Source organism: Amphibalanus amphitrite, unplaced genomic scaffold (genome assembly GCF_019059575.1).
Source record: "Amphibalanus amphitrite isolate SeventyFive unplaced genomic scaffold, NRLGWU_Aamphi_draft 000004F_arrow, whole genome shotgun sequence".
Lineage (NCBI taxonomy): Eukaryota > Metazoa > Arthropoda > Thecostraca > Balanomorpha > Balanidae > Amphibalanus > Amphibalanus amphitrite.
The window spans coordinates 1,950,552-2,092,431 of NW_024881501.1; the positions used below are offsets into that span (position 1 = coordinate 1,950,552).

At 52.3% G+C, this 141,880-nt stretch overlaps 4 protein-coding genes across 10 annotated transcripts; 1 reads left to right on the plus strand and 3 right to left on the minus strand.

Annotated features, from left to right (window-relative positions):
- Positions 1-9,132: 9,132 nt before the first annotated feature.
- LOC122377427 (tumor protein p63-regulated gene 1-like protein) lies at positions 9,133-23,423 on the plus strand. 2 transcript variants are annotated; one of them, XM_043357446.1, is made up of 7 exons: positions 9,133-9,154; positions 15,531-16,016; positions 16,797-16,917; positions 17,162-17,338; positions 19,844-20,002; positions 20,943-21,091; positions 21,993-23,423. In XM_043357446.1, exons 2-7 carry the CDS (start codon positions 15,731-15,733, stop codon positions 22,202-22,204), a joined length of 1,104 nt encoding a protein of 367 aa, XP_043213381.1. In that variant the 5' UTR covers positions 9,133-9,154; positions 15,531-15,730; the 3' UTR covers positions 22,205-23,423. The 2 variants fall into 2 exon arrangements, 1 of the variants encoding a protein (XP_043213381.1); XR_006255866.1 differs by lacking the exon at positions 9,133-9,154 and having other exon boundaries at positions 15,426-16,016; positions 21,993-22,265; positions 22,296-23,423.
- Positions 23,424-23,546: 123 nt separating this feature from the next.
- On the minus strand, positions 23,547-44,947 carry LOC122377417 (tyrosine aminotransferase-like). Of its 2 annotated transcripts, none has more exons than XM_043357424.1 (11): positions 44,468-44,947; positions 39,933-40,037; positions 37,712-37,779; positions 37,179-37,337; positions 36,527-36,718; positions 36,005-36,087; positions 30,901-30,967; positions 30,409-30,537; positions 28,851-28,934; positions 26,362-26,460; positions 23,547-25,649 (listed from the first exon to the last, which is right to left on the minus strand). In XM_043357424.1, the coding sequence occupies exons 1-11, from the start codon at positions 44,598-44,600 to the stop codon at positions 25,437-25,439; spliced, it is 1,332 nt and encodes a 443-aa protein (XP_043213359.1). In that variant the 5' UTR covers positions 44,601-44,947; the 3' UTR covers positions 23,547-25,436. The 2 variants fall into 2 exon arrangements, with proteins under 2 accessions (XP_043213359.1, XP_043213368.1); XM_043357433.1 differs by lacking the exon at positions 44,468-44,947 and adding an exon at positions 44,408-44,431.
- A 2,253-nt stretch (positions 44,948-47,200) lies between these two features.
- Positions 47,201-84,123, minus strand: LOC122371250 (serine/arginine repetitive matrix protein 2-like). Its single transcript, XM_043347459.1, has 32 exons — positions 84,011-84,123; positions 77,652-77,808; positions 73,260-73,411; positions 72,795-72,914; positions 70,588-70,687; positions 68,591-68,808; positions 68,212-68,355; positions 67,568-67,723; positions 66,496-67,159; positions 65,695-66,065; positions 65,404-65,541; positions 64,890-65,015; positions 64,582-64,636; positions 64,447-64,505; positions 63,253-63,357; positions 62,837-63,002; positions 62,396-62,493; positions 60,648-61,062; positions 59,320-59,385; positions 56,795-57,604; positions 56,197-56,464; positions 55,624-55,923; positions 54,837-55,560; positions 54,346-54,543; positions 51,698-51,826; positions 51,032-51,175; positions 50,503-50,592; positions 49,912-50,090; positions 49,079-49,247; positions 48,624-48,784; positions 48,113-48,281; positions 47,201-47,742 (listed from the first exon to the last, which is right to left on the minus strand). The coding sequence occupies exons 1-32, from the start codon at positions 84,035-84,037 to the stop codon at positions 47,710-47,712; spliced, it is 6,711 nt and encodes a 2,236-aa protein (XP_043203394.1). The 5' UTR covers positions 84,038-84,123; the 3' UTR covers positions 47,201-47,709.
- Positions 84,124-95,316: 11,193 nt separating this feature from the next.
- On the minus strand, positions 95,317-111,733 carry LOC122377433 (phospholipase A2 group XV-like). 5 transcript variants are annotated; one of them, XM_043357472.1, is made up of 8 exons: positions 111,462-111,733; positions 108,782-108,913; positions 108,417-108,556; positions 107,743-107,986; positions 103,248-103,475; positions 101,140-101,311; positions 99,828-99,950; positions 95,317-96,620 (listed from the first exon to the last, which is right to left on the minus strand). In XM_043357472.1, the coding sequence occupies exons 2-8, from the start codon at positions 108,903-108,905 to the stop codon at positions 96,377-96,379; spliced, it is 1,275 nt and encodes a 424-aa protein (XP_043213407.1). In that variant the 5' UTR covers positions 108,906-108,913; positions 111,462-111,733; the 3' UTR covers positions 95,317-96,376. The 5 variants fall into 5 exon arrangements, with proteins under 5 accessions (XP_043213407.1, XP_043213424.1, XP_043213433.1 ...); XM_043357489.1 differs by having other exon boundaries at positions 111,466-111,707; XM_043357498.1 differs by lacking the exon at positions 111,462-111,733 and adding an exon at positions 110,025-110,069.
- Between the last annotated feature and the right edge of the window lie 30,147 nt (positions 111,734-141,880).

The window sequence follows — 141,880 nt, forward strand, 5'->3', positions numbered from 1 at the left end:
AACCCGTTCAAAGAACGAAGCCAGATTGACGCTACCCCCACTCAAAAGGACGCGTTTCCGTATCATAAAGAGACAAAGACGCCTCTGGTGACGTAAGGCTTTGCGTTGTTCGTGAAAAATAACGCATCAGAAAAAGCGCCTCTCTTCAGCAGCGCTTTTTTACTGCATTGGTACGACGTTTAGCTGTTTGCGAGAGAAACTTGTGCGGAGTTTGTTTTAGGCTACATGTTAATCGATATGTGAACTGTATGACGTTGATCGGGAGTTATTTCACACGAAAATTTGTCAGTTTGACATGTAGACCAAGTACAGGTCTCGCGGGTTTTAGCGGTAGGTTTTGCACCTATAAAATTTAGCGTAGGTACTTCAGGCTATATCTTCGTCGTCTTAAAGGTAGTGTGCCAGCTTTCCTGGACCGTATGGAGTTAATGGCCCAGCTAAGGAGAACCGGATTTTTAGAACTTATCCATACCTTCAAAACTCATGGAAACGTCTTAAATTCTTCAAATTTTGAGTACCCCAGTGCGAAATTCGCCCCGACGGGTTGTCGGTCGTACCCCAACCACATTTCACACCACTATGAACAATAAATGCACACACTGAAATCGCTATTACCGATAGGCTCATCCAATCAAGTTTCGATAAACCCGTTCATCATCATCTCCTGCGGTTTCGAACACGCCTGTTAGGTGGTGCGGTAGACCGCGCCCAAAGCCAGGGCCCCGGTAACGTGAGGTAGCCGAGTCGCGGCAGCGTGCGCTGACCCAAGCCGGGGCCGCGCGTCCTCCCGGTGTCATGTGATAGCCCGGGGCTGCCCGCGGGGATGCGGTAGACCGCGCCCAAAGCTGCGGCCCCGGCTTGGGTCAGCGCACGCTGCCCCGACTCGGCTACCTCACGTTACCGGGGCCCTGGCTTTGGGCGCGGCTTCTGGCTTCTGCTCATACTTTGTGGTGCGGTGGTGGTGCGTCGGGCCGCGCGCTCTGACTTCGGCCAAGAAAAATGCGTCAGCTGATCATTGTCATTTCTGCCACTTTCATGTGGTGAGATGGGGTCATAACTTTAGAGACGGCTGTTTCATATCAATTATTTTACATAAAATAATATTTCAAACCATAACCCTTGCATGTGTAGGGGGGGGGTCGGATGGACCCCCCCATGGTTTTTCGCGAATAACTCGCGTAAAAAGCGGCCGATCGCGACGAAACTTTCAGTACCCTCGCATTGATCAATTTTACACCTACCCTGAAAATTTCATGACCCTGACCCAAATGACCTTTGACCTGTGACCTCTTTTCCGAGACCATGTTTGGCCGGAATCGCGATTTCGCGTATGTCGGCTCGCACTAGCCGCGTGTTTGCAAGCTTTTCGTGGTTTCAAACGTTCAAACATGTGATTTGATGTTACTCCCGTGTGTGTCAAGGTCACCTGAAGGTCAGGTCAGGTCATTGACCTTTGGTGACCTCGGGTGACCTCGGGTCACTTTTTCGAGTTTTACATGTTTCTAGGCTAGTTTTTGGAGCTGAATTCGAATTTAGCAACCATTTGAACATTTACGAAGTAGTTTTGGTGACTTCGTAACATGTTACGAAGCTGTCAGAGGCGGTTGACACGTACTACGAATACCCGTCACGACGCCTACTGGTTGACCTGACCTGACCTGACCCGACCTGGTCTAAATGCTTCAAGACATCATCTGTGATCAAAACTAACACGATATTCGTGATCAGCACCCCGAAAAACCCTTTAGCATCCACACTTTACGACTTTCTAACAGGTCCCGATTTTCCCGACTTTGGGTCATTGACCTGACCTGGAAGGTCAACCAATGACCTAGGACCTTAAAATTGGGTATCATCGGCTTCCTCTCGTCACGGGCAACACGCTCGTTTTTTCCGCGAAGCTCTAGCTCGATCAGGGGCCAAACGGCAAGGGGGAGGGTCCAACCGACCCCCCCCCCCCCCCTACACATTAGAAGCTGGCAAACGCCGCACACATGCGAGGGATAAATTAATGTTCGACAGCCAAATTAAAGAAACAATACCAATACAGACTTACAGTTTAAGTTCGACATTGTGTTGTCTACGATTAGACAGCTGATAACTCATTTCCGTACGTCGTAACTCTATAATGACCTTTGCTTATTGTCACATGTGCGCCGCATTCGCGATTGTTGCCGACGCCTGTTTGCAGGTCAGCCCACTACAGTTGTTATACATATCGAAAAACCGATAAACTTTTAGGCGAAAAAAGCACTATTCCAGGCCCATTTTTCATTTTTTTTTGCGATATTAGGTAAAAACAGAAGCTTCTAATCCTAGGAAAAATAAAATGGGAAATCTTTTAAAGGTGGCACACTACCTTTAAGCTTTTAAGTGTTGAAGATCCCCCTCTGAATGTGTGACGTCAGCGCAGATCTAACGATTTTAAATCTTAAGTTTTACTAAAACGTTTGGTAGCACGTGGTGGTATATGCTGCCTTGCGCGCAACAAGTGCCGCACTTTCAAATAAAGTCGCGGAACAGCGGAGACCCCAAAAAGTAAGCAAAAGTTAAAGTCTTGAAAACCGGTAAATATTTTTGGATGAAATTTGGTAGATATACGTTTTCGCTGTTTCTGAACCGAGCGACATCACTTTCATGCCAATTCATAAACTTTTTTGAAGGTGGGAGGCCGGAGGGGCCCTTTAAATATAACTTTTGGCTTTGATTTTAGTCACTTGTTCAAACTTCGAGGAAGAGGTCAATGATTCTTCACGCATTTATACTCCTTACCTTACCTTACCTTACCTTACCTTACCTTACCTTACCTTACCTTACCTTACCTTACCTTCAAGGTGTTCGGGCTAACCCGCGCCCCAGTGGCGGTCTCAGCCACTGCCAACTTCGCCCTAGTGGGGGGGGGGGGGGGCATATGTTACCACCCACCTCTAACTCAAAAGCTAAGAGGGCTAGAAAGACGCGGTAAAAAGCAGTCGATAGCTCTCAATGGGTACGTTTGAAAGTATTTCAGTCATTTTTCATCTTAGAGCGATATTAGGCCTAGGGTCACTGGAGGTCATCAAAGGTCAAAATTTGCCAAATGTCATTATATTTCTCAGAAAACATGCATTTATCACAGGAACTATGATATCTAGAAAAACGCATGGAAAAGCAATCGATAGCTGTTGAACTCTTCTTTTGATAAGGTCGTCATCAAAATTGATCTCAGGTCAACGGTTTAGCCTCCAGAGGGCAAAAACTCCAAAAATAGCTGTTTTTACGAAATGTGTTTTTCGACAATAACTTTTGCCTAAAAAAAGCCACAACATTTCTATTGCCAGAATCGTGTTCCTCTCGCCGAGACGCGTCGAATGAACTATAATTTGACCTTGAAAGGTCAACTTGTAAATTTGACCTCAGGTCAAGGTCATGACCTGACCGGAAAAGGTCATGTTGATATCATTCGATGCGTCTTAACAAGACAAACACAATGAGGCCGTCCCCAGCGTCCTATCTCTTTCCAATCGAGAGTTATTGGCAAAAATCTGTTTGTAGCCTCAAATGACCTCGGATGACCTTTCTAGAGGCTATCAGCAAAAAAGACACCTTGGTCGTCACGGGTGGTCCAAATCATTGTGATTCTGAAATATTTGGACTGTTCCTATGCGTACACACGGATCTAGAGGCATTTTCATTTTTCTCCATTGACTTAGGTATAAGGGTAGGAGGTCACGCGCCACTGACCTGACCTTAGGTGACGGATATAAAAAACCGAGATATACAAATTGTAGGCGTCCATAACATCATGCAATCCACCAAGTTTAAAACCTTTCTGACAAACACTGCAGGCTGGACATGATTGCAAACTTTTTTAGGCTTGGTCAGTTAACTTGACCTGGTGACCTGACCTGACATGACCTGGGGTCAAAAATTTCACACATTGTCCAAAATTGATGTACAAAAAGCTACTCCAAGTGGCGCGGCTTATTCACACGCAAGAGGATGTACATAGGTACTGGACTCTTAGGGGAAGGGGATGTCATACATCTTGTTCTTCCAGTGTTTGTCCAGTCGCGCCTTGAATTGGTTTACCGACGTCGCTGACACCACGGAGTCTGGGAGTGCGTTCCAGTCGTTGACTATTCTAGTACTAAAGGAGTTTCTGCGCACGAGTTTTCTAGCTTGTGGTTTGTCCAGTTTCCAGCGGTGTCCTCTTGTCCGGTCAGACTCGTTCCGTGTCAGAAACTCCTCTGGTGTCAGCGCCATGCCTCCGTGTAGCAGCTGGTACACGGTGATCATATCTCCTCGGCGGCGGCGATAGAACAGTGAAGGCATTCCGAGGCTATGTAGTCTTTCTGGGCATGGCAAGTGTCTCACGGACGGACGGGACCATTCGGGTCGCCCGGCGCTGAACTCGTTCCAGCCTCTTCTGGTTGCCCATACCTACCTACTGAATGATTCCCATCAGGCACGTATCCAGGATTTTGCTCAGGGAGGGGCGACAGCCGAGAAGGGCCCGGAGGTCAGCTCGGGCCCCACGGCGACTGCTTATCCTGGTGTGAAAAAAAAATCGAGAATGTCGAAAGAACGGTAATTTTACGATAAAATTCGGCATACTGTAAATGAAAATGCATTGTCTTGCGTTAGTCGACCTTGATAGAATGTTTTCAGTTAATTTCAGTTGAAGATCGTTTTTGCAATTCACTTCCTTAGAAATTCGTTAACCCGCGCCGTGCTGGGGGAGCCTTTTCACGCCCCCCCCCCCTCAGGTTTTTAGTGAATATGCCATTTTTTTTCTACACCTGTTTATCTTTTTCCGCACATGCTGTGAAAATTTCAGACCTAGGTCGTTTAAGGTCAGGTCGTCAAGTGACCTTACCTCAGAAAAAGTTCAAAAGCTTGCTAAAGCTTCACCGACTGAACGATCACTTTGAAACATTAATGGATTGATAAGAGTAGCAGTATGTAAAAATTGTTTATCCCGATTTATTTTATATTTGTGACCTAAGGTTGGGTCACTTTTGCGACCTCTCCATTATAAATCAATGGTAGAAAATTGAAATGCGCCTCCTTTGGACAACTGTCGTTCTAAACCGTCAAAAACATCGGTTCTTAGGTAAACATGACACAATGACTCGGAAATTTGCACCTGTAATCCCTCTGTGTTCCCCTGAGGTCATCTCAGGTCATGAAAGGTCACCAGCAGCTTTTTTACTATACCTTTTAATAGAGACACGCCTAGAGCGATGAAAACACGTCAGATGTGTTCAGCTCGACGATACGGGTTGACTGATATGCAACATGACCCTTTCCGGTTCGGTCATGACCTTGACCTGAGGTCAAATTTTCAAAATGACCTTTCAAGGTCAACGTATAGTTTATTCGACGCGTCTCGACGAGAGGAACACGATGCTGGCAAAAGTAATGTGAAGAAGAAGAAGAAAAAAAAGAAAAGTTTTGAAGAAAAGGTTATTACCGAAGACAGTTTGTGAAACGGCTATTTTTAGAGTTTTTGCCTTCTGCAGGCTATAGGTAGGTAGGTACCGTTGACCTGAGGCATAGGCGGTCCCAGGGGGGGCCACGGGGGCCATGGCCACCCTTTGGTGCTGAAAGGTGGGGCCATACTATCTTTTGGCCCCACCTTTCAGATCGAACAAAAGTCCTAGAAAAGCTTTTTGTATAATTCATTTTCTCTCTTGCGCCATCAAAGGACGTAAATTTCACTCATGAGTGGGCTCAGTTTCGCATTCTGTCAATTTGGTGGTCAGCGTCGCTGGCACCGGTTCACGAGTATGGCCGGATCTTATATGGAATATCAGCGTGGGTTTACTTGAGGCTCTCGCAGGCCCAGCAATGGCTTGCATGAGACCCTCTTCGCCAGTGGCGGGTGGGCCCTGCCAAATGAGCGTGGCTGATACGACATATAAGACCTCATGGGTTGGTGTTGTGCACCTCAGAAGCCCGGTGGTGACGCCGTATGCCGGCTTGGTTTCTTAAGGATTAGCGTGGGACCTCCGGGGCCTGCATAGAGTTTGCATGAGCTAGTATGTAATCTCAGAGGCCTGTGTAATGTGTACACAGTAGCGGTCGGAGGGGGGGGGGGGCATCAGGGCCATGCCCCCCCCCCAAGGCACATAAAGGGGCCGTCATATCATTTGCCCCCCCCCCCCCCCCTCAAGCAACCGATGGGCCCCCATAGGTGTATGGGGCCCTGGCCCTGATTCGATCGTCACAAGGCTACAAAAACACGTCCAGCTTTTAATATAGCTCCCACACCGGTCTTTGAGCGTCCTACACAGACGTCTGATGGAGCTTCAGTGGCGGTCAAGCGCCCACGTTGACCGCTAAGAGCCCACATCGACCTCTTAGGCCCACATCTGGCATATGAGGGCCCCTAACCGGCCTCAGGGGCCCCAACCGACGTCTGAGGGTCTCACACCGGTCTCTAATGGCCTTGTTGCTGTCTCTGGTGTCCCAAGACGAACATTTAGATGCCAATGAGGGCCCCGCACTGGCTGCTGAAGACCCGATGCCGGCCTCTAAGGGCCTGCATTGGCCTCTGAGGAGGGCCCATCTTGGCCTTTGAGGGCCCTCTGCTGGCCTCTGGGGTCCAAAGACGGCTCATGCCGGTCTCTTAGGGCCCCACGCTGACCTCTGAGGGCCCCATGTTGGCCTGTAATGAGTAAGGACCCACATTAGCCTCTGAGAGCCCAACTCGGTCTCTGATGGTCTCAAACTACTGGCCTTTGCAGTCTGCAGGCCCTGTACTGGTCTCTGAGGGCCCTAAACTGGCCTCTAAGTGAAAACATACATGGGTGGGCTTCTAAAGATCACAGGGCTCACACAGACTCCTGCACAGCCTTACGTTGGTCCTGATCGAGATTACTTTACGTCCTGATGGTCCCGCGCAGATTCCCTCATATTTCGACGTCGGGACCCCATGAGCCGGTGTGTGGGGCTAGCAGAGACTGATGAAGTCCTTAGGGCTCAGGGCCAGTCTTTTTAGCAGAGCCCCAATAGAGCCGTTGCGAAGCCCCGCACGAGTCGCGCGCGGCCCTCAGATGCCAATTTTGAAAACCAGGAACCTGTGGGGCCGGGGGTCTCCAGAGGTCGGTGTACCTACTTTCTCCCGCCGCTACACATCTATATGGGTAAATGTCATGGTTTGAAAATGCCCTCTGGGTTTCACATGCTTGTTCAAAGCAAGCGGTGTCTGTACTTTTCCGAATTGTTTTATAGTGGTAAGGTCATGAATCCGCGTACCCGACCTTCCAGTATATGCTACACCAATCCGTCGCCATGGTGCAGTGGCCCGACCGGTGGAAACACCGTGGGACGGGAAATGGAACTGGTGATTTTGCCTTAAATTGAGCTTAAAGATTTCACGCAAGAATGAGGTGGATGAAGCATAAGTAATGCCAACTTTTTGGGCGCCTCGTGGGCGTAAAAAAATTAGCCGATCACCCCCCTCCCCCCTCTCCGGTGACGGATAAATGTTATGTCCCGCGAGTGTGACTTTGCCCCCCCCCCCCCTTTTGCCAGCGGCTGCGACCGCCAGTGACCTGAGGTCAAGTCTGAGAACACAACTCAAAAAGTATTTATAAGGGCTATCGAATGCGCTTTTCCGCGGCGCTGTAGCTCTATTGGTTTACGAGTTAGTCCTCAGGTGTTTCGAAAATTCTTGAAATAGACAAAATTTGGCTCACGGGCCAAACGTCCCGGTTCGGAGAGAGCTGGGGAATACCTCCCGGCTCCCCGGCTGGGGAGATCTGGGTTGCATTTTTCACCCATTCACCCATTGTGTTGCATTGTTCACGCTAACATATTGCTCATTCTTGTCAGTTCAACTATAAAATCAGTTCAGTGAACATGGTACAAGGAAAAAAACATTTGAATTGGAAATGATACGTTCTGTACAGAATGATTATAGTACTACGAACTATAGAGCTCATTTTGTTTGGAGAACTGTATACAGGAGCAGCCCCACGAGGACAGTCGAAAGGGGCCCATTATCGGCTGTTGCCTGTTCCTCGGACCCGATGACCTGGGCAAGACCTTCTCAGCGGGCCCTTCCGTTTCTGGGGCCCGGCCAGGACAAGCCGTTTCTGAGACCGGGCCCAGAAGCGCATATCTGGGCCCGTTTTCTTGATGCATTGTCGAGCCCAAGGGCCCATCACTTAAGCTCAAAAGCCTGGTCCAAGGCCTTCTGAGCGGGCCCTTCCGCTTTTGGAGACCTCCCGGGCCCCAGGTTGTCATTGGCTTGGCCCGGTTCGCTTTGGGGCCCCGGCCAGGGACCCGTATGGGCACCAGCAAGGCCTCATGGGGCCATTTTTTTAACCCGAAAGCCTGGACATCGGACAAGATCTTCTCAGCGGGCCCTTCCACTTCTAGGGCCCGGACAGGTCAAGGTGTCCCTGTGACTGGGCCCGGAAAAGGATTTTTCGCATCCGCTTTCCATAACTTCTCCAGGGCCAATAAAGTCAAAAGACGGACCTTCGGGCCGCCGGCCGATAAGGGTTTGGGGCCCTGCAGGGCCATGGGCCCTTCCTCAAGCCTGAAGACTCGAGCATATCTTCCTGAACGGATCATTCCGCCTTTGGGGCCCTGCCGGGCATCAATTTGCCCTGGCTCTTCCCAAAAGTGAACCCGAAGGCTCGAACAAATCCTTCTGAACAGCCCCTTCCGATTTTTGGCATTGCCGACCCCAAACTGTTCTTGGCTACGCCAAAAAGCGGGCCCTTCGGGCACGCTTTCGGACTACCTAGCGGGCCCTTCCCGGGCCCGCTTTTGGGGCCCGGCAGGGCCTAGGGAGGGGCGACCGCCCCCGTCGCCCCCCCCCCCCTTGGATACGTCCCTCCCCATATCGTGTTACCGCATTCCAGCAACGGCCTGAATTCGCCATCAATATTCGCCATCAATGCCCTAAAAACAACTCACCAATCGCCATATCCTCGCAAAAGCACTTGACCGTAACGTAACTTGAAACTGTTTGTTTATTCCATAGCGTGGGTTCTTTCTATTCTATCATATGGTCTTAATCTTTATTTCTATGATTTTATGGCAGTACTTTTCAACGTTACAATTCTGCCGCACTTCGCACACATGGCGCGTAAGCAAGGTAAGCATCGAAATTACGTAGGGGACACCACACGCTCGTCTGCGACAGTTTTTAGAGGTTTACGCCGATTTGGCCCACTTAGGGTTGACCAATCAAAAAATTATTAAAATCGGCACCGTTTCAGACCACGGCACGTCTAATGGTGAAGGTTTAATCGAAATCGGCCCAGTAGTTTCGGAGCATGGGCTCGTCTGCTTTTAAGGGGGTCTGGTTCTGGACCATTTCGGTCCGATTGGTCCACTCAGTGAACCAATCGCCAAAAAACGGCACCTACATAAGTTGCCTGCTATTGAATTGTGAAAAATTATCAAAATCGGTCCAGTAGTTACCTTCTGAGCATGGACTCGTCCAAGGCTCGTCTGCTAATTTGTGTGCTTTTTAGACACTGGAGGCCTTGTATGGCCTTGGGCGTTCGGTGGCCAGTGGTGTAGCATACCTACACACGGCATAGGACCTGGGGTTTAAAAGTGTTTTTATCTCTATTTCTATGATTTTTATATGCCTTGGGTGTAAACTTTCATGGGTGTAATATCATTGTGCTTTTCCGGAAACAACGGTTGGCATAATTGTTAGAATTGCAGTCTGCAGAATAATTGCCCATTTCAGCATTGTATTGATGGTTTACTTGTTATTTGGCATGGATAAGTGGATTCTGACTATAGAAAATGTGTGTTTTGTAACGTTTTGTTAGGAAAGGTCTTGCACTAATAAAATATAGGTACCGTCTGGAACCTCAACCTCTGAATTCGTGCTTTTCCTCATCACTGCTCATATTTATCCAATAATTGAATATTGTTCTTTTGCCTGTCATACTTAGGTGTTGTTTTTATCCGCTGGGACTGAGAGCGTGAGATGATGTTTTTCGTACTCCAGCGTAGATGGGTAGCCATACGGCTTCCACGGTTGACAGTGATGACACGGTTCCACGGTTGACAGTGATGATTCTTTTGCCTGGTCCATTGGTTGCTCAAATTCCAAACATTTTTACATGTTAAAAAAAGGAACAAAAAAAATTGGACGCCGGTGAAAACAGGGCGCCGGAGGGCATACCAGTCACGTGACATTTGGAACTTCTCCCCCATCCGTGGGCCTTCTAGATCCTAAACATCACGTGTGAATTTCACGAACCTTGATCAAATCGCCCCAGGCGCCCTGTTTTCACTGTCGTCCAAAAAATGGACAGAAAAACACAATTTCATTTCCTGGTCTTGAGTTGTAACCTAAGTTAGGTACGGCCATACAGCAATCTAAAATACTTACTTATACTCAGTTCAGAGTTGACTATTAAGAGCTGACCTTGACCTCATGAAGTGCTGGAAAGTGTTCCATAGACACTTTTGTATATTGCCTAAGACCTGTTTGGCCTGGCCCTTCAAGGTCAAACACATCATATTTGGATGCAGGATGTCTAATAGTGTGAGAATACGCAAAGTAAGTGAATAGGACTTTCTGAACATTAACCTTTTTGAACCAGACGCCGCTGCTCCAAGATTCTCCTGGAACATACTCTTACTGATGTTAGAAAGGCTTTCTTCTCTGTTGGATTGGGTGTGTACCTACACGGAATTTGTTGCCTGAGGAAGCAGTGTGTGCCTGTAACTTGAAAACCTTCAAACAACTGTTACACTCCCACCTTCATTTCATGACTCTGTATGCATTCACTTAACTTCGATTAGATCAGGATATTGTCGATATTAGTGTAGTTCTCTAGTTTACTAATATTACTGCTAACTTTTGTATTGGAAGATGCTCAATTCCAGTTCTAGTTTGTACTCTGATGCAGTGGCAGCAGTCAGCAGAACACCTTCAATTAAGGGGGTGGGGGGGGGGGGGGCGGCACTGCTCACTTTTGGTCCCATTCTTTCCATGCAATGCCCATAGGGCTAATGCTTAAATGTCAAAATCAAAGGGGGCACAGTGCCCCGGTGCCTCCGTTCCGCCGTTTATGCTCTGATTTATTTTATGATAAATTTAGTCCGAACCTTTTGATAGGAAGGATTCACAAGGACAGAGCCACCGCTAAGCGAAGCTTGTTGCGGTGACCCCGCACATTGCCCCAAAAGACGGTAAATAACTTTTGAAAATACCTATCTCCAATTTTAGTGTTTTCTGGACCAAAATTTTGCAAGGAATCCGATGGTGTGGTCCCCGAGATCCGAAAAATTTCCATTTTGGAGATAGCACCTATTTTTGAAAAATAAATATTCGTCAGGCATAATAGTCAAATAAATTGAAAATATAATGAGTTAATTTTTGTAACAACACTCGAATGTGTCGAACATGAATTAGAGATATATTTTAGCTGAGATGATACTATATCTGCGCATACATGTACATGAACTAGTACATTAACCCTCGTAGGCCGAGAAGGGGTGGGGCGGGTGCCGCCTCATAGGGCTTTTCGCGATAGCTTAAAACTCGCTTAGGTTAGACAGCTGAAACTTGGTATACCTAATCTTTTATTCAAACTGGATCTTTTGACCTCAACTGCGTTTTCAGGTCAGATCAGGTCACTGACCTATGACGTCATTAATAAACCTCTGCGAAGTCCTCAGATGTTGCAACTTTGCAACGCACTCAGTGCCAGAGGAACTTTCACAGGAAGATGAAAGTTACAGGACGTAGTATCCTTCTGAGGTCTCACAACTTGTTTATCTCGGATTTAACCTAAATGTCACATGAGGTCAGGTCGGTCACGTGACCTCACCATTATAAGTCAATGGGGGAAATATTGAAACTGTTATTTTGGCGCCGGAAATGATCTAAAACTATCCCAAGCACATGGAATCGTGGTTTCATGATCGGACCTTACAAAGAGTGCATGAAACCACGATTTCATGTGCTTGGGACAGTTTTTAGACAATTTCCGGCGTCAAAATAACAGTTTTCATATTTCCCTCCATTGACTTATTATGGTGAGGTCACGTGACCGAACTGACCTCATGTGACATTTGGGAAAAATCTGAGATATACAATTTGTGAGACCTCTAAAGGATACTACGTCCTGTAAGTTTCATCTTCCTGTGAAAGTTCCACTGGCACTGAGGGCGTTGCAAAGTTGCAACTTCTGAGGACCGTGCAGAGGTTCATTTATGACGTCATAGGTCCGTGACCTGACCTGACCTGAAAACGCAGTTGGTGTCAAAAGATCCAACTTGAATAAAATATTAGGTATGCCAAGTTTCAGCTGTTTTCCCTCATCGTGTTTTGAGCTATCGCGAAAAACCCTATGAGGCGGCACCCGCCCCACCCCTTCTCGGCCGACGAGGGTTAATGTACTAATTCATGTAGGGGAGAGTGGGGCAAAGCGGCCACCCGGGGCAAAGCGGCCACCCATCGTTTTAGCCCTTCATAGCTGGCGTCAGTTCCAATTTATGGTTTCCAATTATACTTCTCTTCACGGTCATTCGAATGAGCCAGACCGGGGTTTCAGGCCCATCACCATTGTTCTGTGAAACACGGAAAAGCATTTCTTGCCAGGTTACCAACTATATTTACAATTTTTAAATGTTATGTTATTCCATAACCGTTTGGAATTTTTATAAGCGTTCTTGTCCATGCATTGCATGGTTATCGTACATGTATTCTACCAATTTTAATGTTTTTTTACCCCCCCAGTAAACATGACGACGTCGGCCCGACGTCGGCCCAACGTCGGTTCAACCTCGTCCCGACATCGGCTGGACGTCGGATATGCCCGCATGTTCCGACGTCCAGCCGAAGTCCAGCCGACGTCGAGCCGACATTGGGCCGAGATCGTTTGCCGAGGTTGACGAGATCGTTTGTCGTTGGACCGACGGGGCCGACGTCGGCATGTTTATTGGGACAACGCGCCAAAAATATCAACCGGCGGCGGGATTCGAGCCCCCCAGTCGCCGACGTCGGCATGTTTACTGGGACAACACGCCAAAACTATCAGCCGGCGATGGGATTCGAACCCCGTGTCATCCGAACGCGAGGTTAGTGCGCTAACCACTACACCACGCAGCCAGCTAACGTTTTAGGTTTGTTTTGTTGGGTTATGCCCTTTCGGTCTGACAAGACCATTTCAGAGCCGGAAAGATCATAGGATGGAGACATTGGTCTTCTTGGCGAGCACCCTGGGTCCAGTTCATATAGAGTCCCTGGTCCCATTGCTGTTACGTGACACTTATTGGAAAGGGCGACCCCACAATGGGTTCATATAGCCACTCTTATACACCTGCACCAACGTTTCCCAAAGTGTCCCTTTGATAAGTGGCACTTTGGCAAAGTGACACTTGCCGACTGGCCTTTCTATATGAACTGGGCCCGGCCCTGGTGAGTTGCCGGGGCTGAGCCTGACCAAAGGATAGGCCGAGCAGCCCCCAAGCACTCACCGCACCCGGCTACGGGCGATCTCGGCTTACGGGCAATCCCAAATGGAATAAAGTTTCCCGTCCAGTCCGGATCAGGGGGTTGCGGCGTGGAGGAAGATTTGAGTTTCCTGAGGATATTTTGAATGCAGAAGCTCTTTATGAAACATGAAACATGTATTTTATATTATTTTAACGGTCAAAACAGCGGCCGATGTCGGTCCGACGTCGCCCCGACGTCGGCCCGACGTCGGCTGGACCTCAGCAATTGATCTCGGTCCGACGTCGGCCCGACGTCGGCTGGACCTCGGCTGGACGTCGGAACATGCGGGCATATACGACATCCAGCCGACGTCGTGCCGAGGTTGGACCGACGTCGGGCCGACGTCGGCATGCTGATGCCGAGTTGCCGACGTCAACCCGACGTCGGCCGACGTCGGGCCGACGTCGGCATGTTTACTGGGCCACTAATAGCAAAGCTGGAATATTTTTGTCTCGGACGGTATGCGCGGGGCAAAGTGGCCGGGGCAAAGTGGCCACCCCCCAATTGGCCATAAGTTGCTTCCATCTGGATAAAAAACATTATTTATATTCAAATGTGTCGTCATGCATTCATCTTGGTCACTTTTCATCTGCATGATTTACCAAATAATGGAATTAAATGTTTATTTTCATGAAAATCCTTTCTTTGTTTACCTACAGGTGGAAGATGATAAAGTAAACATCCATCCTCGCTTAACCTTGTCACCATCAAATACCCTAGTCGTACACGAGGCAGCTATTTTATTTCTCATATCAGTACTTGAGAAGACGCCGGTGGCCGCTTTGCCCCAGTGTATGGGGCAAAGTGGCCAATATGCATAGGTTTAAAGTTTTGTCAATATCTTTCATATGTGAACGCCTTTGGAAATAAAACGCAGTTGAAATAAAAGGCAACTTAATAGGGATCACATTGGTATAGAAAGAATCTTTCCAAGTTTAAAAATCAAGCGTTGGCATCGTGAGGAGCGTTAGGGTGGCCGCTTTGCCCCACTCTCCCCTACATGTATGAACAGATATAGTATCATCTCAGCTAAAATATATCACTAATTCATGTTCGATACATTCTAGTGTAAGTATAAATATTCACTCATATTTTCAATTTATTTGACTTTTGTGCATGACGAATATTTACTTTTCAAAAAATAGGTGCTATCTCCAAAATGGAAATTTTTCAGATTTCAGGGACCACACCATCGGATTCCTCGCAAAATTTTGGTTCAGAAAACACTAAAATTGGAGATAGGTATTTTCAAAAGTTATTTACCGTCTGTTGGAGCAATGTGCCCGCCCTCCACCCTCCGATCGTGCAATTCCAGTTCTATGGCAGGATTTAGAGTCCAAACAGCGGCACACATAGCGGCGTACGGCCGGTCCCCTCACTGACTTCGCCTGGCTACGGCCTGCCACCAACCGCAACCATACCTACCTGTCAGGAGGCCCATAAATGTCAAGCGCCCGTCGCGCTTCGAACCCGGACTGTTATAACTGGGAACGCGTGCTCTCACCATGCGGAGTCCAACGCTCTACCAACTGACCTACGGGACCGGCTGATGGCCTTATAGCAGCTTTGAACCTGGAGAAGTGGCGTGTCGTAGGATCTGGATTCCTCTACCCCATCTCGGGGCAATACTTCAGGTTTTTTGGCATTAATCACCATCAAAATTGTGTTTTTTAATGTTAAAAATTGAAGTTTTTCCCATCCCGGACTATTCCCAATTAAATCCTGAGGGCTGTTCACGGGCCCTGTGTGCGGTAGGACCGTACACCGGCTCCAAGCTCCGCTCACTGCGTCCCTACGTCGTCCTTCCGTCACCCGCTGTGCGCACACAGCGTTAGCTGTGTGCGGTCCATCGCACGCAGCCGTGTGACGTCAGAGCCGCCTACCCATCCCCTACCCCATGCCTGCTGCACACACCGCACACACCGCACTTGCAATTTGCGGTGCCAGTGAACAGCCCTATAAGACATAAGTATCCATGCATGTGGTAATACACAATAGCTATTCTTGTATCCCTACTGATCTGCCATCTAAAATATTTCATGATTTATTGTTTCAGGTTTACCCACCAGCTGAATAAAATTCACAGCTACCATAACTAAGCTCCTCGCTAACTTCAAAAGTACTGTTATTCTTCTTTCTCAAATAGTAGAGCCAGCTACTGTACAGTCGGCAAGGAGCAATCTGGTCACACACTGCCACCAGTCCCAGGGTACAGACTCAGCGGCGGGCAGTCTTGCCGGCCGCAGTGCTCCCGCTATGAGCCGGCTGCAGCCTCCGAAGCGGGACGCCGGCGCCTCCTCGGACGAGGAGGTGCTTGATGACGTGCCGATCGACGAGTTCGCGGCGGCCACGCTGCGTCTGGCGGCCAGTCCGTCGCCGGCGCCGGCCGAGGCCGACCGGGCCGTGTCCGAGGAGGCGGTGCCGGTGCCGGCGGTGCGCGCAGCGTCCATCTACAGTCCGGACGGGGGGCCGGAGCCGCCGGCCGGACTGACGGCGCCGCCGCCGCCGGCCGCCAGCGCCGACAGCTCTCCGGCCAGCTCCGGTGGGTGGCCCGACAGCTCTCCGGCCAGCTCCGGTGGGTGGCCCCCCGACGGCGGGCCTGCTGTTCAACCCGCTGCGGGGAGGCCTGCTGTCCAGCTGTCAGGGCGGGGAGCCTGCTGTCCAACTGTCAGGGCGGGGGGCCTGCTGTCCAACTGTCAGGGCGGGGGGGCTGCTGTCCAACTGTCAGGGGGGGGGGAGCCTGCTGTCCAACCCGCTGGGGGGGGGGGCCTGCTGTCCAACTGTCAGGACGGGGGGGGGCTGCTGTCCAACTGTCAGGGCGGGGGGGGGGCTGCTGTCCAACTGTCAGGGCGGGGAGCCTGCTGTCCAACTGTCAGGGCGGGGAGGCCTGCTGTCCAACTGTCAGGGCGGGGGCCTGCTGTCCCATTGTCCGGGGGAGGCTTGCTGTCTCACTGTCAAGGGGGGGGGGGGCTGCTGTCCAACTGTCAGGGCGGGGAGGCCTGCTGTCTCACTGTCAAGGGGGGGGGGCTGCTGTCTAACTGTCCCACTGTCAGGGTAGGATGTCTGTTTTCTTTGAAATATTAGTGGGATGAGAGCTGCATGTGCAGAACATCGCTTAGTTCTTAGTTATGACCTCCATGTCTGTTGTATGCTTAACATGAAATGCTCCTTGCAATATCAAGTGCAGTATTTATTATGTAATTGGATTCGTGAAGGCGTATTGTCAGACTTGATTTAAGTAGACCACAAATGCCGATTAAATGCCTATTATAATTCCCTGTCGCCCATTGACTGTGTGTTGACGGGTCCACCGGTGCCGCAGACTCGGGCACCAAGACGTTCTTTTCGACTCGCACCGGCGCGTTCGAGACTGCCGTCAACAAGTGCAAGAGGGTGCTGCTGCCCTCTGACGGCCAGTTCCACAGCGCCTGGCTGCTCACACTGTAAGCAGACAGGGGGTGACAATAGTTCACTGCAGCTTTCTTGTCTGTCACACATATGGAGCATAGTGAGTCCGTCCCAGCTCATTAACATCTCATATGGAACATAGCTTTCCGCGGGCTTCAATTTGCAGAAACTTTCATGCATTTTTTCTGTTGGCAGTGGTGCTGTCCTTTATTAACCAGCTTTGCAGTTGACCTGTGCTGTCCGAATGGCCGGATAACGGTACCCCCGTTGTGGCGCCAGGATCGACCACTGGGACGTGGAGAAGGAGCGGCTGGTGCTGCTGTCGGAGCGCGCGCTGCTCATCATCAAGTACGACTTCATCGCGCTGCAGGCGGTGGCCGTGACTCGGGTGCCGCTCAACGCCCCCGACCGGATCGTCATCGGCGAGATCACCTACCCGCCGACCTCTATCACACCGTGAGTGGGGCAGACAGATACAGACATCACACCGTGAGTGGGGCAGACAGATACGGACATCACACCGTGAGGGGGGCATACACCACACCGTGAGTAGGGCAGACAGATACAGACATTACACCGTGAGGGGGGCAGACAGATACAGACATCACACCGTGAGTCGGGCAGACAGATACAGAACCACACCGTGAGTGGGGCAGACAGATACAGAACCACACCGTGAGTGGGGCAGACAGATACAGACATCACACCGTGAGTGGGGCAGACAGATACAGACATCACACCGTGAGTGGGGCAGACAGATACAGACATCACACCGTGAGTGGGGCAGACAGATTCAGACACCACACCGTGAGTGGGGCAGACAGATACAGACACCACGCCGTGAGTGGGGCAGACAGCACACCGTGAGTGGGGCAGACAGATACAGACAGCACACCGTGAGTGGGGCAGACAGATACAGACAGCACACCGTGAGTGGGGCAGACAGATACAGACATTGCACCGTGAGTGGGGCAGACAGATACAGACATCACACCGTGAGTGGGGCAGACAGATACAGACACCACACCGTGAGTGGGGCAGACAGATACAGACACCACGCCGTGAGTGGGGCAGACAGATACAGACACCACGCCGTGAGTGGGGCAGACAGATACAGACATCACACCGTGAGTGGGGCAGACAGATACAGACACCACGCCGTGAGTGGGGCAGGCAGATACAGACATCACACCGTGAGTGGGGCAGGCAGATACAGACACCACGCCGTGAGTGGGGCAGACAGATACAGACATCACACCGTGAGGGGGGCATACACCACACCGTGAGTGGGGCAGACAGATACATACATCACACCGTGAGGGGGGCAGACATCACACCGTGCGTGGGGCAGACAGATACAGACACCACACCGTGAGTGGGGCAGACAGATACAGACATCACACCGTGAGTGGGGCAGACAGATACAGACATCACACCGTGAGTGGGGCAGGCAGATACAGACACCACACCGTGAGTGGGGCAGACAGATACAGACACCACACCGTGAGTGGGGCAGACAGATACAGACATCACACCGTGAGTGGGGCAGACAGATACAATTACAGACATCACACCGTGAGTGGGGCAGACAGATACAGACATCACACCGTGAGTGGGGCAGACAGATACAGACATCACACCGTGAGTGGGGCAGACAGATACAGACATCACACCGTGAGTGGGGCAGACAGATACAGACATCACACTGTGATTGGGGCAGACAGATACAGACATTGCACCGTGAGTGGGGCAGACAGATACAGACATCACACCGTGAGTGGGGCAGACAGATACAGACATTACACCGTGAGTGGCAGACAGATACAGACATCACACTGTGAGTGGGGCAGACATCACACCGTGAGTGGGGCAGACAGATACAGACACCACACCGTGAGTGGGGCAGACCGATACAGACATCACGCCGTGAGTGGGGCAGACAGATACAGACATCACACCGTGAGGGGGCGACAGATACAGACATTGCACCGTGAGTGGGGCAGACAGATACAGACATCACACCGTGAGTGGGGCAGACAGATACAGACATTGCACCGTGAGTGGGGCAGACAGATACAGACATTGCACCGTGAGTGGGGCAGACAGATACAGACATCACACCGTGAGGGGAGCATACACCACACCACGAGGGGGCAGACAGATACAGACATTGCACTGTGAGGGGGCTACAGATAGGGGAGGATGGGGTCGACAAATGTCGAAATTTGTCTAGAGCCCTAATTCTACATGCTATAGAATTTTTCCAACGGAAATAAAAGTTACCATTTTCTAATCAAATTCATGTTTTATTGATTTTGAAGAAAATTACGAAAGGGAGATTTTTGAAAAATGTCCAGGGACTACTTCCACCAATGACACATGAGTAGGTAGAGGCTAGAATGTTTATTCGCTTTTGTCAGATATCGTAAAGGTCGGAGCGGCCAAATTATACTGCCGGCCAAATTACCCCATCCTCCCCTACAGACAGCATACTGTGAGTGGCAGACAGACACAGGGATTACCACCAGAATTTTACTGAATCCACAGTGTCGGTACTGAGTCCCCAGTGTCTATGCGGAGCCCCCACTGTGTACACCGAGTCTCTGAATCCCCAGTTTGTGTGCACTGAGTCCCCAGTGTGTGTACTGAGTCCTCAGTGTCTGTACACCGAGTCCCTTAGTCCCCCGTGCCGGTACTGAGTCCCCAGTATGTGCACTGAGTCCATAGTGTCTGTACTGAGTCTCTGAGTCCCCGGCATGTGTGTGCTGAGTCCCTGATCCCCCGGCTTGTGCGCTGAGTCCCCAGTGTCTCTACTGCAGAGTCTCTAGTGTGTGTGCGCTGAGTGCCTGAGTCCCCAGTGTCGTAACACTGAGTCCCTGAGTCCCCCGTGTGTGCACTGAGTCGGTGATCCCCCGGCGTGTGTACTGATCCGGTGTCTGCTGGTCGCCCGCCCGCCGCCAGGCGGATCTCGGGTATTGCCGGCGGCCTGGTGTCGGTGGTGAAGGGCTGCCTGATGGGCCGCGTCGGACAGACGGTCAGCCAGCTCAGACACTGCGTGCCGGGCGGGCCGCCGCACCGGTCGGCCGTCTCCACCAACGGCGCCGTCAGCTTCCAGCCGCGGTAGGTGCTGCCGCCGCACCGGTCGGCCGTCTCCACCAACGGCGCCGTCAGCTTCCAGCCGCGGTAGGTGCGGCCGCCGGCTCGGGGACCAGCATCCCGCGCCGGGCGCTGACACTGGCCGGCGACCTGGCTCTTAGAGCGGACAAAAATATCAACAATTGCAGACTGTTCACGTCAAAACATTATACCAATCGGCGCAATTGACCCTTCTGTTTTTCTCTGTTCGTCCGTGCGCTGCGCAGTTAAGAGATATTTGATAGTATGCGATCGGCCTACAGCAGAATCCTAGGCTGTGTCCCCTACCGTCCCGCTCTGCGCTGACTGTGTCCCGTACCGTCCTGCTCTGCGCCGACTGTGTCCCCTGCTGCCTGTCCCCCGCTCTGCGCTGACTGTGTCCCCTACCGTCCCGCTCTACGCTGAATGTGTCCCCTACCGTCCCGCTCTGCGCTGACTGTGTCCCCTACCGTCCCGCTCTGCGCTGACTGTGTCCCCTACCGTCCCGCTCTGCGCTGACTGTGTCCCCTACCGTCCCGCTCTGCGCGGACTGTGTCCCCTACCGTCCCGCTCTGCGCTGACTGTGTCCCCTACCGTCCCGCTCTGCGCTGACTGTGTCCCCTACCGTCCCGCTCTACGCTGAATGTGTCCCCTACCGTCCCGCTCTGCGCTGACTGTGTCCCCTACCGTCCCGCTCTGCGCGGACTGTGTCCCCTACCGTCCCGCTCTGCGCTGACTGTGTCCCCTGCTGCCCGTCCCCTACCGTCTGTCCCCCGCTCTGCGCCGACTGTGTCCCGTACCGTCCCGCTCTGTGCGGACTGTGTCCCCTGCCGTCCCGCTCTGCGCTGACTGTGTCCCGTACCGTCCCGCTCTGCGCTGACTGTGTCCCGTACCATCTGTCCCCCGCTGTGCGCTGACCGCCCTCGGTGCCGGCCCGTCCCGCCAGGTACCGGCGCGCCTCTGGCGTGCGGATCAGCTGGGACGGCGGTCGGCCGCTGTCACTGACACAGAGCTGGAACCCGCTGGCCAGCGACATCCCCTTCGTGACGCTCACCTCGCACTCACTGTTCTGGGAGCTGGGGGAGCCGGCGGACGGTGAGTGGGGCGCTGTCTGTTCTGGGGGGCAGTGGGTGGGGCGCCGTCTGTCCAGGGGACAGTGGGTGGGTGCGTGGGGAACAGTGGGTGGGGCGCTGTCTTTTCTGGGAGCTGGGTGGGGCGGAGGGCGGTGAGTGGGGCGCCGTCTGTCCAGGGGTGGGGTGGGGGGGGGGGGGGAGGCGCTGTCTGTTCTGGGGGCAGTGGGTGGGGCGCTCGTCCGCTGCTGGCCGCTCGCCAGTCTCTGGCAAAATTCGCCGTCCCGGTGGAGTGAGCAGCTCCAGTACGGTCTGTTTCGGGAGTCAGACAGTCAGTCGGGCGTGAATTAAATAGGACATCAATCACTGCAGGCTACATCATAAAAAATATGTTGCTAGCTGTGTATGTTAAGCCTTTTTTCAAATCGTCCGCTAAATGGCACAATTTACTCGAGATGAAAGGACGGTGGGATGCGGGTAGTGCACATTCATACGGACTCTGCTGCCTGATCGCCGACACCTAGGCAAAATTGCGCATTTTTGGCTAACGAACACTGGGCATGGTCCTGCATGGGGCATAGGCATGGTCCCTAATTGCTGACAGTTGTATCTGTTTTTATCTCTGGAAGCGTCACAGTGTCCGTCCTACAGTCCCCCCCCCCCTTCCCGGCAGGGTCGGGTCGTGGTACAGTGTCCGTCTAAAACCTTCTCCCCTCTCCTCCCGGCAGGCTCTGACCTCCGGTACAGTGTCTAGTTCTACTGTCTGTCATACGGTCCTCTCCTCCCTGGCAGGCTCTGGCCGCTGGGAGCGGTACGGCGTCTATCATACAGTCCCCACTCTCCCCCTCCGCGGCAGGCTCTGGCCGCTGGGAGCGGTACAGTGTCTGTCATACAGTCCCCTCCCCCTCCCTCCCCCACCCCGGCAGGCTCTGGCCGCTGGGAGCGGTACAGCGTGCAGGCGTTCTGCCGGCCGCTGCTGGAGCTGGTGTCCCGCGAGCAGGAGCGGCCCGACACGCCGTCCCACTGCGTCACAGAGCGCTGCCCCATCGTCGTCAGCAACTACGTGGGCGTGCTCAGCCTGCTGCACAACGCCACAGACCTGGGATTCTTCAAGAACCGCGGCCGGGTCAGTTTCTAGCGCGCCGGCGCCGGCCGGGGGCGGCCCGGGGTTACTGGCGGCCGGCCGGGGGCGGCCCGGGGTTACTGGCGGCCGGCCGGGGCGGCCCGGGCTTACTGGCGGCCGCCGCAGAGCTTCGGTTCGCCAGGACAGGTTATCGAGCTTTTCCAGAAGGGTAGTGGTCAGCGGTGCTGTTACTGGGTGCGTTGGTCTGGTGGTCGCTGTCCTTGGTGTACTGTGGGGTCGTGGGCTCACTTCGGTGACTGTCAGTGGACTGGGTGTGCCCGTCGACTGTCGGCGGACCGGGTGTGTCCCGTCGGCTGTCAGTGGACTGGCTGTCCACCGTTGGATGGGCCCCGTTGGTTGGAGGCTAGCGGACAGGCTGACCGGTAGCGGTAGCGTTGATTTGTGAAAGTACGTATCACCCTGCCCACTAGTGTCAAATTCCTCCGGTTCATGTGCGAAGCCGCATACACTGTAATTTCTTTGTAGTTGAAAGTACGATATATTATATATCGTCTGGCGAATAATACCAAAGATAAGTGCAATGGAGACACTAGTCAAACCTGTGGTATTTATAACTACATAAAATTCAATAAGCAAAAGGATGATGTTTCTTGATGTTGTTATCAAATATCAGATTTTGTGTGTTATTCAATGTGCAGTAAAATGATAATGATCCTAGCAATTTCTCTCAACTTGATATTCTTGTAAAATTGGAGACTTTTTCCAGTGTTCATTGAAATCTTGTTATATCCAATAATTTAGCTAGTGTGACAGGTGCGTTATTTTTTAACCATTTATTTTTATTTTAGCTTTGTGTGGTACACCTTACCGCATTTGCCGGGGCTGTCAACTATAATATGTTATTCCTCTTAAGTCTTTTATATTCGATGTTCGATTCATTTTAGCCAGCTCTGACGGATAATGAGCTTTTGAAATCCACAAGACCGCTGAGCTGGCGAAGGACATTGCTTATTTTGCAAGACTGAGTGCCATTTTTCGCTGCATTTCATTTTCGTATGATTTTGCACATTCCATCGAAACAGCATATACATTCATGTGAGCTTATAAATGGTGTATTTTCGAGGATGCATGCTCATGTTGATACAATTACCAAATACGTTGCTGATCTTCTCTTGCTCGAAAATTAATTGTGAAGCGTATATTTCCGGTCTTTAGAATGTATGATGAGAACTTTAGGGGAATAAACGATGCATGCGATGTGCGTGTATTCATATGTTGTAGTTTGTAACACAAGTACAAAGTGCCGGAATGGGTGAACTGGGCGGGATATCCCCTCTGAATGCAGCACCGACCAGGACAGTGGAGGACAATCTCGCCGCGAGTGACACGCCAACACGCTGGTGATAATTATGTATTTTACCGACCACACTCACTGGACAGAGCTCGACACACGGCGATCGCACGCACTGTGTACATGGCACAGGTCAGAGAACCCCCACCGGGCGCTCCGCTCCAAGCGTTCACTGGACTGAGTTCGGCGTATGTACATACACGGTGGTCTGACTGCGCGGTACGCTGCTGGGCTGGCGGCCCTGCCGCTCGCTGTCAGAGTACTCTCCTTACACTGCTATATCTGCACATGGCCCGGTTATAGAGACGATCGGACAGTGGAGCGAACATACGTCAACATGTGTGTGACAAACTGCTGCTGTCTACGAGCACTAATAGCGCACACCGGGCTCCCCCACCGTGCAGACGGGGAGCCGTACTACTGGGGACGGATATAGGCAGACGGGGAGCCGTACTACTGGGGACGGATATAGGACGGATATATAGGACGGGGAGCCGTACTACTGGGGACGGATATAGGCAGACTGGGAGCCGTACTACTGGGGACGGATATAGGCAGCCGGGGAGCCGTACTATCGGGGACGGATATACAGACGAGGAGCCGTACTACTGGGAACGGATATAGGCAGACGGGGAGCCGTACTACTGGGAACGGATATAGGACGGATATATAGGACGGGGAGCCGTACTACTGGGGACGGATATAGGCAGACTGGGAGCCGTACTACTGGGGACGGATATAGGCAGCCGGGGAGCCGTACTATCGGGGACGGATATACAGACGAGGAGCCGTACTGCTGGAGACGGATATAGGCAGTCGGGGAGCCTTACTACTGGGGACGGATATAGGCAGACGGGGAGCCGTACTACTGGGGACGGATATAGGCAGACGGGGAGCCGTACTACTGGGGAGGGATATAGGCAGACGGGGAGCCGTACTACTGGGGACGGATAAAGGCAGACGGGGAGCCGTACTACTGGGGAGGGATATAGGCAGACGGGGAGCCGTACTACTGGGGACGGATATAGGCAGACGGGGGAGCCGTACTGCTAGGGACGGATGTAGGCAGCGCACACTGGCCACTCTGCAGTCGGGGAACCGTACGACTCCGGGTACTGAGCTGTCTGCAGTGATAAGGCCAACAAAAACTACTACGCAAAGCAGTAGTTTTGTGTGCGTGTCTATATTAGAATTTTACATTGACTTTGAGGGTGCACACTTACTGCACAGCGCGCAATGCACATCTATAAACAATTTAAAACATCTTTTGTGGTATTTTATACGCATAGAATTTCTATACAGCTGTCAGCTTATTATTTAAAATCATGAATAAGAATTGAACACTGATGACAGCGATAAACTAAGATACCTTACACTAAGACTTACAATCGTACGTGCACGTATGTACAGCATATGGTCCATAAACAATGTTCAGCATGCCTTCATGTTGATCGAATAATATCCCTTATTCACCCATTGATGATTGTACAATATGTCGCTACGCTATACCCAATATGTATATACCTATGCGCCGATACCGTCCATCTCGCCGCTGGCAGACGGTGAGTCCGCGGCTCTGACGCCCCCGGACTCCACACTGCGCTGCGCAGTACGAGTCCCGCCTGCTGCGCGCGCACATGGCATGTGTCCCGCCCGGGCCGACCACGGCACTGCGGGGACCCGCTCCCCCTGCATGTAGGTCATCTAGAGCGACCCAGCCGACCCACATCGCCGCTGACTGGCCGATTTACTTCCCCCCCCCCCCCCTGCGCCTACGGCGGGCGCTGGGCTCAGTCCGGACTGCCCACACCTCCGATCCTGACCGGCCGGCCGGCGGCTCAGTCGACCGACCGGCGGACAGAGGCAGCCGCTGAGCTGGCCGGACAGGCTCAGTGCTGACGGCGCTCGGTCGGGCCCTGACTCTGACCGGCGGTCTCAGTCGGCGCCGACGCCGGCCACGCGTCTGACGTCGCTGGTGACGGCCGGCTCCAGGTCCGCCCTGCCGACGGCTACGTCCTCGGCCGACGGATCGGCGTCGCTCTCCACGTAGTGGTCGGCGAAAAACTGCGCCAGCCGCTCGCAGGCCTCGTGCATGAACTGTTGGGGCACCGTCAGCACCAGGCGCACATAGTTGGCCAGGTCGAAACACTGCAACGGACGCACAGCGGGCGGGCGGCGGCGGTCAGGGGCTCTGCGGGAATGGGCGACACCACGCAGATGGTTCGGGTGCTAAGCAAACGTGTCTTCTGCTATGCCAACACAATGATCCCTGCGTTCGTGACTGCCGGTTACTTTGAACCCCCTTCCCGATCCGTACCTCCGTGCGCTAACCCTTGCCGTTCATGCCTCCCCCGGCCGGCCTCGACCACGACCCTTGCTGGACCCGCCCCCTGTTTTAGTCCGCCCCGTTAACCCCGCGCCACGCCCCCTGTTTTAGTCCGCCTCGTTAACCCCGCGCCACGCCCCCTGTTTTAGTCCGCCGCCCCGTTAACCCCACGCCACGCCCCCTGTTTTAGTCCGCCCCGTTAACCCCGCGCCACGCCCCCTGTTTTAGTCCGCCCCATGGACCCCGCGCCACGCCCCCTGTTTTAGTCCGCCCCATGGACCCCGCGCCACGCCCCCTGTTTTAGTCCGCCGCCCCGTTAACCCCACGCCACGCCCCCTGTTTTAGTCCGCCCCGTTAACCCCGCGCCACGCCCCCTGTTTTAGTCCGCCGCCCCGTTAACCCCGCGCCACGCCCCCTGTTTTAGTCCGCCCCATGGACCCCGCGCCACGCCCCCTGTTTTAGTCCGCCGCCCCATGGACCCCGCGCCACGCCCCCTGTTTTAGTCCGCCGCCCCATGGACCCCGCGCCACGCACCTTTCCGGGCAGACAGAAGACGGACTGTTCGGTAACCATGGCCTCCACCACCTGTAGGTCGGTCTCGAACTCGGGCAGGCGCGCCATGTCGATACCCACCTGTGGGCCAGGTCATATCAGGTCACAGTACCACCCGCGGGTCGGTCACAGGTGGTCGCAGTACCACCTATAGGTCAGGTCACGGCGGGTCACAGTACCGACTGTGTGTCAGGTCACAGCTGGTCACAGTACCACCTGTGGGTCAGGTCACGGCGGGTCACAGTACCACCCGTGGGTCGGTCACAGCTGGTCACAGTACCGACTGTGTGTCAGGTCACAGCTGGTCACAGTACCGACTGTGTGTCAGGTCACAGCTGGTCACAGTACCGACTGTGTGTCAGGTCACAGCTGTTCACACTACCGAGTGTGTGTCAGGTCACGGCGGGTCATAATTGGGGAAAGGTATCGCTGAAGGAGGACTGTATCGTAAAGCTGTTGGTTGAGAATTCAGAACTCAGAACTTATGCTTGCCACGAGCCAGGGCAGTAGACCAATCCCAACAAATCAATGTGCGGGTGTCGTTAGGTCTGCCGTGGAGACCGAGATCCGTCAGCGCGGCTGGGGGAGCGAGGGAGGGCTGTCCGGGTCCGTCAGTTGGGGAGGGAGGGAGGGCTCTCTGGGTCCGTCAATTGGGGAGGGACGGAGGGCTATCAGGGGCCGTCAGCTCAGCTGGGGGAGGGAGGGAGGGCTCTCTGGGTCCGTCAATTGGGGAGGGACGGAGGGCTATCAGGGGCCGTCAGCTCAGCTGGGGAAGGGAGGGAGGGCTCTCTGGGTCCGTCAATTGGGGAGGGACGGAGGGCTATCAGGGGCCGTCAGCTCAGCTGGGGGAGGGAGGGAGGGCTCTCCGGGTCCGTCAGTTAGGGAGGGAGGGCTCTGGGGCCGCCAACTCGGCTGGGGGAGGGAGGGCTCTCCGGGTCCGCCAGCTCGGCTGGGGAGGGAGGGCTCTCCGGGTCCGTCAGTTAGGGAGGGAGGGCTCTGGGGCCGCCAACTCGGCTGGGGGAGGGAGGGCTCTCCGGGTCCGCCAGCTCGGCTGGGGAGGGAGGGCTCTCCGGGTCCGTCAGTTAGGGAGGGAGGGCTCTGGGGCCGCCAGCTCGGCTGGGGGAGGGAGGGCTCTCTGGGTTCGCCAGCTCGGCTGGGGGAGGGAGGGAGGGCTCTCCGGGTCCGTCAGTTAGGGAGGGAGGGCTCTGGGGCCGCCAGCTCGGCTGGGGGAGGGAGGGCTCTCTGGGTTCGCCAGCTCGGCTGGGGGAGGGAGGGAGGGCTCTCCGGGTCCGCCCTGACAGGCCCGGCGGCACCCAGAACCGGTCCGGCCCCGAGCCGCCTGCCCTCCGTCTGACGGGAATGCTAATCAGCTGACGGCGGCCCGCTCTGCAACAGTGACAGGGACGGGCCGGGCGGACCGGCCGGCCAGTCGGCGCAGTGACGCCCGTCGGCCCTCACTGGCGTCATGGGGTGCACGGTTTTCAGGAAATAATGCGTGGATGGAGAATGAAATGTTGGAATTTTCATTGTCACTTAAGGTGCTTCTTTCAGTGATTTATTACGATGTGCCGAACCTGAATTTGTCTGCTCAGTTTTACGTCTCCTCCCGCCGGTGAGCAATTCTGAGGCGCTCATAGATCCGACAGATCGCATAGGCACTAGACTCGACTCGACTCGCTAAACTCATATGTCGCCGTGACTGGACCAAGTGGACGGAATGTGTCGCGGTAGGTGCTGTCTGTTTGCGGGCGTTCGGCTCCGTTGGTCTCCGCTCGTCCGCTGGCGGTAGCTCCGTGCTCCGTGACCGGCGTGTAGTGTATGTTTTATTTATACGGACGCTGTCGGACGGTCGCCCTCTGGCACTGTGCCCAGATCGGTCGGCCAGACGGCTGTCTGGGCGGGCCGGACCGGGCCGCCAGCTGATTGTCTCACAGCCGGGTGCTGTGATACGGGACGAGGTGGTTCACATGACCGATTGCATGGAGAGACACCTTGTGGCTTGTGGGGTGGTCTGGGGCGGAGTCGCATTTAGGGATCACACCTCCTCGAAGGGGCGGCTTAGAAGCCCACCATCCTCGTGGGGGCGGTTTGGAAACACCTCTTCGTGGGGGTGGAGTCGCATTGAGATATGCCATAACTACTTCACATTGCAGCAGCTTCGTCGAACCTTTAGCTTTAGTCATGGAGTCATTTTCTGTCTGCACGAGGTTCTCTCCGTAAAAAGGTGCAGCATTGAGCATAATGCCCTGCCAGCTGAAATGCCTACCTGGCCGTGGTTTTCGTTGGCTGCTCGACCTTATAAAAAAAAACTCCAGCCTCCTGCCTCACACGAAATTATGGGCTGCTGATGCCTGGCTTACCATCATAGATGTACTTACATTGCCTGGTTTTCCACCTACCATCACGTGTATTGCCGGTCACTCATTGACTACTTACCACCATATGCGCTGCCCCGCTGCTGGTTTACTTACCATCATATACATGGCCCCGCTGGGCATGACTGGCTTCAGCCCCTTGATCTCCGACAGCCGCTTGAAGGCGATCTCGGCATTGGCCTGAAAAGAGACTGAGCGTCAGACGGGAGACATTCCAGTCACACCGCGAACCGTAGCGCTGAGTTTCAGCTGGTCTTTTAGTGGCGGCCTTGCTGGCCAGAGAGCGGGCCCGCAGTGTTTCAGCGCTCTGTTCACGAAGCCCGTCGTTGACCGCCGCCTTCGGGCACGGTAGTGTGTGACATGTTGTTTGTCCCGACCACCCACCCTCGCGATCAGCCAATGGCCTGCCAATGTAATGACCTGTGCCTAGTGCAGTCTGTACTGCACCTACTGTTTGAAATGCTCCAGCTGAGTTGATGCACCATAGCTGTATCTCGGCACGGCGTAGTTGGCGTGTTTCGTTGGTATAAACGCTGCCGGCTCCTGCGTTTCGGCCGTCTCGGATCTGACTGCTCTGTCTATCAGTGAACTGCGGCCGGTGGGAAGGCCGGCCCTCTAAGCCCTCTAAGTTCAGATACCGCCGGGTAACCGAACGCTAATCACTCTGCACTTTGCCGTCATGCTGAAAGACACGTCCTCAGCGCAGGTGTTCGCACATCCTAATCCTATACCTACCTTAACGCTGGGTCTGTTCGACCTTCAAGTTATTGTCTGTCCAGAAGCCTTTAATAATACCCTGTCAACTGGCCTTCCTAATCTGCCGGCTTCGCATTTAGCGCACAGATCACATGACCCGACGCTGTCCTGGCGCGTAATTTTAACCAGGCTCCTTCAGTACAGGCTATCCCCTCCCCCTCAATGCAGCTCTTACAGCCAAGTCGCTCATCAGGTCTCCTCTTTCCTAAACGCCATAGCTGAAGCGGTGTCCGTTTAGCATTGGCTTACTCACACATGTCCTCCGGTTTTTGACGCCAATCCGATTATATGAGCACACACCTGCCCATCTGTCGGGTCAAATTAAAGCCCCCCTGCCACTCCTCCCTCCTGCCGTTCGGGGCGGTAATCCGAGACGCGGGGGGGGGGGGGCGCTGAGAGGGATGGACACAGCCCATGGACGGCGCTAGGGCCGGGGCTCGGCGGCCACACCGAACAGTGACTGCCGGGCAGCGAGCGCCCGCGCACTGCGCGCCGGCGCCGCGGCCGCGTCCCCGCGTCCCAGATGCGGCCTTTGATAGCGGCCCGCCGACCGGTGACGTCACCGGTCACACCAGCGGTGACGTCACGGCGGCCACGGGAGCGAGGCCGAGCGGGGACTTCGGTGAACCGGCACGTGCATCCAGAGAAACGGCTCGAACGGCCAGAAAAATAAACTGGATCCACGGTTTTATCCTGAAAAGTAACGACCCCTTGCGTGTTAAGGGACCTGTTTCAGATGTAGTCAGCATTGGTGCATCTATACCTAATCCAGCAGAATGTCCAATTTTTGCATTTACCTTAATCATTTTTGAAGCTAACATGACCAGCTGTTGTCCCGTTGCACTGGGTGTGCACGTGTCTGCGGTGGGGGAGTTGGAGCGTTGTCTCTCTCTCTCACCTGCACTAGCTGCAGCGTGGCGCTGAAGAACTCGGCCGGCGTGCCGCTCAGGATCGTCGGCAGCGCCGCCTGCACGAGCGTGTTGGCGCCGATCGTGCGCGTCGAGAGGTTCTGCAGGCCGACACGCACCTGCCGCCGGACAGCCGTCAGGTCGGGTCAGATAAGGGGTTACCGAGCAGCCGGCAGGGCAGGTCAGGGGTCACCGGGCATCGCGAGCGGTTGGTCGGAATAACCACAGCTATTGATCAGGTGTTAGACGAATTTCGACAGCACTCAGTCTTGAATGTTCACTCAACAGTAATATCTTGCTTTGTGAGGGCGGACTTTCAAAACGCAAGAGGCGTCGCTTACTTTCTCCAATTCAGTCTTGTGATCTGCATGAGATTCGACATGCATGTTTTTAACTATCCCAGTACACTCACAAAGGTCTATACTGTGGCTCGACGCAGTCCCTCTTTGACATTCTGTGGAGCGGAGAAGCTTTGGACTTACGTCTTTGAGGACGTGGTTTTGGTCGTGGACAGTGATCCAGCCCATTCTCCAGCCGGGCACCAGGAACCTGAGGGGAAAACAGCACCTGGTTGGCAACACGGCTCTCCTCACCACCGCCGCTCAAACTCGTCTCAAGCGTCTCATCTGTTCTAATAATCACTCCATCTCCATAAGAGCTGTCTAGTATCCCCAGGTTTAGCAGCCGCCCGTCCCACGGCTCCTGCTGGGAGCCGTTCTGCTCGGCTGACGGTCAGGGGACCTTGCTCCGCCGCGCCGGCGGCCCGGGGCGGTCCGGACATATCCGTTAATCAGTGTTGCACTGTCGTATGGGGCGTTCCACGACAAATCGACAAGTGCCCTGCACCCTCATATTTTATTTTTTGCTTAACCCGCGCCCTGGTGTGGGTCTGAGCCACCTTCGCCCTGGTGGGGGGGGGGCCAAAATGACCCCCCCCCGTCTAACTCGAAAACGAAGAGGGCTAGGAAGACGCGGAAAAAAGCAAACGAAAGCCCATAACAAGTACGTTCGAAAGTATTTCGGTCATTTTTTCGCTAAGGTCAATATTGAGGTCGCTAGAGGTCATCATAGGTCAAATTTCAGTGTTTTCGGTGTTGCCGGACATATTCCGCTGTAGCTCGGAAACTAGAAGAGCTAGAGAGCCGCGGAAAAAAGCAATCGATAGCTCTTTTCAAGCTCTTTCGCCAAGGTTCGTCAGATTTGACCTCAGCTCAACGGTTTGGCCTACAGAGGTCATGCAAGGTCAACTTGGCAAATTTCGTTGAAAATGTTTTTAACTATAGCATGCATTCACGAGAAAATAGAGAAACGATTCATGCACCATCGTGCTTGGCTCGTCGAGACGCGTCGAATGATATATAGTTTGACCTCGAAAGGTCATTTTGAAAATTTGACCTCAGGTCAAGGTCATGACCTTACCGAAATAGGTCATGCTGCATATCATTCGATCCGCATTGACGAGACAAACACGATAAACGTCGAACGGAGTCTCTATCTCTATTCAATAACAAGTAAGTGCAGAAAAACCGCTGGTGACCTCTGGTGACCAGGGAGATGACCTAGCGTGACCTCAGCGAGGTCACAAGCAAATGGTTTCACATGGGCTGTGATTTGCTGACCCAAGACACTTCAATAACGAAATATAGGAACAATCACGCCCGATTTAGCTGAAAAACAACTACTTTTCGATTCTCCCATTGACTTATAATGGGGAGCAGCGATGACCTGACCTGACCTTAGGTCACATTTATAAAAAATCCGAGATAGCCATTTTGTAGAGCTGGGTGACATCTTCAAGTACTGTAAATTTTACATCGATCGGATAAAAGCTGTGCCTTTGAGAGAGCTTTGAACTTTTTTAGAGGTGGTGTCAGTTTTGGTGACCTTGTGACCTGACCTGACCTGACCCGAACCCCCCAAAAAAGGACATGATGTAAAAATGTTGAATAAACAGCTATGCAAAGTTTCAGGGCGCTAACTCAAGTGGTTTCTGAGTTATCGCTGAAAAACCACAGGGGGGGGGGCCAAAATGGCCCCCCCCCCACCAGGGCGAAGGTTAAAATTGGTCTAATGGGTTGTGATGGGCGGGGAAGCCAGCTGTGGCAAGGATTTTTTTTCTTCGAACAACGGTTTCCGAGATATAGCCTCGGGCAATTCTTGGAGTTTGCGCTGCAGCCCTATGTTTGGCGGCCTATAACTCAGAAACTATTAGTTTTTTCACGATAAAACTTCATATGGCTCAACTCACAATCAACCAACAAACATTTTGGCCATCTCGGATTTTCAATTTTTGAAAATTTTGATCACGTGACCTTTTGTCCTATTTTTCAGAGTGACCTTGATATTTTCCCCACTGAAAGTTGCAATTTTGTCTGATGACGATTAAAGCCTTATCAATTGTCATTCATATGCGATAATAAGAAAAGTGGTTATCGCCCTGCGTTGACCTCAGGTCAGGTCATTTTTATGACCTGTCCATTATTACGAGCGGGAGCGACAGCGAGATCTCGAGAATAAAGCAAGATAGCGACAAGCGGTAAACGGTAAAGGGTACACACGGATAAGGTCTATAATTTTTACTGAGGTCATTTTTAGGTCAGGTCAAAGATGACGTCACAGGAGCTATCAGGAAGTTAAAATAGCGGCACTATACATATATATGAAGTTTTTCTCGAATAACTCTCAAGGTATCCCAGCTAGGAACAAACTAATAGCACCATCGTGATCCTCTCGTCGATCCGCATCGAAACATATGTATGTTGACCTCGAAAGGTCGAAAGGTCAAAAGTTGACCCTAGGTCACGTGATCGAAGGTCAACTTTTGACATTTCGACCTTTCGAGGTCAACATACATATGTTTCGATGCGGATCGACGAGAGGATCACGATGGTGCTATTAGTTTGTTCCTAGCTGGGATACCTTGAGAGTTATTCGAGAAAAACTTCATATATATGTACAGTGCCGCTATTTTGACTTCCTTTTAGCTCCTGTGACGTCATCTTTGACCTGACCTGAAAATGACCTCAGTAAAAATTATAGACCTTATCCGTGTGTACCCTTCACCGTTTACCGCTTGTCGCTATCTTGCTTTATTCTCGAGATCTCGCTGTCGCTCCCGCTCGTAATAATGGACAGGTCATAAAAATGACCTGACCTGAGGTCAATGCAGGGCGATAACCACTTTTTTTATTATAGCATATGAATGACAATCGATAAGGCTTGAATCGTCATCAGACAAAATTGCAACATTCAGTGGGGAAAATATCAAGGTCACTCTTCGAAAAATAGGACAAAAGGTCACGTGATCAAAATTTTCAAAAATTGAAAATCCGAGATAGCCAAAATGTTTGTTGGTTGATTGTGAGTTGAACCATATAAAGTTTTTATCGTAAAAAACCAATAGTTTCTGAGTTATAGGCCGCCAAACATAGGGCTGCAGCGCGAACTCCAGGAATTGCCCGAGGCTATATCTCGGAAACTGTTGTTCGTAGAAAAAAATCCTTGCCACAGCTGGCTTCCCCGCCCATCACAACCCCTTACACCAGTTTTCAACGAATAATAAAATATGAGGGTGCAAATTTAATTTTTTATTTGTCGATTTGTCGTGGAACGCCCCGTATGTAATGTAACCAGCTCTGTATCTATCGGCCCGCAGCGCTACTAAACGTCTCACCGCCGCAGCCCAGCCGCGGGCCACCAAACCTGTTCCGTGTGGCCAGGGACGGCCATGGAAGGCGGGGCGCCGGGCGCCGCGCCGGGCATGTCATTAGCGTGGGGCGTCACCGCCACGACGGCACGGGGTCGCGGAAAAGTACACCCCTGTCCTGGCCACGTGCTCCCAGAGCGGAGGGAGCCGGGTCTGGTCGCCGGCCGCGGTCCACTGGCACTGGTGATGGCCGGTAGGCCGTCTGGACAGGCGCCACAGCATAGGTTCGACCGGTCACCGACGGCGTGACGTGGCGTGGCCCCGGTCCATCTGGGCCCCGGCGTCTGCTAGCACGCCTGGGCTTGGGCATTCGGGATTACTGGAACCATGGAATCGCGCTCTGAATACTTAACCCGCGCCCGGCTGGGGGTCCTGGATTTCCACGCCCTGATGGGGAGGGGGGGGGGGGTGTTTGAACACCCCCCCCCCCTGTAACTCGGCTCCTGGGCCACGTAGCGATACGCGGAAGGCGGCGTTCGAAAGAGCGTCAAAAATAATGACGAAATCACTTCGGTCAATTTTTTGGTCAGGTCAAAGGTCAGGTCACCAGAGGTCATTGAAGGCAAAATTTCGACGATTTCCAGGTCGAATGTCGAAAATTTCCAAGAAGCCAACGCATAACTCGAGAACCAATAGAGCTACAGCGCCGCGGAAAAGCGCATTCGATAGCCCTATTAAAGCCCTTTCTGAGTAATGCTCTCAGATTTGACCTAGCGTCAACGGTTTTGCCTGCAGGGGGCAAAAACTGCAAAAATAGCCGATTTTTTTTTTCGGAAACAGTTTTTCTGCAATAACTTTTGACCCTAGCCTTGTACGAGCTTTCTTTTACCGGCATTGTGTTCCTCTCGTAAGACGCATCGAATGAACTATAAGTTGACCTTGAAAGGTCAACTTGAAAATTTGACCTCAGGTCAAGGTCATGACCTGACCGGAAAGGGTCATGTTGCATATCAGTCGATCCGTATCGTTGAGCTTAACACATTTAAGGCGTTTTCATCGCTCTAGCATGCCTCTATCAAAAGTTATTTGCGAAAAACTGTTAGATACTATTCGTGACCTAAGATGACCTCAGGGCATAAACAGGGGTCACGGACACTATTTTCATGAGTGTGTCTAAACCACTTGTAATTCGGTGTTTGGGAGTGTTTATAATGTCTTTTGTCCAAAAGAGGCGCATTTCAATTTTATCCCATTGACTTATAATGGGGAGGTCGCAAAATTGACCTGACCTTAGGTCATCGATATCAAAATTCTGAGATATACATTTTGTACATGCTATTGCTCTTAGCAATCTCTGAAAGTTTCAAAGCAATCGGTCACTCGGTGTAGCTATGACAGACATTGAAACTTTTTATGAGGTGAGGTCACTTCAAGTGACCTGGTGACCTGACCTTGAATGACCTTGGTCTGAAATTTTCACAACATGTGTAGAATTGATGTATGATAAGGTGTACCAAAAACGGCGTTCGCGAAAAAACACAAGGGGGGGTGTTCAAACACCCCCCCCCCCCCCCCCAGCAGGGCGCGGGTTAAAGAAGGCATGCATTCCAGTTCTTCTAATCTATGATATGTCAATCGACCATCGGTTCGGGAATATTACGCTTGTGTTCTGCGTACCACTGCGCCAGTTTTTGTTTCTTCTGCTTACCTCCGCCCCTTAGGTATTGGCCCAGTAACCCGGTCCAGTGCCCTTCCCTGCCCTTCCCCCTCCTCAGACGCGCCGTTTGGTGATCCCGCCTCTCCCTCTCCCTCTCCCTCTCCCTCAGACGCGCCGTTTGGTGATCCCGCCTCTCCCTCTTCCTCTCCCTCTCCCTCTCCCTCAGACGCACCGTTTGGTGATCCCGCCTCTCCCTCTCCCTCTCCCTTTCCCTGAGACGCACCGTTTGGTGAGCCCGCTGCAGGAGAGCACGGGCACCTCGTCCGTCAGGGATGCGATGTAGTAGAACTCACTCTCCGGAAACACCTGTGCCAACACAGACAGAGAGCGCGGCCTTAGGGCACCTCACCCGCGGCGGCGTAGTCCATCGTATATTTGTAATAAAAAACTTCACAGTTTGAATGATAGAAAGCAAGTAAAGATTAGGTATTTCTAAAAAATAATTACATTGTTAAGATGCATACATCTTTTTTTAAATATGGATATTAATAAGGATATAGAAAACATATTCTCAAGCTGCTGATCAACTTGTAAGCTTTGGCTTTACTCGATTAGTTCGATATAGTAGTGTCAATCGATATACTCCTTTGATAGAAGCCCATCCCTCCCAAATTGTCCGTCATTCTGCGGGTAGCTGGCGGTCCGGTCCAGCTCCGGTCGCGCAGCTGTCGGACTGCAGCCGCCGGTCCGAGCCGCCCCATCTGCCGCCCCATCTGCCGCCCCAGCTGCCGTCCGCGGCACTCACGAAGTGGTTGTAGATCTCGTCGGCGATGATGGGCACCCGGCGGCGGGCGGCGATCTCCAGGATGCGCCTCAGGTGCTCCTTGCCGAACACCGAGCCGCACGGGTTGCTCGGGTTGTTGACGACGATGGCGCGCGTGCCCGAGTCTATCTGGGCGTCCAGCATCTCCAGGTCGGCCTCCCAGCCGCGCTCCGGCTGCCGGCCCACAGGGACAGGGGACGGGGGAGGGTTATTGGTCCGTGTGGCGATATGTGCCGGCTGTGGGCTGACAGGGATAGGGGACGGGGGAGGGTTATTGGTCGGTGTGGCGATATGTGCTGGCTGTGGGCCGACAGGAACAGGTATTGGTCTGTGTGGTGGTATTTACTAGCCGCGCTCCGAATGCGGGGAACACTGGCAATGCCAGGAAGTTATTTGTCAGTGTGGTGGTGTTGTGGCATTCTCATGTCTTCTTCGCTACACTTTATGGTGGACACCCTGTTACGGGTAAGTGCATTCGGTTACACAGTACACGTTCATGTATACGGCTACATACATATGCGGACTCATACACTGTACACATACGGCTACACACATGTATAATGCCACCAGCTCTGTCTCTGAGCCCGTCAGCTCTGTCCCCGGACCCACCATCCGCCCTGTCCGTTTGGCTCACCAGGAGGTCGTAGAACTTGGTCTGTATGCCGATGCAGTGCGCCAGCGTCTGGTAGAGCGGAAATCCGGGTCGCGGCACCAGAATGTTGTCGCCGGCGTTGGCCAATACGGTGATGCACGCCTCCAGCGCCGACGAGCAGCCGCTGCAGATGTACACGTCCTGCGGCCAGTGGGATGGGATCAGAGCAGCGCCTGATGGGGCTGGGTCAGAACAGCGTCCGGCGGGGCGAGTCAGATGGACACATATTGCGACCGGAGGGACTGGTCAGGTTGGTCCATCGTAAAGGGTCATGCTAGGGTCAGCGGTTTGCGCCTCAGTTCAGCGGACACCTTACGCTCGAATACTGGATGTTGAAGGGCCTAGTCGTTTGGTTATGATATAAATGAATAATGTAATCATAAGCATAACCTTTGTTTGTCATCGCCATACCATTTTCTTGGTACATTAACGGCGATTTTGTGCCACATAAAAAAAAACAGAGGGCACTTCCTCCTCACCAATACAGGAATGAGTGCGGTAAGAGTGGCCCGTACCTTAGCCGAGACCCGGAACTCTGGCGTCGACGTGTACTGTGCGATCGCCTCCTTGGCGGTGGCCGTCCCTGTGAAAATGGCACCGTGTAACACTCACCGCATATACATGCCAGGAAGGACGCATACCAAAGTGATGAGGGCCGCGTCACATACAGGCGGAGCATACAGGCCAATTCTAATTAGGTATGTACAGGGTGGCGCCGGTAAATAACCACAAATTTCAAACCTGTGTTACGAGGAAACTGCTTTGTGCAGAGCAATAATTTTTTGCATTCATGTTCCATGCTTTATGTAAATTGTTGTCCATAGCAAAAGGGAACGTTGCAGCTGAAGATGATAACGGAAGAGTTGAAAAGACACGCGGTCATTGTGGCGCTTCACGCCGGCAGCGAGGCTCCCGAGGTCGCCAACTTCCTCAAGGTCGACAGAAGCCATGATTATAAAGTCGAGCGGAGCTTGGATGAGTCTGTGGGCGACGTCCCGTCTGTGGCAAAGCGGAAGAAACATCCCCGACGATCTGATGCCGTCGGAGACGACGATTTCATTGCCAAAGTCGAGCACATCGTCGACGATGACACGACGTCGACGTCACCGTCGATGACGGTGACGTCGTTAAACCCTAGATCGACCGAGTGGCTGAGGAAGGCCCTATGTGTTCCAACAAGACTCTGCACCCGCCCAAAAGGCCAGGGTGACGCAGGAGTGGATGAGCGGCAACGTGCACAGTCACATCACGTCCGAGTTCTGGCCGCCAAACTTCCCGTACCTGAACCCGCTCGACTAAAACGTGTGGGGCGTAGTCGAGAGGGACACTAACAAACACCCACACAACAATATTGACTCTCTGAAGTCAGCCATCAAGCAGATGATGGTCAAGATGGACAAGACCATGCTGACCAAGGCCTGAGCCCGGTTCAGGCCGCGCATCGAAGCCGTCATCGACGCGGAGGGGGATTCATCGAGTGAAGTGTGTTCGACAGGTCGCCATCAGTCACTCCAGTTCCAAGCTTCCATCCAATGTACTGACTTTTGCCAAAAAATTAATGTTTTGTGTGGAGCACATATTGTCTTCATTTATCGGCGCCACCCTGTAATATGTAGGTAGGGGAAGTTGGGGCAATGCCGGAGTTGGGGCAAAGCCGAAATTCGAGATATTTCTAAAACCGTACGACATGGATGCCACGTCTCAGTGATGCTCTGAAGCTTAAGTGACTACAATTATCGCATGTTTGTTACAAGTTGTCATTTGGAATACTTCGGCTGTGAGGGCGCCAAAAGCGTTTTCAAGGTACGTTTCCCTTGTACTATATGCGCCTTTGAAGCTGCATTTCTTACTCATTATGCTACCGTTTGTCTGGCCAATTCGGTCAAGTAATCTTTAGCATGTCTTTGCATAAGTGTGCTGCCTATTTGAAATTTATACAGCACGTTTAAATGTTATGGGCCTGCAAATGAAAGTATGGCTGGCTGGGGTAATGCCGAAAACGTGCAATTACGCACGTTAAAGCACGCTACGTGGACTTTACTGCTGTAGAATAGCAACGCGTATTTTTAGTCAGACAAATTACACTTTCAGCCGGCACAACAGCTTGTTACCTATAAGGAATGATTTACCTAGCATTTTTTTTTTATTATATCACACAATTATAACTTCCAGTGTGCACCAAGCGTCCTCAAGCTCTTAAAACGCGTGTCAGCTTTGATGAATTTTGGATAAAGTTTGAGATAAATTGGCAAAACATCAATGTCTGCATTCCTCGTAGATCATTTATCCCATTTTCGGCTTTCCCCGCAGTCCGGGGCAACGCCGAAAAAGTCAGTTCTTTGATATTTTTAGTTTTTGCGCTTAACGGTATGCGAATTCATCAAATGCGCCTGGTATGTTTGAAAGACAAAAGACTGGCCTCTCGAATGACGCCAACAAGAATAGCTTATGTTGTCTACCTTGCGTGCTACGGGCGTCAGAAAAAAAGTATTCGGCGTTCCCCCAACTTCCCCTATATTGAACAATGCATTTCAGTTAATGACTGTAGATGCCCCTTGCTGGCACTTTACATATATTCATTTTCGAACAACATATAGGGTTGTAATAATTGGCACTGCAATATAAATAGAATGTGTTCGAGTGGACCACCCAGCAGGTCTGGGCGGACCACAATCGGTCTGGGCGGACCACCCAGCAGGTCTGAGTGGACTGATATCGTCACCAGTCGCCACTCACCGGAGCTGGGCGCATAGCCGTTGAATTTGATGGCCTGGACCGCCTCGACGACGGCGTCCACCACCACCTTGGCCGGCTCGAGGTTCCCGAACACGGTGGGGTCACCTGAATAGGAGTCAGGATCAGCGGCATGTCACATTCAACCACTGATCAGATGTGAACAGTTACACGTATGACATTTGTCTGTTTAGGGAAATTATGGGTGATTGGACCACAACAAGGCCGATTGGGGGCTCCTGATTTTTTAGATTGCTCCGCTCTCAAGCAGGAAAGGTACAACAGCCTCCAGAACGTTCAACGATTATTTGCCCCAGCATATGGCTGTATTTTGTAATTTGCTTTATTAAGTTATTGGGCCGATAATCCCCAAAATATTGAAATTATGCGTTTTAAATCTACTATCCCAATAACCCTTCCTTTTTAGCCTGGAATCTTAGCATGTGTGGATACTGCTGCTCTACAAAATAGGCATTATAGTTGCTCTTTTCTGGGCTGTGGCGAAACAGACATATCAATGAAATAGATCTGTCCTGCGTGAGCTCACACCCATGAACCCATGAGCATTAGGGCGCTCTCGGAATATTGACACGTCTTTTCGTCCTACGTTATAAGTTTATTACGTATTTCGGCCCTGGGTGTCTGAAGCGCAGTCCGTCGGCTGGCGGCTGGGCCCGCGGTGGCGCCGGCCGGCGCGGCGGTAGGTAGGTAGACTGTCCCGCAGGACACCCAAGCGCTGCGGCACAGCCGGCCGCCCGCCGCTCCGGCCGGCAATGCATTAACCCGCGCCGTGCTGGGGGGCGTTTTTACGCCCCCCCTCAGGTTTTTCACGAATATCTCAAAAACGGCGGCGCGCAGCGCCGCCGTTTTTGGTACACGTGTTCCTACATCATTTCCGCACATGTTGTGAAAATTTCAGACCTAGGCCGTTCAAGGTCAGGTCACCAGGTCACGTCAAGTGACCTTACCTCAGAAAAAGTTCAAAGGCTCGCTATAGCTACACCGACTGAACGATCACTTTGAAACTTTCAGCGATTGATATGAGTAACAGTATGTATAAAATGTATATCTCGGATTTTTGATATCTGTGACCTAAGGTCAGGTCAATTTTGCGACCTCTCCATTATAAGTCAATGGGAGAAAATTGAAATGCGCCTCTTTTGGACGAATATCGTTCAAAACGCTCTCAAACATCGGTTCATAGGTAAACATGACACACTGAATAGGAAAAATGCACCTGTGACCCCTCTGTGTGCCCCTGAGGTCATCTCAGGTCATGAACGGTCGCCAGCAGTTTTTTGGCTATAACTTTTGATAGAGACGTGCTAGAGCGGTGAAAACACGTCAGATGTGTTCAGCTCGACGATACGGATCGACTGATATGCAACATGACCCTTTTCGGTCAGGTCATGACCTTGACCTGTGGTCAAATTTTCAAAATGACCTTTCAAGGTCAACGAATAGTTCATTCGACGCGTCTCGACGAGAGGAACACGATGCTGGCAAAAGTAATGTCATGGCGCTTATGAGTCAAAAGTTATTGACGAAAAAACGTTTTTCGTAAAAACGGCTATTTTTGGAGTTTTTGCCCTCTGGAGGCTAAACCGTTGACCTGAGGTCAAATCTGAAAACATTACCCAGAAAGGTCTGTAAAAGGGCTATCGAATGCGCTTTTCCGCGGCGCTGTAGCTCTATCGGTTCTCGAGATAGCCGTTGGCAGTTTCCAAAATGTTGAAATAGTCAACATTTTACCTTTGGTGACCTCTGGTGACCTGACCTTTGACCTGACCCAAAAAATGACCGGAGTGTTTTCGTCCTTATTTTTGACGCTCTTTCGATTGCCGCTTACCGCGTGTCGCTACGTGACCCAGGAGCCGAGTTAGACGGGGGGGCGTGAAAACGCCCCCCCCCCCCCAGCACTCGGCGGAAAGTTCAGGCCACCAGCACGGCGCGGGTTAACAGGTGATTTGTCGCTATACTGTCCGGGTCAGTCTATCGCTGAGATACTGGCTTCTCAGCTGTTGCTAACTACAGCATTTTAGGCGCAATTTCAAAAAGTGAAGACCAAATTCAAAACGATCACGTGCATTTCGAACGTAAACTTTTTGAATTTGGGCTTTAACTTTTTGAAATTGCACCTAAAAAGGTGTAGAGGCTCGATGAAAGGGTGAAGCACATTTGGATGAGTACCTATTTATTATAAATCTAACAAATGGAACAGCTTTCGAGCTGAATGAACAAGCGTCTCGAAGCATTTTCGTCAGCCGCTCCACTGTCCCAACCCCAATCACGTGATTCAGTCGGCATCCGAAGGCAGCGGCCCTCCCCATGTCATATCACCAAACACGGCGGCGGGGTGGCTGGCGGGCGGGCGGGTCTGATTTTACGCAGCCACCGGCCCACCAGCGCCGGGGGTCAGCCAAGGCCGGCCGTTCGTCTCCCCGCTGGCCGCAGGGTGTTCACCTTCAGTTGCGCAACTGGTCGATAGAGCGCAAACAGGACCAATCACAGGCGGCCGATAGCCAGCTGGCATGGAGGACGCGGGATGTGCGCAGATCCGGGGGACAGAGCAATGAAAACAAGCGCCATACTTCCGAATAACACTCACTGTGATATAATGAAAGTAAAGATATGCAAATGCAGCTCTGTCCCCTGCACTCTATCTCGGCGCGACTGTGGTAAGCTCTACATCGATAATGTGACTCCAGTCACGATTCCGGCTGGCTCGGGGCCTCTCTGACCTTGGGTGGTGTGATGAGGCCGCAGCTCTGTCAAGGTAGCTGCTCGGCGCCTCGGGCCCTGGTAGGGACGCCAGGCGCCCTGCTGGCGGCCGGCCAGTGACGGGTTCTCACGGGCCGTTACGCTGCAGCTCCAGCCGGTCTCGTCGGGACACGTTAGGTATGTACACCCAGCGGCGTGGCTGGGACACGGTGAACTCGGCGGCACTTCAGCCGACAGCCCGATAAGCAGAGGGGCCGGCGGCGCCACATGACGACGGGCTTATGGGCGCCGCCGGCCAGACCTGCAGCGGACGGCCGAGTCGGCCGAGATGGCCTCCAGTGGACGGTCGAGTCAGGTCAGGAGTGGGACGGCCGCCCGGCGTATCGTCCGAGTCAGGAGTGGGACGGCCGGCCGGCGTATCGGTCGAGTCAGGAGTGGGCCGGCCGCCCGGTGTATCGGCCGAGTCAGGAGTGGGACGGCCGCCCGGCGTATCGGCCGAGTCAGGTCAGGTGTGGGCCGGCCGCCCGGCGTATCGGCCGAGTCAGGAGTGGGCCGGCCGCCCGGTGTATCGGCCAAGTCAGGAGTGGGAGTTGGGCCGCCCGGCGTATCGGCCGAGTCAGCTCGGTATCGGCCCGATCGTGCCTACTGCGTCGCTAGGGACGGTCGTACCGGGAGAGAGAGAGGGACGGAGGGAGAGAGGCAGATAGGGAGGGGAGAGAGATGGTTAAGGAAACTCGGGAGAGTGGAGATTGGTGAATGGTGATCTGTGTATTTGGTTAAGATTTATTGTTTTGAGTAGAAACTCGATGCATTCATCATACATACATGATGGGATGCGAACTCGTGGCATAAGTGCTCCTTTCCTGCGCAATGCAGTCGCCGGGAGTGGCGGCACAGCTAGGCGGTGCTACGTTTCTGTTACATAGATGCAGTCTCCCCGCCCCGCCCCGCCCGCCGCGCTACCTTTCTGTGCTGCTAATGCAGTCACCACGCTCAGCAGATGACGCGATATGACAATTGATACCGCTACGATACTTTTATGTAAGACCGACCTTAGCAGACATTTGACACCGTTCGTGCGCTCATATAAATCTCCTGTCTTTGAGTTTACCCTGTCATATCGCTGATTGTCCTAGATCCACTGTCGACTGCACTGAAGAGGGGATGGGCATTGGGCCATGCCAGCCATTACCAAGCCGGGCAGAGCCGATGGCCTTCGAAATATATTCTATCTTAACACCACGCTTGTAGCAGCGCATGTAAAGAAGTGGACACCCGAGTATCGGTGTCTACGCGTTTGGCGGCTGCCCTCTCCTTTCAGCGCGCTCGGCTGGCTGGGCTACATGACTGGCGCTGAACAGCTCTCCGAAGTGCCTACTGTCTCTGGCTGTCGGCCGCTGCAGCGGCCCGGGGACGGGCAGTTGGCACTAAACACGGCTCCGTCACCAGTGAAATAATGACTTGAATCTGTCCTAGCAGTGCCTTTGGAATGATCGCCTACAGTTCTCCTGTTTGTGAGGTGTGCCATTGCACGATGAGATCGTACTCTGATATCCCCTGTATGGTCCATACGTCATAGCGTTCCTAGTTGTTACTGATCAGTTATCATCCCTCGCCACCGCAGCACTGCTCACCAACATGTCTCACAGCACCGGGTGTGGGTTCAGCTCACAGAACCAGTCGCTACTCACCGATGGAGTGGGCGATCATCTGTTTATCCGGGTGTAAGCTGTCTCGCAGCACTGGTCACTACTTACCGATGGAGAGGGCGATCATCTGTTTGTCCGGATGTAAGCTGGCTCACAGCACCTACTCACCGATGGAGAGGGCGATCATCTGTTTGTCCGGGTGCGGGTTCAGCTCGATCGTGTCCACGATTCGTCGGATCGGGTTGATCGTGTTCCGGGCAATATCCGACATGGGCACGTGCCACCCGGACCGGGGCTTCATGGCGGCGGCCGGGTCACAGAGGTCACCAGAGGTCACAGCGGCGGCACGGCGGTTCACCGGAGGGGACCGGGTGTCAGAGCGGCTGGCGCACGTGCGCGCCGCTCAGGCTGAGCTGGGGAGACGGTGTTTGGAAGGACGGTATCTGCCTGGAGCTGGGAGATGATGGGATGTGTTGGGTCCGGTCAGTCAGTCCACCGTACTGCTCCCGAGTGGCCCCGCACGTTTTCTCGGTGGCTGCTCTGAGAGGTTCTGGAGTTTTCCCGCCGTTCACAATCCGTCTGGATACGCTGGTGAGAGTGCGGCCGTCACTGCTGGAGCCGTCAGTGCGCACGTGAGACTGGCACGCCGCGGCCGGCAGGGGCCCGGCCGGCGCCGCGCCGATTGGCCCAGATAAGGGTGTGTCGGCGGGGCCGGGCGGTGATTGGCCGGCGCGGCGGGCCGATCGGCGGCGGCACGGGACCGGTCCGGTCCGCAGACGGCCTGGGGCGGTGGGCCCGGCCCGGCCCGGCCCGCTCACCGCTGCGCAGAAGGGGAGATGGAAACCCAGATACGGGGAGACGGCTGACGGCCGCGTCAGAACGGCGCAGAAACGCGGATAGACTCCGATCGCAGGCGCCCATCTCAGCCGGCATATGTGGCGAAAATGACGGAATGCGACGCTAGGGGACCACAGCTCTGACACAGCTCCGACTGTATAGTTGCTCAAAACTCGTTCATGACACTCCCGAACTCTTTGGCAGTGGGTGACTGCAGGACCGGCTGATGAAACTCAGATGACGAAATGCATCAGCGGTGGCTGTTTCCTACAGCCATGGGCGTCGGTGACCAGTGTTAGTGCTGACCGTGCCGCTCGTACTGCAATAAAATAAAACTATCTCTGATCCATCAGAACAAATGTTTTTATTATACATTTATCGTCGATGTCTCGTAGCACTGCATCCCGTTGCCAACTTTTGTCACTCTAAAGAATACATTTTCAGGCTTTATTTCTGGAGTATTTGCTAAGTCATACGAAGGCGTGTGCCCTGTAAAAGCTCCCACCGCGACAGCCATCCTCCATCCATATAGAGTGGCAAATTACAAATAGTTTGTCAAATTATCAAAACGCCAGACACTACAATAGAGACCACCCACCCACAGCTCAGCCCACAGAAAGCCCAGCCCACCGACAGCCCAGCCCACTGACACCTCAGACCGCTGCAGCCCAGTGGCATCCTCAGTCCACCATAGCCCAGCCCACCGATAGCGCATCCCGCCGACAGTGCAGCCCCCCCGACAGACATTTCGCACCTCAGCGCCGTCGCCTCAGTAAGACCTCACACTGCACAACCGGCCAGTATTGGGCGCGTTGAGAAGGCCTAAACGACACCTGCTGCTGCCAGAGGCACCAACATCAGCCATATACACGAGGCACTTACAATATGTCCAGCGACGCTCGATACCGGGAAGACAAATTATCCAACTTATTTGTAGGCGGGACATTACCGAAGGCGTATATGGAGACTGTAATTGCACAAAGGGTCGGCACGTTACGGGTTGTGCGGGAGCTAAACATTATCAGGTGACCTACTGGGTCTCGCAGCCGTCCAGCCTCGTCATTCAGTGGCCTGCAGGACGACTGTGGAGGCTGGGGTAGTTCAGCGGGGGCAGTTACTCCTACGGTGTGTAGGGGAGACCCGGGAGGTATGGGCCGGTTTTGTGAAAAGGCAAATTTCTTCCAGTGGGCAGTGGCTAGACTCGGTTTTTCACTCTGTGTACGTGAAATTGCCTTTCGCCTGCAACGTGTGCCTGAAATTAGGCATCTGGGATCAAGTATTTTGTCTCGAGATAACTTTCAATAAATCATGTGCTTTTTCGATCCAGCAAAATGCACCGGGAGGTATGGGCCATGGCCCGGGAGGTATGGGCCGTTGTCATGTTTCATATTATTTTCTCGACAATGAGAATAATACTCGTAGCTGGTATCTACCTCGATCTCTCTTAGAGCCCAGGAACCACATAAGTGGCCAACAGCTTGCTTCATGGAGGTCACTTGGGCCCATATGTATTTTGGTAAACTCAATCATGCGCCATGAAATAAGATGAATAATATATTTCTGTTCGAATGAAATTTGAAGTTAAATTTTCGACCTTACGCGACAAAAATAAAATTTATTGACGGGGACATTTCATGAAAGCATCCTTTCATTTATTTAGGATCACCGGGGGTGAGTGGCCCAAACCTCCCGGTTAGGACGCCATAATGTGCGTAGCATCTCAGCTCATAATCTTGCAAGAAAGCTTCATATTGTCTATCCAGTCTTAATTTGCATGCTTTAAACTTTATGTTAGCGATGGTCTGACATCATAAAACGAGCCTGGTTCAAATTTATCACGAATTTTCTGTATGTACCGTATTTTACTCGAAAAGGGCAAAAACGCTTTATCGCCGCTCATTGCCATAGAAGACTGAGGAAGGTTTTGAAAATCACGTGGGTTGTATAACGGAATGGCTGCTACCAGTTAACGCTGTCAAATGTGTAAAAATACGCAACACTTCTTCAAAACTGCGATGGCCCATACCTCCAGGGGGCCCATACCTCCCGGGTCTCCCCTACTCACGGGATTCTGGCGTGGGTACTAACTATTAGCCATTCTGGTGTGGAGCTGCATAGTGCATACCTGTGTCATTCGCTGTACAATTGACATGCATGTTGGTTTGTATGATAGGCTTGTGACAGTAAATCTTCTTATCATAGGCACTTATACGGGTTTGACCCTTCTCACAGTCTTGGGGTTGCTGTCAGCTGGCACACTTCACAGTCACCGGTCTCACAGTCGCTGGTCTGACACTGCTGGCACAGTCACTTCTCACAGTTACCGGTCTGACCGTGCTGACAGGTACTGGCCTGACACTAATCACAGTCGCTGACACTGCTCACAGTCGCTGACACTGCTCACAGTCGCTGACACTGTTCACAGTCGCCGGCCTGCTGTCAGCTGACACTGGTAATCGCAGCCTAACGGGGCAGCCAGGCTGTCCATTCGTTATTGTCACTGAGACGTCACTGCACTGGTCTGAGACGTCACTGCACTGGTCTGGAGACGTCACTGCATTGGACTGGAGCAGTCACACGTTGAGCGGCAGTTCGGCTTCCACTATCTGAAAACGGACAACAGGGTCAGCAAAGACACACCACTGTCAATAGAGTCAGCAAAGACACCACTGTCAACAGAGTCAGCAAAGCGCTGCTGCAGCGATACGCCGACCATCGACATCGTGTGGAAGCATGCATACATCAGGGAGTTGCGGTCACATTGGCACGCCCTGGTGACCCCAGTTACATACATAGACTCCTTTCCCCCGTCTCCTCAGCGGAGGAGGAGCCTCGCCGACTTCCAATATTCCCCGCCTTCCTTGCGGAGGGAGGTGGTATGACGCCTCCCCTCTCTGCTCCCCTCTTTACGGGTCCCCTCCCTGTCCACCATGAAATGCTGCCGCCGTGGCTGCCGCTGGTCCCATGCCCGCCTACCTTTCGGAGCGCGGCGGTGTACTTTTCGTCGGACTCTCGGACGCGCTGGATGCGCACCCGTTTGCCGTGCCGGCGCATCTCCTGGCGCAGGTCGGCCGCGTCGCTGATGGCCACCGGGTCCAGCTGGTGTTTCCACACCAGGCCGCACAGGTACTCGATGTAGTGCATCCTGCAGCGGACGGGACGACTCAGTGACCACGCCACACACAGGTCGTAGCTGCTCATTGGATCGTAGGTGACAGCGGCCGGCCACTCCTATTACATCCTTATCCATTGGCAGCAGTTTATCCGTCCAGTGTCGGGCGTTGGGGATGAGTTGTATCCTGCTGACCCGCTACCCTCTGACCGATCTCCCGACTGACGGTCCGCCACTGTTCGGCTCTCTCTCTCTCCCTCTCTCTCTCTCTCTCTCTCTCTCTCTCTCTCTCTCTCTCTCTCTCTCTCTCTCTCTCTCTCTCTCTCTCTCCGCGCCCCCCCCCCCCCCCAGTGGGCTGATCGGCCGCCGACCCACCTGCAGAGGCCGGCGTTGTCGGGGAACACGGTACGGCCGCACAGGTCGTCCCGCAGCCCGCTGGCCGTCTCCTTCTGCTCGGGCACGCGGCAGCGGCGCGGCGCGTCGCCGTACACACCGCTGCCCGACGGCGGCGCCGTGTCGTACGCGACGCCGTTACTCTGCGGGTGCGGGGGGCGTCAGTGGCCGGCCGAGCGATCTGAGGTGCACCGCCGGACAAAAAGTGCAGGAAGGCAGCGCGTCTTTCGACAATCGAATCATTCCGTTTGCCCGGTGTTAACGTTGGCTCGGTTAAGGAGACCACCCATCGTCCATGTTGTTAAATATGACGTCTATTTACACATGTTCTCGCTCCCAAGCCCCAGAGCAGCCCGCCCTGTCGCCCCCCCCCCCCCCCCCAGTCGGCCACCCTGCCGGGCGCCGCGCCCCGCCCTGCGCTGGCTGACCGGCCGCACCTTGAGCAGCTGCTGCAGCTGACGGGGCTCCTTGTCCCGCAGGTAGAACAGGCAGTTGCGCGGGTGGTGCGCGTGCAGTCCCAGCCGCGAGCACAGCTCCGTCTTGCCGCACCTGCTGCCCATGCTGAACGGCTGACTGCACCCCGAGCAGAACTCGTACTTGCACTGACTGCACGGCACAACAGAGGGGTACACAATACACATTTCCACGTGCTGTGGGTGGGGCCCCAAGTAACCCCGAGCGTACTTGGTTCGAGACACAGAGAAACCAACACAAGATCGTTCTCAAAACATTGATTAGATGCTTTATTCCACGCGTGGTAAAATTAAGGCATAGAAAATAGAAATACAATTAGCACACTCGCACAGTATACGGTGCCGATAAATATAACATTTATGGCCGTAACACTAACCAAGTTCTATGGCAATCGGCTTTCGCGGGTAAAGTCGGCCAACTGTCCAAAACCACTGGTGACTTTGGGTTTGACGGACCGAGATGCGTTACGTCCGCGTTGTCCCAGCAAAGGTGTACTCGGTATCCCAGAGGTGTGTCCGGTGTTTCAGAGGTGTGTCCGGTGTATCAGAGGTGTGTCCGTTGTCCCAGAGGTGTGTCCGGTGTTTCAGAGGTGTGTCCGGTGTATCAGAGGTGTGTCCGTTGTCCCAGAGATGTGTCCGGTGTATCAGAGGTGTGTCCGGTGCCCCAGAGGTGTGTCCGGTTTCCCAGAGGTGTACCCCGTGTATCAGAGGTGTGTCCTAGTTGAGAGTTGTGTCCGGTGTCTCAGGTGTGTGTCCCAGTCCAATGGCTCCTGGATGTATGCCTGTATTGTCCGAACCTGCATGTGAAGTGCATGCAGCCGCCCTTGGCCAGCGAGTAGCGAAACCGGCAGCTGGGGCAGCTGATGCCGCTCTCGGCCAGGTGGCGCTCCAGGCCGGCGCTCTGGTAGTCGGGGTCGTTCTGCTGCTGCCACATGGCGAACCGCTCGCAGCTGACTCCCTCGTGCTGCGCCGACCACTGCCGGACAGACGGGCACAGAGGGACGTCGGCGCCGGGGAGCGCGGGAGAGGGGGCCACTGCCAGCCAGTCGAGCTGGGATATTGGTACAGGTCCAGTATTGGTACAGTACCAGGCCTTAGCCGGGGTCAAATCGTGTCTTACTGTCCTGACGCACAGATAATGCGATTTATGTGTACATGCGTCGCAGTTTCTGCCGACCGTGCGTCCTCTAAAGCATCACCAACACGACACTTTTCCTATATACTTTGGTGCAGCGATCAACGCCCAGCGATGGCCGTGCCGGTTTGGCGTGGGGGGGGGGGAGGGGACCATTAACCGTGCCAATTTGGGTCAGACGGGACGTGTCGACCATACCGTTTTGGCGCATAATGGCCCGGGTATATAGGGCCTTGAATGGCCCGTACCGTACCGTTTTGGCGCAGAGGGCGCAGCTGACGGCGCCGCAGTCCGGACAGTGCAGCTTCTGCTGCCGAGGAGCCGCGATGAAGCCCGACGAACACTGTTCGCAGGGAACACAGGCAGGGCACACGGGCGTTAGAGTCTGGTCCCGAACTGCACTCAAACGCACACTGAAAACCCAGCCTGAATACATACAGCAAACCACCGGGCGCCGGGTCTCAGTGACGCAGTTTGACTTTGATTGTTACCTACATATCAGCAACAACAAAGGTACTCTGAGAGCCCATGAACGCTGCTAACAGGCTGCATGTACGTTAATCAGATTGTACCTGCATGTTTACATTTTCTACAACACATACCTATGCCATATTTATTCCACAGTACTATTGCACCGACACAATAGATTTACCAAAGCGAATAGGTAGACATCAGGCTACCGTTAGCTACCGTTTTTTAATGATTCAAAAAGGTATACTGGTTCAACCATGCCCAATTGCCTAGGCCGTGAGTTTTGGTCTCGAGATGTGATTTGGACCCACCTTGGGACACCACTTGAAGTTGGGGTCCTTCATCATGGCTCGCTCAAACAGCTTCTTATGGAAGAGTGCGTGGACCTCTGGCGACACCAGAGTCTTCAGCATGATATCCAGGTGTGAGAAGTAGTCGCTGGCTATCTCCTCACTCTGAAAACGGTGGGTCGTGGGTTTAAAGCGAGCTCGACTCACTCAACTTACAATGGGCGCCGATGACCACTGTAGTCCGGGCCCCCAAAAAACCCAATTCATCATCATCATCACATCACACAACTTACAATCACATCCACTAATACTACAGTGCCCTATCTGTGGCGTGCTATATAAAGTAAGAGAGAAGGACTAGCTCGAAGGTTTTCAAAAGACAAATTGACGATCCGAACATAATCATCAGAGCCACGCTGGTCACTAAGCAGAGCTTGTTACGAGCGTGCCCACATAGCCTGGCACGGCCTGTCCCGCTCATTGATTCTCCTGGCTGCAGTTCACCAGCTGCTTCCCAACCGCAGACCTTCGCTCTTTAGCGTCATATTTCGAGCGTCGGAGCGACTCGAACCTAGGAACATAGGCTTCCGCCTCTAATCACCGCGAAAGAACAAGGGGTTACAAAGTACCAGCTGAGCTACGGGACGGTGTTTCGTCCGGCGTTTTCGCCTCCCGCCGCGGACTGACCGTGAGGTCGGGCTCGTTGCAGAAGGGACAGCGCAGGTCGGCCAGCGGCCGTTCCTTGATTCGCTGAGTGAAGTAGGCCTGTGCGCAGCTGCGGCAGCACCGGTGGGTGCAGTGGGTCATACCCACCAGCTGTGGGGAGCACAGACAACATCAGTGGGTCGTAGTGGGAACACAGACAGCATCAGTGGGTCATACCCACCAGCTGTGGGGAGCACAGACGTCATCAGTGGGTCATAGTGGGAACACAGACGTCAGTGGGAACACAGACAACCGCAGTGGTTTATACCCACCAGCTGTGGGAACACACAAAACAAAAGTGGGTCATACCCACTAGCTGTGGGGACACACATCAGTGGGTCATACCCACCAGCTGTGGGGACAGACAACGGCAATTGGTCAGTATAGTGGGCTCAGAAAACCTTAGTGGGCTATACCCATCAGATGTGCTTGTGAGACAAGCGTACAAGAATTCAGTCGCTCAATGACAGTTGGGTACATATTTTAATTGTTCTGGACATGATGCAGCTGTCCACATTTGGTATTGAACACAAAAGTCGTTTATATGCAACTGGCAACTTCCTTACTAGACAAGTTTAAAATCAGGCATCGGGAAAATCCTTTTTGAAAGGATTGCATTCCCAATCCACATTCCTTGTGCCGAAGTGGATTGCATTCCTACCCGCAATCCCCTTTTTTCACTTGGATTGTGATCAAATCCGCAATCCTTTTTTGCAATCCTGTTGTATCATTATGTGCACTATAGTGGATCTGGGGGAGGGAGGGTGGCATATGGCCGTGCCTCCATCCCCAAATCACCCATTTCTAGTACCTAGTCTAGGGAGGGAGGGGGGCATATGACCGTGCCTCCATCCCCAAATCACCCATTTCTAGCCCTCGCCCGCACATGGGGGGGGGGTGGTTGCCACCCCCCCCCCCCAGGCAGTCTTTCTGCTCTGCACTCAACATTTTTAGAGCTAGAAGGCTGATTTTTCGTATAGCTGCTCGTCTATCTTTTCTTGATGTCCACTGAAAATTTCAAGTTTCTGTGATGTTTGGTTTCGGAGATATGACCTTGTTTTTCAGGTCATGTCATGACCCAAATGGCCAATTCTCAACATCTTGCGTTTGCCATGGGCCTTGTGAGCTTTTGACACCCTGATTTCGGCCTTTTTTGCCAGTCTTACCTCCCACCTATCATGGAACATGTTGTTCGACGATGTACAGGGGTCAAGGTCAGGGTCAAGGTCAACCTAGGTCATCTAAGATAATTGCGTTTTAGGCAAGCTGAAATTACTTTTTGTGAAGTTTTTTTTTACTGCATTTTTGGTAAAAGCTTCTCAGATCATGATTTCATGTGATATGGACCCAAAAACAATCGGTGCACACATCAGTATACACACAGACACACACAGACATACAAACACATATAATTGACCTTGACCTAACTTGACCTGAAATGACCTCAGCAGCAAAATTCTGGTCGGATAGTGTGACAAAGAGGTTCCAGCTGGCTTGGCACCAGAAAACAGCATCGTCATCGGTATTTGATAAGCAGCGCACTTGGTATCCAACGGTGACCCAAAACAGCAACATTTTTTAGTTTGACCTGACCTGGAAGGTCAATGACTGACCGTAGAAGGTAAAACTGGGTATCATTGGATTCGTCTCTTCCCAAAGAATCTTTTTGGTCTTTACTGCTAAGCTCTATCTCCAACAGGAACGAAATGGCGCGGGGGGTGGCAACCACCCCCCCCCCCCCATGTGCGTTCTAGGATGGGAAAATGGCATGTGCGGGCGAGGGCTAGTACCTAGTCTTGCGAGTAATTCCTATCTAAGGCACAGGTATTTTATGGGAAATATTTTTTGCGTCAAACACCCCCACATTTAAACCTCTACCCAACCAGTGTTTTATATTTTTTAAAACTCGCCCTCAAATACGTAATTTTGCCCTTCCTATGTAGTTCATCAGCGTATATTATTTTGAGCGTTTAAATTAAAAGCGTTTAAATTATTTCAAGTTTCGATGTAAAGCCCTTGATAGTAAAGTACATTAAGCCGATGAAGCCGATCTCATAATTTTCAATCGCAACAAACCATTTCAAAGCACTTATCAAACACAATCCGGATTGGATTGCAAAAATTGGAAATATGATGCAATCCAATCCGCAATCAAATCCTGTTTTTTGGAATGGATTTCAAATCCAGGTGCAATCCACCAAAAAGGAATGCAATCAGGATTTTGCAATCCTGCAATCACAATCCTACCGATGCCTGTTTAAAATAGCGCCTCTGGCTCTTAGCCCATTGGCCTTCGCTATCCCGACCTCTATAGGCCGGGCGACTGGGGCCAATCCGACCTCCGGGTGGGGAGACCGTGTCCGCGCTCACCTCTCCGGCTAGTGCCCAGTGACCGGGTGTCTCTCACTGCCAACCCCCCCCCCCCCACTGACCAGTGACCGGTGCTGGGGGTGCTGTCAGTGACCGGGCCAGTGACCAGTGACCGGAGCTGGGGGTGCTATCAGTGACCGGGCCAGTGACCAGTGGCCGGGGCTGGGGGTGCTGTCAGTGACCGGGCCAGTGACCGGGGCTGGGGGTGTTGTCAGTGACCGGGTCAGTGACCAGTGACCGGGTCCGTCCCCACTACTCACCTCGCTGGCGGAGCAGCGGCCGGCGCACAGCTCGCACTCCTGGTGCAGGAAGCTGACGGCCGCGTACAGGCTGGAGCACTCGCTGGCCGCCTGCAGGCTGTCCTCGGCCGGGAAGCGGAGCGCCATCAGCTGAGCAGCCAGCTCTGCGTCGGCCTGTGAGCGGGCGCGGCCCGAGCGCACCAGGCGGCTGGCGCAGCGCTGCCGGACACAAGGGGCGTCAGCCGACCGTTACATCCGTCCACTACGACCAAGATAAGGTATTGACTGATATTACATATAGAGGAAAACTTTGCAGCATATCCCGAAGAGTGCATGCCTCATTTTGGGGAAAGCAACTGCACACTCATTTAGACAGGCGCAGGCCACACTGTAAACAACTTCTAAACTCAATTTTTGGGCGGTACATGGTTTCCTTAATCATCCCTCAGATAAGATTGGACACACTGAAGAGTTCAGACGACTGTTGCTACTGAGAGTACGGAGTGGCTCACCTGCACCTTTTGTCGTTCGGCCGAGTTCCTCCGGAGCACGGAGGACCGGCCGCTCTTGAGTCCCTCCCTCAGAGCCGCCAGGTCCACGTCACTGGGCCCGGCCGCGCCCGCCGCCGCCGAGTCAGAGTCAGAGTCAGAGTCGCTGGACTCCGAGGCACGCCCCACGGTAGAGGTCTGACCGGCGGTCTCGTCAGCGCCCCTCAGAGTGGGAGACGGGGCCTCGTTGGGGGCAGCCGGCGGGTCTGTCTCGGCACGGGCCGCCTCCTCTGTGTTTTGTTTCACCGCTGTCGACTCTCCAACAGCTGAGTCTGACTCTGCTGCTCGGGAGTCGGCCAGCTCGGCGTCTGTTCGGGGTTCTGAGGCAGCCTCCGCTCCCGGTGGCTCCTGCCGCTCCGTTTCCGCAGTCGGCTCCGCCCGTCCCGCTACTCCCAGACCCTCCTGGCCTGTCGCGGTCGACCGGGGCGTCATCTGTCGGCCGGACGCCGGCGCCGTCTGCTGGACAGACCGGGGCGCCGCTTGGTGGTCCGACCGGGACAGCGACTCGGCCGAGGACGAGGCCGCCAACGCCGCGGACGGCATCGGCGACCGCGTGGAGCTCCGGACGCCGCCGCCGCGGCCCACGCCCGGCTGGAAGCGGGCGCTCACCACCGGCTCGTAGCCCTCGGATAGAGAGTCGGATGAGGTGAACACCACGTGACCGCCCGAGCCGGCCTCCTCCCCCGAGCTGTCCGCCGCCGGCGCCGCCGCACCGGTCACGTGATCGAGCGTGCGCGGCCGGCGGGCGAGCCCGGCGCAGTCGGCGCCGTCCTCGATGGCCGGGATCTCGGCGGCGGAGGCGGGTGTGTAGGGTTCGGACGGGCCGTAATGCACCGAGGGCCCCTGCGGCGCGCCGGCCGGCTCCGTGGGCGGCTCACTGGGCGAGCTGGAGCCGGCGGCGGCGCCGGGGACCGCGGCCGGCCTCTGGCGCTGCACGTGGTTGCAGATGACCCGTTTGGCCAGCTCGAGCCGCTCGCTGGGGCTGAGGTTGTGCCGAGAGGCGGCGAGGAGCGGGCCCGGTGTGGGGCTCAGCGACGGCGACAGGCCGGGCCTGCCGTCGGCCGGCGGCGGACTGGCCCCGGCGGCCGGGGCCGACACTCCGCCGCCGCCCGACGGGGAGACGGCCTCGTAGGCCGTGTCGGCCCCGTCCGCTCCGTCCCCTTCCCTCGGCGAGGCCGAGATATCTGCCGAGGCTGAGTCTGCTCCCGGTCCGGCTGCTGCTGAGCTCTCACGGTCGGTCGTTCCTCTGCGAACGACATCGTCTGCCACTCTGTCGTCGGCTCCCGGCCTTGTGAGATGGGCTGTGGATGACGGAGTGTCGTACGTCTCGGAGACCGCCGTCGACTCGGGGGTCGCCCGGAGTGCGTCTGTAGAGTCAGTGGCCGCCCGGGGTGCGTCTGTGGACTCGGGTGCCGCCCTCGGCGCGCCCTGGGCCGGCGACGAGTAGATTTCCGAGCGGACCCAGCCGGCGGGCTCGGGTCGGACCAGCTGCTCTCTCTCCGTGACGTCCGTCGAAGCGGACGACGAGGACGAGCTGTCAGAGGACCTCCGCTCCTGGGTGTCCGTGTCTGCGCCCGGCGCGGGCGCCACGTCTGCCGCCCGGGACGCCGGGGACGCGAGGGGCGCCGGACGCTCCACTGACGGCCCGCCCCCCGATGGCACGTCACGGCCCTCGGAGGTCGCTGAAGGAACGTCGCCCCGGGATGGCGATGCTTCTGACGTGGGTGGTTCAGTCTGGGAGGGCGGTATCGGTCGCGGTCTCTTCACAACAGAATACTGTGATGATCTGGCAGGCGATGGTGCTTTCGGCTGCTCCTTGGTGATATCGTTCTTACGTGACGATGATGGCGAAGGGGCCGGTGTCGGCTCCGTTTTCACTGTGTTAGCAGCTCCGTGCGTCGCTGATGTCGAGTCAGTCTGACCCTCCGAGCCAGCCACTGTCGACTGGGCTGCTAGCCTGCTAGTCTCCCGGGCCGGCGCTGTTTCAGAGACAGCCGCTGACCTGCCGGTCTCCCGGGCCGGCGCTGTCCCTGAGCCGGCCACTGCCCGTCTGTCAGCCGGTGCAGGCGACTCTCCGTCCAGCCGCCGGCCCTCCGCCCCCGCCCCGTCCGCGCCCTGCACGGGCCGAGGGCTGCCGGCGGCCCGGGCCACCAGCAGCTCCCCGTACACTGCCGGCTCGTAGTCCTCCGAGCTGTCCCTGTCGCTGGCGGCGGCGGCGGCCGGGGGTCCGGCTGGGGCGGCCCACACCGGCTCTGCTGGTGGGGTGGGCGGCGCCGACCGGCCGGCGGGACAGCCGGAGAGCGGTGACGTCGGGGGCGCCACATGCCGCTCAGTTGGCTGTGACGGTGCAGGCTGAGCAGCGAGCTGGGCGTTCTTGGTTTCGGTTTCTGACGTTCCAGTTTTCTTCTCCGTGGGTTTGTCATAGGGTCTATCTTCCCGTGTGTGGGGGGTCTTGTGTTGAGTGGCAGCAGCCGGTGTGGCTACTGTCTCGTATATCCCGGAGGACGGGGAGGGGTCGGGGGCAGAGGACGGGACAGGGGGCTGGACAGGGGGCTGGGGGAGCTCGGCAGGCCTGGGGCCCGCTGCAGGGACAGACTGTGCTGGGCTGGCAGAGGAGCGGGGAGGAGGCGCCGCCAGGGCGGGCTCCGGGGCAGGCTGGATACCTCGGTTAGCGCGGCGAAACAGCGGGGAGGTCGGAGGGGTTATGTAATCCTTGGACTTGCAGGCATCATCTGAAAGAAAAACGACATTTTGCTGTAAGTTACACCGGCCAAATGATAAAGACACGAAAATTTACATATGGATTAGCGTCTAAGCTGGTTAGGATTTATAAAGGTCTTAATATAAATTGCATTGCATTTCGCATATTCTAAATGCAATAGAAGTTTGTTCTAGTTAGCGCCATGTTAATAATTATTTGCATTCTTCGGGGAAAATTCGTGTTTTTAAATGAAGAGTTATGGGAATGACGGTGCAAACATGCGTTGGTCAATAGGTCACGATAATAGGTAGATAGGTGGGTATTACATATTTTGTCGATGTAGGCAGTTCACAAAAGTTACGATTAATAATGCACTGCCCAGTGCATTTCGACATCACCCGCGCACCGACGGGGGGGCGGATATCCGCCCCCCTGAGGTTTTTCGCGAATAGCGGGAAAACCGCGGCGCGTAGCGCCGCGAAATTTGGTATGACTATAACCTCATCAATTTTACACATGGTGTGCAAGTTTGAACCTCCTACCTTTTAAGGTCAGGTCACCAGGTCACTTTGAATGACCCAACCTCAAGTCACTTTTGCAACTTTGTCACCGTGCCAGAGCTACAGTAGATGTCGGAGGCCTTTGAAAGTCGCAGGATATTATTAGGTCATTAGTAGCTACAATTTGTATATCTCGGAATTTTGATATCGGTGACCTAAGGTCAGGTCAATTTCGCGACCTCCCCATTATAAGTCAATGGGGGAAAAATCAACTCCCTGTTTTTACCACTAAAACGGATCGGAATGGCCCCATATACCATACATGACTTCATATACGATCAACCTTCACTACCTTGAGGTCTGTTTTGCTGTTGGGCAGCTGTGAGGTCATGGGACGTCATCAAAGGTCATCAAAGGTCACCAAAGGTTTTTGGCCAATAACTCCGTACAGGAACAAGATACAGACGCGTGGATGGTCTCATTGTGTTCAGATCGTCAAGACGCATCGAATGATATACATGATGACCTCGAGGTCACGTGACCTGAGGTCAACCTTTGACCTTGACCTTTCGAGGTCAACATATATATCATTCGATGCGGATTGACGAGAGGATGACGATGATGCCCTTAGTTTGTTCCTATCTTGACTAATTCGAAAGTTATTCGAGAAAAACTCTCTCCATATCTAGCGCCGCCATTTTGACTTTTTCGACCCCTGTGACGTCATCTTTGACCTGACCTGAAAATGACCTTAGTAAAAATTGTAGATCTTGGCCGTGCGTATCCGATGCCGTTTACCGCTTGTCGCTATCTTGCTTCGTTCTCGAGATCTCAGGGGGGGGCGGTCATCCGCCCCCCCCCCCGTCGGTGCGAAGTTGGCGCAGACCCCCGTCGGTGCGCGGGTTAAACGTTTTAAAACGGTGATCAGCAAACACGATGTGTGACATGTCACTAAACTGTCATTTTCTTACATTTTTCCGAAGGATTTCCTCAATTTTCCAGGTAACATATCGAATAAATGTATAAAAAGTTACCTACTGAAAGTTTGATGTTATTGGCCTAACGCGCTTAGAAGCTACTGGCGAAAAACTGGATGGGCAGATTCGCCCCCCCCCCCCCCAATCGGGGCGTGGGTTAACATTTCCAACGGACATGGACGGACTTCCGCGGAAGGGCGTTTTGACGCTCGCGCCTAAACGACTGGACGACGACACAGCGGAGCTAAAGAGACGGGGGCGGCACTAACCATCGTCAGTGTCTATGTCGGAGGACAGAGTCGAGCACTGGTCGCTCCGCGAGCCACTATCTGCAACTGACAGCGGCGTCAGCAGAGACAGACACCGGGGGAGACACGGGGAGACACTATCTGCAACTGACAGCGGCGTCAGCAGAGACAGACACCGGGGGAGACACGGGGAGACACTATCTGCAACTGACAGCGGCGTCAGCAGAGACAGACACCGGGGGAGACACGGGGAGACACTATCTGCAACTGACAGCGGCGTCAGACAGAGACAGACACCGGGGGAGACACGGAGAGACACTATCTGCAACTGACAGCGGCGCCAGAGAACAGAGTCGGGGAGACACGGAGAGACACTATCTGTCAGTCAGAGAACAAAGTGACAGGGCAGGGAGGATGGGGGGGGGGGGGGCAAGGAGAGAGACACTATCTGCAACTGACAGCGGTGTCAGCGAACAGATGTCGGGAAGACACGGGGAACTACTGTAACTGACGTCGGTGTCAGCTAACGTATGTCGGGGAGACATGGGGCGGGGGAGGGAGCCCGCACCACAGGGCACAAACAGCACAGACCAGGGGGGGGGGGGGGGGTAAGGGGACAGTGGACAGTGGTCACAGCGGGGCAGTGGAACTGGGCAGTCACGTCGGGCAGTAGACGTTGGACAGTCACAGTGGGATAGTAGTAGACAGTGGACAGTCACAGTGGACAGTCACAGGTGGGCAGTGGGCAGTCACGGTGGGGCAGTGGACACGGACAGCCACGGTGGGGCAGTGGACAGTGGACAGTCACAGGTGGGTCATGTGGGTCAGTCGGCAAACGGAGTGACCGCTTCACTCGCCGGCACGGCTGGGGAGGCCAAAGATCAGCTCACAGGAGTATCACCATCCAACGAAGATAGCATGACATTTGCTTCCATTCGTCGGTATCCGTAAATAGTGCATGGTGTTAGACACCGTCAGCCACCTGCCGCGTCATTTTCATTTACGTTATGGCCGGGTAAGACCGGGGTGACACACACCTCTGGAATGGCTTATGTGCGGGGAAAATGCGTGTCACATGATTCATGCCAAACATTTTAAATGAAAAATATTTGAGCGCAGGTACATTAGTTGCCACGGCGTGCTTTTGATAAAACAATTTAGTGAAATGGACAGCCTCGCATGCTCACATTAGTTTGAAAAAGCAAACCTTGCTCGATCAAAATGGCACGGCCGCCGATGGAGTCCATCGGACCCCGTATGTGGCGATCGGCCCGCCGGCCCGGCACGAAAGCGACACAGCGCGACACAACGGCACGGAGAGAGAGAGACAGAGGTGCCTTCTTACTTACTGTCGGCCTTGGCTGACGCCAGGACCGTGGCAGAGCCGACCTTCGGCGTGACCTTGACCTCGGCTGACCCCGGCGGCGTGACCTTGACCTCTCCGTCCGGCGGCACAGCAGCCTTCTCCGTCGGAGTCCCGCCGTCCGCCTGCGCCGCCGCGGCCCTGACCTCGGCTGTATCAGGTTTGACGGCGACATTGACCTCCGGCTCAGTCGCGGGCGGCGGTGTGACCTCCGGTCGGCCGGGCGGCGCGCCTTCGTTGACCTCGACGCCCTGGGGCGGTCCCCAGAGGCGCATGAGGAACGGTTTGAGCTGGGTGCGGTTCAGGTCCAGGTAGGCGGCCTCCACCGAGCCGTGGTTGGCCGTCAGCGCCGTGATGACGTCCTCGCGCGGGAAGGCGCCGCGGCTGGCCAGCTGGGCGTACTGCGCGGCGGCGGCGGGCAGGGCAGCGGTGTCAGTGTCAGAGCGGGCAGCGGGCCAGACAGCGGTGTCAGTAACGGAGCGGACAGCGGTGTCAGTGTCAGAGCGGGCAGAGGTGTCACCAGTGTCAGTGTCGCCATTGTCAGTGTCAGAGCGGGTAGCGGTGTCAGTGTCAGGGTTGGCACTTGGCAGAGGTGTCAGTGTCAGAGCGGGCAGCGGTGTCAGTGTCAGAGCGGGCACATAGTGTCACCAGTGTCAGTGTCGCCATTGTCAGTGTCAGAGCGGGCAGCGGTGTCACCAGTGTCAGTGTGTCAGAGAATATACATTCTTGGACGATACCGCGAAAACGAAATATTTCTATCGAGAGTTTTCAAAGGATTTCATGCACGAGGCCTTGGCCGAGTGCATGAAATCCTTTGAAAATTCGAGATAGAAATATTTCGTCGCGGTAGAGTCCTAGATATTATTTCCTGTATGTTTCTTAATATCGTTCGTTATCTGCTTAAAAAAAGGCCGAATATGCATAAATAAAATACAGTAACAATAACTACACGTTAGCTACTGAAATACTGGCAGTTCTTATTACTTAACAGTTCAGCAAAGCTTACAAATTTTCTTTAAAACAGAAGCCCTCGATGAAATCAAGCTATCCAAGAAAACCATCCAAGAAAACGTCTCGCGCAAAGTTTCTTGGATGGCTGGATTGCATTGCAAGACTGCATCAAATATACAGGAAAAGGGTAAACGTGCTGGTTGACACTGGAGCAGACTGCAGTTTCATAGCTCCTGCTCCTACTTGGAAGCGGCAACTACAAAAGCTGCTATGGGACAAAATATAAATGTCTATATCCAGATTTTATCGAGCGAATTCCCCGACTTGAAGTGGAAAAGGGCTAAATTTTGCACATTGTATCAGGACTCTAACACCAAAGTGCTACCTCAAGGAGTCTGTACTTGTGCTAATCCATGGGAGGAATATGAGAGTCGCAAATCTATAATTTCACTTATGACGACACTGTGACGTCATTTCAAATGGGATCGACACCAAATTTGGACACAACCTCGGCTAGGTATTCAGGAAGATGTGTGCAAAGTTTCGCTTCTTTATCTCTTCGCTTTGCGACGATATCGTCGCAGAAGTAAAGGGGGGCAACTATATGCCCCCCCCCCAGCGGCCGGCGGGTGGCGCTGAGGCCCAGCGGCCGCCGGGTTAACAAACTATTATCGAGTTTCAATAAATGTAGACGCTACGGTCCGTCCCACCTAGCCACCGTGTTATCAGATAGCTGTCCTGTGTCACGTACCGCCCCTTGTCCCCGGTAGGTCCCCGGCTGACCTTTTTCCTCCGCTGCTCGACGCACTCGGTCACTGCGCTCCACACATTGCCCTTATGTAGCCGCAGCGCGTCACGGGCCTCCTTGTTTGATATCGTGCCTGCCAACGAAGTAAAACGCCATAGTCCAATTCCGAAACATACATCACTGCCACAACTGCGAATTGCTGGTGAATAACGCACGCTTACGCATATGTTTAAAGGAGCTCTTTAAGTAAAACAACATCATGTTGCAAAAGCAATTAGATAATTTAACAGAAAATGTTCGAAAGGAATCGTTTACACCAAAAACCTACCAGATTATTATATCGCATGCCTTTCCCTCCTTATCGCTATTGCTCATCAATAAAAGCCAGCGAAATATGTATTGTAAATCGCCTCACGCCCGCACCCCATGGCCTTTGGAGCGTCTCGTGGCGGCCGGTCCCGTCCTGCAGTACCCACCGACGTCGTTCTCGGGCCGCTCGTGTCCGTAGTTGGTAGCCAGCGTGCAGACGGTCTCGATCATACTGTCGAGGTTGTCCAGCAGCCAGGCGACGGGCGGCCGCTCGGAGCAGTGGTTCAGAGCGATCTGTAGATCCTCCGGCGAGAAGTTGTGCTGCTCCGCGTCCTGTACACAGCAGCAGGCCGGTCTCAACTTTCAACGAGCAAAGACATAACCCTCCAGAATTACTAATCATAGCATTGGTACTGGTAGCCTTGATGTATTTACATCTTTATTTTAGTAATTATATTTAGAATCATGAAGTTGTTCGCGCAGGACTGAAAATAAAATATTGGTGCTTCCCACTGGGCTATCGAATCGGTCAACTCGGTCTGTGAGCTGTTCTGGACGCTCCCGGCGGCGCCCCTGCACTGACCCGGAGCATCAGGACGAGCTCCATGCCCTGGCTGGCTGACGCGTCCGACTTCCTGTTGAGCATCACCTCCTCCAGGCCCACCAGGTAGTCGGAGCCGTCTGCCGGCTGAAGGGGGGGGGGGGGCAGAGGTGTCAGTGTCAGAGCGGACAGAGGTGTCAGTGTCAGAGCGGACAGAGGTGTCAGTGTCAGCGTGGACACCTCCTCCAGGCCCACCAGGTAGTCTGAGCCGTCTACCGGCTGAAGGGGGGGGGGGAGGGGGACAGGGCCGGGACACGCCATCAGACAGGGCGTCAGACAGACCGACCGGGTAGTCAGAGCCCTCCGCCGGCTGCGGGAGGGGGGGGGGGGGGTGCAGGGGGCGGTCAGTCAGGGCGTCAGACGGACTGTCAGTGGGGCTGACCAGAGGACCAGCGGATATACCCGGGAGCATTGTTCGACTTCTTACCAGCGTGTAGTTATTCAAATAGGCCAGAACACCTATCCAATGAATAAACAATGGCAGACTGCTAAACATAACTATAAAGAAACCGCACGCACGTTCGATTAAATTGATCACCGTATGTAACAGCCAGAATTAAAAAAGCTAAATGCTGAGATGCATTACCTAAGATATTCTGGCGGGCAGGACCGTCACGGATTGCCAGTTGATCGATGGATGACGGATTGCCGTCGCCGCGGGCTAACAGTCATATCGTCAGTCGGACATCAGCCTGCTTTAGTTCGAGGACCGTCGAACTACCCGCCGTCTGGTCGTGGTTGGTTTGACGTGCAGGGACAGGCCGATCCTCTCAGTCCCGCTGATCCGCTGACAGTACCCCAGAGACCGGCCAACAATAACAACAGCAAACACCCGGGATCGGCCGGCCGACCGACCCAAATATAACACCGTCCGAGCCGACAGACATCAGCTGGCCAGAGAGGCCGCCATCAGTCACCAAAAAGGTCAGAGAGGCCGCCATCAGTCACCCAACGGCCCACTTTGTTCGACAGGGACACTCGGCTGGTTTTGTTGTAGCCATGCATACCTGAGCTTGTTTGCTGCCATTCTCGCGAGCCTTCCTCGCCGGCATAGGGGTGATGTCTGGAATTGAATCCTCTTACTCCCTTACTCTTCTTACCTTTCTCACCTTCTCGCCGGCGTAGGAGCGGTATGGGGAATAGGATCCCTGTATCCCGTGTTACCCCAGTTCTTACCTTCCTCGCCGTCTCGCCGGCGTAGGAACGGTGTCGGGAGTGGGACCGCTCGCCGCCGTGTTACCCCAGTTCTCACCTTCCTCGCTGTCTCTCCGGCGTAGGAGCGGTGCCGGGAGTGGGACCTCTCACCACCGTACCGCGCCGGACTCTCTCCGCGGCTGGAAGCCCCCGAACCGTACGCCGCAAACGCCTGCTGACAAACGGACAAGTGAGTTAAAACGTGGCACGCCGAGAACTTATCAGCCATAGAGAACGAAATATCCAGAAAAAGTTTGTTTATCGTCGTTTCATGTTTATCACCACAGTTATTGATTGCCCTATAAAGTCCCGGCCCCTACCCCGGAGCCCCGCCTCCTGCCCTAGTGTTCCTACCCTGGAGTACCCACCCCCTTCCCCGGGTTCCGGCCCTCCAGTTACCCCCCCCCCCCTCCCCGTGCTCCTACCCTGGAGTCGCTGGCGGCCGAGTGGACCGACGATTTGGATCCGGACCGGCCCTGGAACCGGGATCCCAGCGTGCCGAAGTAGAGCCACGGGTCCGCCCGCTCCTGACGCTCGCGCTGCCCGAACGCCTGTCGGGAACGGGACCGGTCTCAGATACCGAGTCTCCGCAGCTCGGACGGACCGTTAGCAGCGAATCTACTCGGAGGAAATCAATAACTTCTCAGCAAGGATCGCAGCGCGGCCCGGGGTGACAGGACATCTGACTCAGTGGATAAAATAAAATGTGGCACTAGCAGAGAAAGCCGAATATTTACGAGAAAGCCGAATATTGCCGAATAATACTCGTAATTGCCAACGAAATAACTAGCAAGCTGAATTTTAAAAGACTTCTTCAAGCCCGCCTTCACGGCAGTTGAACAGGACACGCTGCTCTAGAGGCTACAGGTCGCCGAGAGGGGGGGGGGGAGGGCTGCTCTGCGGACCAGCTGCGGCTCCGGCGCCCCGTCGTGTCTGTACCTGGAAGGACTGGGTCCGTTTGAGACTGCGCGCCTCCCGGTGACCGTATCGGAAGGGCTCGTAGTCGCCGGCCAGAGAGGTGCGCGAGCCGGCGCGCCCCAGCGAGCCCTCCGAGTACATCGCCGCCTCATCGGGCGTCTGCAGGCAAAAACAGAACTCAGATCGGGGCACTGCGCGTTTATTGGGCGTCCGACATGTGACCAGAGACATAAGGCGGATACAGATCAAGCGACTTTTACAGTTTGCGTTTTCCCTAAGGTCACGGAAGTGCAACATAAGATATTCGGGCTAAAACAAATACAAGCGGCATTTTTTTAATCTTATCCATAATCGATCGGAAACACGAGCTGAGTGCAGTGGCGCGCTGATCGCCCCAGTCGGTGTCTGTTTTATGGACGGTCCCCGGTGTACCGCCGGTGGCCAGACACTACTTCTCACTTGCGTGGCGATGGTCTGCGGCGGCGGAGAGGTGCCTGTCGACTGGGTGCGCTTCCGGGCGACGCTCGTGGCGCCGTCGCGCTGTGTCGACTCCGACGGCAGCGCGCCGCCCTCGGCGTCCGAGGTGCCGACGCTGGCCGTCGTCTGCGCCGGGCCCTCGGCGGCCGACTCACTCGCGACCGACACGCGCCGGGGCACCGCCGCCGCCGCCGCCGCCGCCGCGTCTGTAACGACCGGGCGGGACGTCAGTGGCCGCGCTCCGCCCTCAGTGGGCCGCCGGTCACAGCGCTGCGCTCAGCCTCTGGCAGCTGGCAGCTGCACAGCGCTGCGCTCACACTAACACCCGTATGCACAGCACTCGCTAGCTTGCACACACACGCCCACACACGCGCCGCGCAGCGCTGTCCGACTCCCTCGGCACGCTTCCAGTGTCTCTGGAGTCTCTAGTCTACAGGTGGCCACTCTCACACGCTCCGGGGGAAGCCGCGCTCCTCAGCGGCGCTCCACTCGCTCGTCTAGGACGCGGCATCTGCGCAGTGCAGCGGCGGCTACTGGACGCGGCTATCTAGCGGGCGGCCTAGTGCTAGCAGAAGGGCAGCGGCTGCGGCCCGTAGCCCCAGGCGTACGGCACCGGCTGCCACAGGATCACGTTACCTGACGGTCGGCGCTCGCGACTGGCGGCCTCCAGCTTCATGGCCTGCACGCCGTCTGCCAGCTCGGCCGGCGCGGCGTCCCTGCCGAGCGACGGGCCGCGCGACACCGACCGCTGGCTGCGCTCCCGGCCGTGCGACACGGAGCCGGGGGACGGGTCGCGGGCGCGCAGCGGCGCCGGAGAGCCGGGCGGCATCGGGCCGCGCGGGAACCGGCGGCGCCGGCGCCTCCTGTGCGCGGCGCGCTGCTGCGCCACGGCCGCCGGCGCCGAGCGGCAGCACATGGCGCACACCCGCGTGCCGGCCGAATTCTGGAAGGTGCAGTGCGGGCACGCCCAGGCGGCCACCTCGTCGGCCGGCGCGTCGCTCTCGTCGTCGGACTCGACGCCGGAGCCGGGCTCGTCGGAGTCGGTCGGGTATCGGCTGAGCTCCATCTGGGAGCGGGCCAGGCGGCGGGGGCGCGCGGCGCGGCCCGAGCGCGCGCTGGGCGCCGGCGACGGCTGGCGCAGGTCGCGCTGCGAGACGAAGCGGACGGGCGCGGCGGCGGCCGTCAGGCTACTGTTGCTCGGGTACCGGTGCAGCTGGTCGTCGGCCGGCTCGGCAGGGTACCAGAGCGGCGGCCCGTGGCCGTGACACGTGGGACAGCCGAGCTGCGCCAGCGACTGCGCCTGCCGGCCGGTCAGGGCGGGAGTCAGGGGGAGGGACAGAGAGAGACTGAGCTAAGGAGAGGTGACAGGGACTAGAGAGTGACTGGAGTCAGAGAGACAAAGAGTGACTTGACAATTTACATGTAACACTCGTTCATGCACTTTATTAGTGTATAATGTATAGTAAGATACTGATGCATATTGTGTAGGGACTTCTCTGTCAGTTTATTGTACCTGAAACCCATCGCAGTTGCTTTTAACTACGCTTAGCCTCCCGGGTGGGTTAAAAACGTCGAAGAGGGCCTGTTCAATTTTACGCCTATCAATATTGATAACGTTCCCAGAAAGTTTTGGCAGACAAAATTGAAGTTACTCTATGATAACCGCATAAATCTATATTTTTTGCGATTCGCAGTCGCACCGACTCACGTGCATCATGTGTGGATGGAAGCCGGGGTGTGCGAGGGGGTGTCCGATGTGGTGTCCGGCCGGCGGTGAGGTCATGTCGCAGACGGAGCCTCCGGCGGCCACCATCCCCGGCCAGCCGGCCCGGTAACTCTGACCGCGCCGCGTGGTGACGAAACCCTGAGGGAAGGGGAGAGGGAGAGAGAGGTGGGGGAGAAAGGTGGGGAGGGGAGGCGTGTCAACGCTGATACTGATAGTTACAGAAGTTCATGGCACAAGTTTCAAGCTTACATGTTAAAAATAAGCCGTTTAAAAGTAAGTAGGTAGGTACATAGATAGGCACACGACGCATTGCTAGTGCTGGCATTCAGCTGAGCGCAGAGTGCGCCTCGTTATCTGTATACCTTTGGTTCAGGAGACCAAATTTAAATCAAATTTAATAAGGTCACAGATCACCATGAACGTGCTGTTCACTCGGAGACCACGGCGGAATGGAAACACGTCATGCGGTACAGCATACAGATCAGGCGTAAACTACTAGCGACATCTGTGGTCAACTATCTAAACAATAGTTCCCCTGTTCGCCGGCAGTGTCCCAACTACTTTGTATAACGAACGCGGCCATTCCGGAGCGCCGAGCCCTTTCCTGCACCCGGGGGCGTCCTCACCTGGAGCATGTCGTGCTGGTGGGGGTGCTGGTGCTCGGGAGGGTACATCCAGGCCTGCTGGTGCTGCTGGTGCTGCTGTGCCGCCGGCGACATGTGCGCCGACACCGACTGACTCCGTGGGCGCACCGGCACCGGGTCGCGGTCCTGAAATATTAAGAACATCGGTCATTAAATGAGCTCGTTCAAAACGCCCTGATCAATTAGCAGGTAACGTGTAAGTCATGTATTCTGCATGGTTCAGCTTACCTTTGTTGTTCTGTCAAGTAGGTACTAACTGCCAAAGCTTATTGAAATGCGGTTACAATCAAGGCAGTTTCCCATTGTCTTTAATAGTAAGTGATGTGCACCGAAGCAGTCCCCTGCGGTGCCGGCCTCTCACCGCGTCGCGCTGGTCCTGCGCGGCCGGCCTCTGGTGGCGCTCAGCGTCATTAATAGCTGCCACAGTGGCCGGCAGGGCGGCGCTGGTGTCGTCCGAGGGCGGCCGGCCCGAGTCCACCGAGCCGCGGCTGGGACTGCGCTGGACGGTGGCCTGCGGAGGGCCCAGGTTGGGCGGCAGCGGCTGCACCGACGGCTCCTCCCAGACCGACGTCAGGCCGCCTGACCACGGCCGGGGGGGGGGGGGGGGACAGTCAGAGGGGGTGACGTCAGACCCCTGGCCACGGCCGAGACACAGTCAGACCCCCTGACCACGGCCGGGACACAGTCAGACCCCCTGACCGCGGCCGGGGGTACAGTCAGACCCCTGACCACGGCCGGGGGTACAGTCAGACCCCTGACCACGGCTGGGGATACAGTCAGGCCGCCTGACCACGGCCGGGCGGGTGGCAGAGAGGAACGGTCAGAGGGGGAGTGAGGTCAGACCTCTGACCACGGCCGGGCGGGTGGCAGAGAGGAACGGTCAGAGGGGGAGTGAGGTCAGACCTCTGACCACGGCCGGGCGGGTGGCAGAGAGGAACGGTCAGAGGGGGAGTGAGGTCAGACCTCTGACCACGGCCGGGCGGGTGGCAGAGAGGAACGGTCAGGGGTGTGAGGTCGGACCCCTGACCGCGGCCGGGACACAGTCAGACCCTCTGACCACGGCCGGGACACAGTCAGACCCCTGACCGCGGTCGGGGGCACACTCAGACCCCTGACCGCGGCCTGGGGTACAGTCAGAGGGACACGAGGTCAAGAACATAAACATCCGACGGCTCACAGCTAGAGGCTATTTAGGAACGCACCACCGATCCCTTGACCAACTAATAAACGGGCACCAATTAATCCGTGCCCCGTGGGGGAGGGGGTCGAAACGCTCTCTCTGTTCTCTTTCCTTCGTATTTCCTGATCGAAAACTAGACGAGTAAAAAACATTTCAAACTGATCAAACTGTTATCTCATAATTTCAAAAGTTCAAAATTTTCAAAATCATATAGGATCAAAATTAAAAGGTGTATTTTTAAAATTTTACATATCTAGGTGCATTTGTTCGTAAAAAACGGAATATGTATGAAAGGACAAATACCTACTGATAAAGTACTCCGGAAACTGTAGACCAATATCTTTAAAAAATGGGAAAATTTCCGCTTTTTCACCACAATCAAAATTGAACAGTGCGGCGCAGAATAAGCGCTTACCTATACAAAGCGCAAAAGATTTTATAGTTCGTAATTTCTAGCCATTATTGACGGGGCGGTATACGGGCCATTTTACGGACCATTTAGTTGTGTCCCTTATCAGCACGGTTTATTTGATAGGGCCAAGTTTGTAAAAAGTGCTGATGTATTGCCCTAGCAAATCAATCACCTTCCGCACAACTATCAATGACGTCTGTTGGTAGATGGTTAGTGCGGTGCGTGACTCAGTCTGCCGAATCGTTCTCCCGCTCGGCCCTGGCGCATTGCCAGTGGCGGCGGCCCGCTCAGCTCGTCCAGATGTGACCTACGCTCAGCTGTGCCGCTACACCCGCCTGTGACAGCTCCCCGACCGGTCACAGGGCCGTCCGGAGGACGCGCCTTCCGGAGGAGTGCGGTTCAGACCGCCGAGTCTACAGGCATGGTGTATAGTCTCTCTTTAGAGTATCGCCACTCGAAAGTATCGTTATCGCTCCCTGGTTTGAGAGCCCCTGGCTTTTGAACTTTGTGGGTAGCCACCTGGCCGACTAGTACATAAAACCGTTAAAACGATACAGGCCGGCCAGGTGTCCAACCCTAAAAAAAAAACAAGAGCTCTCAAAACAGGGAGCGATCTTTCGAGAAGCGATACGTTCAAGAGAGACTATACTGCGGTAACGTCCTTGACTGTGTTTGAAGCTTCACGAGACAGCAAAGCGCTCCAAAGCGGCAATGACCGGCAGCAGTAGCCAGTGATCACTTATACCGGCCACACGGTGACACTTACCCTTCTGTGTGGGCGGCGGCGGCAGCGGCCGCACTCCCATGAACCGTTTGAGGCTGCCCATCACCCCCGAGGCTGACTCCTTCCTCGGCAGCGCTGGTGACTGGAACACACAGAGACACGGAAGGAGCTTGTTTACTGAACCTTATTGCTTTGCTTCAACTTTTACCTTCATATGGCAGTGACATTGTTCGAATACGAAGTTCGAAGCCGTGTGTCTTCCGAGGTTAACATTTATGTAGGTATGCTGAAAATGCATCAGATGCAGGGCCTCGGCTAACATGTTAACTGGTGGGCCAAATGGCCCACCAGTGACCCGAAATGGCCCACCAGCCTCAAAGATTTGGCCCACCAGTAATTTTCCGAAAAATCTAAGTTTTCACATTTTTCACATTTCAAGTTGAATTAGCAGATCTTATCATACATTTTCAGGCTGTAAAGTACATACACATTACTACACATCGGTAAAACATATTCTTGTGAAAAAAAACTTCAACCTATTGTTTGCAATATCCTCTTGGGGTAAAAAGTGGACTATAGTATCCGCAACTTAAAAAAAAAGAATGATCGTCGCTGCCCGCCTAATAACCATCACCATTCCCGGTTTCTTGAGACAGCCGTTAGACAGCCGCCTCGGTCACACTTCACCAGATTGGACCAATGGACGAGAAACGGACGGCGTCCGGTGATGTCCGGGGGATGTCCGTTCGTTTCCGTTGGACGCCCGTTTGTCATCCGTTAATATCCGTTCCATGTCCGGTGGTGTCCGGTGTGCTCAACCGGACACCACCGGACATGACCGGATATTAACGGATGACAAACGGGCGTCCAACGGAAACAAACGGACATAACCGGACGCTGACAGTTCTCGTCCTTTTTCTCGTCCGTTGGTCCAATCCAGTAAAGTGTGACCGAGGCTTTAAATTTTATGCAATAATCGTGAAAGACGTCTGCCTCTGTCAATTACAGATAGTGTCGGCGGCTTCCAGCCGATCGAGGTCTGCGAGAGTTCTTGCAAGCTTTCCGATCGATCGAGTGGTTGCAGTCACATAAGCATCTGCCGCAGACCAGTCGGTTACAAGAAAACTACGAATAAAGAACAGACCAGTTCAGACGGTCGGGGATAAGCCTGCGAGCGATCTCAGACGGCTCGCCGAAAGACACGATACAAGCCAGAGTCAAACTAGAGGTAGTGTCGGCGACTTCCAGCCGATTGAAGTCTGCAAGCGATATCATGCGTCTTCACGACCGGTATGATGCTTGCAGTCACACATCTGACCAGTCGGACGAATTTCGAACCGTTCACAGTCAGCTTTCCAAAAATATCTCATTTGGGCTGAAGATGACACTCAAGAATAAGAAGGGATAATTTTCCACTCTCACATTTTGGGTGGCTAGAATTTTCCACTCAGACACCCGAGAGAAATCTGAAGTCTGGGACACTGTTCACCAGAAGTATACATAACTTTTTAAGAAAATATTGGGGTTGCGCAGTGCGCTTGGGCTTTTGAGTCATTTCTTTTCCATGCGACACCAATAGGCATAATGATCATTTTCAGAGATGTTGGGGTTGCTGCTACAACCCTCTTTTGGGGTTCCTCACTTCCTGCTACAACCCACTTTATATATAGTTAAAGTTGCACTCGTGCTGTTCACAATTCCTCCAGATCCACCCGACAACGCCCGATCCCGTCCGACCGCTTTCAATTCTCCGACTCTCCGACTCTCCGACTAGTCGGCGAGCGATCCACTCAGGGCTCGCTGATTTTTTACATCCGACCGGCCGTAAGTTATCGTCCAAAGTTTTATCATCTGCGTCAATAATTTGTGCATACTTGTGCGATTTTATGTGCACCGCCGGAGTATCACCACTGAGAGGGTTGTGGGTCCCTACTATCTCCTCTATGAAAAGTCGGGGGGGGGGGGAGGGTCGAGCCCCGTTTTTTTACATTTTTTAATGCCATCCTGACGTTTTTTGCAGAATAAAGTGGCCGAAATCTGGGGAGAAATCGAAAATTGGGGGGGGGGGGGGGGGCTATGGCTACGAAGGTCAGTCCATGTCGCTGCCCAAGTGGCCCACCAGTCAAAATTCCTTAGCCGAGGCCCTGATTAGATGTGCGATACAGAACCAGGGCTGCACCCTTTACAGATTGAGCTGAATTTCTATGGGACAGGGTAACGCCAGTCAGCCCTTATCCTCCCTGGCTCACCTGCTCCTTTTTGCCGAAGAGGCCGAAGCGTTTGTTCCTCCTGGGCGGAGGCACGGGCGGCTGAAGGTCGGATTTGGGCGGCAGCGGCGGGCGAAACGGGCGCTGAATGCTGTCCACAGCCTGCGCACACACAGTGACACCGAACAGCGTGAATGAATGGGTGGAGAGGGGGCGCCCAGCGCTGACACTGTTGTCTTGGATATACATATTCAGACGATAGTGATATACCTTACAAGTGGGTATAGTATGAGCCTCAAAAACATTTTTTGCTTATTTCCTTCAGCACTGTGACATTATGAATGTACCTACTTACAATGTTGCTGGCTGCTCCTGTTGTGTCCGAGCCACTAAATTTTGGCGGATATAGGCCTAAATATATTATCACGAGAGCCAGAACAGCTCACCTTTCTGACTTGCGCCGACCGTTTGGGGTGACGGTGGTAAGTCAGATGTTAGGGGGCTCACCTTTCTGACGTGGGCCGACCGTTTGGGGTGACGGTGGTACATGTCGTCGCAGGAGAGGCAGAACACCTGGCCGCTGCATCTGTCACAGCGGACAGCCGAGGCGGAGCCGCCGCACAGGTCGCAGTGCGCCCGGTCCTTGGCATTGCCACTGCCTGAAATAAAGACGACAGTCAAACACAAATAGTCAATTCAGTACAGAGAACAGCTTAACCCGGCCGGGCCCGGGGGGTAATCCCAACCACCGCAGCCCGGGGGGGGGGCGTTTTTCGCCCCCCCCCCCTGTCTAACTCCGTAAATAAGGGAGCTACGGAAACAAAAGCGATACCAAACGAAAGGTCCTTACGAGACGATTCTAATGCACCTAAAATTTTTGACCTCAGGTCAATTTTCAAGGTCAGAGGTCAAGGTCAAAGGCAAAAACCGCCACATGTGTAGTGATCTCAAAGTAAGCCTTCTAGAGGACGGCAGGCTGCATCAAACCGGCAAAATTGGCTGTCAAACGAAAGAAGAGAATCTGAGGATTCTGAAAATGTGCTCAAAGTGAAAGGTCAAGGTCAAGGTCACGCTCAAAATTGACCTCAAACTTGGCACTTTTTCGCATATCTTGCGTGCTAACTTCCAAGATGTTTTGAAATGTTTTGAGGCTTATCAGTTCCCTATTTGTGGTTCATCTTACGATACAAGGCTGCTCAAAGATCAAGGTCACAGAAGAGTATCCCTGCTAGAGGCTATTTCACTGATTCAAGTTAGTAATAATAAATAAGACAATTTTGCAATCCGGAAGCTCTAAATGAAGGCTTAGAGGAAAATAGATGCCAGATTCGTGATCAGCGGTTACAAATCCATCATAAACGACCTTTTATGTGTCAAGGTCAACCAGAGGTCATTCGAGGTCACATGAGGTCAACATAAAATTTGACCTTTTCCGAACAAAATATACATCATTCGACGCGGCTTGACAAGGCGAATGCGATGGTACCACTGCCGTAGCTCTAGGACCATTTTTGTCGAAGTTATTTGCGAAAAACTAAAACCACATTTCGGGGTCGTTGACCTGACCTCTGACCTCAGGTCACCAAAACTATTTTTCTATTTTTCTCTAGGTCAAACGCTACACAACCGTGCTCGTAATTTGTCTTTATCTCTAAAACTCTATTTTTAGCAGCTATTTGAAGTTTGCGTCTGTGACGCCGAAGTTTGCCGTGCAGGGGTCTAGAAAAATGGACCTTGTGACGTCATCAAGGGGGCTAGGTCCAAATTTTTTACTTCAGAAGATGTCAAATTGATGGGAGAAAAGGTACTGAAAGTTTCGCCTTCCTATCCCTAAGCGTTCGGGAGCTATCGCAAATATTCGCCAGGGGGGGCGAAAAACGCCCCCCCCCCCGGGCCCGCGAGGGTTAACGGTGAGGGCAGCACTGCCGGTAATAAAGGTAGCATAGGTCATGGAAGACGGTACCAGATATCATGCATCCCCAAGAGTCAACAAATATCAATCCCATTTCGTCGCCTCAATCGATTTTGGTTAGGCACCGGCACCGGTAATTGCGTCTCGGAAATAACTGAATTTCCAGACATGGCGGGCAGTTGAAAAATTAAAGCGAGATGCGAGATGCCCATCTGTTTAGCCAGGAAGCTGCACACGACAGCCACCGCAGGCCTTCGCTGTGTAGTTCTTACTCAGCAGGATACTACCCTGACAAGCATGAGCTCAAACAGTTATCACATCAGGTATTCACCCTAGGAGCGGAGCTAAGGTAAGTGCAACAGCACCCCTGCGGCCTCACATTTACATCTGTACGTGCCGGCTACTCGAGTTACGTTCACACGACAGGGATACTAAGTGTCGAGGGTCGTCGGACGGCCGAAAATAGCGCACTCGACCCCGAGCACCCGCCGCTGCAGCCGTATTCTTGCACGCTCCGCCGGACGCAAATGGTGGGCTGCTCTCTATCTCTCCGTTAGTCTGTCTCATCCGTTCGGTGGTAGGGAATGTGAAAACACCAGCTGGTATTGTCTGCTTTGGTGTCATGGAGTGGTGTCTATCATCTAACCCAGTCTTTTTCATTTTCTAACTCGCTTAGCAGCAAACGCAAAACATTCGAGTCACGCTGATCTGGAGCAGTGGGCTGCTCACTGCTCAGTGCTCAACTGCTTTCACGAATTTGGCAATGACAGATATGAACAGATATGAACAGATATGACAGCAGCCAAATAAAGAATGGCTTTACATAGTGGAAATAATTCAACTTGTCCACGATATTTTTCACGGGAGCTGACACTGGTCATCCTGTAGGGTAGACCGGGGCAAGTCGCCCCGCCGAGGTAAAACGCCTCACCGATGTTTCTCGGAACTGGCAGAGTTCTGGGGAAACATCATCTCTTCTATAAAACGTGCACTATATGATCATTATATGAGCAGACTGGGAAGAAATTGTGATGACTCTTTCGGGAGATATAGCCAAAAATGTGTTTTTTGAGTGATTTTTATGTTTTGTTGTCAGATCATGTATCATGGCGTTCTTTTATGGTCCACATCAGGTTAACGACTTTTATGTGTTTTGAACAACTATTGTCTAACGCTTATCATGCCGGGTTGGTTCGTGTTAAATTATGTCTTGCTGGAGTGCAAGGCGTTGTTCTCTGACCGAACTACGTGATGGGGTAAAACGCCCCAGTAGGTCGCGGGGCAAAAAGCCCCTGGGGCGTTTTACCTCATGTGTTGTTCGGGCTACCCACTTTCTAATGTTCGGTAGCTGGCGAACAGTAAGTTTCTATGCCTTTATGTGTATTTTTCTCAGCAACTGGATGGCAAAGGAAGTATTTTGTTAACATTTGCATTGCAATAATTTATCATTTGGTCTTATGAGGTAGGTGAAAAACCTGCTCATACAATAGTGTCATAGCTGAACACCTGACAGGATGGAATGTGCTTACTTCAGTGCCGTACCTCCAGATGTCTAACGGACCTCTCACATAAGATTTAGCCAACTACCATGTTAAATCTTTAATCTAAAGTATGGGGCTACTTGCCCCAGGCCGTGGGGCGTTTTGCCCTGGGGTTGGGGCAAAATGCCCCATTTGCAGTTGCTTCACAAATCACTTCCTAGCTTGGAGTCCGATCATAAGTGAATGAATTTGAGGGGTGCAATTTAAAGTAAAATGTCCAAAGAACGCATTGAGCACAAATTTGGCCTTCCAGGTGATGTGGGACAAAATTTATGTAGCAAAATAAATTATCTGGGGCGTCTTGCCCCAGGCTACCCTACCGTTCAGCGGTATGGGTACAATACAACGGATAGGATCTCTCGCATTTGGCTCCTTGTTTTAGTACATCTTTGTCTTTGCAAAGGAACACGAGCGTTGTGTTCTTTTTTACGAGAAAGGGTCAAAGGCAGTCGTTTAAAGACCTCGAGTCAACTACAAGTCTCACATGTCTTGTCAGCGAACCCGCGCCATCCATCTCGCCTCATGTAAACAATAAGTTCAGACAAATCGCAATAAAGTTGGCTGGACCGTGTGTAAGCGCTGACGGTGATTGGTCCGCCGCAGTCCGGCGCCCCTGACCCCCCCCCCCCCTCCCCACCGGCGCTGGCCGAGCCACGCGTCCGCTTGGCCGGCGGCCAGTCGTCGGACCGCCGTCCGAGCCTCTGCACCGCCGCCCACGGCCGGGTGCCGACAGCGGCGGGCTGAACACGCCAGGTGCTGCATTAGTCCCTAGATTTCTGGTACTGCCTGACGGTCTACCCACTCAAATATACTGTTACTGGCATCTCCAGTAGATACCCAGACTGGGTGACTTCTGATTGGGAGGAGCTTGGAGGTCGGCTCTATCGGGGCAGTTCCGTATCATAGAGATGCGGCTCAGCCACCACGGCACGGCAGTCGGTAATGTCTCCATCGTACCTCCCCACCCGATGCCCTGTCAGAGGACCGCTCGGACGTTCTCAGTGCCCACCCCGTCCCTGACGGCGCCAAACATGTTTATGACCGGAAAGCGGCCGTGCCAAAGCCGTCGCCGTGCGGCGGCCCGGGTCACAGGTGCCTGATGGTGGCGGCGGTCGGATCTTCTCTCCGGCGGCGTCCAATATCCATAGGCGCGTCGCGCGTCCGGCGTGTGCCAAGGCGTCAGCTCGCTGCCAGGCCAGCTCTCCGCTGTGCTGGCAGAGCGCTGAGACCGACCGGATCCGCATATGTACCGACCTGATCCACCTATGAACCGAGCTGAGCTGATCCACGTATAAACTGACCTGATCCACATATGGACCGACCTTATCTGGGGCTCGGTTGGTAGTCGTCCATAGACGCAACATTCTGCCGACTCCCGAAAAACAAAGGTAGTAGACTGGCCATTGTTTAATACAGCTTAAACAGCAACACCGGCCGGCCTCTGACCTGTCCTGTTCTGCTGCTGCTGCTGTCGGGACGCCGTGTTCATGGCGTGCTCGGCAGCCTGTCGCCGTGCCGGCGGTCCGATTTCCTCGTAGTCGTTGTCGCGCGCCGGTCCGGCCGGTGGTCCCGGCGGCGGCGGCGGTACGGCTGACGGGTGCACCTGGTCAATCAGAGGTCAGGGGTCAGAGGTCAGCGGCGGCGGCGGTACGGCTGACGAGTGCACCTGGGCAGGTAGAGGTCGTCAGAGGTCAGAGGTCAGAGGTCAGGGGTCAGGGGTCAGAGGTCAGGGGTCAGCGGCGGCGGCGGCGGGGGAACGACGGACGGGTGCACCTGGGCAGGCAGAGGTCGTCAGAGGTCAGAGGTCAGGGGTCAGTGGTCAGCGGTCAGGGGTCAGCGGCGGCGGCGGCGGCAGTACGGCCGACGGGTGCACCTGGGCAGTGGGCAGTCAGAGTCCAGAGGTCAGAGGTCAGGGGTCAGAGGTCAGAGAACCTCTAATGAGCTCAGAATGAGCTTATGGCGGCGGCGGCTGCACGGCCGACGGGTGCACCTGGGCAGTCAGAGGTCAGGGGTCAGAAGGGTCAGAATCTGGAGAATGGAGGGGTCATAGGTCAAAAGGTCAGATGTCAGCCGTCATAGGTCAGAAGGGTCAGAGGTCAAAGTTCAAATATTATTAAGAGACCAGCAGCCAGAGGTCAGAGGGATCAGTTAAAGGTCCTGCAAAGATGCGCTACGAGATGGACATCGGACACGCGCGCAGGAATGAAAATGTGTTTTCATGCACAGTTTGGACTGAGACTGCTATTGAGCTCACTCCGGGTGTAAGGGGAACCTGTGAGGTATGGTTGAACATCTGAGGCCGGGGTCAGCTGATTTAGGTGTTCCGGTAATCTATCCATCCACGTCCGGAGCGGGTGGCCGGGCGGGCCATCAACACTGCACGGCGCTGCCCTCAAATATTTACACACAGATGAATGAGTCAGAAACGGGATGCTGCAGCATGGGGGGGGGGCAGAAAGCGAGAGAGGGAGAGAGAGAGAAAAAAAAAGAGAAGAGAAAAGAGAGAGAGAGAGGGAGAGAGCGAGAGAGAAAAAGAGCGAGAGAGAGAGAGAAGAGAGAGAGAGAGAGAGAGAGAGAGAGAGAGAGAGAGAGAGAGAGAGAGAGAGAGAGAGCTCAGGAGCAGCTGCTCGCCGCGCACTGAGTCATTACTGGGCTACCGGCTGATCACCGACGTGCGTTAGCAGCTCGGCCTGTGGGCGGCGTCCTGACTACAACGGCGGGCGACACGACACCTAATTAGATAGTGTCACCAGCAGGACTGGGTCCAGGGGCTCCGACCGGCCTTTTTGGCGGCCGGTCCTCAGCTGACGTCACCCGAGGTATTGTCACCTGCGCTGGGCGGAATGGCGGGACAGTTAGACGGTTACCGCCGAATGGAGTGACGGGAGAGATCAGGGTAGGTATATACTATATAGAAAAACGGAGAGATAGCCGCTGGGCGGAATGGCTGGACACACTGGCGGTCGCAGCCGCTAGCAAAAGGGGGGGCCAAAGTCACACTCGCGGGACATAACATTTATCCGTCACCGGGAGGGGGGGGGGGGGTGATCGGCTAATTTTTTACGTCCACGAGGTGCCGCGCAGTTGGCATTACTTATGCTTCATCCATCTGATTCTTGCGTGAAATCTTTAAGCTCAATTTAAGGCAAAATCACCAGTTCCATTTCCCGTCCCACGGTGCTTCCACCTGTCGGCCCACTGCACCATGACGACGGATCGGTGTAGCATAGGTATACTGGAAGGTCAGGCACGGGGATTCATGACCTTACCACTATAAAACAATTCGGAAAAGTACAGATACCTCTTGCTTTGAACAAGCATGTGAAACCCAGAGAGCATTTTCAGACTATGACATTTACCCATATAGGTAACATACCTAGTTGTGTGGTGGCGGGAGAGAGTAGGTACACCGACCTCTGGAGACCCCCCACAGGTTCCGAGCTTTCAAAATTGGCATCTGAGGGCCGCGCGCGACTCCTGCGGGCTTCGCAACGGCTCTATTGGGGCTCACTCAACCTGCCTAGTCTTACTGCTAAAAAGACTGGCCCTGAGCCCTAAGGACTTCATCAGTCTCTGCCAGCCCCAGGACCCACACCGGCTCATGGGGTCCCGACGTCGAAATATGAGGGAATCTGCGCGGGACCATCAGGACGTAAAGTAATCTCGATCAGGACCAACGCAAGGCTGTGCCGGAGACTGCGTGAGCCCTCTGATCTTCAGAAACCCACCCATGTATGTTTTCACGTAGAGGCCAGTTTAGGGCCCGCAGAGACCAGTACAGGGCCTGCAAACTACAGAGGCCAGTAGTTTGAGACAATCAGTGACCGAGTTGGGCTCTCAGAGGCTAATGTGGGTCATTACAGGCCAACATGAGCCCTCAGAGGTCAGCGTGGGGCCCTAAAAGACCGGCATGAGCCGTCGTTGGACCCCAGAGGCCAGCAGAGGGCCCTCAAAGGCTAAGATGGGCCCTCCTCAGAGGCCAATGCAGGGCCTTAAGAGGCCGGCATCGGGTCTTCAGCAGCCAGTGCGGGCCCTCATTGGCACCTAAAGGTTCGTCTTGGGACACCACAGACAGAAATAAGGCCACCAGAGACCGGTGTGAGACGCTCAGACGCCGGTTGGGACCCCTGAGGCCGGTTAGGGGCCCTCATAGGCCAGATGTGGGGTCTCAGAGGTTGATGTAGGCTCTTAGCGGTCAACGTGGGCGCTTGACCGCCACTGAAGTTCCCTCAGAGGTCAGTGTAGGACGCTCAAAGACCGGTGTGGGAGCTATATTAATAGCTGGGCGTGGTTTTTTTTAGCCTCGTGACGATCGAATAATTGCCAGGGCCCCATACACCTATATGGGGGCCCATTGGTTGTTTGAGGTGGGGGGGGGGGGCAAATGATATGATGGCCCCCTTTATTGACCTTTGGGGGGGCATGGCCCTGATGCCCCCCCCCCCCCGCGACCGCCACTGTGTACACATTACAGACATGCCTCTGAGATTACATACTAGCTCATGCAAACTCTATGCAGGCCCTGGAGTTCCCAAGCTAATCCTTAAGAAACCAAGCCGGCATACGGCGTCACCACCGGGCTTCTGATGTGCACAGCACCAACCCATGAGGTCTTTCTTTAGTGTCTTAGAGCCAATCTCCTTTAGCAGGGCCCACCCACCACTGCCGAAGGGGGTCTCATGCCAGCCATTGCTGGGCCTACGAGAGCCTCAAGTAAACCCACGCTGATATTCCATATAAGATCCGGCCATACTCGTGAAGCGGTGCCAGCGACGCTGACCGCCAAATTGACAGAATGCGAAACTGAGCCCACTCATGAGTGAAATTTACGTCCTTTGATGGCGCAAGAAAGAAAATGAATCATACGAAAAGCTTTTCTAGGACTTTTGTTCGATCTGAAAGGTGGGGCCAAAAGATAGTATGGCCCCACCTTTCAGCACCAAAGGGGGGGCCATGGCCCCCGTGGCCCCCCCCCCCCCCTGGGACCGCCAGTGGGCCTGGACAGACAGTCACCGCGCCTGCCGCTGTCAAACTAAATTTGATGCGGATAGCAGGGCGCGCTGCTGAAGCACATTTTTACCCAAATCATCCTAGAAACGCGTTTTTTTAACACAGAAAATAATTGTACGGTTTCTAAGAATGATTGTGCATAAATGGAACCACTGGCGGATCCAGAAAGAAAGTAGGTATTTTGCACACCGTGGGGCCGAAGGAAGGCCCATTGGTGGATCCCAAAGGTAGTTTGGGTATGGACTTTGGACCCTGCGCTAGCGCAAACTTTCACGCGAAAAAAAGGTTATCAGATCTACAAAAAAACTCGTTGGGTTTCATCGTCTTATGTGTTGCGTTGAGGATATCGGGAGTGCCTTGAGCGTTGCAGCGATGAAAGTAACGATGGTTTCATGAGAGTCTGACATTGACTGTTTTTAAAATAATCTGTGCTGTGCACTGAACAAGATTCTCGAGGTAACCAGAAATAATAACAAAAAATAATGACGGACATTAGTTGGATACAATGCAGCGCTGTACATCATCATACAATGTTATTGCATGCTGATTGCCAATCAATACAGTGAAACATTGCATACGAGATACAGTGACTGGCTGCTTGTTACTTCAACGAATCAGCCCAGTTTTCCGGGGAATATCGCCGGCGTGCCGCGGTGCGATGCCAAAGACAATAACCGCTGACTCGCGGCGCCGGCGAGACGATACCTTTGACGGAGGACGGACTGCCGGCAGCGGCGACCGGCCGCAGAGCGGCGACTCCACAGCGGGGCTCGCGCGGGCGCCCAGAGGTCCGGTCACAGGGCCCGGCTCGGCCGCGGCAGCCCGCCACACCCACCCTCCACTGCCGACGCGGCCGACGGGCCGACGGACCGACGCCGACGCCGGCGCGGCCGCGAATTTTCAGAAGCGTTTATTTTAACGCGTGACGCGGGCGGCGGAGCGCCAGACAGGTGGCGGCGGCGCCGGCGTCCGGGTAACCGAGCCACGGTAGCCGGGGGAGCCCGATCAGCCGCGGAGCCGGCGTCCGGGTAACCGAGCCACGGTAGCCGCGCCGGCGTCCGGGTAACCGAGCCAAGGTAGCCGGGGGAGCCCGATCAGCCGCGGAGCCGGAGCCGGCTCCGGAGGTGGAGCGCGGACCGATCCGATCCAGCCGACTGCGGAGCTCGTCCGGGATGTGACAGTCGCGAGCGATTCAATGCACTTCCAGCCGCGTGTGGATGCTGTCCCGCACGGCCCACCTGTATTGCGGCACAGTCTACATCACGTCACTCCCATACTCACCAGGCGCAGTGCTGGGCCGCTCACCGCTGCGCTCATTTGTGAATTTGCGCGAATTTTGCCCTGCGAATTTACGCAAGTAACATCAATTGCTCTTTAGTTATCAATGATAAAGTGAGTCCCATTTTGTGTTGCAAATTTATAATTTGTTTCTCAACTGTCCACATATCCACACAATACCTACTTTAAATTGTTGCTGCCTTCTGAGCCATCTGTCAGAAACCAACTATCAACATTAAAGTAAGCAGTGAACGGAAAATCCTACTCAATCAGTAGACTTCATATGCACTGTCAAGACTCTCGCGTATATGACTTGTGAGACAGAAATTACGGTGAAATTTTTGCAGCTAGCTCAAGGAAAAATAACAAACGGTTGTCGCCACAGTTCGTATACACTGACGTAAGTTATGGTCGGCTCTCAATGTACCTAACATAACACTTATTCACGACGGAGTATAGGGCACCTTTATGATTGAATTTGGAAGTAAAGAAGCAAAGCAATCAACATTGTATGCGAAAGGTGGAAAACTTATTAGTGAACAACTACTAAAATTTGTGAGGATCAAACGGATCAAACGGATCAAATGGATCAAATATGGTGCCCAGTGCTCCATCGTAAAAAGGGCTGCTTTCATCCAGTTGATTTTATACAGCTGGTGTTGCGCATTGTCCATTTAATGGTTATTCATAAGGATTTTGATCAAATTGAGCGGTCTACGTCAACGAAGAGCAAGTGCATTTATATGTAACTATACAGGCCGGTATGAAAAATAGCTAGGTAAACAAAAGCATGTGTTGAAAGCAGAGTCCCAGTCGGTCCCATGAGTCAACCGAGTCCCAGTCAGTCAGTCAGTCCCAGTCAGTTGGTACGCATTTCAGTTACTCTGATTCACTTGTAAAGGGGAGATCAGAAAAAGACCTAACCTAAGGTCAGAGGTAGATAAAATCCGAGTCATACAAATTGAAGTCACTGGTAGGCTTGTAACGTCCTGCGATGTTGAGAAGACTCTGTTATCCATTACAACTTAAGCAAGCGTCAAAGGCGCCCGTATGTGGTGGGATATCGGGTCACTTATTAAGGCAACATAATGAACCCACCGCAGACGATAACAAGCTGATGTTAGCACAAAATGCGTAAATCTGATGACGTTATTAGTCATCTAAAATCTTGTAGCGGCACGGGCCGTTGGGTTAAGCTAAATTCACGAAAACAAAAATATTGGGGGATCCACTCCATCTGTATGTGAGTTAAATTGCGGGTAAAATAATTGTATCCAGGTTAACTTTATATTGTATTGTTTAAAATGTAGCAAGATGTTTGCACCCATTTATAACAGGGAAACGTAAATATTGACGTTCTAATAAAACAACAAGTGATGAACTCTCACTCTTCGAAAAGGCAACCTGTGAAAAAGAAAAAAGAACACTGCTACTCTATAAAAAGGGTTACGCGACTTAGGACGAACAGTGTCATTATTCTTCACGGCACTCCTGCATCTTGACCTCTGGCTACTCACAAACGTCCTAGAGACCCACTGGGGCATGTTGCGGTGCCCCAGCGCGTGCGTGGGTCGCAGCCGCGGCTCCTGGCCCCGGCCGGCGGGCGTCTGCAGTCGCCGCAGGTGTTCCTCCTGTCAGCCGCCACCGGTCAGGTCAGGTCAGTGGTGGAGGCCTGAACTACTGTAGGTAACAGCGACCTGCGGCGGCCTCCGGCCCTGGCGAGTGCCGGGTCATGAGGTCAAGGTCAGTTATGGCATTACAACTGCCGGCTGCTGCTGTGTCGAAGTCTGCTAATTCGTCGTAGAGTAAAGCCTTACGATACTTGGCCTACTGGAGGTGTTTCTTCAATTGGGGGAGATAGAAGCTACATCTGAACACTGGGGTATGCCTTGTGTTGTGTCCAATTACCTTCATTTAAATTGTGCGCTTTGAGAAACCAATAGAAGGCGTTTAAAGGTGGCAGCGTCTACGTGACAGTTACGCTAACTATTGGGAAACCGTTCACATACTGACCCTAGCATGCACCTCAGCGCATACCATGCTTGCTATTGGGTGGGTGCTCTCCCGACATACACTCACTTGAAAACTCAAACACAAAGCTGTCAGAGCGTAAAGTTTGCAAAGTTTGACTCCGGCTCTCATGCCTCGCACTCGCTCCCCCCTCTCCGCAATTTTGTAAACCTCGTTTCCAAATAATTTCGTCGGCCCGGTCAATAATATATCTTATCTATGCAGATAAAGAATGCCTAAGTATATCTATGACCTAAAAACGGTTACGGCCTAGGTACGGGGACCCGCAGTTGCTACTGTACACGAACCCCATGACTACATATAGCCGTCTGTCCTGTCCAGTAACAACCGATAACATTGCTATCGACTGCCGGTCCCTGTATGTACAAGAGCAGCTGAGGTTTTCTGTGCGTACCCTCTGACAGCTTATCGTTGTTCCCTGTGAGGGTGCTGGGACAATTTACTCAGGGTCGCTGTACAGTAGCAACTGCGGGTCCCCGTAGGTACCATATGTGCCATCCACACACTATTCAGGGGCCTTGGGTCAGTCAGAAGCCCACCGCCCGGGTCACCATGCCTCAGCTGTGTCTCAATGTGTCCCCCTGTCTCATCTGTGTCTCCATGTCCCCCTGTCTCAGCTGTTCCTCCGGCAGCGGTGAGACAGTCCGGGGAGGGGGGCGGGCTCCTCCCGATCTCCCAGTGCCAATCCAAACAGCGCCGGCTAGCGCCACTATTTCAGGAGGGAGACGGGCCGACACAGCTCCTCCGCGTGCCGACCGACGGGAACCGGTATCAGCTGACTGAGAGCTATCAGCTGACAGAGAAATATCAGCTGACTGAGAGCTGTCAGATGACAGAGAGCTGTCAGCAAACTGAGAGCTGTCAGCTGACTAACTGAGAGCTGTCAGCTGACTGAGAGCTGTCAGCTGACGGAGAGGTGTCAGCTGATCGAGAGGTGTCAGCTGACAGAGAGGTGTCAGCTGACCAATTGAGAGGCATCAGCTGACTGAGAGCTATCAGCTGACTGAGAGCTATCAGCTGACTGAGAGCTATCAGCTGACTGAGAGCTATCAGATGACAGAGGCGTCAGCTGACGGAGAGGTGTCAGCTGACTGAGAGCTGTCAGCTGACTGAGAGCTGTCAGCTGACTGAGAGGCGTCCGCGGACTGAGAGGCGTCAGCGGACTGAGAGGCGTCCGCGGACTGAGAGGCGTCAGCAGACAGAGAGGCGTCAGCGGACTGGCTGAGAGGCGTCAGCGGACTGAGAGGCGTCAGCGGACTGCCTGAGAGGTGTCAGCGGACTGGCTGAGAGATGTCAGCGGGCAGACAGCTGATTGTGTTAAGCCAGTGACGTTTAAATTTAAGACCTCATCATGCATCAATTTGACATGTTCTCTGAAAATTTGAGCGAAATCACTCGGAAACCTGTTGAGAAAATGACCTTTTAGTGACGTCGTGTTACGCCATTTTTGCTTCAACTGCAACTGCAAAATTTTATACGCCTTTTACATCTTCAATTTTTTTAAGAATCAATGCGCTACAAGCGAACATAAGTACGTTTTCAGTTATTTTTCAGTTTTTTATCGGCTTCTTTGATTTTGATAACGTTTCCTAGAAAATGTTTTTGATAGTCGTTATTTCCCAAATTTTGAGTTTATCAAATAGAAATACATAAAAGAGAGATAGGTACACACAGTCGGTGCACCTACCCCCACCTTTTTTAACCCTCACCCTGGCAGGGGGGGGGGTCGATGCGACCCCCCCTAAGGTTTTTCGAAGCTAGCGTAAAAACGACGGCGCGCAGCGCCGCCAAATTTGGCACAGCCTATGGGGCAACCATTTTACATATGACCTGAAAATTTCAGGTCCGAGTGGCCTTGGGTCAGGTCACCAGGTCAGGAAAACCGGTACAAGGTCATGGTCAAATTTCAATTTTCTTTTTGCACCTGTCCAACTCACAGTTTTGGACTGATTTCCTTCAAACTTTCAGGATGTGCTAAGTTCACCGAGTTGTATAACATATAGTTCGGGTTTTATGAGGTCACTGACCTGAGGTCAGTTAGAGGTCATTACGTCGTAATGTTAAGCCTATGGGAAAATACTAAATTCGGAAAATACTGGAGATATCCGCTTCGTTCTATCACTTTTGTGCTTTGAAACCACAGTACTTAACAGCAGATCACTTGGTGCTTCTTTGTTTGGTGTACTTATCCATGGGTCAGGTCAAATGAGGTCAACTGAGGTCAAATGACGTTTTTGCCAATAACTTGGCACATAATGACGCTAGAGCTTAAAAAATGGTATCATTGTGTTCCTGGTGATCAGCCGAATCGAATGATATACGATATGATGCAATTTGGTTAACTTGAACTTAATTTATAAACTTTCAGGATGTGCTAAGTTCACCGAGTTGTATAACATATAGTTCGGGTTAATTTATAAATTTAAGTTTACTTAAAATTTAAGAAAAACTTAAAGTACACTTAACCTTCGCCCCAGTGGGGGGGGGGGGGCATATGTTACCACCCTGTCACGTTTTTTGCGTGTGAATAAAAACCGCGGTGCGTAGCGCCGCGCCGCTTGGGGTAGCTTTTGGTACATTAATTTTGGACAATGTGTGAAATTTTTGACCCCAGGTCATGTCAGGTCAGGTCACCAGGTCAAGTTAACTGACCAAGCCTTAAAAAAAGTTTGCAATCATGTCCAGCCTGCAGTGTTTGTCAGAAACGTTTGAAACTTGGTGGATTGCATGCTGTTATGGATGCCTACAATTTGTATATCTCGGATTTTTTATATCCGTGACCTAAGGTCAGGTCAGTGGCATGACCTTTCCATTACAAGTCAATGGAGAAAAATGAAAATGCCTCTAGATCCGTGTGTACGCATAGGAACAGTCCAAATATTTCAGAATCACAATGATTTAGTCCACTCGTGATGACCAAGGTGTCATTTTTGCTGATAGCCTCTAGAAAGGTCATCCGAGGTCATTTGAGGCTACAAACAGTTTTTTGCCAATAACTCGCGATTGGAAAGAGATAGAACGCTGGGGATGGTCTCATTGTGTTTGTCTTGTTGAGACGCATCGACTGATATGCAACATGACCTTTTCCGGTCAGGTCATGACCTTGACCTGAGGTCAAATTTTCAAGTTGACCTTTCAAGGTCAAATTATAGTTCATTCGACGCGTCTCGGTGAGGGGAACACGATTCTGGCAATAGAAATGTCGTGGCTTTTTGTAGTCGAAAGTTATTGGCGAAAAACACTTTTCGTAAAAGCAGCTATTTTTGGAGTTTTTGCCCTCTGGAGGCTAAACCGTTGACCTGAGGTCAATATTGATAATGACCTTTTCAAAAGAAGAGTTCAAAAGCTATCGATTGTTCTATCATGCGTTTTTCTAGCTACCATAGTTCCTGAGATAGCGGCATGTTTTCTGAAAAATATAATGACAATTGGCAAATTTTGACCTTTGATGACCTCTGGTGACTCTAATATTGCTCTAAGGTGAAAAATGACCGAAATACTTTCAAACGTTCGCACTGAGAGCTATCGACTGCTTTTTACCGCGTCTTTCTAGCCCTCTTAGTTTTTGAGTTAGAGGTGGGTGGTAACATATGCCCCCCCCTCACTAGGGCGAAGTTGGCCGAGACCGCCACTGGGGCGCGGGTTAAGCAAGCTAAAAAGTATATCATTCGACGCGCCTTGACGTGCTGAGTTCACTGGTGCTTTTCGTTTTGCTCTATCTTAATTAGATCAAAAGTTATAAGCGAAAAACTTTTGACCTGTTTTTAGCGAAATTTTTACATTTATACCCCCCAAAACCCCCCTGAATATTGACCTAGAGCAACCAAATTTGCACAGGGGCGAGAACTCCAGGGGGCCCACCTACCTATCAAATTTGGTGTTTCTAGGTGCCATAGGAGCCAATCGCGAGGGGGGGTCGCATCGACCCCCCCCCCCCCTGCCAGGCCGTGTTATGAAAAATGCCCTGTCAGGGCGGGGTTAATCCGCGCCAGGCTTGGTCTGAGTTATTCGTGCCGTGCTGGGGGTGGGGGGATGGGGGCGTTTTCACGCCCCCCCCCCCCCCCACCGTCAAACTCGGCTCCTGGGCTACGTGGCGACACGCGGTAAGTGGCATTCGAAAAAAATAATGACAAATATTTCAGTCACTTTTTAGGTCAGGTTAAAGGTCAAGTCGCCAGAGGTCATCAAAGATCAAATTTGCTCTATGTAGGTATTTCAACAATTTTTGAAACATCCGACGCATATCTCGGGACCCAATAGACCTACATCGCCGTGGAAAAGCGCATTCGATAGCTCTTTCACAGGCCTTTCTGATTATTGCCCTCAGATTTGACTTCAGGTCGACGGTTTAGCCTCCAGAGGGCAAAAACTGAAAAATAGCCGTTCTTACGAAAACAAGTTTCTCGGCAATATCACGTGGGTTGTATAACGGAATGGCTGCTACCAGTGTACGCGGTCAAATGTGTAAAAATACGCAACACTTCTTCAACTCTACGATGGCCCATAGTCATACCTCCAGGGGGCCCATACCTACCGGGTCTCCCCTACCTAACATATCGCCATGAAACATTCAGGACCACTCCGGGCATCAATTTTACACCTTATGAGTTGTGACAAACATTTTTCCAGAGTCTATGATAGATCGGCCGCAAATGACGTCAATGTGACGTCATGCTCTGCCATTTTCGACCAAAAAAAAAGATTTGCGAGAAAAGCTGTCGCACGTAGGGGAGAGCGGGGCCAGTTGAAACACGGGGTTAGATGAAACATGGCTTTATTTTCAACAGTATGCAACATATGGCGTTGCCGACACCACTGCGCATCCGCGCTCGACCACTTCCTTTGTCAACGGCGTTTGGGCGGCAAACGGACGGTAATTTTGATTTGACACTTGTTTTTGTGTTTTTGAGGGGCGTTTGGGAGAAATCGTTCTTATGAATATTTTGTGATATCTCATATACCTTTGTTTGCTGAAAGAAGAACTCCTGGCTCCGGAATAACACCTTATTTGGCCCTTCATTCAGCATGATGCCGTCCTTCCAGCTCGTTTGACATGTGCTTTACGGCGCGTGCGAGATGGCGGGAGCGGATGGGGTCAATTGGAACGCTTCTCTGAGGGTCAGTTGAAACAGGGCCACAGGCCGTTTCAATGGACCCCGGTGAGTAACACGGGGTCAGATGAAACATGGCTTTATTTTCAACAGTATGCAACATATGGCATTGCCGACACCACTGCGCATCCGCGCTCGACCACTTCCTTTGTCAACGGCGTTTGGGCGGCAAACGGACGGTAATTTTGATTTGACACTTGTTTTTGTGTTTTTGAGGGGCGTTTGGGAGAAATCGTTCTTATGAATATTTTGTGATATCTCATATGCCTTTGTTTGCTGAAAGAAGAACTCCTGGCTCCGGAATAACACCTTATTTGGCCCTTCATTCAGCATGATGCCGTCCCTCCAGCTCGTTTGACATGTGCTTTACGGCGCGTGCGAGATGGCGGGAGCGGATGGGGTCAATTGGAACGCTTCTCTGAGGGTCAGTTGAAACAGGGCCACAGGCCGTTTCAATGGACCCCGGTGACCTTTGCAATGGTTATTGTTCAGGGGCATTAAAGGAAATAGTCCACCTTTGAAATGAGCTTTTAAACTGAATTAGTAGTTTAATAGAGCTAATTTTTTTACCCCTTTTTCTCCAGTCATTTGCTTGAAAGCACACTATAGCCTGAGATATTTCTCATTTTTATCATCCGCCCATTTTACCATAGTCTATGTACTTTATGTCACCTATAATGAGGAACTTTGCACTTTTAGCTTTCCAACGACCTATTGAATGTAGCATTTGGAAAAGTAAACCGGACAAAATATCTCCTTAAGAAAGTGGCATTAAAGAGGAAAACATCCCATTGTTAAGGATAGGTGCAATTGACCCCATGGGCTGGTTCAATTGACCCTCGCATCGGGGTCATTTGAAACGGGCGTAGAGCTGTTTTATAAGCATGCGTTTGGCAGCAAAATATGTTTAAAACATAATTTTACATATCTTTACCCGCGCCCCACTGGGGGGGCTATTTATAGCCCCCCTCCCGTTTTTCTGCAATAACTTCCAAACCGCTTGACGGATCGACGCCAAACTTTCAGGACCTTCGGCTGCATCAATTTGACACCTTGTGTCAAATTTTGAACTTTGTAGCTACCATAGGTCGGCCGGAAATGACGTCAGAGTGACGTCATGTTCGTCCGATTTCGACGCAAAACATTGAACCACGGCAATCGCTCCCAAGAGCTCAGTTTTTAAGCTAGATCCAATTTCTTTGCATGAAAGGACTCAGAATTGACCGCGCTATCAAACTGCCATCTCGGATTTTCAAAATTTTGAAAATTTCGAAAATTTTATATAATAATATTCAAAATTTATATTTTTATATTTTTTTCAAAAAGTTTTTGACTTTTCGAAAAAACCGGAATATATGTGACAGAACGCATAATGTTGACTAACTATAGCAAGTTTTAGCTAAATATCTTCAAAAATGGCCAAGTTATACGCATTATTGCAAAAAAATTCACAATTATTAATTTTTCAAATCAATTTTTCAGTACGTATTTGACATCGTACACCAATATAAATGGCACCATCGTGTTCCTGAGCTCAAACTGCATCCAGTAGACACCTTTTTGTTGAAAAATATAAACTTCAAAATTTGACCTTTTTTGACCTGAAAGTGACCTGACCTAAGCGAAATTCGACTCCAAATGACCTCGAATGACACAGACGACATCAAATTCGAAATCTATGGCCTAAATGGACCATAAAACATGTGTCACGTGACCGACGCATGATATAATATTTTTGTGACCTGTGATGACCTGACCCTGACCTGAAAATCAAAGTACAAGTTTGGTACCCTCAAAGTATCTAGAGCATCTCTTCACGAGTGTGGAAACCAAAAATGAGCCTGATCTGACTTGTAAGACGGCGGCCAGAGCCCAAAATGTGAACAAGCCAAAATGCTAATAATTTTTACTTTGACCTGACCTGTGACGTCATCGATGACCTCAAGGTCAATGAAATTAGGTTTCGCTCGACAGTTTTTCCGGGGCTATCAGACGCCGTTTGAATTTTGACGATCGGCCCAGTAGTTTTGGAGTTAGGAGGGGGGGCTATGAATAGCCCCCCCCCCCCCAGTAGGGCGTGTTATACACAGACCCCAGTGGGGCGCGGGTTAAAATAAAGCCAAAAGAGCATATTTTTTTTCATGGCATTGTGCATTTTTCGATATGACAACTAGATCTCGCTGTGCATGTCAATATATAAAAAGTGGTTCAACTGGCCCCGCTCTCCCCTACAGTTTTGGAGATAGAGGAAGATTTTTAAAGATTTGAAATATAACAGGGTTAGAAAACTGTTATCGCATATTTGTGAAAAATTTGAATCTCAACCCCGAGAGGTACCTACCCGAGTGGTTTTTGGTTTAATGCCATAAAATACTAAAGAAATTCAAAATTTTGACCGAACAAAAACGGAATATAGCTACAGGTATCGCGGGTTCAGCGGTAGGTTTTGCACCTAGGAAATTTAGTGTACTTCAGGCTGTATCTTCGTCGTCTTAAGGTTTTAAGTGTTGAAGATGCGATCGATTTATTAGTTCACAAGCCGGCCATGATCGTGGAAAATGGCTTCATCGTAGATCGGTATAGTTTCTGAGATATAACCGGAAATGTAAAAGTGCAAAACCAACCGCTTAATCTCGCTAGAGCCGTACCTACTACATAACTATTCGTCTGCTATTTACATGCCACATTTGAGCTAGATAGTTCCATTTTTGGCAAAGTAATGGCGAAAAAAAAACTACTCAAAATTTATGACGTAAAATTTTCAAACTCAATTTTGAGCCGTTATAGAATACGCAGAGACAACAAGACACCCTTTTGTGCAAAAATATCAGTTTTGAAATTTGACATTTTTGACCTGACCTTGACCTGACCTCCACCAGAACGGAACCTAAACCGACCCTTATGGTCGTCCAGCATGCTCCATTGAGTTGGAAATGTAAAATTGGCCACAAAACATGTATCACACGACCAATGACCATGTACCTAGTACCTATAGTTGGATCCATATTGTGATCCTTTGTGACCTGACCTCTGTGACCTGACCTGGCACCAGTGACCTCCTAAGCAGCGTATGCATTAGGCGACCAACGCTGCATCGATGATTTTCGATAACATGCCTTTTATTCGATGTTGTAACGCATTCCTTAGAAGGCCCGTAATCGGTGAGAAATGCGACCTTTGACCTGACCTGTGACATCATCAGTTGCACCTAGATCAATGAAACCTGGTCACAAGATTCCTGGTGGCGCTATCAAACTTCGTTTGAATTTTCCAAATCGGTCGATGCCTAACTTTCCGAGATCTTAGGGGGGGGGGTACAAAACGCCCCCCCCCCCCCCACCAACGGGTGGTAGGGTCGGCTAATAGCCCAACACGGCGCGGGTTAAATGCCCCTGCCGATATTCATTGAACTTAGTCGAATATTCACATATGCTATTCTTATTCGGTGAAAAATCACGGTATGCGTGCTCTAATGATGTGCTCCCAGTGTCGAACTAAATAGGTGCCCGTTACCTTACCGTATTTGATTAGACAGGTGCCGATTCCGATCGAAGAGGTGTACACAATACCTACACATGTAAGTATGCACTTATTTCGGTAAAAATTATTTCGCCGGCTTCCTCTCGGGTACTTGTAAGATGCTTTAAAAGAAGCGAATACAATTTCTGGAAGGTGTAACTGTACCTGTCACTTGGGTATCGTCTTTTCAAGAGCCGGGGAAGTCCTAAAAATAGGCATGATTCGTCGGCCATAGAAAACATCCTTTATCGGGCCTCACATCCTAATTGACGCATAAACACTTGAAGGGTCTGCTCCCAACTCACCATTCCAGTCTGCGCAGCCTCGAGTCGGTCGCCCGTGAGCGCACCTCAGCTCACGAGTCGCGGGTCACGGGTCGCGGGTCACGGGTCACGGGTCACGGCCACCATCCGGCCATGAGTGTGTCACGGGTGAGCGGGCCGCCTGGCCGGCTCCGTGCCTGACTCGCCCCGAGCACTGCAGGGGCCGCGGGTCGCGGGCTGGCCGCTGATTCTGTGTCAGCCGCCGGGGGCAGCTGCCAACCACGCCGGCCGGCCAAGGAATTCGGCCGGCCGCTGCCAGCCGGCCGGCCCGGCCAGCGTGGCCGCCCGGGCAGCGCCGGCAGCGCGGCAGCAGGGTCAGCACGAGCAGCGCGGCCCTATACAGCCGGTCCGGTCCAGCAGTCAGTCCTTACAGCCGGTCCGGCCCTGCAGCAGCCCCTACAGTCGGTCCGGTCCGGGTCCATCAGTTCCGACACGGCCTCCGTAACCAGCAGTCCTTATAACAGCCAAACCAGTCCGGCCCCAGCACTCCCTAAAGACCCACAGGTCCTAGCAGTGCCTACAGGCCTTCCGGTCCCTCAGCCCCCACAGCCGGTCCGGATCGGTCCATCAGCTCCACAGTCGGTCCAGACCAGACCCCCAGCTGGCCGCTGGCCGATCGCAGGCTGATATGGGCCCAGCTGGCCGCTCCGATCGCAGACCATATGACCCCAGCTGGCCACTTTGGGACCCCGGGTGACTCCTGGCCCAGCTGGCCGCTCGGATCGCAGGCCACTGGTATCCCCTCGGACGGCCGTAGTCCTCCGCGTCTGACGGCCGATAAATGACGCGCTCGGCGGCCGCGGGGCCGCGCCAGGATCAGCGCCGACCTCAGGGACAGTGACCCCACGACTGGCCACGGCAGCGCTGACCTAAGGGACAAGAACCCCACGGCTGGCCACGGCAGCGCCAGGACCAGCGCTGACCTCAGGGACGGTGACCCTACGACAGGCCGCGGCCGCGGCCCTCAGGAAGGTACAGGACTCGCGGGTTTTAGCGGCAAGTTTTGAACCTATGAAATTTAGTATACTTCAGACTATGTCTTCGTCGTCTTAAGCTTTTAAGTGTTGATGATGCGATCGTTTTGTTCGTCCTGCAATCGAAGCCTGCCATTATCGCCTAAAATGGCTTCATCGTAGATCGATTAGTTTCTGAGATATAACCGGAAATGTAAAAGGGCAAAACCTACCGCTTTATCTCGCGAGAACCGTACTCTGGCCCGGTGTCTGCCACTAGACTCGTCGGTAGGGGACCGTAACGGGAAGGAGCGAGGTCCACCCGCCCTGTCAGCTGCCACCCGCCCTGTCTGCAGGTCCACCCGCCCTGTTAGCTGTCACCTGCCCTGTCGCCGACAGCCGACAGACCCGGGTCCACCCGCCCTGTCTGCAGGTCCACCCGCCCCGTCGTCTGACAGCTGACAGACCCGGGTCCACCCGCCCTGTCTCCTAACAGCTGACAGACCCGGGTCCACCCGCCCGGTTAGCCGCCGGTGTCGTGTCGGCGCCCCCAGAGGCCGCTGGCAGCAGTTCGTCACGGCCCCCGTGGCGGCGCAAAGTCCAGCGCAGCTCGGAGCGCCGTGCCGGCGAACAGACGCGGCCGAAACGACCTGGCTCTATGTCAGCCCCCAGTGCTCAGCATCTACTGCCGTCAAAACCCAGACCATTTTACCGCTGGCGATTGATCCGCCCGGGTCTCTCAAGAGGATTACGCACGTATCTGTTTTCATCTATGTAGCTTTTTGGTGCGGCTCAACACTGGAGTCTGGAAACAATGCGCATTCGCTGCAAAGAAAAAAAATCAACAAAGATAAAGACCACAAATTCCATGAATTAAAATAGCAGCCACTGCATGCGTTGATATGTATTTGATGACAATATTCACACACCCTATATGATACTGCTGAAACATGCCTCAGTAGATGCCCCATAGTTACACAGTAAACAGTAAACACACCAGACTCTGCTCACGCGCCGTCAGCAGGATGAAAGCTCGTGTTCGTCACTCCCTATCAGAGATTACACGCAAGATAACACATAGCTGAAAGAAAGTACTTGAGCTGTTTAGATGCGCTACATCATGCTTACAGATGAACCCTGCAAGCAGCCTATGCTATTAGGCTAATGTGCTGCTAATACACTGATTGCATCGGGCATGCGCCGTTCGGTTACATAGTTCCGTTATCATATGGTAATGGCATGGATTAGGTAGTATTATCTCATCCATGGTAATGGCATACATAATATAGAGAGAGCGCTGACCTAGGTCCGACACAGTCGTGGCGGTCCTAATAACCTGATTAATACGACACTAATACACGTCACACGAATGCCTCACATGCAGCACACCGAATAAGGTCGAGAAACGCCCCGCTAAAACGGGGATGCCGTTCGGGGGCTGTGCGAGTAAGGCCACTGCGCCGTGGCCTCCTGAGAACTGTCGTGGTAGTGTACCGCCCGCGTCCAGCTCAGCGGGGCCGGCGGCCGCCGCCGGTACTGCAGCCTGCCGCGCCGGCCACCAGGGCGGCGCCACCAGTCACCGCGCCGGTCCCAACACACGGGGAGTGTGGGCCCGGCACACATCTGCCTGGTCTACAGCAGCAACTATTGCTACAGTCGTCTTCCCGGGCGCATAAAACCCGCCCCACTTCACCCTTCTGACTACAACACCGACTGAGAGGACTGCCATCTGCCGTCCACTGCCTATCCCACCGTCCACCGTCCGTAATTCACCGTCCGTTATTCACCATCTGTCCCACCGTCCGTCCATTCTCCACTGTGCACTCCCGTCTGGTACACACGAGACGCGTCTCGACGAGCCGCCCGCTATCTGTCACAGCGGCCGCCCGGCGTCCCCCACACCAGCTGCACTGCAGCCGCCCGGTGTCTGTTCCACCACCAGTCCGTCAGACGAGCTGTCCGCCGTTGAGCGCCGCCAGGTGGTTGACGATCTCGGCGGCCATGGCCGGCTTGGTGATCATGCCCATGTGATCGGCGTCCGGATAGAGTCGGCTGGCCAGCGGCTGGCGCTGCCGGCCGCGCCACGACTCGCACCACTGCAGGCTGCGCAGGTTCACCGTGCCGTCACCGGCGCCCTTCACCACGTGATCGGGCGAGTCCGGGAACTTGGCCATGTCCGTGTACACCACCCTGATACAGACAGACAGACACGGGTACAGGTCAGCACGGTCTGTCCGTGTACACCACCCTGGTACAGACAGACACGGGTACCGGTCAGCACGGTCTGTCCGTGTACACCACCCTGGTACAGAGAGGTACAGGTCAGCACGGTCTGTCCGTGTACACCACCCTGGTACAGAGAGACAGACACGGGCAGTGCTGGAAATGAGGCCGCTTTCTGGTCCCGGCGTTTTATTCTCCGGGCGGGTTAAAGGTAGTGTGCCAGCTTTCCTGGACCGTATGGAGTTAATGGCCCAGATAAGGAGAACCGGATTTTTAGAACTTATCCATACCTTCAAAACTCATGGAAACGTCTTAAATTCTTCAAATTTTGAGTAGGTACCCCAGTGCGAAATTCGCCCCGACGGGTTGTCGGTCGTACCCCAACCACATTTCACACCACTATGAACAATAAATGCTTACACTGAAATCGCTATTACCGATATGCTCATCCAATCAAGTTTCGATAAACCCGTTCATCATCATCTCCTGCGGTTCCGAACACGCCTGTTAGGTGGTGCGGTAGACCGCGCCCAAAGCCAGGGCCCCGGTAACGTGAGGTAGCCGAGTCGGGGCAGCGTGCGCTGACCCAAGCCGGGGCCGCGCGTCCTCCCGGTGTCATGTGATAGCCCGGGGCTGCCCGCGGGGATGCGGTAGACCGCGCCCAAAGCTGCGGCCCCGGCTTGGGTCAGCGCACGCTGCCCCGACTCGGCTACCTCACGTTACCGGGGCCCTGGCTTTGGGCGCGGCTTCTGCTCATACTTTGTGGTGCGGTGGTGGTGCGTCGGGCCGCGCGCTCTGACTTCGGCCAAGAAAAATGCGTCAGCTGATCATTGTCATTTCTGCCACTTGCGTGTGGTGAAATGGGGTCATAACTTAAGAGACGGCTTTTTCATATCAATTATTTTACATAAAATCATACTTCAAACCATAAATAATGTTCGACAGCCAAATAAAAGAAACAATACCAATACAGGCTTTCAGTTTAAGGCTCGACATTGTGTTGTCTACGATTAGACAGCTGATAACTCCTTCCCGTACGTCGTAACTCTATGATGACCTTTGCTTATTGTCACATATGCGCCGCATTCGCGATTGTTGCCGACGCCTGTTTGCAGCTCAGCCCACTACAGTTGTTATACATATCGAAAAACCGATAAACTTTTAGGCGAAAAAGGCACTATTCCAGGCCCATTTTTGATTTTTTTGCGATATTAGGTAAAAACAGAAGCTTCTTCTCCTAGGAAAAATAAAATGGGAAATCTTTCAAAGGTGGCACACTACCTTTAATCCCGTCCAGCGTTTAGCCTTTCGGGACCCACTCAGGGTCGTGGTTGTTTTCGCCGCTCGCCCCAGTCGAGATGCAAAGTTAATAGTCACACGAAGCTTACTTAGGGCCAGCCAAACCAGCCTAGTCTGGGGTTACTGTTAAATGTATGCATATACCTAGGTGAAAGAAGAAGGTTTTGTACAATCGATTAACCCGCGCCCTGGTGGGGTCTGTTTATAACGCGACCTGGTGGGGGGGGGGGGCTATTTTTTGCCCCCCCTCGTATCTCCGAAACTACTGGACGGATCCGCAAAATTCAAACGGCGTTCGAAAGGCCTGTCAAATTTGTCGAGGGAAACCAAATTTCATTGACCTCGGGGTCACCGATGACGTCACAGGTCAGGTCAAAGATGAAATGTTTCACCGTTCACGGGTCATCTAGGGAATGCGCTATAACACCGAAGAAAACGCATTTTGTCGAGAATCAGCGATAGGGCGTCAGTTGCCTAGTACATATATTGCTATAAGAGGTCACTGACAATACCAGGTCACAGGTCAGGTCACCAAGGGTCACAGGTCAGGTCACATGAACCTAACTTTAGGTACTAAGGTTGTGCGATGCATGTTTTATGGCCAATTTTTCATTTCCAACTCAATGGTGTTGGTTATAAGACTATCAGGTACGGCTTAGGCCACTTTCTGGTGGAGGTCAGGTCAAGGTCAGGTCAAAAAAGGTCAAATTTCAAAGTTGATATTTTTGCATAAAATGGGTATTGATTCGATGCAGCTCGTCACGGGGAGTCTAATGGTGGTCTTTGTTTTGCGCTACGAGGTCTAGAATTGCAAAAAATTGAGTTTGAAAATTTGACGTCATCAATTTTGAACAGTTTTTTCGCTGTAACTTGGCCAAAAAAAGAGGTATCGATCTCAAATTTGGTATGTAGATAGAAGGCGGTAAGGACTATCACATATATTCCGGTTTTTTCGAAATTCAAAAAACTTTTTGGATTTTTCGGCTATTATAATCAAAAAATCTATTTTTTGATTTTTGGGGGTCAAAATCCAAAAATTTCAAAAATCCGAGATAGCAGTTTTGTAGCCCTGTTGATTCTACAGCTTTTATGTCTTTATCGTTTTTCTGTATTTGCAAAGCTATAGGCCTGACAGCTCTTCCCGCGAAACCCTTTTTTGGGTCGAAAACGGCAGAACATGACGTCACTCTGACGTCATTTCCGGCCAACCTATCATAGCCTTTGGATAAATTTTTGGTCACAATGTGTAAAATTGATGTCCGGGAGGGTACTGAAAGTTTGGTGACGATCGGCGCAGCGGTTCTGGAGATATATCGAAAAGTCTGGAGGGGGGGGCAAAAAATAGCCCCCCCCCCCACCAGGGCGCGGGTTAATTTCGAAGTCGTACATTCAGAGGCCCCAAATATACTTCGTGTAACTATCAACTTTGCATCTCGAATGGGCCGAGCGGCGAAAACAACCGCAGTTCTGAGAGGGTCCCGAAAGGCTAAGCGCTAGACGGGGCTAGCCCACCCGGAGAATAAAACGCCGGGACCAGAAAGCGGCCTCATTTCCAGCACTGGACACGGGTACAGGTCAGCACGGTCTGTGACTCTATGTACACCACCCTGGTACAGAGAGACACGGGTACAGATCAGCACGGTCTGTCCGTGTACACCACCCTGGTACAGACAGACACGGGTACAAGTACAGGTCAGGGGGAACACACGCTGCAGTCGCGTTACTAAATGGTTACTAAAAATACTCATTACATACAACCACCATGACTGCACAGACACTACAAGTGACAACAGACCAGTCTCCCTTCCGTCCCCGTTACAAACACCAACCTCCGGTGTTACCTGTCCCCTCACACACAGACATTGTGTAGCCCACCTCTCGGTGGTGGCCGAGCCGTTTCCGTAGACGCAGTACATGCTGACGCCGGGCGGCTGGGTGATGTCCAGCAGGCCGGCCGTGTCCTTCCGCATCTCCCAGCCCACCGTATAGTTAATGTCACTGAGGGAGAGGGGAGGGTCAGAGACAGGCGCGACACAGGGGGAGGGGAGGGGAGGGTCAGAGACAGGCGCGACACAGCCCACAGGGGCCCACCGTATAGTTAATGTCACTGAGGGAGAGCGGCGGGTCAGAGACAGGCGCGACACAGGGGGAGGGGAGGGTCAGAGACAGGCGCGACGCAGAGGGAGAGGGGAGGGTCAGAGACAGGCGCGACACAGAGGGAGGGGAGGGTCAGAGACAGGCGCGACACAGAGGGGGAGGGGAGGGTCAGAGACAGGCGCGACACAGAGGGAGGGGAGGGTCAGAGACAGGCGCGACACAGAGGGAGGGGAGGGTCAGAGACAGGCGCGACGCAGAGGGAGGGGAGGGTCAGAGACAGGCGCGACACAGAGGGAGGGGAGGGTCAGAGACAGGCGCGACGCAGAGGGAGAGGGGAGGGTCAGAGACAGGCGCGACACAGAGGGGGAGGGGAGGGTCAGAGACAGGCGCGACACAGAGGGAGGGGAGGGTCAGAGACAGGCGCGACACAGAGGGAGGGGAGGGTCAGAGACAGGCGCGACGCAGAGGGAGGGGAGGGTCAGAGACAGGCGCGACACAGAGGGAGGGGAGGGTCAGAGACAGGCGCGACGCAGAGGGAGAGGGGAGGGTCAGAGACAGGCGCGACGCAGAGGGAGAGGGGAGGGTCAGAGACAGGCGCGACACAGGGGGAGACGGGGGAGGGTCAGAGACAGGCGCGACACAGGGGGGGGGGGAGACGGGGGGAGGTCGTCTGGTACAGCGGGACACCACGAGGAGAGGGGAGAGGACGTCGTCTGGTACGGCGGCACACCGGGAGGGTCAGTGATCACCCCGACAATGACATGGATGTTCAGTGGCCCGTGCACACATCAATGCAACGGGCAGAATCAGCGGTCCAGTTCATCAATCAGTTGGCGTCGCGCCCAGCCCTGGCTCTGACGGCCGGTCACGAGCGGATGATGGATGGCACCGGCCGCCGTCCCGCCCCGCCTCCACCGGCGAGACAGCAGACAGTTCAACACGGCTGACGGCCGACCCGCCCCACCTCCACCGGCGAGACAGCAGACAGTTAAGCACGGCCCGGCCGCCATCCCCGTCCATATACAGGCGAGCGGCAGTCAGACAGCGGGCCGAGTCATAACCCGGCCGGCCGGCCGGCCCGGTCACTCACGTGAAGAACTGCTGCACGTTCTGCAGCGTGTAGTTGGTCTCTGGCGTGCTGAGGAACACGTAGTCCTTGGGCCACGCCTGCGGGCTCGGCGACAGGAACGCCAGGCTGGGACTGGTGCGCTGCTCCTGGCGCAGCCGAGAGCCCGACAGCTCCCACACGTTCAGGTTATACCCTGGGGGCACGGAGAGGGGTCACTGCTACCCTGGGGGAGGACCGGTCACACCTACCCTGGGGGCATGGGCAGCGGCCGCAGGGGTTCCGAGTTCGCCTTATACATCCCTGTTTGTTTCCGCACCATCGCCCGCTTTCACCCCACCGAGCGGCATACTTCGCACGCCGATCATACCCGTCACACGGCGGGACTGTCCAGTCCAAACAGGGCTATCGCTATCTCCGAGCGCATCTCTATCTTCCGAGTCGTTGATTTTGGCGAGATTCCCTGCGCGCCCCAGCGCCGGTGGCGTGAGCGAGCCGACACCAACAGAACCAAACAAAACGGCCGGGATCGATCGACCTCCAGATAGTGTCAGCCTCTCCATATATCTGATTGAACTGGAACGGCCAGGAATCCCGTCCCGTCGAGCGCAAAGCTCCTTCCCATTCATCGAAAACGAAGGCCGACTGAACGCTAGCAAACAAGACGAACTGGTATTTCGAGTTTGTTTGATCACGGTCAAGCAATAGAAAGAGAAACACTACCTGTTCCTTGAGACAAATGGTGGGTGGATTTATTTGCCCGCAACACCAGTGAGGAACAGATGCGGCGAATGGCATACCGCTCCCAGCGCCGGGCCGAGCAGCGCTGACCAAAACTGAGCGGTCATTTTGAGCACCTGCCCCGAGTGTAGGAAGAAGGGATCGGATTTCTACTTGGTCTTACATCAGATGTCTGACAACTGCCTTTCAAATGATATGTTACCTCGCTATGCTCAACGTTGACAAATATCCGTAATCACGTTTTACTTTATTTCAGTTCCAACTGATCACCAGCAATTTCCGTTTTCATCTGGGTGAAGCCGAATCAGTAGTTTTATTGCATAAAACTATAAACTAGTTATCATGTTCATCGCCAGAAGCTTTGGGTAACAAGACACCTTGCTTGTTCTCTAAAGCGGGAGGGTGAATGGTGGCCAGGGCAGTTCAGACACGGTCCGACAGAGCGCTCAGAGACGCCGTCGCGGCGCTCGACAGGGGCCGCCGGCGCAGACAGGGGCCGTCCGGTAACCCCGGGATCCCTCCCCTCACTGTGACGGGAGGGAGCGGCCGGTGATCCCGCCGCCGTCAGACACCTCTGATAATCCCGCCGCGGTCACAGCATCTGATAATCCCGCAGCGGTGACCCGCAGAGGTGACACACCAGAGGTGCCTCCGAGGCCCCGGTCAGCCAGAGGTCGCCGGCCTCCCGGCTATATTTGTCGCCCACCTCGGACCGGACAGGTGCAAAATACTTTCATAGCAAAGTCAAATGTGAGCCGGATAGCGGGCCACTATCGGTCGTCCGTCCCGGGGCGCCCGCCGCCCGGCGGACGCGGCCCACTACATACTTACACGTCGGACGGACGGCAAACAAACAACGGAGGCCGCAGCCTGATAGAGCGCCGTTCCAACGGGGCCGCATCGCATTACATCGAGAGCCTCCCGGCAGGCGTCCGGCCGAATTACAGGGCAGCAGCGGGTCCGTCACCCCGACCCGACCCGACCCACATCTCAGCGGCGCGCCAGTCATCGCCGGTCCCACCCCTTCACCCAGCGGGGCCGTCACCCCGACCCACAGGGCCCGCCACCCCGACCCACAGGGCCCGCCACCCCGACCCACAGGGCCCGCCACCCCGACCCACAGGGCCCGTCACCCCGACCCACAGGGCCCGCCACCCCGACCCCATCCCTCCCCGGTCCGCGGCCGTCCCCCATCCCCAGGCTTCTGCTGCGCAGCCGGCGGCGGACCCCTTCCACCAGGGGCGCGCCTCCGTCCCTGTACCGTACCCGATCCCGTCCGACCACCGCCGGCCGTACTGCATCCCACCGCCGCCCGTACCGCACCGCGCGCTCCCACCGAGCGGCGTACCGTCCCGCTCCCACCGGGCGGCGTACCCCCTTCCGTCGCTCACCTGCGGCGTACACCTCGTAGGAGAGCGCCGTGCCGGCGAACGGTCCGGCCAGCGACACCCACTGTTCGATGAACTTGTCCTTCCAGGCCTGCGGCCGCGAGTGCAGCCAGTGCAGCGTCAGCGGGCAGCCGTAACTGTGTGTCACCAGCACCACGCGCCGGTTGGCGTTCCGGTAGTACACCTGCTCCGTCAGCCGCGTCAGGTTGGCCAGGAACACGCCCAGCTCGTCTGCCGGTGGCGGCGGGGGCGGGGGGCGTCAGGGGAGGGTCCGGGGAGGGTCCGGGGGGTACCGAGTGGTGGGGTAGGACCGGGGAGCCGGGTCGTAGGGGACAGGGTCAGAGGTGAGGGACGAGTCCCTCCGCCAGGGCGGGAGGTCTCGTTTGAGGTAATGGCATACTACAGCCGTGTACGCCCAGTGAATGCAGTGATATGCGCATCTCAGAAACAGTGCGTGTGACAATGGGCAGTATGAGCCGCTTGGTACAGTGCGACCGCACACCAAACTATTTCGTAAAGACTCGTCATAGGTTTAACCACTTTGTCCGGTTGTTAACGAAGAAAGATTACAGATGTTGTTCGAACGCGCTGAGGCCTGAGACAAAGTGCCAAGTCGTCACGATTTCGGAGTGCTACTCAGGTACGGTAAGCACGAGATCTGGAGAAAGTGAGCGTTCCATCCCTGTCAAATCTGAAGACGGGACTCGGTCCACCGGAAATGAATCACCCGAAAAGGACCGGTTCTTAGCGGAATGTAGTTAAACCATTACCCAGTACCCCATTCTTGATGACTTCTCGAGGTCCAGGGCATACAAGGGTAACCTAAACTGAATGAATCCAGCGGTCGCCCTCGTGCATACATTGCACGACAAGTCGCAGCGACAGAGTCGTGCCGTCGTCTGCCAGCTAGGCATCAGACAACGAGTCGACAACATGTCACGGCAGTCAGCTCCACCCCGGTGGCCGCCCCGCGTCATGTCTCGCCGCGCCGCGCCGCATCTGCATAGCAGGCCGGTGGTGCATCGTGTGCCGTCACATGGCCCGAGTCGGTCCATCCGTCACCGGCCCGTTTGAACCCTGACGCAGGTACAGAGCCGTCTCGTAACTCAATTGACAGGGTGTTTGGACTCCCGACGGTGAGAGCCCCGGTTCGGGTTGCTCCGGCACTCCATGAATGAGGCTCGTGACGGGGATGGTCTGCAGTTGGTGGGAGCAGCCGCAGCCAGTTGAGTGGGACAGGCCGTGTCCGGCTTTGAAAGGCACGTTAAACTTTGACATCTAAAAACTCCCATTAGCCGGCATTGCGCGATCTGACGATAGGGGTCGGGGTCTACGCAACAGTCTCTGCTTAGCGCGGGCTCCGGCTCTGTCAATCCGTCCACTCAAGGGTCCAAGCTGACTTCACTTTATTAAAAGAGCCGGCCGGTGCATTGTAGTGTTGAACCGTCAAATGTCAATTATCAGCCAGTTCTGGGACCCAGGTCAGCCAATGTCTGTCTGGGACACAGGTCAGCCAGTGTGTGGCACACAGCCGTGTCGGCGGGGACATGTGTACTGGTGCGACGCAGAGCAAACCAGCCGCCCCGCCCCCCGGAGGGCGCACAGCCGGTGACGTCAGAGCTGTGACGTCACCGGGAGGGCGGGGACCGCCAGTGCGCAGATACACACGGCGTGTCGGGAGAACAACAACAAAGGACCCTATTTCCCGGTCCCACGTTATGCAATGTCCTCCGTCCGTACAGACGACAGCTTTGTTTATTGGGGATTAAGGGCGCTTCGACTGCAAAAGTCGTTTTGATTTTTGCTTACGGACGACAGCATGATATGAAACGTTTTTAATTTCAACGTAGTTTGGATGCATCAATCAATGGTTTGAAACGTCAGATACAGCTTTTGGGCTCTGTCTAAGAATAAAGAAAGAATGTAACTGCTTTGAAAATGATGGGACAAAAGCCTTTTTAACACCGATCTTTAACACCGATCAATTCTCTTTAACACCGAAACTGGTTTAGATTCTAACCGGTTTACATGATTAAGTTCAAAGCGCAGCGACAGTAGACACCAATTACCAACCACATCATAAACTGAGGAAACGAAGGGGGTTTCATAGCATATTCATAATAATGCCTGGATCTTGAAGAAGTACTTTGGACTTTGGCGTTTCACAAAAGACGCGCCCTACTGTCCTGTGTCAACAGATAAGTCTCACCACACGCTTATTTATATACCGGGCCAAGATATAGCGCATGCAGTAGGCTACGGCTCACAAATAAATGTATCACAGTTTTATAAACAGCCTATTTTGCAACGATTAAAAAAAAACATGGGTAGCCAGGTTGTCTCCGTCCCTATCTATAAATTGGCTAAGACATGCTAGGATAATACGTAGTCGAAAGCTACATACAGCAGCTAGCACAAATGAAACTCTGGCCATTACTGGCCAGGGTGCTGGTTTACCTCGCACCTACAGTGCTTGCAAACCTACTACATAAGCCACCGTACGTGACCCATGTTGAGGCGCGGTAGGCTGGTATCCATTATCGGGTTTCGCTCGGCGTAACGGTCAGCAGTGGCAGGGAAGTGGCACATGAAATTAACCCAGTACCAGGCGGCGTAGAGGGACCCCAGGGGGCGGCCCACGGGTCCGGGACCTCGTCCACGGGGACAGACAGTGGCCCGTGGCACTGGGGTACCGGACCGGGTGTCGGCAGTGACACTGGCGTACCAGACCGGGTGTCGGCACCAGCAGTGACACTGGGGTACCAGACCGGGTGTCGGCACCAGCAGTGACACTGGGGTACCAGACCGGGTGTCGGCAGTGACACTGGCGTACCAGACCGGGTGTCGGCACCAGCAGTGACACTGGGGTACCGGACCGGGTGTCGGCACCAGCAGTGACACCGGGGTACCAGACCGGGTGTCGGCAGTGACACTGGGGTACCAGACCGGGTGTCGGCACCAGCAGTGACACTGGGGTACCAGACCGGGTGTCGGCACCAGCAGTGACACTGGGGTACCAGACCGGGTGTCGACAGTGACACTGGGGTACCAGACCGGGTGTCGGCACCAGCAGTGACACTGGGGTACCAGACCGGGTGTCGACAGTGACACTGGGGTACCAGACCGGGTGTCGGCAGTGACACTGGGGTACCAGACCGGGTGTCGGCACCAGCAGTGACACTGGGGTACCAGACCGGGTGTCGGCAGTGACACTGGGGTACCAGACCGGGTGTCGGCACCAGCAGTGACACTGGGGTACCAGACCGGGTGTCGACAGTGACACTGGGGTACCAGACCGGGTGTCGGCAGTGACACTGGGGTACCAGACCGGGTGTCGGCACCAGCAGTGACACTGGGGTACCAGACCGGGTGTCGGCAGTGACACTGGGGTACCAGACCGGGTGTCGGCACCAGCAGTGACACTGGGGTACCGGACCGGGTGTCGGCACCAGCAGTGACACTGGGGTACCAGACCGGGTGTCGGCACCAGCAGTGACACCGGGGTACCAGACCGGGTGTCGGCAGTGAAGGGTTCCGCCGGAGGACGGACGGCGCCGATACCGCCCGGGTGGCGGGCTCCATGAGTAGTGTGCTGGGGAGCTCGGGGCCGGGGGCGCGGCGGCCCGGCCCGCCGACACTGTACCCCGGAGACGGGCCGCCGTCCGTCCGTCCGTTCGCCGGTCAGATAGGGCGCCTGTGACCGGCGGGGGGGGGGGGGGTGAACGGAGGACATGTAAACACGGCGTCAACACCGTGCCGGCACACAGCGGACCCCACACCCGCGGCCGGCCGGCGCCGCGTTATGTAACACTCGGCCAGTGTGGGCCGGCGGCGCCCCGGGATCCCTCCACACAGCCGCGTCACCCAGGCTATTCCGCTGAATCGCTTTATGATGATAGCAGAACGTTATATAATGTGGCTGCTGCAGTGCGAGTGCACTGGATTAACTGTAGCCTGGCCGCCCGGCGGCGACCACTGCGGCAGGAGCCCCCGCTGAGGCTCCATCCGAGTTCCGCGGCGGGACCGGGTCTCTGCGGCCGGGCGCCGGTGGGAGCCGGGGAGTCGGCGCTGGCTGACCGCAGCGCTGCCGACGGGCTGAGATCGGCCAATGAGCTCTGATTGCCTTCACAACCGGGCTACGTACAGGCCTCCACTCCTTTCCATCCCCACCGCCTAGCGTCATTGAAGCCCTCCCCCCCCCCCCCCCCGGCACTCACTGGGCGCCTTTCGGAAGTGGTACGGCGCCCCCTCCCCCCCCCCCTCCCCCGGCACTCACTGGGCGCCTTTCGGAAGTCTTACGGCGCCCCCCCCCCCCCCTCCCCCCGGGCACTCACTGGGCGCCTTGCGGAAGTCGTACGGCGCGCCGACCACAACCCCCCCCCCGGGCACTCACTGGGCGCCTTTCGGAAGTCGTACGGTGCCCCCCCCCCCCCCCTGGCACTCACTGGGCGCCTTTCGGAAGTCTCACGGCGCCCCCTCCCCTCCCCCCGGCACTCACTGGGCGCCTTGCGGAAGTCGTACGGCGCGCCGACCACGTCCACATTGCGGGTGTAGTTGAGCTGGGTCACCATGTTCTCCACGATGTGGTAAAAGTACTGCGTGTACGAGAAGAAGATGCTGTTCCAGTCGCTGAGGTTCTCGATGGTGTCGGTGGTGCCGAATCCGGGCACCACCGTCTCCACGCCAGGCGTGTTGTACGTCTTGCGGTCGGTGATGTTGTAGGTCAGCTTCATGTTGTCCACCTATGGGGCGGATAGGCGGGAACGGGGTCAGCCTCAGCACCTGAGTGGTACCATCTCAACTCAACTCCACAACATGACATACATAACAAACACGTAGCAAAAAAGTGCACATGCAGTATAACACATGCAGTTACACAATGAGGAATGTGTTTGAGTAACTATGTGTTTATAGCTTTTGGTTTATACTTATGTTAATTGTTTTTGGTTAGAAGCTAACACTGAGCAAAATGGCCAGCACTGAGCATTATTTGCACATCATGAGCATGTCAAATGACACAATGAGCCTGCTGGACAAATGCTACACATGGCTAGGCTAAACTGCATTCAACATTTCTGGTGATTAGCTGAGGTACAGGATGCCTTTTATCAGGCAGGCTGTGAACAGGTATTGATGAGTTCACCAGTACTTATCGAAGGTCAGATAACTCACAAAGCAGTCCATGAACTTGCTGAACAGGACATCCAGGTTGAGCCAGAGCAGGTAGAAGGATGTGTGCTGGTAGCACCAGTAGTGAGGTCCGGATGTTTTGTTCAGCTTGGCCATCATCTTTGAGCCCCCATCACCTGGAACTGGACATCCCAGGAAGGCAATGACAGAAATGCAATATGCTCAACTCAAAATATAGCCTTCTTGTCTGAAACATCCAGAACATCAATAAAATCAGCTACTGACAACATCCAAATGAACAACAGCAGAATCAATTAAAATTAATGACTCATTTAATAAACAGTTGTGGATCTGTAGCAAATGGGCAGTAGGCTAATAAAGACATGCACAAAGAGCACCATACATACCTAAAATCACTGGATGTCTTGTTGGTGCCTTTCCTTTATTTCCATAGAACTTCCCAAAGGTAAGGGGTGTTGCAGAGGTGGTCCATATCAGACCAAAAACAATTATGCCATGAAATATTCTCATACTGGCCTCTGTAAAACAACCAATCAAACATGAGAGCAGTTAAACAACACTAGACATCCAATCTTATATCCAGCATACATTACATACACAATACACATGTCACATACAGTGCACTTAGTATCACATTATGGAGGGAAAATATTTATCAAATAACCCATCTGTTTTCATTAGTTTCCTAGCAGCATGATGAATGATGCCAGTGAATGATGACAGGCCCTGGCAGCCACTGATGAAACTCAAAGTTTTGGAAGATCACCAGTACTTCAACTTATTGAAGGTTCACCAGTAGTTTGCACTTTGGAAGACTGGCTAATTTACTAAGCCCCAAGCTGCAAGGCTGTCTCCATATAAACACTGCTTCTAAGCAGCATGGGCCAGGCCAGGTGACAAAAATGCACAAACCCAAACCAACCATGCTGGTAATCCACAACAGCACTAACATGCAGGCAGCAGGCTGCACCAAACTATACACACTGACACAATTTTTACTACAAAATTCAGCAGTCTTCACTTCTGACAAGAAAAATGCAATGTATGTCCATTATTCCTGGCCAGCCCAGCCCTGCCCTATCCCATACATCATTTTCAGACAATCAGCACAGTGGTCCAATTCAGCGAAAGACATTTGATGGGTACTACCTATGGGCGGCTGGCCCGTTCCTGCACTAATCCACATAGATTCCGCAGTCCGCACCACACCACCAGTGTAATTTCTGCCTTTTTGTAATTTGTATAAATTATGTCAATAAGCAACTCATGTCAATAAGCAAAGTATGTCTTTGAAAACTTGAAATAAGAGGTAGGGGACCTTTACGCAAATACACCATCTGCATGCCAAACAAGAGTGTAAAACTTGAATGTACGCTCTACACACTACAGATGCCAATCACAGTGGTATTCACAGTGGTCCAAGTTGAAGTCAAAGTCTAGCCTGTACTGCCTTGGTCTAGCCCAAGTCTAGGTCGGAAACACGGAGGTCCCCAAGCGTTTTCGTTTTAATTATATGAATCCAATTAGTATCACAACATGCTATAATCCAACTATCTAACATTCCCTGCCAGTAAAATGCAACAGCTTACCATTTAAAGCTGGCAAAATTGACCCCAAAACACCACATACCTCACCCCTCGCAACCGACGCTGACGCCATGCTGGTTACGGCGGATGAACACAATTTATAAACAATCAAGGCTGCAAAGATATCAGATGCGTTTCGCGTGCACAATTTTTTATCGCAGCCAGAAATGACAAACAATACCAAGGTTCTCAAATTGTTATGTCTAAAGCGCGGACAATTTTAAATTTGAGAAAAGCGATTATTACTCGATGAAATTCAAAGAGGTGTCCTAACCTAACCTAACCTAACCTAACCTAACCTACTGATTTTTGCCTACCGAGCTTAGAAACCTAACCTAACCTACTGATTTTGCCTACCAGGCATAAAGAAACCTAACCTAACCTAACCTAACCTAACCTACTGATTCTTGCCTACCGGGAATCCTAACCTAACCGAACCTAACCTAACCTAACCTAACCTAACCTACTGATTTTTGCCTACCAGGCATTAAGAAACCTAACCTAACCTAACCTAACCTAACCTACTGATTCTTGCCTACCGGGAATCCTAACCTAACCTAACCTAACCTAACCTAACCTAACCTACTGATTTTGCCTACCGGATAAGGAAATAGTTACTTGCAGGAATAGATTGCAGGCAATAGTAAATCAAATATTTTCAGGTTAAGTGGTCATGCATCAGGCTTCAGGCCTTCGGCCTGAAGCCAGATACATAACCATTTAACCTAAAAATATTTGATTTACTATTGCCTGTAATCTCTCCTAAGGCATTGCCTTCGGCACTGCACTGCTTCGCCACGAGTTGGCCACAGACGAAAACATGTACAGTACAGGCGAAGAAATGTTGGACGAAGAATGAAAATATGTACAGACAAAAAAATGCACGGACCAAAAAACGAAAATAAAGAAAATGCACGAACGAAAATATTTACGAACGAAACATTTCTGAAGACTTTTTCAGAAAAGTCGCTATCATTCGTCGACAGATCTGGCGCATCTCGTGAGGCGCTTTACCGAAAAAGAAAATTACCGAATTCTCTTCTATTAAAAATTAAAAATACAGAACCGTAATTCCAAAATTATTTGTGTATATCTATTACTTTTTCATAAAATAGTTCCCCCCCCCACCCAAAACCCCGGTTTCCCACAGTTCCCCTAGTGTGTTGGGTTTTATGAAGATACTACATTTCTGCGTAATGGTATTTAACAACAATTGACATGTTGACAACAGACCGTCGTGCGGCTCCACCGAGATCGTGGTAAGAATACGATTAGTTAGCTTTTGGTCTTAAAATTATCGATCAGATAACTGGAAACCACATTATTCTTACTAAACATGAGTTTCTCTATAGAATGATGTCTATATTATAGGGATTAACTAATTTTGAAGCGGGGACCTCCATGTGTACCGCCCAAGTCTAGCCTTTGACTTCAACTTGAGTGCTTGCTGGCGACGCAGAAAGCGTAATGACCTACCTACCTACCTGTTGTTCCTCGTGCGCAGCCGTTGTAACAAAGAGATATTGATATGGCCTTGACAAAGAGTACGAACAGAGTAACACCCAAGGTTTTATAGCTTTACTTATGCGACCGATAAGCCCAACCAAGAGAGGTGTTGATGTCACGCGCAGCACACCAATGGGCGCCCTGGGACGAATTGGGATAGCGACGACCTCTGCGTATGCGGGCACCACGCGCCTTTGTTTATTTTCGGAATCAGCTGTTCGCAAGGTTACGCTTGGTTTCGCTGAGGATCGTGAATTTCAGGCCACAATAATCGAGCAAGGCTTGAGCTACCATATGATATGGAGTAAAAAAAAAAACTTTAGCAGGATCTCTCGAAACGCTTTCGCATAGCCGTAATAACTCCAATACAAGACTAACACGCCGTGCTGGCGACCTGAGGCCTTTTAACCAAGATTACTTTACTACTCCTTTTAACCCCGGCAGAATATTCTGCCGGGTGTGACAACTGACATCAAACGTCTGGTGACGTCGCAGACCTCGCTATACCGGCAATCGCCTTTCATCGGTGCGAACTGTGAAACAATTTCACACGAAAGCCACTAGAAAATAACACCAGCATGTGTTTCTCAAATATTCTGTAGGGTAGTAACTCACCAATTCACGCTATTTACACCTCCCAATACATATCCGCACGAAAGAAACGCGCCACAATTCAATCATGTGGTGCGCCACGTTGAGTAGCAAAACCATCGGCATCACGAAAATCCGTCATGCCATTCTGCGGCTGGCGGCAGAATATTCTGCCGTCAGCCGTGACGTCATACGTTAGAAGCTCCGCCCACTGATGCCTACTGCGCATGCGTCGTGAAATAATATTCCATAATATTTCGCGCTGAAATAGGCCTCTGAACTTTCCGCCGAGTGCTGGAGGGGTTCCCCCCTAAGATCTCGGAAAGTTACCTGCCGGCCGATTTTCAAAGTTCAAACGGCGTTGGAATTGGATAGCCCTACCGCGGAACTACCTTGTTACCACATTTCATTGACCTCGGTCCAGCCGATGACGTCAGAGGTCAGGTCAAAGGTCGAATTTTCACCGTTTATAGGCATTTCAAGAAATGTGTTGTAAAATCGAGTAAACGGCATGCTATTGAAAATCATCGATAGGGGAATGGTCCGTAGAACACATATTTTGCTAGTTGAGGTCATTGATACCAGGGCCTCGTTTCATAAAACGAGCTCGTAACGTACGCCGGTTTTTGGGCTTGCATTGCAAGCGCATGTGAAGCGATAAATTTATTTCCCCTTCTGCCTTCTGGTCTTGCTTGCTTGCAAGTCAAGGTCATGACCTGACCGGAAAGGGTCATGTTGCATATCGGTTGATCCGTACCTATCGTCGAGCTGAACACATCTGACGAGTTTTCACCGCTCTAGCACGTCTCTATCAAAAGTTATAGCCAAAAAACTGCTGGTGATCGTTCAAGACCTGAGATGACATCCTCAGGGGCATACGAAGGGGTCACAGATGCATTTTAAGATTCAGTGTGTCAACGATGTTTGAGAGCGTTTTGAACGACATTCGTCCAAATGAGGCGCGTTTCAATTTTCTCCAAAAAAAAAATTGACCTAGTTATAGGTATAGGTAGGTATATCTAATGGAGAAGTCACAAAATTGACCTGACCTTAGGTTACAGATATCAAAAATCCGAGATATATATTTTATACATAGTAGCCGTTTTCACGACGGCCATCTGGTACACATCTGGTGCACATTTGATGCAGATTAGGTGCAGATTTGGTCAAATCAGGTTCAGTGTGTCTCTTACTAGCTATCGGCTATGGGTTGCACTAATTGCTGATATACCATACCTGCTTTGTCATATTATCAGAGAGTATCTAATCTTATATCGATGAAAACACTGAAATAAATTCATAAAATACAGATATTTGCTGTAAAAGAGATTAGGTGCAGATTTGGTCAAATTAGGTGCACTCGCCGGATAGCCCGCCGTGAAAACGGCCATTGTTACTCATATAGTTAAATGCTGAAAGTTTCGAAGTGATCGTTCAGTCGGTGTAGACTGTAGCTACAGCGAGCCTTTGAACTTTTTCTGAGGTAAGGTCACTTGACGTGACCTGGTGATCCTGACCTTGAATTGAACGACCCGGGTCTGAGATTTTCACAGAATTTGTGAAAATGATATATGAACAGGTGTACCGAAAACGGCGGCGCTCCGTTTTTGAGATAGGTAGGTATTCGTGAAAAAACTGAGGGAGGGGGGGGGCGTAAAAACGCCCCCTCCCCCAGCATGGCGCGGGTTGGGAGTGTAACTGAAATCGTAAAGCAAAAAACGATTAGAGCTACTATTCATAGGTAATGGAAAGCAAAGCATCATCCCAATGTAGGGTAGACCGGGGCAAGGCGGCATGCGCACCTGTTTGACTCTGATAGGGATTAAATTAGGGGACAACGAAGGACAGCTTAACGCTTGTCAACCACTGAACACTTGTCTTCATAACCTTACGGACAAAGTTCATGATTCACCCACCGGTAACGTGTCAAAAGGGAAAGTGATTTAAATCAAAATGGGCGTTTTGCCCCGGTACCGGGGCAAGGCGCCCCCTTCCGAGGTGTAAGGCGCACCACATGAAGTAATTAGCATAAAGCATTCCTGGGTGAAAACAAGCCTCTGCTGTATAGCTTTAGCACTGCGGTACGTATCTCAAAATTGTTGCTCATGACTGTAAGCCATAAATCAAGTTTGCTCCAGCCATTTTACTGGTGACATCTCCCCTTCCCTCCTACGCGGCGGTTACATATAGATAATTGTATTATATGCTTTGTTACAGCGTAACTGTGGCAAAACACCCCCATGGGGCTGGGCTCCCTGCTCATGCTGCGCTGTGCCGCGTCAACTAAATTATGTTTTGTCACCTGACGCACCGACGGCGTAAATGATGCAAACTATGTTTGGCAAAAATAATCGAGTATCTCCCATGGAAACTATGGCAGTACGCCTGCGTACTATCTTAACATTGAGTCACGAACTCATAGTGAAAATGTCGTGAATATTTCATGAAAATCACGTAAAACAATGGTCAGAAATGCGACCTTTGACCTGACCTGTGCGTCGTCGGCTGCAACTGGGTCAGTTAAATTGGGTCAGCAGATAGTTTCCCGGTGGGGCTATCGAACGCTAATTGAATTTTGAAAATCGATCAGTAACTTCTCGAGAACTCAAGTAAGGGGGGGCGTTTGCCCCTCCCCCTTTACGGGTGACAGGGTCCGGCAACAGCTCTACGGGGCGCGGGTTAAGTGGCCGCTAGCCACCTCTGTCCCATGTGACTGTGCGATGATAGAAAAAAATGAAAATGGAATGAGACTAGGGTTACCCGCGTGCTCCGCAACGCGAAGAAGGGTTATTTTTTACCCGTGGGTATTGGGTTGGTCTGTGTCGATTTGGTTGGTATTCATTTGCTTCGATTGTTCGATTGCTTTTTGACGGCCAAACATTTTGAAATGAAACAAAAAAGATGCATCGCATCGAGGTGCCCGTGTCGTATTATCATGCGTTCTACTTTAGAATGATTCGAAAACTGGCGTGAAGTCTTTTGAGGGCCATCGATGAATTTCGCTAAAAATGACAATGTAATGGTTTGGAACATTTACATTTTTAACAATGCTGTTGATCATCATGCAAAAATGAAGGCTGAGCCTTGGACAGAATTGAATGCTCTTTCCAACGGTGCCATTTTAATTGCCAGAGATATCAGATCATTGAGCAAAACCCGTGTGATCAATAAAGTGGCACAAAATTGACAAACACCATTTTCTTCCGTGATTTGTACCACCTTGATTTGGAGCAATCAGCTTTTCACAATTTTCTCATGAGAGGCGGTACATTTCTCTTGCCAACAGGCGTTGTTCCAACTCGCTCCGCTTAACAGTCACCTAAAAATAAAATCAATTCCAAAATCCGTCCGAAACGTCAATTTTCCACATAAAAGTGCCCTCCCCGGTGCACGTGGCGCGTGCCATCCCCTGCACCTCATACCATTCGATAGCCCGTTCAATTATCTACACGATGCTGTTTTTCCCGTGCCGGTCGGACCCCTGGTCACCAAGATATAGCACCGGGACCGGACCCGTGTCGGCCAAAATTTGCCGTTTTCGCCCGATTTTGCAAGCCGATTTATACATGTAAAGTCTATGACGCGAATTTGCACTTTTTGGACACGCGCCACGCACTCACTATCGACCCGATCGAGCTCAGACCCCTCAAAGGCACGTCGCACATCCTTGATCTATGAGTTGTGCAAATTTCATCGGGCTAGGTGCAACGGTCTGGCCTGTAGTCCACGCAAAGCACGACCAAGTCGGGACCTCGGTAACGGACAGACGCACCCTCCTCAAATAGTAATATAGATTATTCCGATGGCTAATCATTTGACCTCCAACCTTCGCGGGCCCAAGAGTTTGTCATCCCCCTGATGAATATTTCAGAGAGGTTCCGACGAGCGCTTCGGGATTGGATCGCAAATCTTTCAGTACCTTTTCACCATCAATGTGACGTCCTCTAGAGGAAAAAGAAAATGTATCTAGCTCCCTTGATGACGTCACAATGCGGTTTTTCCAGCTGCAAAAAAAAAACAGCTTCAGAGATAAAGACAAATTATGACATTGGTGATGCATATGAACTAGAAAAATAAATTGGTGGCCTGAGGTCAGAGGTCAGGTCAAAGAACCCGAGCTGGGGTCTGGGATGCCCCAACATCCGCCCGCCGCATCCGCCGCCATTGGCCGGCTATATTTAGCGCTGCGAGTCGGCGCTGTCGTCCGTCCCACTGCGGCGCCCAGTCCCACAGTCGACCGGTCCCAACTACTAGAGCAGCTGGAACAATGGCCTCGTTTACGCAGCGAAACTGATAACCTGTCAAATAGACGGAGAAAGTCGATGAAATTAAAGCGGCACAATTTGCGGTGAGAATGGGTGATGAGAATTGGTGGCCGCAGACATCCTAACCAGCACAGAGTGTTTACTTTAAACGGTTGAGCAAGTGGCCAAACTCACAGCTGATAACAGCTAATAGATCGTCGTAGCCTGTTGCCAGCTGTACTACGACTGCAATCCATCTTTGTGAAGAGGAATTACCGGACATCAGAGGAGAATCGGTCGCAGCCATAAAAAACGCATAAAAAAAATCGGCATAAACGCATAAAAAAAGAGCTGCTGAGCTCTGACGAGCCCTGTGGGGTCCCTTTGAGACGAAATATGGCCAGCGTGGACCCTCAGCGGCCGATTGGCGCCGCAGGGACCCGAAGGGCCCCCTGGACCCGATGGGAGGGGCACGTGCCCCCTGTGCCCGCCCCCCCTCACTTGGCTACGCCACTGGAATCTATCATGTTATGTTTAAGATCTCTGCAAGATGTATCCCCCGTTTGCGGACTTAGCAGAGAAAAGGCAAGCTCGAAAGGAGGCTTAGCGCGGTGTTTTTGGCCCCTTTATCGAATATCTAGAATTAAAGTACTCGGCTTTTCCGGACAGTTTCGTGACTGTATTATTGTCACTTCGTCAGCGGTATACAAGTAATATAAACATTTTCGAATATCTAGAAGATGTCATTGACTTGTCACCGTAAAGGAATTGTGGGTGTCACGTGGGTGTCACTAAGGGACACCGTGCCGAGTTGCGCAAGTGGAAGCACACCGAGTAACGGCTACCAAATGAGTGTTACGAGTTGAAGTTAGTCGGCAAGGTGATAGTGGTTGCATTTTGGAATGCCGACGGGGCTCTGCTTGTCAACTTTCTAAAACAGGGGCGCACAATTGATGATGTGCGTCCATTCGATAGACATCGAGGAGAGGCTATAGGGAAGCTGATTAAGTGTGCACCTGATCCACGTCCACGCACTTGCGTACATGCGCGGGGTGACGATCAGTGAAGCGATGAAATGTGGCTTCGAGTTGTTGTCGTATCCACTTTTTTCCGAACCCTGCACCCTCTGGTTGCCACCTCTTCCCCAACATAAGGAAATTAGCAGTGGCAACTTCGCTGACTGCAGGGAGACTAAAGCAGCCGTCTTGGACGTGGGATGGGTCCGAAACCCACTTGATTATGGAGACTTTGAGGGCTCCCCCGAAGCGCTGCGCGAAATGTGTTTGTCTTAGCGGTGGTTATTTGAATAAATGAACTTTTTGGTCTAATAAGTCGATGATGTATCTCTCTACTTCTTCATGGTCGGGCAGGTAACTTTCTGAATGCCGGCTCGTACTGTCATCCTTTTATTTTGGCAAGCAGGCCTTTCTAACTATCGTGGTGTTTCGAGACCTCGTTAGTTGTCGAACCCTGCAAATTGCAATTGGCGCGGGCCTTCAAAGCCGCTCCTGGCCCCGCAGCAGTCTTTTTCATTCGGCTTGGGCCATCAAAACCGTTCCTGGCCCCTTGCAGCACAGCCGTGCCGTGGGCCTCTTTCAGAATGGCGTGCATTCCTCCAACACTATTATAACTGCACGTTTTGTGCATGGAGCTCGGCGAGGACCTAGACTTCCAAAATGTTTTTTTTTTTTAGATTTTGGTTTGTCTTGTCAATGACCAGGGCGAAAAAATAAGTGGTCGAAATCCGATGAGAAAGGCAGATTTGGGGGTACCCTACCTTTTAAGCCCCGTCACATATGGCCGGCCGCCGCCTTTGGGCCATACCAATCATTTTCGGAAAACGACACCCCTGACCTGAGATGACCCGTGGGACATAATGAGTGGTCACAGGTGCAATTTTCTTATTCAGTGTGTTAATTTTACATGTATCCTAATGCTTGCGATTGTCTAGAATGAAGCTCGTCCAAAAGAGATGCCTTTCAGTTGTCTCCCATAAACTTAGGTAGGTATACCTAATAAAGATTGGAGAGGTCGCAAAGCTGACCTGACTTTAGCTCACATATATCAAAATTCCGAGATAAACATTTCATGAATATTGTTGCTTTCATCAATCGCTGACAGTTTCAAAGCGATCGTTCAGTCGGTATAGCAATGGTGAGCATTTTAACTTTCTGAGATTAGTTAGGTCACTTGACATGACCTGGTGACCTGACGTTGCATGACCCGGGTCTGAAATTTTTACATGTGCGGAATAGATGCATGATAAGGTGTGCTAAAAATGGTGGCGCTGCGCACAGCTGTTTTTTTTTCAGATATTTACGAAATACCTGATGGGGGAGCATAACAACGTCCCCAGCACGGCGCGGGTATGGCGGCTCTCGATTTTGACGACGGCTTGGCGCCCCTTCGTATGAAGCGCCCCGGGATTGCCAGGTCACCCCTATTTTGACTTGCTGCCCCCCCCCTCCCGAAAATTCCTGGATCCGCCTCTGGCCACCCATCCCATGTCCCGCAAATCTATCTACTATTATAAATCTTAAAAAGTCCGCCGCCGCCGCCGCCGTCGGGGTTACGCAGTCGGTGTTACTCCCAAAAACGCCTATTGCAAAGCCGTCGATTGACGCAGGGGGGTGAAATTTTCACGACTCGTGGGTCACGTAATTCAACAGGTCGTATTAAATTTTGGGCACGATTCGGCCGGGGGTGCGCCCGTGGCGCGAGCTCATCTGCGCCATAGGGTTAGCATTAGAATCGCGACCGGCGCCGAGCAGAGGGCACGTGCTTTAGGCTCAGTTGTTCGCTTAAAAAACTGAGTGGAAATAATCAGAGCCGGCAGGTCATTGACCTTTGACAACGAAGGCCGACACAGGGCACCGCTCGCCAAGGGGATTCGCCAGTAAATACAATTAATTTGTTTTTGCAATATCTCAGCCGTTTCTGGGCCGATTTAGCTGAAACTTGGAATGTCGGTGGCAGTGTAGGGTAGGGTTGGGTAGGGTAGGGTAGGGTAGGGTAGTGTAGGGGTAGGGTAGGGTGTGGTAGGGTAGGGTAGGTTAGGGTAGGATAGGGTAGGGTAGGGTAAGGTAGGGTAGGGTAGGGTAGGGTAGGGTAGGGTAGTAGGGTAGGGTAGGGTAGGGACTAGGGTAGGGTAGGGTAGGGTAGGGTAAGGTAGGGTAGGGTAGGGTAGTGTAGGGTAGGGTAGGGTAAGGTAGGGTAGGGTATGGTAGGGTAGTAGGGTAGGGTATGGTAGGGTAGGGTAGGGTAGGGTAGAGTTAGGTAGGGTAGAGTTCGGTAGGGTGGGGTAGGGTAGGGTAGGATAGAAGGGTAGGTTAGGGTAGTAGGGTAGGGTAGGGTAGGGTAGGGTAGGGTAGAGTAGGGTAGGGTAGTAGGGTAGGGTAGGATAGGGTAGGGTAGTAGGGTAGGGTAGGGTAGGGAAGGGTAGGATAGTAGGGTAGGGTAGGGTAGGGTGGGGTAGGGTAGGGTAGGGTAGGGTAGGGTAGTGTAGGGGTAGGGTAGGGTAGGGTAGGGTAGGGTAGGGTAGTGTAGGTAGGGTAGGGTAGTGTAGGGTAGGTTAGGGTAGGGTAGGGTAGGGTAGGGTAGGGTAGGGTAGGGTAGGGGTAGGGTAGGGGTAGGGTAGGGTAGTGTAGAGTAGTGTAGGGTAGGGTAGGGTAGGGTAGGGTAGGGGTAGGGTAGGGTAGTGTAGGGTAGGGTAGGGTAGGGTAGGGTAGGGGTAGGGTTAAGTTCAAAAAGGGCCTAACATACAAAACACTTGAACACCCCGCACCTATCACCAACCCTTACAGTTTAATTAAAAACAGCTACCCAAATCTACCCAAATAATACATCTAAAAATACAAGTCAATCACCCAAACTAATGCACCCGTAACATAACATAAATCAAAACATACAGTTATCGCGTGAACCTGTACCTCTAGTCTACTATTATAAATCTTAAAAAATCCCACGCCGCCGTCGGGGTTACTCCCAAAAAGGCTTATTACGGCGCCGTCGATTGACGCAGGAGGGTGAAATTTTCACGACTCGTGGGTCACGTCATTCAACAGGTCGTATTAAATTTTGGGCACGATGCGGCCGGGGGTGCGCCCGTGGCGCGTGCTCATGTGCGCCATAGGGTTAGCATTAGAATCGGCATAAACACTTATTAAACAGGCTATTGCTCGGAAACGGTGAGGGCTACGGGGGTGAAATTTTCATGCCAAGTCGAGCGCGTGCACTCATTTGTCGTATTAAATTTTCGACGGTGTGGGTTCAGCGGTGTGCACGTGGTGGGGCCGCGACCGGTGCCGAGCAGAAGGCACGTGCTCTAGGCTCAGTTGTTCGCTTAGAAAACTGAGTGAAAAGCATCAGAGCCAACGAAGGCCGACACAAGGCACCGCTCGCCAAGGGGATTCGCCAGTAAAAACAATTAATTTGTTTTTGCAATATCTCAGCCGTTTCTGGGCCGATTTAGCTGAAACTTGGACTGTCGGTGGTAGTGTAGTGTAGGTTAGGGTAGGGTAGGGTAGGGTAGGGTAGGGTAGGTGATTGTAGGGTAGGGTTGGGTAGGGTAGGGGATTGTAGGGGATTGTAGGGTAGGGTAGGGTAGGGTAGGGTAGAGTTAGGTAGGGTAGGGTAGGGTAGGGTAGGGTAGGGTAAGGTAGGGTAGGGTAGGGTAGTGTAAGGGTAGGGTACGGTAGGGTAGGGTAGGGTAGGGTAGGGTAGGATAGGGTAGGGTAGTGTAAGGGTAGGGTAGGGTATGGTAGGGTAGGGTAGGTTAGTGTAGGAGTAGGGTAGGGTAGGAGTAGGGTAGGGTAGGAGTAGGGTAGGGTAGGGTAGGGTAGGGTAGGGTAGTGTAAGGGTAGGGTATGGTAGGGTAGGGTAGTGTAAGGGTAGGGTAGGGTAGGGTAGGGTAGGGTAGGGTAGTGTAAAGGTAGGGTAGGGTAGGGTATGGTAGGGTAGGGTAGGGTAGGAGTAGGGTAGGGTAGGGTAGGGTTAGGGTAGGGTAAGGTAGGGTGGGGTAGGGTAGGGTAGGGTAGGAGTAGGGTAGTGTAGGGTAGGGTAGGGTAGGTAGGTCAGGGTAGGGTAGGTAGGGTAGGGTAGGGTAGTGGTAAGGTAGGGTAGGGTAGTGTAGTCATAGTGTAGGGGTAGGGTAGGGTAGGGTATGGTAGGGTAGGGTAGGGTAGGGTAGGGTATGGTAGGGTAGGGTAGGGTAGGGTAGTGTAGGGGTAGGGTAGGGTAGGGTAGGGTAGGGTAGGGTAGGGTAGGGTAGGGTTGCGTTCAGTAACATCTTAACTTACAAAGGGCTCGAAGAACTCGCATGCATCACCATCATACTTTACAGTTCAATTAAAAGCAGTTACCCACTTCTACAAAAAAACATACCAATAAAAATGCAAGTTTCTACACCCAAACTAATGCATCCGTTAATCATACATATCAAAACATACAGTTATCGCGTAAACCTGTACCTCTAGTCTACTATTATAAATCTTAAAAAGTCCGCCGCCGCCGCCGTCGGGGTTACGCAGTCGGTGTTACTCCCAAAAACGCTTATTGCGGCGCCGTCGATTGACGCAGGAGGGTGAAATTTTCACCACTCGTGGGTCACGTAATTCAACAGGTCGTATTAAATTTTGGGCACGATGCGGCCGGGGGTGCACCCGTGGCGCGTGCTCATGTGCGCCATAGGGTTAACATTAGAATCGCGACCGGCGCCGAGCAGAGGGCACGTGCTTTAGGCTCAGTTGTTCGCTTAAAAAACTGAGTGAAAAGCATCAGAGCCGGCAGGTCGTTGACCTTTGACAACGAAGGCCGACACAGGGCACCGCTCGCCAAGGGGATTCGCCAGTAAATACGATAAATTTGTTTTTGCAATATCTCAGCCGTTTCTGGGCCGATTTAGCTGAAACTTGGACTGTCGGTGGTAGTGTAGTTTAGGGTAGGGTAGGGTAGGGTAGGGTAGGGTAGGGTAGGGTAGGGTAGGGTAGGGTATGGGTAGGGGTAGGATAGGGTAGGTTAGTGTAGGAGTAGGGTAGGGTAGGGTAGGGGTAGGGTAGGGTAGTGTAGGGGTAGGGTAGGGTAGGGTAGGGGTAAGGTAGGGTAGGGGTAGGGTAGGGTTGGTAGGGTAGGGTAGGTTAGGGGTAGGGGTAGGGTAAGGTAGGGTAGGGTAAGGTAGGGTAGGGTAGGGTAGGGTAGTGTAAGGGTAGGGTAGGGTAGGGTAGGGTAGGGTAGGGTAGGGTAAGGTAGGGTAGTAGGGTAGGGTAGGGACTAGGGTAGGGTAGGGTAGGGTAGGGTAGGGTAGGGTAGGGTAGGGTAGGGTAGGGTAGGGTAGGGTAGGGTAGGGTAGGGTAGGGTATGGTAGGGTAGTAGGGTAGGGTATGGTAGGGTAGGGTAGAGTTAGGTAGAGTAGAGTTAGGTAGGGTAGGGTAGGGTAGTAGGGTAGGTTAGGGTAGTAGGGTAGGGTAGGGTAGGGTTGGGTAGGGTAGGGTAGTAAGGTAGGGTAGGGTAGGGTAGAGTAGGGTAGGGTAGTAGGGTAGGGTAGTAGGGTAGGGTAGGGTAGTAGGGTAGGGTAGGGTAGGGTAGTAGGGTAGGTTAGGGTAGGGTAGGTTAGGGTAGGGGGTAGGGTAGGGTAGGGGGTAGGGTAGGATAGGGTAGAGGTAGGGTAGGGGTAGGGTTGACTTCAAAAAGGGCCCAACATACAAAACACTTGAACACCCCGCAACTATCACCATCCCTTACAGTTCAATTAAAAACAGCTACCCAAACCTACCCAAATAATACAGCTAAAAATACAAGTCAATCACCCAAACTAATGCACCCGTAACATAGCATTAATCAAAACATACAGTTATCGCGTAAACCTGTACCTCTAGTCTACTATTATAAATCTTAAAAAGTCCGCCCACGCCGCCGTCGGGGTTACGCAGCCGGCGTTACTCCCAAAAACGCCTATTGCGGCGCCGTCGATTGACGCACGAGGATGAAATTTTCACGACTCGTGGGTCACGTCATTCAACAGGTCGTATTAAATTTTGGGCACGATGTGGCCGGGGGTGCGCCCGTGGCGCGTGCTCATGTGCGCCATGGGGTTAGCATTAGAATCGCGACCGGCACCGAGCAGAGGGCACGTGCTTTAGGCTCAGTTGTTCGCTTAAAAAACTGAGTGGAAATAATCACAGCCGGCAGGTCATTGACCTTTGACAACAAAGGCCGACACAAGGCACCGCTCGCCAAGGGGATTCGCCAGTAAATACAATTAATTTGTTTTTGCAATATCTCAGCCGTTTCTGGGCCAATTTAGCTGAAACTTGGACTGTCGGTGGTAGTGTAGTGTAGGGTTGGGTAGGGTAGGGGTAGGGGTAGGGTAGGGTAGTTAGGGGTAGTGTAGGGTAGGGTATGGTATGGTATGGTATGGTAGTGTAGAGTAGGGTAGGGTAGGGTAGGGTAGGGTAGGTAGTTTAGGGTAGGGTAGGGTAGGGTAGGGTAGGGTAGGGACTAGGGTAGGGTAGGGTAGGGTAAGGTAGGGTAGGGTAGGGTATGATAGGGTAGTAGGGTAGGGTAGGGTAGGGTAGGGTAGAGTTAGGTAGGGTAGGGTAGGTTAGGGTAGAGTTAGGTAGGGTAGGGTAGGGTAGGTTAGGGTAGTAGGGTATAGGGTATGGTAGGGTAGGATATGGTAGGGTAGGGTAGGGTAGGGTAGGGTAGGGTAGGGTAGGGTAGTAGAATAGGGTAGGGTAGGGTAGGGTAGGGTAGGGTAGAGTAGGGTAGGGTAGAGTAGGGTAGGATAGGGTAGGGTAGGGTATTAGGGTAGGGTAGGGTAGGGTAGAGTAGGGTAGGGTAGTAGGGTAGGGTAGGGTAGGGTAGGGTAGGGTAGGGTAGTAGGGTAGGGTAGGGTAGGGTAGGGTAGTAGGGTAGGGTAGGGTAGTAGGGTAGGGTAGGGTAGGGTAGGGGTAGGGTAGGGTAGGAGTAGGGTAGGGGTAGGGTTGAGTTCAAAAAAGGCCCAACATACAAAACACTTGAACACCCCGCAAGTATCACCATCCCTGTTCAATTAAAAACAGCTACCTAAATCTACCCAAATAATACAGCTAAAAATACAAGTCAATCACCCAAACTAATGCACCCGTAACATAACATAAATCAAAACATACAGTTATCGCGTAAACCTGTACCTCTAGTCTATCTATATTATAAATCCTAAATAATCCGCCGCCGCCGCCCACGCCGTGTGCGACGTAGTCACTTTGTAGCGCTTATTGCGGCGGCGTCTGTTGACCTACGGCCGTGAAATTTTACAGCAATGTGGGCCACCTTTACACGTAGGTCGTATTAAATTTTGGACATGATGCGGCCGGGGGTGCGCCCGCGGCGCGTGCTCACGTGCCCATAGGGTTAACATTAGAATCGGCAAAAACACGCTATTGCTCGGGAACGGTAAGGGCTACGGGGGTGAAATTTTCACTGCAAGTCGGACGCGTGCACTCATTTGTCGTATTAAATTTTCGAGGGGGTTGGTTCAGCGGTGTGCACGTGGGCGGGCCGCGACCGGCGCCGAGCAGAGGGCACGTGCTTTAGGCTCAGTTATTCGCTTAGAAAACTGAGTGAAAAGCATCAGAGCCAACGAAGGCCGACACAAGGCACCGCTCGCCAAGGGGATTCGCCAGTAAATACAATTAATTTGTTTTTGCAATATCTCAGCCGTTTCTGGGCCGATTTAGCTGAAACTTGGACTGTCGGTGGAAGTGTAGTGTAGTGTAGTGTAGGGTAGGGTAGGGTAGGGTAGGGTAGGGTAGTGTAGTGTAGTGTAGTGTAGTGTAGTGTAGTGTAGTGTAGTGTAGTGTAGTGTAGTGTAGTGTAGTGTAGTGTAGTGTAGTGTAGTGTAGTGTAGTGTAGTGTAGGAGTAGGGTAGGGGTAGGGGTAGGGTAGGGTAGGGTAGGGGTAGGGTTGAGTTAAATAGGGCCTAGGGTAGGGTAGGGTAGGGTAGTGTAGTGTAGTGTAATGTAGTGTAGTGTAGTGTAGTGTAGGAGTAGGGTAGGGGTAGGGGTAGGGTAGGGTAGGGTTAGGGTAGGGGTAGGGTTGAGTTAAAAAAGGGCCTAACATACAAAAGACTTGGACACTCCGCAACTATCGCTATTATATTAAAAACAGCTACCCAAATCTACCCAAATAATACAGCTAAAATACAAGCTACTCACCCAAACTAATGTATCCGTCACATATAATTAATCAAAACATACAGTTATCGCGCAAACCTGTACCTCTAGTCTATATTATAAATCCTAAATAATCCGCCGCCGCCCACGCCGTGTGCGACGTAGTCACTTTGTAGCGCTTATTGCGGCGGCGTCTGTTGACCTACGGCCGTGAAATTTTACAGCGATGTGGGCCACCTTTACACGTAGGTCGTATTAACTTTTGGACATGATGCGGCCGGGGGTGCGCCCGCGGCGCGTGCTCGCGTGCCCATAGGGTTAACATTAGAATTGGGAAAAACACGTTATTGCTCGGGAACGGTAAGGGCTACGGGGGTGAAATTTTCACTGCAAGTCGGACGCGTGCACTCATTTGTCGTATTACATTTTCGAGGGGGTTGGTTCAGCGGTGTGCACGTGGTGGGGCCGCGACCGGCGCCGAGCAGAGAGCACGTGCTTTAGGCTTAGTTGTTCGCTTAAAAAACTGAGTGGGCCGGCAGGTCATTGACCTTTGACAACGAAGGCCGACACAAGGCACCGCTCGCCAAGAGGATTTGCCAGCAAATACAATTAATTTATTTATGCAATATCTCAGCCGTTTCTGGGCCGATTTAGCTGAAACTTGGACTGTCGGTGGTAGTGTAGGGTAGGGTAGGGTAGGGTAGGGTAGGGTAGGGTAGGGTTGGGTAGGGGATTGTAGGGTAGGGTAGGGTAGGGAATTGTAGGGTAGGGGTAGGGTAGGGTAGGGTAGGGTAGGGTAGGGTAGGGTAGTGTAGAGGTAGGGTGGGGTAGGGTAGGGTAGGGTAGGGTAGGGTAGGGTAGGTTAGGGTAGTGTAGGGTAGGGGTAGGGTAGGGTAGGGTAAGGGTAGGGTAGGGTAGTGTAAGGGTAGGGTAGGGTATGGTAGGGTAGGTTAGGGTAGGGTAGGGTAGGGTAAGGTAGGGTATGGTAGGGTAGGGTAGGGTAGGGTAGGGTAGGGTAGGGTAGGGTAGGGTAGGGTAGGGTAAGTTAGGAGTAGGGGTAGGGGTAGGTAGGGTAGGGTAAGGTAGGGTAGTGTAAGGGGGAAGGGTAGGGTAGTGTAACGGTAGGGTAGGGTAGGGTAGGGTATGGTAGGGTAGGGTAGGGTAGGGTAGGGTAGTGTAGGGGTAGGGTAGGGTAGGGTAGGGTACAGTAGGGTAGGGGTAGGGGTAGGGTAGGGTAGGGTAGTGTAAGGGTAGGGTAGGGTAGGGTATGGTAAGGTAGGGTAGTGTAGGGGTAGAGGTAGGGGCAGGGTAGGGTAGGGGTAGGGTAGGGTAGGGGTAGGGTAGGGGTAGGGTAGGGTAGGGTAGGTTAGGGGTAGGGTAGGGTAGGGTAGGGTTGAATTGAGTAACATCCTAACTTATTAAGGGCTCGAACAACTCGCATGCATCACCATCATACTTTATAGTTCAATTAAAAGCAGTTACCCAGTTCTACACAAATAATACCAATAAAAATGCAAGTTTCTACACCCAAACTAATGCATCCGTCTATCATACATATCAAAACATACAGTTATCGCGTAAACCTGTACCTCTAGTCTATATTATAAATCCTAAATAATCCGCCGCCGCCGTGTGCGACGTAGTCACTTTGTAGCGCTTATTGCGGCGGCGTCTGTTGACCTACGGCCGTGAAATTTTACAGATATGTGGGCCACCTTTACACGTAGCTCGTATTAAATTTTGGACATGATGCGGCCGAGGGTGCGCCCTTGGCGCGTGCTCGCGTGCCCATAGGGTTAACATTAGAATCGGCAAAAACAGGCTATTGCTCAAAAACGGTAAGGGCTACGGGGGTGAAATTTTCACGTCAAGTCGAGCGCGTGCACCCATTTGTCGTATTAAATTTTCGAGGGTGTGGGTTCAGCGGTGTGCACGTGATGGGGCCGCGACCGGCGCCGAGCAGAGGGCACGTGCTTTAGGCTCAGTTGTTCGCTTAAAAACCTGAGTGAAAATAATCAGACAACGAAGGCCGACACAAGGCACCGCTCGCCAAGGGGATTCGTCAGTAAATACAATTAATTTGTTTTTGCAATATCTCAGCCGTTTCTCGGCCGATTTAGCTGAAACTTGGACTGTCGGTGGCAGTGGCGGCGGATTCGATTTTGGCGTGGGGGGGGGGGGGGGCAAGATCCCAGACCGAGATGATATCATAGGTGGATCAGAAAGGTGGTTTCGAGGCTGCTGGTATATACCCCCCCCCCCAAAAAAAGTCCCCAAAATCCAAAAACTCCTCGCATTTTTATTCCCTACGTACGTACTGCTGAGCATTTGAAAGCCAAAAAAAAAAAAAGTTTTATTATAAGAAAACATATTTTTGTCTAATCAGGGCGTTGCGGGAAAGTAATAACTATCAATTTCCTCTCACTGGATCCGCAAATGGACGCTGTAACGATTTTTGTACCGCTGTATTAGAATAAGTTCCAACGGGAAATTTTGTGCCATAGGCAGATGGCATATCAGATGTTGAAGAACGGAACTAAACTTAAGGAAAAAGGTGAGCGCTTGAGCGCTATTTTTCAATGAGGTAACTCGGTACCATTTTCTCTGTTCATGTTACATTCGATTTCCGTTCAACGTTCCCTCGATATCATGAGACAGATATCAACTGAAGCTATAGCTCATAGCATGAGAAGACCGCTTACCATACTTTCAGAGGCAAACGGTCGCAACTAAACCTATTGGGACAGCAATCCGCCAGCTAAACCCACCTCAAGAAAGTGGTTCGTAAACTAAACTCACCGAGACGGGCTGTCTCGGTTTATACAGCAAGCCTACAGCGAGGCTTAAATAAGCCCAAACACTTGTCGGGCTAGAGTGAGGGAACGGAGGGCTAAGGCAAGGGAGCGGCGGGCTAGGGCGAAGGAACGGAGGATTGGGACGAGGATCCAGTAGCTGTGAGTGGGCGTTATTTCATTAGGGCCTTATGGCTGAAACAGACTTTCCGCGTTCAGGAAATCGCATGCGAGAGCCTATTCAAATACATTATGTATAATTCTTCCCGCATCAATCGCATCCGGGAGGTGCGTGCGATTGATGCGAGCGTGCTTCCATGTATTTGAATAGGCTCGCGCATGCGATTTCCTGACTGCGGAAAGAGTCTGTTTCAGGCATTAGGGTACGCAGACTGCGGTAAGGTCGACTATTATCACATCAAATTTTGACACCACGTCTGTTTACTCGAGAATCAGCCGCCAGTGATATCTGCAAAGACGACGCATATCCGACCCAGATTCAGCCGAGTCAGAGCGCCTCAGGTGGCGTGACTTTAATTTCAGTTTCACATGTCAAACGACCTGAGTACAGCCACTGCAACCACTATTTTTATTGTGCTGTGGTTTATTTTTATTGTGCTGTGACTTTGGCCGTAAATGACTTTAGCCGGTCCCGTAGCTCAATTGGTAGAGCGTTGGACTCCGCATGGTGAGAGCACGCGTTCCCGGTTATAACAGTCCGGGTTCGAAGCGCGACGGGCGCTTGACATTTATGGGCCTCCTGACAGGTATGGCTGCGGTTGGTGGAAGGCCGTAGCCAGGCGAAGTCAGTGAGGGGACCGGCCGTGCGCGGCTATGTGCGCACGTTAAACTTTGGACTCTAAATTCTGCCATAGAACTGGAATTGCGCGATCGGAGGGTAGAGGGCAGGGTCACCGCAACAAGCTTCGCTTAGCGTTGGCTCTGTCCTTGTGAATCCTTCCTATCAAAAGGTTCGGACTAAATTTATAGAAAAAAAAAATGGACATGCCCCGTGGCTGATATGGTGAATAAATGAAATAAACGAAATGAAATGAAATGGCTGGATCTATTGTAGGGCTATTTTGCCGAATGACCTCGTCCATTGACTTAACAACTTTGATGTGACCCAGGGAGGGTTGAAACCTATTGGGCTTCTTTTTGTCGCATGATCGCGCAACGTTTAGTCTACAGATGGATTCAGGAAAAGCGATCACGAGATCCATTCGTCTGTTTTGGAATGAGAGGGAGGCCCACTAATGGTCAGTGCCCCCCCCCCCAAAAAAAAACTTTCCAACTTTTTTTTACAAATTTCATCAGTCCTAACTACCCGCAAGCGAATGGCAAGCCCTTCCGTCTCCGCTCGCCTGAGATTTGGAATTTACCAAATAGCGGTAAACGACCACTGAAGGTCGGAGCTGCGTCTCTTGCACACTTAGAATGTCTCAAAATCGAAGCTGGAAGGACAAAAAACTGCTTTAAAGCGGAAATCGTTGCCATTTAATGTATTCCAAAGTGACGGTTAGACCAACTGTATGGGCGCATAGGTACAATATTAGGTTATGGAAATTCTCCTCATGTTTAGGGCACAAACTATGGAGGGGCAAAATATACGTTTGCCACTCCTCCAAAAGTTTCGTAGGTGACGAGTCGACGACGCTTCCTCTGCCGCCCCGTATCCGTCGCCCCTAAAAGCGGCCATTTAAGGCCTGGGCTGCCGCTGCGTCACGTTGACGCTTATGCTTATATTGCCTCTAAAACGAGTTTGAGGAGAGGGAAACTTCTATTGAACGCAAACGCTTGTCATTTAAGAAAGGCAACGTATGATATAGTATATGGGCATCTGATAACACCTTCAGAATTCAGATGATCGAACAAAATTAATATATGGCTTCTTGTCAAAGTTTTATGTCACAAATTATGGGGGGGCAAAAAGATACTTTTGCCCCCCCACGAGTTTGCCAGGGGGGGCAGCTGCCCCCTCTGCCCCCCCGAATCCGCCGCCCCTGGTCGGTGGAAGTGTAGTGTAGGGTAGGGTAGGGTAGGGTAGGGTAGGGTAGGGTAGGGTAGGGTAGTGTAGTGTAGTGTAGTGTAGTGTAGTGTAGTGTAGTGTAGTGTAGTGTAGTGTAGGAGTAGGGTAGGGGTAGGGGTAGGGGTAGGGTAGGGTAGGGTAGGGTAGGGGTAGGGTTGAGTTAAAATAGGGCCTAGGGTAGGGTAGGGTAGGGTAGGGTAGGGTAGGGTAGGGTAGGGTAGGGTAGGGTAGGGTAGGGTAGGGTAGGGTAGGGTAGGGTAGTGTAGTGTAGTGTAGTGTAGTGTAGTGTAGTGTAGTGTAGGTGTAGGAGTAGGGTAGGGGTAGGGGTAGGGTAGGGTAGGGTAGGGTAGGGGTAGGGTTGAGTTAAAAAAGGGCCTAACATACAAAAGACTTGGACACTCCGCAACTATCGCTATTATATTAAAAACAGCTACCCAAATCTACCCAAATAATACAGCTAAAATACAAGCTACTCACCCAAACTAATGCATCCGTCACATATAATTAAGCAAAACATACAGTTATCGCGCAAACGTGTACCTTTAGTCTATATTATAAATCCTAAAAAGTACCCCGCCCACGCCGTGTGCGACGTAGTCACTTTGTAGCGCTTATTGCGGCGGCGTCTGTTGACCTACGGCCGTGAAATTTTACAGCGATGTGGGCCACCTTTACACGTAGGTCGTATTAACTTTTGGACATGATGCGGCTGGGGGTGCGCCCTTGGCGCGTGCTCGCGTGCCCATAGGGTTAACATTAGAATCGGCAAAAACACGCTATTGCTCGGGAACGGTAAGGGCTACGGGGGTGAACTTTTCACTGCAAGTCGGACGCGTGCACTCATTTAGTCGTATTAAATTTTCGAGGGTGTGGGTTCAGCGGTGTGCACGTGATGGGGCCGCGACCGGCGCCGAGCAGAGGGCACGTGCTTTAGGCTCAGTTGTTCGCTTAAAAACCTGAGTGAAAATAATCAGACAACGAAGGCCGACACAAGGCACCGCTCGCCAAGGGGATTCGCCAGTATATAAATACAATAAATTTGTTTTTGCAATATCTCAGCCGTTTCTGGGCCGATTTAGCTGAAACTTGAACTGTCAGTGGTAGTGTAGTGTAGGGTTGGGTATGGTATGGTAGGGTAGTGTATAGTGTAGGGTAGTGTAGGGGTAGGGTAGGGTAGGGTAGGGTAGGGGTAGGGTAGGGTAGGGGTAGGGTAGGGTATGGTAGGTTAGGGTAGGGTAGGGTAGGGTAGGGTAGGGTAGGGTAGGGTAGAGTAGGGTAGGGTAGGGTAGGATAGTAGGGTAGGGTAGGGACTAGGGTAGGGTAAGGTAGGGTAGGGTAGGGTAAGGTAGGGTAGGGTAGAGTAGCGTAGGGTAGGGTAGAGTTAGGTAGGGTATAGGTAGGGTAGGGTAGGGTAGGGTATAGTAGGGTAGGTTAGGGTAGTAGGGTAGGGTATGGTAGGGTAGGGTAGGGTAGGGTAGGGTAGAGTAGGGTAGGGTAGAGTAGGGTAGGGTAGTAGGGTAATGTAGGGTAGGGTATGGTAGGGTAGGGTAGGGGTAGGGTAGGGTAGGGTAGGGTAGTAGGGTAGGGTAGGGTAGGGTAGGGTAGTAGGGTAGGGTAGGGTAGTAGGGTAGGGTAGGGTAGGGTTAGGGTAAGGGTAGGGTAGGGGTAGGGTTGAGTTCAAAAAGGGCCCAACATACAAAACACTTGAACACCCCGCAACTATCACCATCCCTTACAGTTCAATTAAAAACAGCTACCCAAATCTACCCAAATAATACAGCTAAAAATACAAGCCAATCACCCAAACTAATGCACCCGTAACATAACATAAATCAAAACATACAGTTATCGCGTAAACCTGTACCTCTAGTATCTTTTAAAGGCTTAAAGCCCCAGCTTTGTTAACCCGCGCCCCGCTGGGCTATTCAGCCATACGCGCCCTGCTGGGGGGGGGGCAGATTCTGCCCCCCCCCTGTCTAACTTCCGAACCGATGGTCGTAGAAAGACGGGGAAAACGGCAATAGAAATCTCTCAACGAGGCGGATCTTAAGAGCCGACATTTTTTTTGCTTACGTAGGTCAGAGGTCAGGTCAAGGTCAGGTCAAGGGTACAAAATGCAAGTTTCTACAGTATTGGCCTTGCACCGTAGTTGCCGAAGAATGGACTGAGACTGATTGCCCAAAACGTGTTCTTAGACTACCAAGACAATATTCGTTGCACACAATGTCATTCAAAGGTCAAGGTCAAGGTCAGGTTAGGTCAGGTCAGGTCACCAAAAACAAAATATAGAAAAGGGCATGTGCGACACATGTTTTATGGGTCATTTTACTCATGGAATTCAATAGGCACACTCAATAAGTGATATGGACCACCTCTGGATGAATTTCAGGTCGAGGTCAGGTCAAGGTCAGGTCAAGTGAGGTCAAATTTTGAAGTTGGTTGTTAAGGCCTAAAAAGGTGTCTATCCGATGCAGTTTTTCACGGCGAATCGAATGGTGCTATTTTTATTTCCGTACGAGGTCTAGAACTTCAAAAAATATCATTTTTCAAAATTTTTGTGTGTCTTGACGTCATAAAATTTTGAATAACTCCCACATTTTTGAACCGATTCTTCTAAAAATTGGTATGTAGGTGCACATAGACCACTTCTTTGACATATATTCCGGTTTTTTCGATAAACTCAAAATTTTGGATTTTATAAATATTTTCCCAAAAAAGTCAGTTTTTTGGAAAAATTTTGGCCAAAATCCAAAATTTTAAAAAAACCGAGATAGCCATTTGATAGACAAAGTAGAATCACGTATAACCTTTTTTGTTACGTCTTGATTCCTTTAAAAATGAAGAAGTTAACGGCGTTTGAAATTTTGCCGTTTTTTAGGCGAAAATGGCGAACATGACGTCACTAAAACGTCAATTTCTCAAAAAATTTCCGACGGATTTCGCTCAAATTTTCAGGGAACGTGTCAAATTGATGTATGATAAGGTACTGAAAGTTTGACGTCGCTGGCGTAACGCGTTTTGAAGTTATTGGCGAAAAACGGGAGGGGGGGGGGCAGATTCTGCCCCCCCCCCCCCAGCGGGGCGCGGGTTAAACAATCAGTTCCTTACCTATACCATAGCGATAGCCCATGTATCTGAGCTCAGCTGCAGAGTGCAGACTGCAGGGCATGGTCTTGCTCATCGGTCTCTCCCTTGCGCGACGCCATACCTTCCCGAGTCAGTTACTGCCTCTCCGTATACGAAAACGGAACAAAAAAAAAAAAAAATCGACTCCATAAGATTCTGGACTTTGCTACCCGAGTTATTTCTGACGGCCGCAAATTCGACAACGTCGCTGACCTGCGCACGAAACTGGACTGAAAGCCGCCTGAAAAAGTAAAATTTTAAACTATGGTCACAGCTGAAAAAGGCTTTACACCAAGGCGAACCATGAATTTTTGTCTCAATGTTAAGAAATAAAGAAAGCTCGTCAAACAGAACTAAAAACACGCACCATGTGATAACATGGTAATAACATATTGTTCATCTGCAGCGCTCTCGCCTCGGAACCGGAAAACGGCGCTCCAACCACAGTGCCGCGGCGCTACATAGACGGCCTACCTGCCGGCCTCAACAGCTGCCATGGCCTCCAAAGTCGCGCGTGCTGCCGAGGCTCTACTGAAAAGTTACTGACTACGGTGATGCACACTGTGGTGGGTACATGCTTAGTGTATTAGTTGGAGATCGGTTGGTGTGAGAAATCGTAGCCTGATCAGTTTGTGCGTTTTAGTTGTGTGTGTTTCTGTTGTCGGAGTGGCCTGCGTTCCTGCAGGCACAATACCTGACTCAGACTGCGAGCAGTAATCGTCAGTCCATGTCTGGATCGCTCATAGTCAAAAATACAATACGATTCAATATAATACAGCAATTTCACCTGAACCCTGGAAATCTGAACGAAATACCTCTATTAACCCTCGCACGACCAGGCCATTTCTCATAACACGAACGACCAGGGGGGGGGTTGTTACGACCCCCCCCCCTGGCGTTTCGAAACGGAAGGTCGTAGAGCTTAGCGGAAAAAACCAACGGATTGCTCTCAACGAGATCTCGCGATTGGTGGTATATTTTTTGGTCCTAGGTCAACATTTGACCTACTTTTGACCGGTCAAAGGTCAAATTTTCGGAAAAATAGACTTTTTTCAACTTTCGGCGGCGATTGCGGCAAAACGGTGGGAGATATCGACTTGAAACCTTCACTATCGTGTTCCTTGATCAATTCTCTATCGTTTGGTATGTATTTCGTTTCCCTAGCTCTAAAAATGGCGCGTTGGGAGCGCCGGAAGTCGGCAAGGTCACAGTCGGCGGCAGAAATTCGAAAAATCAAAATTTAAATTTTTGAAAGCTGATTGTATTTTTGGATTTGGGAGGTCCATTTGCTCCCTATAGAAGCTAATATTGCTGCATATTCCCATTGAGGTGACAAGAATTAGCAGAATAGTGGTTCGGGCGCTTTTCAAAAATAGTACCGGACGCTGTTCCTCTTGTGACGTCATAGCTCCGTGACCTGACCTGACCCGGTCAAATTTCTTATACCATATGATAGCCAATACTTGCCCCAACATGCATGGGAAGTTTCATCACGATCCATCAACCGATGTCCGTACCACCGGCAGGAAACCTCGGGCGTTGGCACTCAGTTTGTGAAAATCCGGCCGGAGGCTGTACCTCTTATGACGTCATAACTCCGTGACCTGACATGACCCGATCAATTTTTTTTCGGCAAAAGATGCGCAAAGGTTGCCCCAGGGGGTATTGAAAATTTCAGCCCGCTACGACAAGCTGTTTAGCGTGCACTTCGAAAAAACCTCAGGGGGGGGGTTGATACAACCCCCCCCCCCCTAGGCGTTCTAGGGTTAAAAGCCTGTTAGTGACGGTATTTCTCCATTTTTTTTTTTTTTTTGCTTTAAGAAGTTGAAAATTTCAAGCACGTCTGCCATGTTTAGTTTCTATTAGGGATCGTTGCCGCAGCGCTCACTGAAAATAGCGGTCACATTTCGCAATATGCCTACGTTAGTCGTGTAACTACATCAATAGTGCATCAAGTCTCGCGGCTATATGGTTCGGTAAACCATACGTCGACAACCCATTGTAATACTTCACATTCCGTGCAAGTGCCTAATACTGTTCAATGATTCATGGTTCCTTCTCCATATGCGCAATGAATTAAGTCGAAACATCATAATGAATGAATGCCTGGCAGTAGAGCAGCATTCCAGGTTTGCAGCCTGACCATAGTCACGGTACCCGCGCGGTAATGCGCCCCGGAATGGCGGTCACCCCCGAGTGCGCGCACTTCTCCGAGACTCGTGCATCATAATATAGGCCATACCCATTATCCACGTGTATGTGCGGCCCATGGTGACGACATTGAAAAGAGTAGGTATTCAGAAAGATATGACACCCAGAAAGATATGACGTGACCGTTCTGTTTTCCTCCATTCTCAGGGCGGTCGAATCCAGGGTATATTGAGAGGTCGAATCCTTCTCGTTGACGCCTAAAACTTCCTGATGCCGGCTGGACGGACACTCTCCTCCGACGTGAGTAGCACATTGCGAGCAGGCTGACGTGCGGTGGGGCGACTGTTAGCGGGGCTCTGTCCATTGAGACGGGCTCAGCCCCGACGGCGGCCCGGGGATCCCGCCGGCCGACCGGACCAATGTCTCTCCTATTTCTTATCATCCATCCGGCTCTGGAACAGTCTCCTTAGACTGGAGACGATAACTCTACAAAACAAAGGATATGACAGAACACATATTTTCCAAACTGATCGAAACATGAATCAATATTGATGGAATAACAGGAAGACGGATTTTGTCTGCGTTTAATTTGACTTTTAACCCGCGCACCGACGGGGGGGCGGATATCCGCCCCCCCTGAGGGTTTTCGCGGATAGCGGAAAAACCGCGGCGCGTAGCGCCGCGAAATTTGGTACGACTATTCCCTCATCAATTTTACACATGGTGTGCAAGTTTGAACCTCCTAACTTTTAAGGTCAGGTCACCAGGTCACTTTGAATGACCCAACCTCAAGTCTCTTTTTTGCAACTTTGTCACCGTGCCAGAGCTACAGTAGATGTCGGAGGCCTTTGAAAGTCGCAGGTCATTAGTAGCTACAATTTGTATATCTCGGAATTTTGATGTCGGTGACCTAAGGTCAGGTCAATTTCGCGACCTCCCCATTATAAGTCAATGGGGGAAAAATCAACTCCCTGTTTTTACCGCTAAAACGGGTCGGAATGGCCCCATATACCATACATGACTTCATATACGGTCAACCTTCACTACCTTGAGGTCTGTTTTGCTGTTGGGCAGCCGTAAGGTCATGTGACGTCATCAAAGGTCACCAGCTGTTTTTTGACAATAACTCCGTACAGAAACAAGATACAGCCGCGCGGATGGTCTCATTGTGTTCAGCTCGTCAAGGCGCATCGAATGATATACATGATGACCTCGAGGTCACGTGACCTGAGGTCAATCTTTGACCTTGACCTTTCGAGGTCAACATATATATCATTCGATGCGGATTGACGAGAGGATCACGATGATGCCCTTAGTTTGTTTCTATATTGACTAGTTCGAAAGTTATTCGAGAAAAACTCTCCCTATACCTAGCGCCGCCATTTTGACTTTTTTGACCCCTGTGACGTCATCTTTGACCTGACCTGAAAATGACCTTTGTAAAAATTGTAGACCTTGTCCGTGCGTATTCACTTCAACCGCTTGTCGCTATCTTGCTTCGTTCTCGAGATCTCAGGGGGGCGGTCATCCGCCCCCCCCCCCCCGTCGGTGCGAAGTTGGCGCAGACCCCCGTCGGTGCGCGGGTTAAGTATAGGGTTTGAGTTTTGAAGTGAAGGACCTCAGTTGGAGAGCCGCCGACGTGAATAGCTTGGCGTTCGGATTTTAATTAATTTTAAATAAACTCGGGTCCGTATTTTGTATCAGACAAGGATACTTTTCAAGTCGCCGGCCTTAGTATAATTCACTGAACGAGGCCGGTGTAAACGAATTTTCAAGACCGAAATCATAAGGCCTGTACACATTCAGCTGTTGTGCTGTTGTCAGCCGAAATAGGCTCCACCCACCGTTTCTGGCTGACGGAGTTGTACACATTCGGCTGATGAGAACTGTCAGCAGTGGCTGATTGTCTACAAATGTGGCTTTGTAAACAAATATATTGTCTCATATTCATGTTCTTTATTAATACAATGTTTTGATAGCTAGGTATGTTATCAGCGTATTTACATATAAGATGCAATAGAAATATTTACTCTTCTTCCATTGATAAATAATTATGAAAAGAAAATTACGTGAAAAGCGTCAATACAGTGTCAAATTTTCATTTATCTGCAGTACTCAGTAAAAATGTGGCACGTGACCTGGCACGTGATTTGTTTACATGCGCCACTACCAGTGTCTAAATGCGCCATTTATGGCTTCTGATGACGGCTCGGCATCTCTGCACTTGCTTTCTCCCAGCAGCACAGCTCGTCAGCCCATGCTGCCGTCAGCAGAGAGGTGACGTCATGTTGCAAGTGCAACATGACGTCATCAATTTTTCAGCCAATAGAGTGAGCGTTTCTCGGCTGACAACAGCACAGCAGCTGAATGTGTACAGGCCTATAATTTGATTTTTGAACTGGGCATTCGGCCTCGTTCAAAAACATTATAGACAGTCTGTCCATAATAGCAAAGGTCTTGAAAACTTACCACCGGCCGAGTATGGTATGTACTTGCCAACTTGGTACTTGCTTGGTATGGACTGCATGCCAACGGTAACTTAACCCGCGCCCCACTGGGGTCTGCGTGTAACACGCCCTACGGGGGGGGGGGCTCTTCATAGCCCCCCTCCTAACTCCGAAACTACTGGGCCGATCGTCAAAATTCAAACGGCGCCTGATAGCCCCGGAAAAACTGTCGCGCGAAACCTAATTTCATTTACCTAGAGGTCACCAATGACGTCACAGGTCAGCAGGGTTGTGCTCGACTCATGAGTCGAGTCAGAAATTTGACTCAACTCTGACTCAAATGAGTCGGGTTTGAGTCGAGTCGGTTACAATATCTGAACTGTTGAGTCAGATTTGAGTCGAGTCGGATAAAATGTTTAGCTGTTGAGTTGAGTCAGAGTTGAGTCGGACAAAAACGTTAAGGTGTTGTGTTGAGTCAGGGTTGAGTCAGTAAAATAACTTTTGACGTTGAGTTGAGTCAAACATTTAACATGAGTCAGGTTCTTAACTTTCTAGAAACAATAGTCTAAATATGTGTCTAATTACAGGGCATTATTCAAGGAAAAAAACTCCCTATCTTAACAAATAACTATCTATAAGAGGCACCTATGACCCAACCAACAGCCATGCCTATGTTTCTTGATAGCTGATATGTCCAATGATTAGAAGAAGGCCCCTATCCTATCATAAGTAGAAATCAAAGTCAGCAATCTTAGCCACTGCAAAATACATTTTATTACGAGCGAGCGAGCGCAGCGAGCGAAGCGAGTCTTTTCAATATAACGGAAAAATCTCAGTATGAGCGGCCCGGCCCGGCCCGGCCCAGCCCGGCCCGGCCTGTAACGCTTTTGAGAAGCTTATATCTCAGCAACCGCTGCACAGTGTGGTCAAACACCAGTTTAGCGCGAATTAAATCCCAGCGCTGCTCGGATCCGTTGAAAATGGTTCCCTGGTTTCAAAATTGACACTTAAACCTATGTGAGACATTTTACGATGCATTATAAATGCTTGCTGACATATAATGGCATAGTTCCGCCTCTAAAAATAAGGAGAACTAGCTTACGACGGGTGATGTGCTTACCAGGCCAGGGCTATGAAGTCATGGAGTTACTCCGACTCAGACTACGGCTTTCAAAAGTCAATTTCAACTCTGACTCCGGGCAAAACTGTCGACTTATACGATCGACTCGGACTCTGACTCCGCAGCCATGGCAGGCTCACGCAGTCGATGAATTTTCGGTGACTCAGACTACGAGTCTTGGTCCGGATTCCAAAATCGATTCCGATTCCAACTCTGACTGCAGGGTCAGAACTGTTGACTCCGAACGACTCCGACTCTGATTACGAAATCCTGGAATTTAACCGCAAATAAGAGGCATAAAATTGTGGGTCCCAGCAATGATGGGCATGTTAGGAGGAGGAATCGTTTATGAAATTCCCATCATTTCTCAGGTAAATTCTTATGATTGTCCATAGTTTGCTTGAGAAAAAAAATCAGCATCAAATTATGTTTCTGTGTGAATGTTCCTGGTGAAGCACATGAATCGGTAGATGGTTGCTGAAATACACGCACCGATAGGACTGAACCTCAGCAATGGGAATAAAAACAAAGACTTACACCATAAGCACCGTCCTTCATGTCATTAACCCTCGCCCGTATTGGTGTTTTGCTAGCCGCGAACGTAGGTCGGGTCAAGTCAGGTCAGGCCAACCAGTCCTGCCGGGTATTCATAATTAATAGGTGTCAACCGCCAGTGACAGCTTCGTTGCATGTTACGAAGGCACCAAAACTTCTTCCTAAATGTTCAAATGGTTACTAAATTCGAAATCAGCCCCCAAAACTAGCCAGGAAGCATGTAAAACTAAAAAAGGTGAACCGAGGTCATCAAAGGTCATTGAACTGACCTGACCTTCAAGTGATCTTGACACCGACCATAATGCATGGGACCAATATCATAATATCACATGTTTAGACGCTTGAAACCACGAAAAGACTGCAAACGCGCGGCTAATGCAAGCAAACATACGCCCAATCGCGCTTCCGGCCAGACATGGTCTCGAGAAATAGGTCACAGGTCAAAGGTCATTGGGGTCAGGGTCGTGAAATTTAATGGGTAGGTGTAAAATTGATAAACTCGAGGATACTGAAAGTTTCGTCGCGATCGGCCGCTTTTTACATGAGCTTTTTTGCGAAAACCGAGAGGGGTCCTTTCGACCCCCACCCTCACCCCCTATATGGGCGAGGGTTGAAAAATTGTTAAGATTTATTCATTGGCAACCGTATTCTGCAATATAACAAGTCAGAAATACAGCGGTTGAGCCATCCGCGTAACGTTACGGAGCCGCCGCCACGCCCACCCTGTAGCCGGACCTCCCCGGGCGGGCCAACCCGATACGTTCAAAGCTGAGCCAAAGGCCGGGGGGCAGGTTGGGGCAGGGTTTCTTGAATGGATCATGTCCAGAAAAGTGTGGCAAATCTTCTCATGGTAGATTTGGCGTGGAGTTTTTTGGCCATTTTCTTATATCTCTACGTTTTTAAGATGGACAGTGTTTTCAGGGGATGTTTGAAAAGGTCATTTTCAAATTAGCATAACTCATCGGTTAGTCCAAGGATACCTATAGAATTCGGGTATGCTATCAAATATAGGCTCAGTAGTCATATGCCACTCCAATTATTTCCAAACCTTTCCGACAATTACGCTAAAATGTGTTGTAAACATGACGCGGGTTTTCGACGATTTCAGCACAGCCGGGACCGGCATTGCGTATGTCCACTTTAGCTAGCTTTTTGGACACCGAAAGGAAGACATTGAACCAAAGTATTGTGATATTGACATACTTTGGACAATTTCCTATCGACCGATAGTTATGAAAAGTCAAAATTCCAAAATTCGTTTTTTGATTAAATTCGCGCTAATCTGGCGTTTGGCCACACTGTGCGCTGGTCCGATTGGCCTGCGGTCTTTTTTGCTGGGTAGCCCCATCCCTTCTACCCCGTAATTGACTACTTTTGATACATCTCAGTGACCGTCGTGGCACGTGCCACGTGAAAAGTCGAGGGTGTTCAAGCTGTTTTACAAAAGTAGTGATTTTGAGAGGCTCATATCTCAGCAGCCGCTTGGGCGATTGACTTGCGGTATTTTTTATAGGGTAGCTGCATCCTTTCTACCAAAAATAGGATACTCTCCATGCATGTGGGTCACCCCCAGTGCACGTGCAAAATACAACAATAAGAGGTGTCAAATTTGTTCCCATTTTAATAACTCGGTAATTACTGGGGCGATTTCGCTGAAACTTGGCATACAGGTAGACACCCACCAGGCAATGCATTCCCATGTGTTGCGATTAAGGTGCTACTGCACGTGCGCACGTGCAAGGGGCGCTTCCAGATCTCGAGAACGGCTGGGCCGATTGCGCTCAAATTTGGTACGCGGTTGGAGACCGGTTAGTAGGGTGCCGTGCAAAAGTCAGTTTGGACCCCGTTTGCACGTGCGCACGTGCAGAATGCCGCTTCCAGATCTCAGGAACGGCTGGGCCGATTGCGCTCAAATTTGGTACACCGCTAGCGACCGGTTAGAAGGGTGCTTTGCGCAAGCCCGTTGGAAGTACCCTCTCGCCCTTCCGCACGTGCAGGGCTCACTGTCTCGCTCGCTCGTTCTTCGCCCAAAAGGCGTTTTACTGGTGGTAGAATTTACATTGCTATGGGTAGGGGTAACACATGGACCTCAGCATTTCACAGGTTTGGTTATAATTAGAATTGTCAAGAATCTACTGTGGTCTATCAAAGGAAGAGTACTCATTCATGTTGCAAAAGCACGATCAATT

What these genes read in the sequence shown, in the direction of transcription:
- LOC122377433 (XM_043357472.1), bottom strand. Translation starts at nt 108,905, where the DNA reads ATGAGAATATTTCATGGCATAATTGTTTTTGGTCTGATATGGACCACC. An exon ending in AAGACATCCAGTGATTTTAG is followed by an intron (nt 108,557 to 108,781) that starts GTATGTATGGTG and finishes TGGGATGTCCAG; the next exon opens with TTCCAGGTGATGGGGGCTCA. An exon ending in GGCTCGGCCACCACCGAGAG is followed by an intron (nt 96,621 to 99,827) that starts GTGGGCTACACA and finishes TGTCTGTATCAG; the next exon opens with GGTGGTGTACACGGACATGG.
- LOC122377417 (XM_043357424.1), bottom strand. Translation starts at nt 44,600, where the DNA reads ATGAAGCCCCGGTCCGGGTGGCACGTGCCCATGTCGGATATTGCCCGG. An exon ending in CGGCTATGCGCCCAGCTCCG is followed by an intron (nt 37,780 to 39,932) that starts GTGAGTGGCGAC and finishes CCATTTTCACAG; the next exon opens with GGACGGCCACCGCCAAGGAG. An exon ending in GCGGGGCCATGTATATGATG is followed by an intron (nt 26,461 to 28,850) that starts GTAAGTAAACCA and finishes CCTGGCCCACAG; the next exon opens with GTGGGTATCGACATGGCGCG.
- LOC122371250 (XM_043347459.1), bottom strand. Translation starts at nt 84,037, where the DNA reads ATGCCCCAGTGGGTCTCTAGGACGTTT. An exon ending in GCCGCCGCCCACACAGAAGG is followed by an intron (nt 68,809 to 70,587) that starts GTAAGTGTCACC and finishes GGCCGTGGTCAG; the next exon opens with GCGGCCTGACGTCGGTCTGG. An exon ending in ACACCGCCGCGCTCCGAAAG is followed by an intron (nt 47,743 to 48,112) that starts GTAGGCGGGCAT and finishes GTCCGTTTTCAG; the next exon opens with ATAGTGGAAGCCGAACTGCC.
- LOC122377427 (XM_043357446.1), top strand. Translation starts at nt 15,731, where the DNA reads ATGAGCCGGCTGCAGCCTCCGAAGCGGGACGCCGGCGCCTCCTCGGAC. An exon ending in GCCGTCAGCTTCCAGCCGCG is followed by an intron (nt 20,003 to 20,942) that starts GTAGGTGCTGCC and finishes CCGTCCCGCCAG; the next exon opens with GTACCGGCGCGCCTCTGGCG. An exon ending in GCTGGGGGAGCCGGCGGACG is followed by an intron (nt 21,092 to 21,992) that starts GTGAGTGGGGCG and finishes CCACCCCGGCAG; the next exon opens with GCTCTGGCCGCTGGGAGCGG.